General features: G+C 42.2%; 3 protein-coding genes across 5 annotated transcripts; 1 reads left to right on the top strand and 2 right to left on the bottom strand.

Annotated features, from left to right (window-relative positions):
* Positions 1-9,841: 9,841 nt before the first annotated feature.
* Positions 9,842-24,461, bottom strand: Trmt10a (tRNA methyltransferase 10A). 3 transcript variants are annotated; one of them, XM_034501334.2, is made up of 8 exons: positions 24,304-24,461; positions 20,463-20,658; positions 19,506-19,665; positions 18,451-18,522; positions 17,442-17,516; positions 15,622-15,771; positions 13,407-13,512; positions 9,842-11,693 (listed from the first exon to the last, which is right to left on the bottom strand). In XM_034501334.2, the coding sequence occupies exons 2-8, from the start codon at positions 20,645-20,647 to the stop codon at positions 11,437-11,439; spliced, it is 1,005 nt and encodes a 334-aa protein (XP_034357225.1). In that variant the 5' UTR covers positions 20,648-20,658; positions 24,304-24,461; the 3' UTR covers positions 9,842-11,436. The 3 variants fall into 3 exon arrangements, with proteins under 3 accessions (XP_034357225.1, XP_076789405.1, XP_034357227.1); XM_076933290.1 differs by lacking the exon at positions 24,304-24,461 and adding an exon at positions 23,758-24,043; XM_034501336.2 differs by lacking the exon at positions 24,304-24,461 and adding an exon at positions 21,480-21,613.
* Positions 24,462-35,825: 11,364 nt separating this feature from the next.
* Mttp (microsomal triglyceride transfer protein) lies at positions 35,826-74,201 on the top strand. Its single transcript, XM_034500690.2, has 18 exons — positions 35,826-35,986; positions 41,814-42,001; positions 43,352-43,495; positions 48,378-48,485; positions 50,193-50,309; positions 50,594-50,733; positions 51,462-51,612; positions 52,537-52,694; positions 54,049-54,217; positions 54,876-54,983; positions 56,895-57,107; positions 58,901-59,112; positions 61,023-61,120; positions 61,211-61,332; positions 62,670-62,897; positions 68,828-68,952; positions 71,307-71,477; positions 72,807-74,201. The coding sequence occupies exons 1-18, from the start codon at positions 35,926-35,928 to the stop codon at positions 72,979-72,981; spliced, it is 2,688 nt and encodes an 895-aa protein (XP_034356581.1). The 5' UTR covers positions 35,826-35,925; the 3' UTR covers positions 72,982-74,201.
* Positions 74,202-85,766: 11,565 nt separating this feature from the next.
* On the bottom strand, positions 85,767-102,078 carry C4H4orf54 (chromosome 4 C4orf54 homolog). Its single transcript, XM_034499338.2, has 2 exons — positions 96,633-102,078; positions 85,767-90,118 (listed from the first exon to the last, which is right to left on the bottom strand). The coding sequence occupies exon 1, from the start codon at positions 102,027-102,029 to the stop codon at positions 96,669-96,671; it is 5,361 nt and encodes a 1,786-aa protein (XP_034355229.1). The 5' UTR covers positions 102,030-102,078; the 3' UTR covers positions 85,767-90,118; positions 96,633-96,668.
* Between the last annotated feature and the right edge of the window lie 26,464 nt (positions 102,079-128,542).

The following is a 128,542-nucleotide window of genomic DNA, read 5'->3' as shown; positions in this document are numbered from 1 at the left end:
TCCACTGTATCCCGCTTACTGGAGCTCTAACACTGAGACTCTGTCAGTTGACTGGTTCTCCAGCACAGGGTGTCTTCCACTGTATCCCACTTACTGGAGCTCTAACATTGAGACTCTGTCAGTTGACTGGTTCTCCAGCGCAGGGTGTCTTCCACTGTATCCCGCTTACTGGAGTTCAAACATTGAGGCTCTGTCCAAATTAGCCTTTCCTTCTTAGTTTTCTTCTCTATCCTAGTTTTCTTTTCTATTTTATTAGCGCTCTCTCCCTTTTCTGCTTCTGATAGGCTATCTTGTTGTTAAGCCAAACAAGATCCGCCATACCTTGCAGAAAAGCGTCTAGACTCTCCGTGCCGTCAGTTCTGAATCCTCTGCGAGCCAACAGGGTCCTTCGTGACTGGTCAAAACCCCGAGATGTTCGGCTTCATCCCGGGTTTTGGTTCCACTTGTAGCGCTCTACCTCGCCGATAAGGAGAACGCCACACTCAGGATTCTTCTGATAGCATTTATTGAACAGCTCTTCAAGATGGAGAAAAGGGGAAGGACGCCGAGCTCAGAAAGCCCGCTGCTTAAATAGAGCTTTGGGAGACATGCAGATCCCTTATTGGCTCAAATCTTTCATCCAATTGTCATACTCGGTTTTCGCGCCATGCGCAGGCGCATTCTCAAGTAAAGCTTCCGTGAAGAACCAGGAAGCAGAAGCCGGCGCCATCTTATAATGGTGAATGAGGCTCCTCACATGTATCATTACATGGGTGACTATTAGTGAGGCAAGATAAAAGACATGATCAAGAACCAACCTTATAAAATCTTAAGCAACAGATCATTAAAAATATATAAAATATATATAAAAAATAAGATCCAACTGGTTTTCCCCATCACATTCCTAGGGACAGAAATCATCCTAACCTCAGTCTGGCCAGCTAAACCTGTTACCGACTTCCCCAGCTCACTAACTCTAAATACATTCCAAAGCTTCTTGGGCAACATTAATTGGCTAAGACCTTGGCTCCTCATCATGTCCAGCCAATTACAGCCTTTATTTGACCTACTTAAAAGTGTCAAGAACCCCTTCTCTCCTCACTCTCTGATACCAGCTCCACTAATAACAACATTAAAAATGCCTCCCTGGCTCGCTGCGAGCACAGTAGCCAGTCCAAGGCCTTATATTCAATTCTTCCCCCACAGTAGTGGGAGCCTTATATCAATCTCAGGGGATCCTAGAATGGTGCTATGTGTCAATGGGGGAGTGCCTTGATTACTAACTGAGGTTGACGCTTCATCCGCCATGATAAGGACAGGAAGAGAACACACATCACAAATCATAGGTAAAGAACTTGATATGGTTGTTTTACCTTTCCCCTTCCAGATATCCAACGGCTCTTAAGAAACCATGTTTTCTTTGCTAATGGCCTCATCAGCTTCCTAGGACAAATACATAGCCACTGCCCTAAAGATAAGTTGCTGGCAACCCTACCACTCGTTAGGTGGCTTGCCCCACATTTATTTTCCCAATCCCCTATCCCATGGGCTCCCATGGGCTCCCACGCCTTTCACTGTCAGGGGCCTGCCTCAGCCTATAGGTTTGGGTGAGGTAGGACAGAGCATTAGATGAAGGGCAAAGACTGATGATCTCTGACCTTGTAACTCTATTATTTTGTGCTAATAAGTGCTGGTTTCTTACTATTCTGTGGCTAAACACTGCTGGTTTCTGGTGATAGACTCCTGCTGGCAGCTGCAGGGGATTAAGAAGAAGAAAAGGCTTAATTGCTAGGACTTTTTCCTCTCTGGCTTGAGGACCTCTAGATGGCCAGGCTAGAAGCTTGGAACTCATTAGCTCTTCATGAATCAGAGAATAAAGAAAAAAAAAAAGAATGAATGAAAGAAGGAAAAGATAGAAAATTCATGCATGCAAAAACAACAAAAAAAAAAACAAAACAAAAACCAACAAAACAAAACAAAAAAACACTCATTCTGGATGAAGCTGAAGAAAGCTGCACCTTCATTTATTTTTTGGTTTTTAGCTCTTATACTTGTTTAAGGCAAAAATCCATGTCATAAATGATAAAGACTTACAGAGTGTTTACATGTCTTTCCATTCAGACTAGTACCCGATAAACACTCACTGTCTGTTCCAGCTACATACATTCATTTTAAGTTTAAAACAATAATTTTTGTCACAAGTTAGCATGGTTTTGTCAAGAGACAAATCATCTGCCCTGTGTCTCATTAGTTTCGGAGTTTTCTATAGATAAACTAATCAGTATTTTACTTACTGTCCTTGCACCTACAATCAGTTGCCCATTCCCAATTTATGACCTTCAGTTATCAGATAATGGTCTCACAGTTAACCTAAGGAAATGTCTTCCATGATCATAAATTTGTCCTAAGCCTGCTTTCTATCCTACTGCAATTAGCCCAGGACATGTGAAGGTTTACAGAACTCTATTTGCAGTTTTCATTTTACAGAGGCCTTGGAATTTCTTGTATAAATTTAGCAATTCTATAAAATCACTATAAGGAATTATGAAATCATCAATTCATCTACAAGGCATTACTACATGAAACTACATCTTTATGTTGGTCTGCAGAAAATTTGCCCAACAGGGTGGGCTGATGCCCAGGAATCATTAGGCTATGTAATAGTGACAGAAAAGACATATCAGCAGCAAGAAGCAATCCTGCAATGAAGTCTCTGGGGACCATGCATTCTTAGAGCTCACCAACTTCGGGCCATGCAAAATGGTGGGCCATCTCCAAAACAGTCACTTGCATGTTTTTAGCCTGACATTGCACAGGTGAGTGGTGAGAAGGGGTTGCCTATGTGATATATAGAGAGGAGACGGTGACACTGAATCCCATCTTTTCTTCTTCCCAGACAGATCTCCCTAGTTCAAGGAACAGTATGCTCTCTTTCTGGTTCTAATATAACTCAAAGTATCATTTAATCTATACTCAGACAGCTGGCTCCTATGTCAAGCTTGATGGTAACCCTCTCTCCCTTTTGTGAATAAAAAGTTCAAATATAGCCAGGCAAGAACATGCCCCATCTTTGTCAGTCATATAAGGTCACACTTACCCCTCCCTGAGTCCTCCCTAATGAGAACATCTTAGCTGCTAGGATTGCCACAACTGGGGCCCTCACTATGTTTCCCCTACTGGTGAAGAACTCTATCAACTGACTTATATCAACTGTAGAGTGTAAAATTATAAGACCATTTTATGAAATATATGTAGACTTTTTCTTTGCCCTTAGACCTGAGCCGAAAAAGTACAGGTTCCAAAACGCGGAACTGAATGTAAGATTTCAGGCCTTCACTGCCCCGGGACACATTCCGGGTGGAGGACATTATCCCTGAATCAGAGGACACTTGCTGGATTAACATTCCTCAAGCCTCAGGGTGGGGAAAGCCCAAAGCAAGAAGACACATTCCTGACCACAGAGAAAGATGCAAGTCATCTAGGTGGGGCTATAGCCGGAACAAGTGAAAAATAGTTAACCTGAAATAGCTGGTAATGACAGGGTATGGCACAGTGACATGGTAAAACTACATTTTTGAAAAGAATGAGTGTGCAGAGTGATTTTCACATGACTCTAAATCATTTAGGGTGAGTTCCTCTGAAATGTTCCACTATTTTTATGTTATGTATCCTTGACAACCCTTCACCCCCCCTTCTCACTCCCCTGGTTTGTGGATTACTCCTTTAAAAACCCTCCTCAGACTGACTGGCTTTGTCAAATTCTACTCCTGCATGAGTGTGCAGTTTGGCTGCTGGCTGCCAAGTCTCTTCCCTAATAAACCTCTGCTGATTGCATCCAGGTATGGTGACTTGAGTAAGGGTCTCCCGAGTTTGGGGGGGGGTCTTCATTTGGGGGCTCGTCCGGGATTTTGTGACCACCCCAATCTAAGAACCCATTGGGCATTGGGAGGTAAGGGAACACCGAGATTTTCCATCTGTTGTGTGAAATTGTCTGGTTTCTCATGTGCTGGGTTGTCTAAATCATCTGATTTCTCGTGTGCCATTTTGTCGTAGGTTTGTCTAGGTTTGTCTAAGTTGTTTGGTTTCTAAGTTGTTTGTGCCCGTCTGTCTGAATTGGCAGCTGTTTCTGTCTCATGAGGGGCAGTAAACCGTTTCTGTCTGTCTCAAGAGGATATAAATGAGTGATTAGCCTGGCACTGGGTTCATCTAGGTGCCAGAGAGGATGTGGAATCCCTCTCAGCTGGTACTTGTGGTTGAGATGGGTTTTTGTTAGTTTCTTTGTGTGTTAACAATGGGGCAGAGAGAAAAGGTCAGAGATAGCCACCACTGCCTAGGGCAGTGGTTGTTGTGCTCTCATGGCAGTGTGTCTATTTTTGGGTTGTTCATTGCTGGCGTGTTAGAAATCTGTTAGACTTGGTCCAGCATAGGCTGGCCAAGTCGTCTGAATCTGTTAAATCTGAATCTGTGAAAACTGACCTAGTTTTCTGGTTATTGGAGTCTTACTTGAGAGGCAGAGGCCGGCAGATTTCTGGCTGTCTTTCTATGCCCTTATTGTGTAACTTGGTCTGCACCCGTGGCAGGGACGAGAACTGTCTGTATCACCTGGTTTATGTGCCACCCGTGAGAGGGGTGAGCTATCTGTGTTTTGTGTGTGTGTGTGTGTGTGTGTGTTTTCTTGGCAAATTCTCTGTGTTAGCCATTAATCTGTATTAAACATCCTGAGTTAAAAAGAGATAACACGATTGCCGGCAGAGAAAGAGATGAAGCCTCTGGTACAAGAGTGCTGCTGCAGAGGAGAGAGGCGGGCAGGTCCTTTAGTAAGGGACACCCACCGCTGTTCATGTTCTCGGTTCGTGTTCGGACAGCCTGCCTACCGCATGTAGGGTATCCTCCAGGTAACACCACATGGAGGGCGCCCTCACCCAGCCCGCACTTGGTGGGAGACAGCTCGTGGTTCCCCAGCACAGCCCCTTTGAACCACCCAGCCACGCAAGTTGGCCACCACCTAATTTGGTGTGTGTGTGTGACTGTACTGGGGACCTGGGGTCACTATAACAAATCGGTGGTTTTCCACCTGCCGCCTATGAAGATAGATAGGGCCCAGGTAATAAAGACCTGGCAGTGGATCCAGGGCAGCTGGACAAACAGCCCCAGCAAGATTATTCACCTGAGAGTTATAATTATATATATTTTTATTAAAAATATAGTGAGTGAATAGCACTGAGATTTTGAAAAAAGGGAAAAGTAAATAAGTAGTGCCGAGACAAGTCACGTGATGTGACTCCAGCTTAGAAACGCTGAACCAACAAACCTGCCTGCAGACAGGTCAGACAGGTCAGGTAAGTTGCCTACTACAAGAAGTTACAGGCTGTCCTGAGTCAGAGGGCCAAAGGAATAGGCCTCCATTTTGGACAGACACCTAGATCTAGTGCCCAATATAGTTACCTAGATAAATCTAGTAGAATACCCTTCCCCTCGATAAAATGTTTTGGTGATTTTATGCCAGGGAAACATGTGAGGGAAGAAATCAGATAACTGGGACCAGAGACTGCCCATTGGTGGGATGCCAACAACCCCTAGAGATTGTAGTATCCCCAAATTCCAGTTTACACGTGCGTATGCTACTGAATGTGCTTGCTTTCCTCTCCTCAGACAGACCCTTGTGTCTCCAGGGTGTCCACAACTATGGAGGCTGTTACCACCACTCTTGCAGGATGGAACATGGGTTCACTGAGGATCAGCTGGTGTAATGACAGGACGTAACAGATCCCTCTATTTAGTGGACAATGACAGCCCCTGTTCTATAATATACATGACAGACCCTCAGCACAATCACTGGCAAGGTAATGAACAAGTTTTACACAGGTGAATTTACTAGAGACTCTGCTGCTGACTTCTACAACTCTCAATAGCATATGTTTGAAGCTAAGCCTAAAGCATCACACTGCTCTACTGGAAAAAACAAATGGAGGAAAAAGGAAGGTCAACAACATCCTGGAGGGAGTTGATACATCCGATGTTGCAGACCTCCTCCTGTTTACTACCCCAAAAGCTCCCCACTGTCTTTTGCACCTCTAGAACCCACCACCTACTTGCTGCAGTGCCCATGAATATTTTAATGGTAGCTCCAGTCGAGAGAAATGACACGACCAGGCCTTTTTGACATTCCCGGTTTTCACCAACTTTTACTATAACCCTTTGCATTTCTGTTAACCTGTGCACAGCTTCCTTTCTTTGGTGTTAAAGAAAAATAATTCCGGGCAGTGGTAGCACACACCTTTAATCCCAGCACTTGGGAGGCAGAGGCAGGCGGATTTCTGAGTTGAGGCCAGCCTGGTCTACAGAGTGAGTTCCAGGACAGCCAGGGCTAAACAGAGAAACCCTGTCTCAAAAAACAAACAAAACAAAGAAAAGTAACTTCCTGTATGGGTACTCCCCCACCAGGATTTTGGATACCTGTTATCATCATTCCACAGACCGGTCTCTATGAGGAGGAGGCTGCACGGCTACTACAAACCAGAGTCGGGAAATATTTATCCTTTTACTAGAAGGACTGGGACTCGACATCTCCCTTGGATCTGCTGGGGCCACAACAGCTGCCATTGTCAAAGACACACCACTTGGCAGGAGACTTTGAAGATAAGCTCTGTCAGGTGATAGCATCTACAACTGACAGCCATGAGTCCCTCCAAGGACAGACAGATGAACTCTCTTGCAGGGGTCGTGCTCCAAAACCGGAGAGATCTTGATAACGGCTGAATGTGGGGGAAGCTGTGTGGTTTGGTGGGGAAGAATGTTGTTTGCTACTGAATTCGGTCTGGTAGAGCAAATTGTAAAAACCCTTAGGAGCCTACTCCGGCCTGACGTCCACCTCAAGAACCTCTGTCCCGGCTCCTGAATGCTCTGTTCTTGGCTCCTCCCTTTCTAAGTCCTCTGATGGTGTTTCATTTTTATGCCTGTACCCTGCCTCGTCTAATTTTTAAACCAGCATAAGTAGCATTGCAAAAATCACCGTCAGTCAGGTTCTGGAGGACTCCCTTTCACAGCAGGGCCTCCCAGGGCTTTCCCAGTCAGACTTCCCAGCCTGACTCCCACATCCTCTACCTGAGCCATGTGACGTAGTTTTTTAGTGAGATTACAGGTTCAATTTCCTTTCTCCCAATAAGAACTTGTCCAGTAAGCTCCTGGAATGCCTCTCCATGCAAGGAATCATTCCAAATACCTCAAGCACCAGCCAATGAATGATATACACCCACCCTGGAAATCCCCCCCCCCCCCATACCTATTATAGCACATGCTCCGTTCACCCTGAATAATGTTGAGCTGCCTCACTGAAGCTGATCCTGGAAGTCAGTAATCCCATTGTACTCTAAGGTCGTCCAAACCATCCTCTGCTCTCTCTGTGCTTGCGGGCAGGTGGCCAACAGCTCCTGGATATAAGTCCTAGTCTACTGTTGGGGTCCACAGTAGCCCCACGTTGGGGCAGCCAAAATAATGTTGGGGTCCACAGTAGCCCCACGTTGGGGCGGCCAAAATAATGTTGGGGTCCACACTAACCCCACGTTGGGGCAGCCAAAAAACAACGCAGCCCAGGCAAAATGTTGAGGCCCGGGCCGACCCACATTTGGGCGGCCACTGTATCCCGGCCCAAGTTGCCGCTCTGGTCTGCGGGTCGGGGTTCAGCAAGAGCCAGGGTGAGGGCAGACTCGAAGAATGGAGACCAGACACGGTGTGATTCAATCCCGTTTATTCTTCAGTCTCTCTTCCTCTAAGTGTCTCCTCTGTCTGCTGTGTCTGATTCTGTTTGGAGCCAAGTGTCTTCTACCTAATGTCTGATGTGTCTGAATCTCTGATCTCAGTCTGATTCTGATCTGTTCTGTCTCTGCCTTTTATATGTCTCACTTCTAAGCCACGCCTCTAAGTTACACCTTTAATCATGCCCTTAGGTCTTGTCTCTAACTCTGATCTCTATACTTCTAAGTCATACTCTTAAGTCACACACCTTTAATCTCACGCACCTTTAATCTCAAGGTATCTAAACCAAGATTATCGGAGTGTGCTCAGCTGTTGTAGGTTATTGTAATCCAAGTCTCATGTCAGGGTATATGGCTCAAGATGGCTGCAAAGCTGATAGCCGCTTTCTGCTAAAAGTCGGCCCCCAACAGTCTACCTTTGTGAGACACAGTCTCTCTGCTGATTTTTCTGCTTTGTGTGCAGGCTAGCTGGCCTGCAAGGTCCTGCGGGCTGTTTCCATTTCCCATCTCTGAGTAGAAGCACTGGGATTATAGGTGCTCACTCTGTGTCTTGCTTTTCATGTCGGGTCTGAGGATTTGAACCAAGGGATTTGAACTTCATGCTTGCATGACAAGTGCTTCTACCCACTAAGCCATCTCTCTAGCTTCTAAGTTTTGTTTGCACTGTACTGCTTTGTTACAAAGAGCCTGGCTTTAGAGTTTAAGTTTTGATTTTCCTTGGCAATCCAATATAGCCACTTTTTAGAAATGTTCCACAGATGATGGAAAAGAAATTCAATTTCGTTTTTATTTTCCACATATGAATCTTGATCTAGATAGACCTGCTATTAATTAAACTATTTCTACTTCCTGCATTTACACCGTCATGGCACAGGGAACATGATTTAAAATTTCTCATACTGATGTGTTTCTATACCATCCAACCCTCATAAAGTTGTCTCTCAGTTTGTGCTGTGATATAGAGCAGCTCTGGTTGTCACTGCAGCACCTCTCTTCCCCTTGCTTGTGTGTAATGCTGAAGTTTTTCAAATGTTAGGTCTTTGTTACTAGCTTGGTATGCCCTTTTTCTTATTTTTAAATTTCATTATTACTATTTTAAAAGTAGACATTAACATTTTAGCTAGTCATTAAAATGTAAAAATATTAATATTTAATACTAATATTAACATTTGCTGACAGAACATATGGATTTGGTCTTGCATGATTGTGTTTTATGTTAGCATTATTTTCACTGTTCCAATAAAGGCTTTACTAAATAACATGTATTTATTTCTTTGCCCCTGTTCTGGCAGAAAGCAGACTTTTCAAATCTTGTCAAGCCTTGTACTTTGAAGGAACAAAGTCTGAAGCAGGTTTTCTGAATTTTAGAGCAGGCAAGGCCAAGGGAGAAGAGAACAAGGAGAGGAAGAAAGTCATCACCAAGTTCCCATGGCTTATCTCACATGGCGCTGACAGGATCAATATGTAACAGTCACATTTTAAACAAGGACACTGAGTTCTAACATGCAGTTTCACAATGTAAACATAAAAGTACCAAGGCTTAAGCCTCATCTAATTCCCTAATCTCCCCAGCAACAATCCTGATTCTTCAGGCTGCCATCACTCTCTTCTTCATATATACTAAGCTCACTGCACATGCTGTCACTGTAAGCTGGAGAAAGAGGAACAAAGATCTCCATGGGCTCACTCACTGACTACTTTAGGTCTCTGCTGCCATTAATTCACATCATTGTTACTTATTCTTTTCTCCTTTTCTATCTGTTGCTATACAGGAAAAAAAAGTTGAGAGAAAAGAACACATTCAGGTTAAAAGGACATCGTGTGAGGCAGAGAGAGCACAACCCTATCAGGCTTGATTCTGAACTTGCAGCCTCTGAAACTGTAGAACCTAAGTTGTGGTTATTTTAGCCCACCAAGTCTGTGGTGTCTTCTTATAGCATGCGCAGGAAATCAACAGAGCTTTTGCAATTAATGAAAATTAAACTATGTGGTACTTGAAATAATTTTCTTCACTTTTATAATTAAGTAGGGTCCGAATTCCATATAAAATGATATGTATTAGATACTTTTATGTTGCTACATGACAAAACACCTTGACAAAAAAGCCAGTAAGGAAGGAAGAGTTTATTTTGGTTTAGAGCTCTATAGGAGGTATATAGTCATCCTGGCAGGGAAGGCCTGGCAGCAGGATCATCAGATCAGGAAGCAGTGATCACATTTGACAGCACAAGAAACAGGACTGAAAAGTTCAACCTAAGTTAAGTGACATGCTTCCTCCAGCAAAGCTTCCCCTTCGAAAGGTCCCACAACCTCCATAACAGTACCATCAGCTGGAGACCAAGTGTCCAAACACACCGGCACATGGGGGACATCTCACAAAATCTGAATCTTCAAAAAGTACAGTAACAACATGAACTTTATTCATTTAGAACTATAATATGACTGTTTATATACTTCATTTATAAACTTTGAAAGAGCTAGCTACAATTGGTAACTAAGAATAAAGCAACAAAAATAGGCAGTGAACGTCAATACCAAATCTAATGAGCACATGCACTATATAATAAAGAGAAAAGACCAGAAACTGACTTAACACAGTTCAGTGAGAGCTCCTGGAGTTGCATGGCACGTGTGTAAGGATCACGTGATCTGCAAATACTGTGCAGAAGCCAACAGCATCCCTCTGCTCTGTCTCCATCAGTTTCTAAACCACTGTTCAATTCCCATTTAATGAATTCAAACTAGTGAATTCAACACAACCATTCCACAAACAATACATATTAGTCCTGTCAATGTGATTAAGGCATGAAAGCTAAATGTGATATGGACAGATGTAAACACTATTACATGCACATTTTCCTACATGCCTGTTATTTACAGAAAGACATTTACATTAGTTGGAATATTATAGTAGGAGGCAAATGTATAATATTCACATTAAAAGCTAACATTAAGGAAATATGTTATATATATGGAAAATAAAGGGAAAGGATAACTTTTTTTTTTGTTTTAAACTGAGGTAAATAAAGACAAATTGATCCTTCAAAAATAAACTTATAAAATAATCTAGCCAGCAAAACTTACTTGTGTAATTGAATAAATTATTGTCATTACAGGATTAAAGATTATTCTTGTGACTATTTCAGAAACATAAGATATCCTAAGAGAGGCACAGGAATAGACTTCGTTGTCCAAAAAACTGAATTGTTGAGCCCAGCAAACAACTGATAGTCTCCTAGAATTAATGTATTTCTTAGAGAAAGTTGAACACCGAAGCCACAGAAAAAAGCATAGCTTCCCAAGTTCAGCATTCTAGAGACTCACAGGACAGTATGAATATCTGCTCCCACAAATAGACATCAGACCAAAAAGACACAGGTAGGAACACGAATGAGCCAAGCTCAAAGGTCAGAAGGCACGCCCTGAGGATACGCTCCAGTGAATAGTGAGTGATGAACGGAGGCAGACCTGCATATAACATCCTCCATGACTGATTTGAAGCTTAAAGCAATTTTGAAATCATACCTTTAAGTCTTCTTACCCCAAACCAAATAAACCTTTCTTACTGCTCAAAGGGTTTTTCATTATCATTTAACTCTTTTAAAAGATTTAAAATTCCACAAAAGAAAATTTTCTCGTAGTCTGAGCATGCTGTGAAGCACCGCACTGTGTAGTTTCTCTTGAGCAAGAGGAGAAGGGAAGGTTACTGTGGGGCAGGGCTCACTGCAGAAACTGGGCTGCTTTGCTGGTCCTGCTCCTCTTTCTGTGGTGAGTCAGGATCATCCCTGCAATGCTCTCCCTCGCTGGCACTGTCCCATCCTTCTGGCAGGGACTGGTGGTCCTGAGGAGAGCTTTCGCAGGCTGTGTGTGCAGGAATAGCTCCCTTCCGTTGGGGCAAGATTGTAAAAAATGCCTCTTGCCAGTCTCTTGTTTCCAAGAACTCCAGGATAATTTCAAACACTGCAACGAGGACAAATGCAGATGCTCCTTAGTCAAGGTCACCACGATGCTGCACACTGGCAGGTACTGTGAGCTGAGTGCTCACTTGTCCCAATTACTTACCTCTTTCTCCTCTTCCCTATCAAGGACAAACTGCCCATGGCTCTCCAGCCCTTTTGTCCTTTCCAGATTTTCCTCAGTCAGTTCTTAAGCCCCAGAAACTTACTAGCATCAGGTGTGTGTTATAATCAAGAGAGGGGCTCCATCATATTCTTCATCTCTTACGCACTAACACACACGGTTAATCAGCATCCAGCTCTGTTTCTTCTATCTTCACTACAAAGAGCCACTGTGAGGAGCTTTTGCCTGCTTTCTGCTCTTGCTTTCATAGAAGTAGAAAGGAAAACAATGCCGTTCCTAGGTTCACCACACTACTCAAGGGCTTTCCAGGTTATTTTGAAGAAAAGGAATTTCTACTAGTTACCAAAGGTTTTAGAGGAAATTTGTTCCTTGAATAATTAATTTCATTTTTCTAACTCCATATAGCCTGCTATATAAAAAGTATTTAGGGTTACATAAATTATTGTGTACTGACTAAAACTGTTCCTTAATTAGAGGTGCTAAAGAGATGGCTCAGTGGGTAGGAGAACTGGCTGCTTATAATTCCTGTAACTCCAGCTCCAGGGATAGAATTTCCTCTTCTGGCCTCCACTAGGTGTACCTACATACATGTAGGCAGAACACTCATACACAAAACCTAAAAACAAATGAATCTCAAATAAATAAATAAATAAATAAATAAATAAATAAATAAAGCTCAATGGCTTGGTGGTGTGTGTCTTTAATCCCAACATTTAGGAGGGAGGCAGAGGTAGGTGGACTTCTCAGCGTTCAAGAGAAGTCTGGTCTACATAGCAAAACCCTGTCTCAAAAAAATTTTTTTATTATAATTTAAATAAATCCTTGAGGCAATGAATTATATATAAGTGTACCACAATGTTATTCATGATAGCCGTTAATCTTGAGATTCACCAGAGGAAAAAAAATTCTACCATTAGGGGCCAAATTTAAAGCAAGCTTTATTACATATTAAATACTGACCAAGAGATGGGCTTTGGTCAGGACCATTCCCTGGAATTTCACAGCTGCAAATGTTGAAGGGCTTTATAAGGACAAACTTATAGGCCACTGTCCATTCCCATGATTCTTTGTTACTTTCCAAGAACTACAAGTCCCAGCATTTCATGATGTTATCTGGTTCTTAGGCAGGTATGGATTATAGGTTAACTTGGGGCATCACATAGTAAAAATATATATATACTTAAATTTCTATTTTTATATTATAAAACAAATTAAAAATATCCAACAATGGGAGAATGATTAAATGACTATCTAGTTAGAGGATGGAATATCACATAATCACTAAAAATCAATCCCACAGAAACTCAAACGAAGTGAAAGATGAGAACCTCAGGTCAGTAAAGCTGGCAGAGACCATAGACACAGAAAAAGAACTGGGAGGAAATACATCCAAAAGCTAATAGCAAGTACAAGATCCTGTGAGTAATAGTTTACAGCTAGTTGTGTTTATACTTTGTCAATTTTCAAAAATGTCTAAAGTACTCCCTTTTACTTCTGATGAACACATGCCTTCTTTCTATTTGTCCAAATCTGAAATGTACTGTCTCTTTCAGTGTTCACTTAGGTCCACTTTAGGGTACCTCAGCAGCTTACCATGGTTAACCGCCAGGACTTTTCGACTATTCATCTTCACAAAATCTGCAAGAGGAAGCTGTGCGTGTTCAATTCCGTAACTGGATGCTTGTTTAAATGTGAGTCCCTGAAAATAAAGACACTGGGATTCAGGTGTTGTGCAGTCTAGGAAAATGGAGTTCTTTTTCAGAAAGGACTTCAGTGCAGAAAACATCAGAATGGCTTGTGTTTTAAGTCCTGACAGGAGAAGCATTTACAGCCTTTGTTTAACCAACTCATTTTGTGAGGTGAAGAAAAGATGTTCCCAGCCAGTAGGAAGCTTCTCAGTGGCACAACAAGGAAACCCTGGAGGATTTTCCTCTCTGCTTATTCCCTTGCCAGTCCCCTATCCCATTTCTCTCAATGAAACACTCCATCTGAACTCGAGAGAGAGAAGCAGCATCATTCTTTCTTTGAGAGTAAAATATGTTGGTGTTCTAGGTTATGCTGGATAATTGTCGGAAGAGAGAGACACCACTACAGGATGAGTTCAGGGTCCTCAGCAGCATGGGGATCAGCCTCTCAAGGACTGAACGCTACAGCTTAGCAGAGTGCTTTTTACTTAACATAAAAGGCACAGTTAGCAAGTCAATTTCCAAATACCAGAACCTCTTATACCATCTAGGGGTTGTCTGAAGGAACCATTACCTAAGCAATTCTCAGCCATAGGAGACTTCCTGGTTTGCCAGGTAAGTCTTTCAGACTGTTCTGTAAAAAGGCAGGCTCTAAGAATCCTTCAAATGAACAACCCCACAAAATCACTTACTATTTACCAAAGGTTACTTCAAAGCCCAGGTGCCATTACTCAAAATTCATGCCAGATACAATGGCTCTGCTAAAATTCTGCTACAAAAAATTTTAAAGGAAATTCAATCTCAATTATACACAAAGATATAAATATGTCAATGAAATAAAACCCTGAGTGAAGAGTATTTCATTTTTTCTTACATTTTATTTTTCCCTTCTACCAACTAACTCTTAGATAAGGATGTTATATTTTCTCAAACTTAAGATGCTTAAAATCTGTGCCTATCCCAAACAAAAAGACTGTCCAGGAAGTGTAAGCTGAATTTCTCAACAAGTACTTAGCCTATGTAGGGGCAAAAAATTAGAGGAGCCAGGGGATTTTTGGAATAAAAATGCTTTATTAGAGAAACAGACACAACTGAGCAGAGAATGTTTGCATATATTATAAATTAGAATTCCCCACTGACAACAGAAAGCCTGATGACTATTCTGATGAGGCCCCTGGGATATTCTCGAGTTGCTCACCTAATGCCTAGCCACATCTGACAACTTCAAAATTACAATTAAAAAAAAAAATCCAGTTTTTCAGCCATATTACACCTAGGAGCTCCACAGCCATGCATGCAGTCACCACCGGACAGGCAGATGTGATCATGTGTGACGTGGGAGACATTCTCCTTGCACACTGCTGCTGAAGTGTATGATTACTTCATATACTGTGCTGACAATATTTCTTCACTTACAAAGAATACCTTTCCTTTAGAAAATTGAGATGAATTGAGCATGTTGCAAAGTACATAGCAATATTCTCTTTAGAAAATAACTTTTTATCTATATAAAAACATGAGGCGAGAAGAGAAAAATAGGTGAGAAAACAGATATTTAAAAACTAGTATAGTGCTGGAGAGATGAATCAGTAGCTAGCACAGCACTCTTCCAGAGGACCCAGGTTCAGTTCCCAGCACCCACATGATGGCTCACAACTATCTCTAACTCCAGTTCCAGAGGATCTGACAGTATTTCCTGACTGTCAAGGGCATCAGACAAACACATAGAGCAGACATACATGCAGGCAAAACACTCATACCATAAAAATTAACTATTTTAAAAATTAGTATAAACTTCAATGGCTTAGGAATTTGTTAATATCAGAGCTTCCAGCAATACAGCACAGCTTACACATGCAGACTCTACAACTATCTGGTCATTTCTAATAATTCACTTTGCCACCTGCCATGGTGGACTTTAGGCGTAATCTCTTTGTTCTTCAGATCCTGCAGCTATGAAATGTAGACAATCACTGAAGCAACCTCCCTGAGCTGCAAGAGGGTCAAGTAAGTTAAAGTGACCCCTTTGCTTAGCTTAGGTCACCACGACAGTAGTAGGTGCTCAAGAAAGACAATCACTATTAGGATTTTGTCAGGTCTTAGGGAGGAGCAAAGCACAGTACCTTGTGATGGTTGTGGTCCACTAGGCCTCCAATCACATAGGCCTTGGACTCATCTAAGTCCTTCAGTACATTAGGTGAGTCCGACGTCAGATAGACCAGGTCTTCTTTTTTTATGAGTTCACTATAGTGCTCTGATTTGATGTGAATATCCTTCAACAACAAAGGAGAGCGAGTGTATCATTAGTAGGACACTGAAAGCTGGCTGAACTGATATCCTCTTTTCTCAAAATAAACCTGTCCAAAACCACCTGATATCAAGCTTGAGAGGCTACTGTTAGAGTAGCATGTAAACCCCATAACCAACTCCTTCCCTCATATCTCAGTCCTTGAAATAGTCTACCAATGTTATTCCCTTGGCTGGGGCCTCAGTTCCTAATCTAATCCAGCACACTGATGCCAAGCCGAGTCTCTAAAAGCTCATCTCCAGCCTTTCCTGCAGGCTCAACTCCAACTCAACTTAGGGGCTCTTTCCTTAATACGGCATCAGCCTACCTTTCTCACTTACCTCTACTCCAAAAATAAAAATAAAAATGCATTTTCCTGCCTTCTTGATCATATTGTTTTCCAGGTAAGAAATGCCTTTTTGAATTATGTCTCCCATATGACTCATCAAAAGGAAACTGTGTCAAATTAATTAATAGAATGTGTCTGTTTCCACAAGGAGACACATCTGAAGGCTTCTTTGCCAAACTGTCAGTTCAGAGACACAAGACTAAGTAAGAGCTGTAAGACTTTTCCAGTCACATTAACTGCCAGAATGATATGTCTCCAGACTCTGACTGTTATACAATAATCTTAAAGAAAATCAAATGAAGCAGACACTTAAGACTGTATGCTACTGATGAATACAATTACTTTTCTCAGAAAGAATATGCTATAAATCTGACTCTTATACTTAATAACAGCTTCAAGAAGGATCGGAGTAGTTAGAAGTCAGTGAGTCTGTATTTCTCTAGAAAACCAAGGACATAAATAAGCTTAGAAAGACACAAACTATAAAGTACGTTTGTCTAACATATTATTTCTTAGAAAGAGACATGAATCTAAAAAATACTTTAGATTAAAGGATACTTTAATCTAAAGGGTACTTGTTAAGGATACTTTTCTTGCAAATGTCTACATATGGGCTCTTAATATGTGCAGCTATTAGATTAGTAGGTACTAGTGGGGAAAGCAGGGCACTGTGGGATCTGAAAACAAACAGTGAACAACATGTACAGGCATAACACAGCAGTCCACTGAGCACAAGAGTCCTGAGCCAAGCTGGCTGCATCTGTACTGAGCCAAGCCATCTTTACATATACCTAGAACAGGGAAATTATAAGGATACTTTTCAATCTGCTAGAAGCTGCACTAAAAAGTAAAAAATAGATAAACGACCTTCAGTCTTATTTTACCATAATATGCCCATGTTATGTCCCCACCCTTCTAAGTCAGCATATCTTACATTTACAGCCCATGCCAACTCACAATCCAGATTCTCACATTTCAGGAATGTACAACCACGTTTGGCTATTGGTCACAGAATGGACAGTATGGATTTAGAAGAAACAAAATGTAGAGAAAGTTTCAATTTTAGAGTGAATTTGAAGCAAAAAAATCTTATCAAGGCTTTTAGATGCTTCTTTTCTAAAGAAGTGGCTTAAGATGGCAGACAAGATTCATGGGAGGAAATACAAATGAGCAGATACACCAGTCTCTTCTTTAGCTTCCACCCCTGTAACTTTAGACATGGTATAATGATACGCAGACTTTTGCAGCACACCACAGCTCAAACACAAGGCCTTTGGGAGCTTACAAGTTCGCGGACTGCCTCCTACCTTCCAGTTGACCCAGCCTTGGTCATTCTCATCCATGTTCTTCTTCAGCTGGCCTCCATGACTTGTCAAGTAAAACTGATGAGCAATTGGTAGGCAGAGAAAAAGGAGAAATCCAGTCAGTGAAGTTTACTGCTTTATCCCCTCATCACCAGAAAAACACAAGTAGTTCTCACTGAGCTAGAAAAAAAGAACTGTGATCAACTCTGAGCGCCTGATTCAGCTGAGAAAGAGCCCTGTTAAGTGGGGTCTCCTCAACCGACCGGCTCATGCCGCCTGCACCTCCACCCCACCTCAGCTGAGTAGTTATAATCTGCCTGCCACTGATGAGCATTCTACAGACTCCCTGGTTTTCACCACGCTCTCATCCACCTCCCTGGGAAAGGTGTTTAACTATCATTGTTATTTTTGCCGCTGCTGAGCCTTCCCTGACAATTCCTTTATAGCTCTATCAAGGATGCTGAGGGCCTCGGTAGGAATAAAAAGAAAGATGCAAAGAGTGTCACTATTGTAGGGTATAAAATTATATAAAAGCCCAGTCCCATGTTGCGTCCACTTGACTAACATCCACGGGAGTTCCTGGTTCTTCATGTCACAGCAGCAGTAAGCTAGTGTCCACACTTGCTCTCTAAGTTAATAAACCCTTCTCACAACAGTCTGTAGCTCAAAACGAAATGTAAACAGAACACATCTAAGAGGCCCTGCGGGGAAAACAGGCCGTGACAGCCTACTTCCCTCGCTCCCCACTTCCCACAACTGGAAAGAATCAAAGCTGAGAAACTGCTGTGAAGATATGCACGTATCCTAAACAGAGACACCCAACACTACACAGTGCTATGAGACTGGTGAGGACGAGTCTGGGAACGACAGTCATGTCCAACATAGTCCTGTAGGAAAAGTCATCAAACAAGCATGACACAGGAGCCTTGAGTGTCAGGGAAGAGCAACTGGAGCGATGCAAGCTTCCTGTCATGGGAGGAAGGAAAGGAAGCAGAGCCTCCTTCACACACACCTGCACTGGATGAGATGCTCGGCGGTTTTCTGCATAACATCGTTGAATCTGTTTATGAAGTTTCTTAATATCCTATAAAATAGCACAATTTAAAAAGAGAGTTATCAAAATCATCCAAGGTCTTCTATAGTATTACAGGAACAGAGAAAGTAGAAGAAATGGCCAGACAGGCAAAAATCTTTCTTTTAAAAAGTAACGCCACTGTGATAATTTTCATTTGATTTTCCTGAACACTGACAAAATTACTACCTGTAAAGACAATGCTCTTAATTCACCTGTCCTTTTCAAGTTTTTATCCATTTGAAATGCTAGTGATGCTGGTTTAACAGACAACAACAAAAAACGTTTTTGTAAAATTATTCTATTTCCACACTTTACTTTAGCAGCACTGGTAAAATACCTGATTTAAAACAAACTCTGTGTGTGTGTGTGTGTGTGTGTGTGTGTGTGTGTGTGTGTGTGTGTATGGATGGATGGATGCGGCCACATCTGGATATATGTATGTACACCATCCTGTAGAGGCCAGAAAAAGGGGGTCAGAGGCCCTGAAACCGGAGTTACAGATAGTCGTCAGTTACTACACTATGTCACTACTGGAAACCAAACCTGGGTCCTCTGAAAGACCAAAAAGTGCTTTTAACTGAGATCCATCTCTCCAGCCATGCTACAGATTTTATTTATTTATTTATTTATTTTTTTGAGATAGGATCTCACTAAGTAGTCCAGGCTTGCTTCAAATGTGCTATATCCTAGCTTAGCCTAAAACTCTGAGATCCTTCTGACTCAGTCTTCTTAATGGTAGGATTACAGACATGTGCCATCATGCAATTCCATAATGTGGTTTCTGAGTTTTATTATCTAATTATAGGGTAAATGTCTGTCTATGCATATATAAACATATACATAAATATGCTGTACATATCAAAGCACTTAATTTAGGAGTAAGAGAGTCTGACGAACTTACGATGTAGTCTAGTATATAAACACTATCTGTAATACTACATAAGAAAGTAAAAGCGACTTAACCTAGTTCACACACAGGGACCTCATGATACCTTTAACACCATCAAGTCATCAAAGCTGCAGTCGATGATCAGGCGGAGGCTGCTACGAGCAACTTGTCTTCGAATGCGTTTCCTGTCATTTCCATCTGAGTTGGACTCCAGCTGACGTCGTTCTAATTTCTTTCTCTTGCGTTTTTCTTTTCGTTTTTCCCTAAAATAGCAAACAACATTTTTTTGTTATTTGTATACTGAGACATTCACAAAACTTCTAATTAAACAAAAAATTACATTTTAAAGTTGTCATGGTTGTGTGACATATTTCTTCTGTGAGAGAAAAGGGTCAGACCTTAATAACTTCATTTACTCCATACAATAACTTCACATATGAAGAAAAGAACTTTGCAAAGTTAATATAGAGCTTTCTTTAATGATTAACTGCATTATTCAATAGTTTCATTACTGACATCATATAGGACTAAGAGAAACATGATTTATAAAGAATTTATTCACAATTCATCCCCTAAATGATTCTCTAGTTCAGTATCATAAGGAATACTAAAAGGAAAATTTCACTAAATTTACTAAAAGAACAAAAATAAAAGTCCAAGATTTTTTAGTGTCTTACAAGTTTTGGTGTTAGACAATGGCTAAAACAGAAATGCTTTCATGAAACCCTCTATTAGCCACATCATGTCAGGCCAAAGTTGACCTTCCCGCGCTGTTGCTTTGTGCAGACTTGGACACGGATACCAGCGCCCTTGTCTGAGCCATCCTAGCAGGTCTGCGGTTATTCAGGCAGTCTTACGTGGGAAAGGGGACAGAGTCTAAGTATTGCAAAAAAAGAAGTAACAATTCAAAACACACGTGCTTTTAATTGCAACTCAGCGTTAGCTAATCACATGCATAACTTTATTTTTTCATGACTTCCGTTTCAAGGTAGTCAGCTTTTAACAAGACCCAATACCCCTTTTCTCAGCAAAACGGCGGCGCATGCTCTGAGGTACGCACTTGCGCTGTTCCCGCTGCTCTTCCCATTGTTTCTGTTTCATCAGCTTCTTCAGCTGTCGTTTAGATATTGGCTCAGGCCCTGCATCCGCTCTCGGCTTCTGTCTCTCCTCCTCACCGTCACTCGCGCCTGGCTTTATTTCCACCTTAGGAGGCTCAATGGATGATGGCAGCATTTCAGATGACATATTCGCTGTCTCTGAAAAATTTGAAAAGCAAAATTTTTTACATGAATCAATAACTTACAAAGTAAAATAACTTTGGCCAATAGAGACCACCAGATGTTAACCTCTATCACCGATAACAATACAAATTCATATAAATTCTGTTTACTGGCAAAGATCTTTAACTATCATTTGACATGAATTAAATACCATTCACTAACAGTACTGGAAGGACTATAGAAATAGAGGGTTTACATATAATATTCACAACCTTCATATGTTTTTTCATATGTTTTTTTCCAGAATGCAGTATGTTTTGAAAGTTGTAAATGAACCGACAGTGTCCTAGTTAGCTTTAGCTGTCAAGGTGACATAGCCCAAGCTCAGAGTTATGTGAGGAAGGCTCAATTGTGGATGGGGGGAGAGGTAACAACACAGACACTGCCCAGAAGATCTGTGGCCATGTCTGTGAAGAACTGTCTTGATTGTTTATTAATGTGGGTAGTGCCACCCCTAGGCTGGTGGTCCTGGGCCATTTAAGAAAGCTAACTAAGTATGAGCAATGGAGTAAGCTGACATGCAGACTCCATGGTTTCTGCTTTAGATCATGCCCTGACTTTCCTCAGTGATGAACTGTGATCTAGAAACATAAGCCAGAGACACCCTTCCTCTAACTTGCTTTTGGTTGGAGTGTTTTATCACAACAACAAAGAATTTAAACTACTGCAGACACTTTCTGACCCAGCAATGTATCTTCTTACAATAAATTACTATAAGCAAGTCAGAAACATACATTAAAATTTGCATCATAATTTATTCATTCTAACATTTTTAAATATGAAAAGTCAGAACTTACTTGAGTGTCAGCAAAGATTAAACAAACTATGGTTCTTCTATAATATAGGTTGTTTATTCATACTAAATAGCCAGTAAAAATGGTATTTCCAAAATTACTTATTGATGAGAAGTAATTGTTATATTTTAAATCTGAGACTCAATGCAAATACTATTATTTATTAAAGCACATATAAATACACATCTTCCACTTCTGTTCATAGATATCTGTATTTTCTAACTTGAATGATATAGACAAGTTCTCTCTAATAAATGTCACTGTATATCTATCTGTAAGCACTTTAGTTATGGCTAAAAACAATATAAAAATTGATTCTGTAATCAGTCTGCAAAATTCTTAGTGCTGACCAAAATAAATCTTCATTTAAATCCAACCACACACATCTTTATCCATAACAGCTAGAACTCAGCTTGCTGACTGAGGGGAGGCTAACTATACTGAAATGTCGTTTCTCTTTAATACATTACTAATAACAAAGCTTACAAGTGTTTGCCTATTTGTCCCTACCTCAGACTAAGCATAATTTACTAAATGGAGTATGGCCTTAAGAAACATTCTGAGATTCTTCTTTCTTACAGAGCTAACTAGTTAATCTAAGCCAAACAAACAAACAACCAAAACACCAGTTACTCTTCACGATGTAATACTGAGAATAACTTCTGCAGAACTTAAACAGCAGTTTTACTCTGCTTCTCACTCTTTCAAAGTGCAGTCACATTACTTGAGACTTAGTTGACTCGTATTTCAAACTGACAGGATAAATAAGTGAGCAGATATGGTATTTCAAACGATTTTTAAAAGAAAATGAAGAAAGTAAAATCAAAGTTACTAACTCTTCTTGTCTCTAGTAATTCCTATGAAACAAGGCATCTCAAAGAGATGAATGAAATTGTGGCATTCTGACTCAAACCCAGCTCCAACACCAACACCTCCCAGTAACTTAAAACCTTGAGAGTAGGGGTAATTCTGAAGGGATAGTGCTGACTGGACACTGTTGACAGATGGCTCTAAAGGCATTAAATAAAACTCAAAAATGTATATACCCAAAGCCATGGATAGTGTAAAACAAACAAACAAACAATTCTCATTGAGCATGCAAACTTAAAAGCAGAATTGAAATTGACAGGAAATCATTTTATGAAACAAATTTCCAAGAGAACATATTTCTGTTTATCTGTGGCAATTTTTCAGTAGTTCTCTATGTTGTTCAAAATTCTGAAGTGTTGAGCTAGCTATACTGTAAAGAATTACAAAAGCCCTGTTTTACAGCTCTTACACCAGGGGGAGCCTTTGTCTTTCACATCTAAAAAGTCTCCAGTTAAATTTAACTTGACCTATCACAAAATAGTAACATTTTTGAGCAGCCTATCATGAACTAGTCCTAACATAAATGTGTTTTATCAATTCTTGAAACACTGTGCTGGGTGAGTTTCTTAACCTTTAATTAAATAAGCTATACGTATTGAACAACACATGAAATACTAGCTGGCTGTCTTATTTTGGCTAGACTTTACCAAGATAGCTTCCGCTCCGACTGTCTACTACGTAATACAGTGTATGAATTTGATGCAATTATGTAAAACATGGCACTTTTGAACACACTAGGTTTTAGTTTGAGTCATAAATCTCTATGGCAGCGAGTCTGGGGCTCCTTCCCGCCCAGCAGTGATGCCCACGGCACATTTTCATTCACTAATCCAAGTTTAACAAGTATTTAAGAACATTACAGACAGAACGCTAAGTGTGAGACTTTACTTTAGCGTATCTTTAAAAAAACAAAAAGCTGGATGGTTAATTCATGGATATAGGTTAACAGATGGGATTACAAGACTCAAAACTGAATAATACTGACAAAGACTATTTGGTGTGGGGAGAGCATACGTCACCTGATGCTAAAGACAAAACTCGACAAAAACGGGGCAGTTAGCAAACCGGCTAAAATAAAACAGCCCTCGTAGTTTTTAAGCGTTCTTTTCGGTGATTGCTAAAATCAATACGTGCCTGCTTCAGGGTATCTTTATATTATTTTATTATTATTTGTTTTTTAACGCGTTGGTCAGTACCGCAGTAGCAATAGCCCTTTGTTCAGCTGTTAAAAGTCCCTTTGGTCGGAGTTCTGGCTTGGGTGGGAATCTCAGGAGAGCTTTTGTTTTTTAAGTGAATAATTTTATACCTCCGGACACACAGCCACATTTTAAACACAAAATATTTCAGCGACAACCAGTAACACGTTACTGGTTCTTAACCAATAACGATCTTAAACTCATCCTCAGCTCACCACGAGGCTGGGCCGCATCTGCAGCAACCGCCCCTCGCCTCCCTACATCCGACCGCCTGACCCAAGGAAGAGACAAGAGGAAAGGCAGGGAAAACGCCTCGCCTGCCCTCTAAGCACAACGCAGCACTGCGACAAGCCACCCTTAGACTCCACATTGCCCTTTCTGCCACACTTCCGGCAGGACTCCCACGAACAACAGAAACCCGGAACACCAGACGTGACAACCGGGAACGACCACGCGGAGACACAGGACAGCTGCGCACGCGCAGACACAGACGGGCCGTGCACGCCCCCAGCGGGCCTGCGCCCGCGGACGAACCACAGCTCACCAATCATGACGCTGGAAGGCGGCACGTGAGCGGGCGAGGGGCGGGGAAACCGCGCCACCTGACGCCATTTCCTCTGCGAACCCGCAACTACTTCCGAGGCCCTTGCCCTCTATTCCGGAAGCCCTGATTGCAGCGGAGGATATGGTAGTTCACGCTCCTTTGGCATCCGAAAGAATACCAAAGTGCTGTGGCGCGACAGCCGCAGTGCCATATTTACCAAGCCGCGGGGCCTACGGGGAACGTCGGGGTGCGGTCAGAAAGCCTTTCTGAAGTGCTCTCGGCTCCACGCGATGGTCCTCCTTCAGAAACTTCAACTCCCAGAGGCGGTGGTTGCACGCCTGGCTACGGCACTTACGGCTTACGTCATCGGACTGCGCTAACTCCAAACTAGAGAAAGAGGAGGGGCCGGGGGGGGGGGGGGGCGGGACCTGGGTTTTGTGGGACTGGTTAGTGGCTACCGCGAGGTGTTTTTCCCAGTCATCCTTTGTGTTTCAACTCACGGGCATTTTATTCATGTGTAAGCTCGGGTCTTGAGGCGAATCTAGCCCCACTTAAAGAAATTGAAATGCGAAACAGATGAAATGTTCTTATTTTTTCTGTGTTAAGAGAATGATCTAGCATTGCCCAATTTATTTCTAATTTATGTAGGAACAAGTTACCAATATCACGTGGTCTTTAATAAATGAAAATATTTTAAACTGAAATTTTAATAAAAATTCATTGAAGTCGGAAATTTTAAAGTTTATGTCCTTAGTAAAACATATACTTTACAATCCATTCTTTGAGGTTTTCCTATGCTATTTTGCAAAACACTAGTCATATTTCATCGTTTGTAAATACTTGACCTTATATAATCTTTTTGCTAAATATAGATCAAGTCAACCGAGGGGGAAAAAAAACTAAAACAGTTGGTTAGGCTGGTCTTTTTGTTGTTTTAATTTGGCATTTCTGATTGATGACTTATAGAATTTGAAGTTAATAACTATTTTCAAATGAAGACGCATAATTAGATTCTTGTTGTTGTTGTTGCTTGACCTTTGAACATGTTACAGGCTCTTAAATGAACTGAAACATGTCTGAATTTAGTGGGGGGAAAAGACTTTCTTAAACTCTGTTTTTATTTGGAAAAATATGTGATCCAGGATTCTGGTGTGGATCTCTCAAATCCAAGAGATTTCTGTTAACTGAACATTGGCAGTAAAATGTGGATCCATTTATGATCTGTTAGTAGGGCATCTTTTTTCAGCTGCCTCCATATCAGGGCAGAGAGTAGCTGCAGGAGGATTAGTAATTGGATATGGAGCCCTTCACATGTAGGTCATGAAATTCAGGCTGGCATAGTGGTGCGCCGAATCTACCAGCAGCTGTTCCATTGCCCCTGTGGGATCTGTCTTATAAATAATGGTACGTTTTTAGAGGTAATGCCTGGCATCCTCGATATTTAAAAGAGTTTTTAAGTTATGAGAAAATCCTCATTTTAATGATGTCACCAAATTTGACTTGGTTATTTGATCTCATGGTTGCAGAATCAATCCAGAGTATGAAAAAAAAAAAAAAAGTTACCAGTAAAAACTGCAGTTTAGCCCAAGACAGAAGCATATAAAAAGTTTAAAGTCATGTGATGTGAGGAAGTCATTGATTTATAAAACTCATGCTTATTTAGCACATTTGGCAGTTCTTTGTGTTTGACTTAGGATTTTATACAATGACTAAATGATTATCTCTGCCAAAGAAATAGGGGGTCCAGAGGTGATTACATACTTAAGATGCCTGCTGTATAAAGGAAGAAATGAATGTTTCTTGAGCTTGTAGTTTCAGAGATTTTGTAATTTTGCTCCATCTTGGAAAGTAAACAGTTTTTAAATAAAAAGAATTGAAAAGCTGGGGACAGTGAAAGCAAAGAGCAAAACATGAAGGTTTTACATCGTGACTGAAGAGCAATGGGTAGTGTAAGAAAGAATAGCAGCTCTAAAGGTGTTTCTAACTTGAACAGTGGTAGAAGTACCATTCTATTAATTGAATAATTTAGAGAATACTAGAAGGAAACTGGATTTTAAGTAAACATATAGCAAGTTTGGATTTGAATATATATGGAGTCTGGGGAATCTGCAGGCATCTAAATAGAAACAGACTTTAAAATCAATAGTTCATGTTTGTACTTTTAACCAATATAAGAGGTTTCCATGGGTTACAAGTTGATAATATTTGCAGGATCAGGAATATAGCAAAGTAGAGAAGTTATCTACAGGGAAGCCTGAGAGGGTGTTCCCTTTTTAATCAGAGTACAAGCTCCAAGTGGCAATCTGGCCACCTGATAACAGACCTTAAGTTTTGAAAGAGCAGTCAGAAATTTAATTTGTATGAAATCTGGTGTGTTGGTATTGACACTGCTTTGCTTTTTAAAAAACTGAAGAGCCATTCTAGAAAATAATATATGGGATTCTAGAGACGTTGAAACTAGAACTACATACACAAATCTGGGAAAATAATGTCACTGCTTCAGAGATATTTTCATTGCTGTGTCCCACATAAGCACTCCCCATCACCAAGATAGGGAGTGCCAGCAAATGAATGAACTAAGAAACCATTAAATATATAATGAACTGACAGCCCTGAAAAAAAAAAAAAGAGAGAGAATCTTGTCACTTGCCTAAGTGTGGATGGGCTTGGGAGAAGTTGTGCTACGAAATAAGCTAGAAGGGTTTGGGTTTGCACTCATGTGTGAAAAATAATATTCAAATACACCTAAATAGGGGATAAAGCTGCAGGTACCAGAAAGAGGAAGCACAGGGGAGGTTGAGGAAGATGTGAACAAAAGTAACATGTATAAGAAACACGTCCAGGGAGTAAATGAATAACCTGAGAACTGTATATTATTTTCATACTAATGAAGTAGGTTTTAGTTGATTTCATCACAAAGGAAACCACAGTAGTAGGCTAACTGTGAGTGATGGACTTGTTAACTTGCTTCCCCATAGCAGGCTTTCTCCTCGTCATGTGTAGCTCACAGTGTCATGCTGCATGCCTTAAATGTATGCAATAACATTTATAGAAAACAATAAGGTTTATGCAACTTAATCACGCATAAATATTGGGCACCCTGAACAAATCGTATCTGTGTACCAGTGTCAGAGAGCTGGCAGCCAGTTCGTTAGGCTGGACTGCAGACTGTAGAGTAGGCCGAAGTCTCCGGACAGAACAGAGCTCTAGGACACAGCACATGGTAGTGAAGACCCCCATACTCGGGAGACCCTTCCTCAAGCCTCTGGATCTCGACCACCCAAAAATCACAAGAAACCATACCTGGATGCAATCAGCAGAGGTTTATCAGGGGAGGAGCCGGTGGTCAAAAACTACAAGCTCTTTAGCTCCAAGAGCAGGGTTTTTGGCCCCGAGTGGTGGGTTAAAGGGTCTTTTATAGCATGGGGTGGGGGGAGGAAGGCATTTTCGCGCGCTTACACATGAATGGTTGCATTTTCGCGTGCTTACACATGATTGGTTGTTTTATAAATTTTGAACATAGCACTGGGAAGACCAAGGGAGGGGTAACCAAGAACAGTGGAACATTTCAGAGAATCTAGCCCAAATGATAGCATCTTTATCTGTAGTCAGGAATGCCTTCCTGCCTTGGGCGAGGCTTGGGGAATGTAATCCAGCAAGTGTCCTTCACCTGGAATGTGAAGGCCTGAAATCTTATTTTCAGTTCCGAGTTCTGTAAGGCGAAAAAATCTACACATATTTCATAAAATGGCCTTTATAATTTTTCACTCTACAGTAGTAAGTGCGATTGTGAGCGTTGTGCAGGCACTAGAAGTTCCAAGTCAGTCTGGTTATGATTGTTAAATCTGAGTCGTCTTTAGCAAGTTGAGAGTGGTAGGGGGGGGGGGGGGGTGCGGGGGGGGGCGCAGAGTAACACTTATGAGTAAACAAAAAGCTGGGGAAGAAGTCCAGATGTAAGAAGGAAGGGCAGGCATGAAGGTTGCGACACTGGTACCCAGATGCTATTTTGTGATAGTGACAGAAAAGGCATTTGTAGTCTTGAAAATAGAAAAGTGGTTTTATCCTCCTCTTAAAAGTACAGATAATGCTTAGCCAGCAAGGTAGCTTAATGCATAAAGAGTGCTTGCTGCCAAGTCTGAGGGCCTAAGTTCAATATCCAGGACCCTTAAGGTAGACGGAAAGTACTTGACTCCTGAAAGTTGCCCTCTGACCTCCTCAAAAGCACCATGGCATAAACAAAACAAAACAATTATAGAAAGATTAAATAAAGTAGTATTGGGTGATGCTCCAATGTATAAGGTATCTGTGAGTTCTGATGCAAGGAGTTAAGTAAATGGACAAGAGAAGAGAGAAGCCGAAGAAGCCCTGTTAATTTTTATCACTACTTCACAGTTAGGGAGAAACGAGGCTCTTTTTTCTTCCAAGAATCTAGGGTAAAAAGAAGAAAAAATGGGAGTGAAAAGTAAGAATAACTTTACGTGGAGAACTCTGACAACACCAGTTAGCCAAGGACTCATAGTAACCACACACTGACAAATCACATTGATCTTCTCAAGCGTTTTGATGAAAGTAAACCCTGAGCTCTGGGGTCTTCTACTGGGATAACTGAGGGTGATTTTCCAGAGTTCTTCCAACAGAAGAACACTGTACGAAATACCAAGCAGGATTCCTCTATATAGCTGCACGGCCAAAAAAGAACCCAAAGGGAGATGGCAATGAAATGTAATGTACCCTGGCTAGGGTACTGGAACGGGTGAAAGGACTAATTAAAAACACATGTAGTCGAGGGCCTCGGAGAGATGGCTCAGCAGTGAAGAGGGCTTTCTGCTCTTGCAGAAGACCCAGTTTTGATTCCCAGGACCCACATGGTACCTCACAGCCTTCTGTAATTCCAGCTTGCTCTGAAGGCTGCTGCGCATAAGGTACATATAAATATACTCAGGTGCAGACATATACACATGAAATAAATATCTAAAACAACAAATGGAATCTGAATAACCATGGTTTCTAGTTAATAACTTATAAATGTGTTTATTAATATTGAACCTACCACATGGATATAAAATGTTAGCTATGGGTATAATTGGATAAAGGCTATATGAAAAATCTTTATATTATTATAATTTTACTTTGTGAATATAAGCCAAGTTTTTTTTAAAATAATAGAATAGAGTATATAGACTATAAGAAGATATAAGTAAGATATAAAAAGGAAAATATAAATTATTATAATAATCAGTAATAATTACAAGTTTTGGTGAATTTTCTCTTAATGCTTTTTTGCTCACATCTATGTCTACATTTAAACAAGAAATTATCTCAAAGTATCTGCAGCTGCTACTTAGTAGGTCTATTTCTAAACTACAGGAGATCTATGAATACACACATTTGCATAGTATTTTAATTGCTTCATGTTGAATTGATCTACGCTAATTTATTGAGCTAATTCTTGCCATTGAATAAACATCTAAATTTTTGCGACACCAAAAAATGATGTGACATAGTTTATGTTTTTTGTATACCTTAACATCAGTTCAATTACATAAAATATTAACATTTAAAGAGCGTGTCTCCTCAAACACCACTTCTTTGTTCTTCACCTCAGTTTGTAACTCTGGGTTAGGGTCACTGTTTTCCTGCTGGAGTAGATTTCGTTGTCTTTTGAGACAGGATCTCTCAATACATAGCCTTGGCTGGCCTAGAACTTGCTAGGTAGCCAAAGCTGACCTCTAACTCAAAAAGAATCTCCTGCCTCTGCCTGCAGACAGCAGGGATTAAAGGCAGGGGTCACCACATCTTTTGTGAAATAGATTATTAAAGATATCTTTAGAAGGATCTTTTAGTTGTATTTATTTCCTGGAAACATCTTTACTTCTGTTTTGGGATGAAAACATTCACATATTATAGAATACTATGTTGATAATGGTTGACAAGTATCAGCTTACAAATTAATATTATTTACTCTGCACATTAAAAACATCATTTTACAGCACTGATTCTCAACCTTCCTAATGCTGTGAACACTGAATACAGTTCCTCCTGTCGTGGTGACTCCCAATCATAAAGTTATTTTCATTGATACTTCATGACTGTAATTTTGCTTCTGCTATGAATTGTAAGGTAAACATTGGATGTGCAAGACCCATAGGTTGAGATACGCTGTCTAAGGCCTGATTTTCCTTAGTGGTGTTAATAATTATACAGTTGTCTGATGTTTCCTTTAAGGTGACCTGTCTTCTTATCTGGCTCTTCACAGGACACCCCTTTCTATTGTTAGTCAGCCTGCAGTTTATGTTGTTTTTGAGACTTTTTTCTCTCTCTTTCCCTTGTATCAGTCTCTCTCCCTTTCTCTCTCTCCCTCTCTTTCCCTCCCTCTCTCAATGTCTCTCTCAGTGTCTCTTTCTCTCCACCTCCCTTTCCTTCCCCCTCTCTCAAACTTCTCCTCTCTCCTTCTCTCTCATTATTCTCCCCCTCTCTCCCTCTCTCGTTATTCTACGTGAAGTTTGCATTTTGCAGAGCCCCTTAAATCTGTTTGATGGCTGTATCTGTAATAGGAAGAAAAATAGCTCTCCAAAGATGCTTGTATTCTAATTCCTAGTGAACATCCATGTTAATAGTGTAGATTAATTTAGGTCACTAATCCGATAAGCCCCAAGTAAAATTATTGCGCTGGGTTATCCATGTAGGCCTAACATAATCAACTGTGTTCACACAGTGGAAGAAGCAGACAGAAGAGGCATTTGGAGTGATCTAAAGCTGAAGAACTCAGCTCACTCATGCTGATTGTGAAGGTGTAGAAAGTGGGCCTTGAGACAGAATACAGGCAACTCCTGAAAGCTGGAAGCTGCAAGAAAACGAATCTCCCCTCAAGTCTCCAGAAGTCGGCACACCTGCCACCATTCTGATTTCAGTCCAGTGAACTCTGGTGGAGTTTCTGACTTCCAGGACTGGAGGACAGAGTTCTATTGCTCTAAGCTAGTAACTTGTTATGACAGCTGAAAAGTTAACACAGTGCTCTCCATAAGTTTGGGAAATTCTTCAAATACAGTCTAAAAATACTGTCTTTTACTCACCCTCTACCCTCCATCTCTTGACCAATCTTAAATATTTTGTACCTTTTTTATTTTAGTGGTTACTCAAAACTATTGGTTTCTGATTCTGTTGTAAATTAACTCATGTTTATTTCTATAAATAGTTTGAATAGAAACATGATTGAGTTATGTTATGTATACCTTTAAAATTTTTACTTCTATTCCATATTGTATTTTAGGCTTGAAACTTCCATTTTAAGAAGTGCAATAAAATTATTCTATTATTTTATCATAATTAAAATTTTATTTTCTTTATACTCAAATGATTGAAATCACTTCAGTGGTTGTGTTCTCTTCAGTCTGACAAGCCAGTTCTTAGTGACCAGACACACTGTTAGAATTCTCTTAGTGACGCACAATGTTTTTCTGATTATTGATAAATATGTGTATCTGTATTTATGTATGTTTACTGAATTTTGTTTTGAAAAAAAAATGACTACATTTTATCTTAGTTCCAAATGTGTTATGCTTAAGTCTCAATTTTACTTTCATTAAAGTTAATAATCTAATATTTCTTTATTTTAACAAAGTAAATCTTTAGCAATATTTGTCAAAATATATTCTGCCACACCATGAAAGACCTCACCAATCTATAAGAATGTTCTTGTTCAAGTATGTTTCTCAGGATTTTGTCAAAATGATAAATTCCTTAGTAAATTACAAATGCCATCACACTTGAAAACATATGAGCTTCTGAGATGATTTAAAGTGTCTGAGATATTCCTCCCTCCTTCCTTCTTCCTTCCTTCCTTTCTTTCTTCCTATATGTCATCATTTCTAAGAGCAGAGCAAAATGTTCTGATGACACTGATAGACCTTTCTTCTCGGGGCTCTCATAACCCTGACTTACCACATCTGTATGTGATAGGGTAACTCATTTCCTTCCAACCCTCAGTGGGCTAAAGTTCATTTATCTTCTAATCTCAGGAAATAAGTTAACTCCTACCAACCTATGGTACTCTCAGAGCACAGCTGCACTTTGGAATCAGTTATCCATGGATAATTTCAGTCTCCTCATTTGTCAAGGCAGCATGGTAGCTTGGGTGGTATTGCCTGCCACCAAAGGGCTTTGTGGCAACAATGTTGTGTTACAGTGTATTGTCTGTGTTGTGTTACAGTGTATTGTCTGTGTTGTGTTACAGTGTATTGTCTGTGTTGTGTTACAGTGTTATTGTCTGTCTTGTGTTACAGTGTTATTGTCTGTCTTGTGTTACAGTATACACAATATATGTCTGTGTTTGTACTGATCAGGATCCATTAGTGTGCCCCTGTATTGTCAGCCTGGAGTACCCGCCACAAGAACAAGTGTTCTGTTAAGTGTTCCATATGAAATTGTCATGGTCCTGTGAAAGGACTGCCCCGATTAGTAACAATTTCATTCCAAGATCGAAAATTCTGTAATCCCAACTTTAATATTTTTTAAGCAATCAAAAATATTGTATCTCTTATTTTAAGGTTCGTTTTTCTTTGTTCCTTCAAGTAGTGTTAATCAATTAACCTGAGCCAAGAGGAAATGACAGTTGTGATGGACAAATGTCAACTATTGTATTGACACCAGCTTTTGTTATTTTATGCTGTTATTCTTTCCTCCCATATGAGCCACGCAAAATAGCAATAAGTTTAGGAGACACATATATTGTTTGCTCTGTGCACCAAAGCAGCACAGGACAGTGCTTTGTACCATCCAGAGTTTGGCATTCTTATTTCATCCCTGTGAAACAATCATGAGGAGTCTTTTCTCAAAATCCTTTGTAAGAAGAGAAAAATATAAGCCAAAGATAAAAGGATAATGCTATGAAGAGCAGAGGCAGCCTCTTTGTGTGTCGTGTGACGAGATGACTCCTGACCACAGTGCTTTCTAGTGGAAATCAAATGTTCAAGTGAAACAGCACTCACTTGATTAGGTAATCGTGATATGCCTTTTATTGGTTGGACTCTGATACGAACTCCTGACAACGACTAGAACTTTACCCAAAGAGACACGTATCACATACCACACAGTATAACGATAGCTGTAAAATATATCCAACTATGACTCTGAGATGAAAATGCAAGGTAGTTCTTAGACATTTGAGTAAGACGCAAAATAGTTCTTCATTGTAATAAGTATGTGTGTAAGCCTCAGTGATCATGAGGGCTTCCTTGTCCACCTATCTAATATTGTGGAGATCTGTGAAAATAAGAGTAATGACAGACATTGGGACACATGTGTTTAATCCCAGAACTTGGGAGGCAGGAGGATCACTGTGAGTGGAAAGCCATCCTGTTTTATACTGTGACTTCCAGGTCAGCCAGTGCCATCTCAAAAAATAAAATATAGTAACAACAACAGCAACTAAACAAAAAGCAAGGGACAAGCATTTTCACATTACATTGTACGTGCATTGCATGTGGACACCTGGTATTTATAAATCATTCCCGTAAAGGTTTGGGTTTTGAGGGTTTGCTTGTTTTTGTTTGTTTTATTGTTTGTTTCATTTATTTATTTATTTATTTATTTATTTATTTATTTATTTATTGTGAGCATGCTTTTATTTTTGGTCTGGCCTTAGGAAAACTGGTAATAACAAATGAAGTTCTACTCTTAGGAGGAGGTTAAAATAATTTTCACCTTTCAATTTTGCACAGGAAAATACACTTCAAAGGACATGCTTAAGTACAGAGACAGTTCTTACTTTTGGATTTCATTTTGTAGTTCTATTGCTTGCTATCTTTTACCTAAATTGTCTAAAAGACTTAAGTTTGAGGTTAGGGGAGTGGCAGGTTTTCAGAGAAGCCAGGATTGATTTAAGAATACTCATGTATTCTTTTTTGTTTTTTTGAAAATTTTTTATTGGATATTTTATTACATTTCAGATGTTATCCCCTTTCCCCATTTCCCCCCACACACACCCAGAAACCCCCTATCCCATCTCCCCTCCTCCTGCTTCTATGAGGATGTGCCCCCACCCACCCACTCCCACCTCCCAACCCTCGAATTCCCCCACACTGGGGCATCCAGCCTTCACAGGACCAAGGATCTCCTCTCCCACCTATGCCCAACAAGGCCATCCTCTCCTATATATATAGCTGGAGCCATGGGTCCCTCCATGTGTGCTCCCAGGCTGGTGGTTTACACCCTGGGAGCTCTGGTTGGCTGGTATTGTTGCTCTCCTCATGGGGCCGCAAACCCTTTCAGCTCCCTTAGTCTGCTCTCTAACCCTGTGATCAGTTTAATGGTTAGCTGTGAGCACCTGCCTCTGTATATGTCAGGCTCTGGCAAAGCCTCTGAGGAGACAGCTATATCAGGCTCTTGTCAGCATGCACTTCCTGGCATCCACATCAGTGTCTGCCTTTGGTGACTGCACATGGGATGAATACCTAGGTGGGGCAGACTCTGGACAGCCCCTCCTTCAGTCTCTGCTCCACACTTTGTCTCCATATTTGCATCCCTGAGTATTTTGTTACTTCTTTTAAGAAGGACCGAAGCACCCACACTTTGCTCTTCCTCATGAGCTTCATGTGGTCTGTAAGTTGAATCTTGGGTATTGTGAGCTTTTGAGCTAATATCCAATTATCAGTGAGTGCATACCATGTGTGTTCTTTTGTGATTGAGTTACCTCATTCAGGATGATATTTTCTAGTTCCATCCATTTGCCTAAGAATTTCATGAATTCATTGTTTTTAATAGCTAAGTAAGACCAATATCCCCATAGCCCTCACTTCCACACTTTCTTCTTCTACGACCCAACTGACACCCTCCCCCCATGCTACTTCAATTTAGAAATGTTTATGTTTCTATCAGGACTTCCAGGGATGAGTGTTGGCTGGGTCACCTAGAGTGGCCTGAGTTATACAAGAGCATTCTCTTTAAAGAGTTTCCTAGATAATATTCTGTTGCAAAAGTGATGAGAACTGGGACTCCTCTGAATCTCCTCTTAGAAATGTAGCTCAGAAGGGAAAGGACTCTGGTCAGCCAGTCTAGCAACCTGGGTATCTGGGAAACAGGCATCACTTGTCCTTACAAATAGAGGGCTGCTCTGGTAGCCTCAGTTGGCCCACTGACACACTAATGCTGACAAATGCTGACTACCCTAACCCTACAGTTTCTCACACATAAGGGCAATGATCTGTACTTCAGGGATGAACGGCCTAATCACAGTCTTATCCTTCTCAATGGTGGTATGACTTAGGTTAAATTACGAAATTAAAAGTCATTTTGAAATGGTTGGTGAATAGTATAAAAATCCAAAAATAACCACAGAAGATGTATTCTGGTTCAATCCAGTTGAATGAGATTGGGATTAATTGACCTCACTTTTTCTTATAACTTATGGAATATTCCAGTGTTGATGATGATTATGTACTTGAGCAGAAAAGTATCATGACTAGGCTTTTTGTTGTAGTTTTTGCTTTTTGGTTTTTTGGCATGGTTCCTTGATGCTTCTGCATTTCTGCGTATGTCAGACTGTGCACTGGTTTAGTTTAGAAGACAAGATGAAAACTTCCTTGATTTTCCTTCTCAGATAAAACAAATTTCTTAAAAGCGAGAGACTACAAACCATAGCCCACCTACGTTTAATCATTAATAGTGAGCCCTTCCATGAACTTAGGTCCTGATTTTGGAGTTTGGAATCTGACCTTTCCCCTATAGATAAACACTGTTGTCGCAGATTCTGAGGAGGGTCACTTCCTTGCTGGCTGCCATCAGGAGAGTCTACTGCTCAGTGACTCCTGGGAACTGGATGCGGTAGGGGAAGCCAGGCAGCATGATCCTCTTGGCTGTGCTTTTCCTCTGCTTCTTCTCCTCCTATTCTGCTTCCGTTAAAGGTAAGTTTACATTGCCTCTTTCTAAACTCGAATTTCAGTCTCTCTTTCCCTTCCCTCCCTCCCTCCCTCCCTCTCTCTCTCTCTCTCTCTCTCTCTCTCTCTCTCTCTCTCTCTCTCTCTCTCTCTTTCTCTCTCTCTCTCTCTCTCCCCCTCCCTCTCTCTCTGTGTGTTGAAAGAGTTCCTAACTATACAGTGTTTGAAAGTATGTAAGACTGGAATATCTGGGGGGAAAGTGACTAGGTGGAAAGGAAGACAGAATTTAATTTCTGGCTCTCTTTTACAAAACAAGAGGTTTATTCTCATATTAGCCCCGCCATCCCCCAGACCAGTGTGTCTCTAGCTTCAGTTTCTCATTCTTGGAGAGAGATGTGAGCTATTGTTACCTGCTGTTGATGGGCACACATCCATACAGTGCCTTCATTTGAATTGTAAAATAACCCAGTCCTGAAATTTCCTTCGAGTTGCTTAGCAATGGAACAACAAGAAGAATCAGACCCAATAAAAGAAAGGCATTTGATTGCCGAATTATGAATGAACTGGTAAAGCATGTCTGGAATTCTGTTGCTTCTCAAAGGAAGTAGAATAACCCGAGTTACTGCATTAAGAAAATCAAGCTACATAATAGGGATTTAAGAAATAAGATGTCTTTTAAAAATAGCGTTCCTAGTTAACAATTTTTGTTTTAAGACAAAAATTACTTTAAAAATGTGAATCAATAACATCAGGAAAATATGAGAGAAAAATGATTTCGTAAGGAATGGTTTGAAACTGTTGTGTGAAGTGTACTGATTTGAAATCTTCTATAAATCTACCAGCTTATAAACTCTTTGGATTTCATATTGTAACCTTGTATAAAGATGTCACTTTTTGTAGCTCATAAACTATTATACTGTTAAAACCAATTGCTCTAAAGGCAATCTGTTATGGTAGGAGTCATCTTCTAGTCCTGTGTTCTCTGAGTGATGGACATAAAGTAACCACACATAAACTTTAAATCTGTTTGGGATAAGTGTGACTTTTGGTCATAAAGCAAAGTTTATCTCCATATTTCTCTCTCTCTCTCTCTCTCTCTCTCTCGTGTGTGTGTGTGTGTGTGTGTGTGTGTGAAATTTTTTACATGAAAAAGAACTGTTACTACAACAAGATATCAAGGGCTACAATTCAATTGTTTTACCTGAGTGAATGTGTTCTTAAACTAGAGGGAATATTTTCAGTACTTTAAAAAATCATCAGTGTTTAAGATATAACCCTGCCTCGAGTGAAAATAATAAACCTCATAAATCATATCTGAATTGGAATTGTTATAAGATAGAGTTTTATTGTTTGTCTAATATGATGCAAACGGCATAATATAGAACCCAATACCATGATTATTTTGAAGGAAAAAAATGGAGATATATTAACTATTGTGGTTTCATGTTTGATTCCCATTCTGTTAACTTAAAAACAGCAAATTTACATACCCTCACACACATACACACACACACATACACGCATATGCACACACACATGCACTCGTACTCACATACACAGGCACCAGGAGCATGCAGGCATGCCGCCTGTGCATGGGGAAAATGTGGTTAGAACCTGACAGTTTGTTGTTTACACGCTCAATGACAAATCCAGGTTGTTAGAACCCAAAGCTTGTGCAATTGAGAGGCCGTCTTTGAGAAAACATTACAAAAATATCTTCTGCTTACAAAGGTTATGGAGGAAAGATAAGGGATGAGGGCAATTGCTGGGGCCCTCCCTCTTCCAGAGTCTTACAAGGAGCCTGGGAATGAGAGGCCCAGGGCCTATGCTTCTTTATACAAGTTTCTTCATTTCATTAAGACCTTCTGATGCTAAATATCACAAACACACAATATAGGACTTATTTCTCTCCCTGTACGTGGTGTAGCCTTCAGTATTAGAGGACCATGATTTGATGGTAGAGTCTTTGCCTTGAAAATGATTGGTAGATAACAAGCAAACATCCTTTCTTAGGATGAAGGGCAGTGTGCAGAGCAGTGATTTGTTGAGTGGGACCAGCCAGGGGCTGAAGTTTTCCCCACCTGCTGTTGATTGGGCTGCCAGTGGTGGATCTGTTCTCAGTGATGACTCCGGTTTTGTTAATGGATGGCTTTTACTTTGTGTTTGCTTTGTCTTCACTCAGTCCCTGATCCAGTCCTTAGTTTTTATCCATCTGCATTAATCACCCCCACATCTCATCCCTCCTCCTGCCTTACATTTCCCTGTCAGATTCTTAGCCTCCACAACCCAACTGCCTGAACCTCACCTTTACTCTGCCTCCTTGATTCAGCCAACTAGCAGCTCCATCACGACATCTCTACTTTGGGGATAAAACATGCCGTTATGGGCGCTGGAGAGCTGGCTCAGTGGTTAAGAGCACTGACTGCTCTTCCAGAAGTCCTGAATTCAATTCCTAGCAACCACATGGTGACTCACAACCATCTGTAATGGATCTAATGCCCTCTTCTGGTGTGTCTGAAGAGAGTGACAAATATATATATTTAAATCTTTTAAAAAATGCCATTATGTCCAGTCTGAAGAGCAATACCCTGAAATAGAAACTAAGCCAATGACATATTGGATGTCCAATGCAGCCGGACCCTGGACAACTTAAGCATAGAAGTAGTCTGGGGAAAGGATGGAGAGTAACACTGGATCACAGGCTAATTTTTTTGGACTATCTTAATGAAAAGGACAGACACTTGAGGGCTGCTGAAAGAGGTAGGAGAAGGCATGGGCTAGCCCTTCCTGCTCTGGGCTTCATCATCCCAGCTTAGTCAGGAGCTGACTCCTCGTTATATGCTCCTTGTTACTGATACAGCACGGCAGTTTAAGAATTACTCTCTCCTACACATTTTTCATCGTGATTTTCTTCAGAAAGCACCTCTGTGTAGCCCATGAACTCAGATTTCATAAAACCCAAGCTTCAAAGTCTACCCTGTGTGTGGGCTGAACTCGGGGTCGGCCTCTGTCAGTTTCCTCTTGTACGGCCTGCCTTTCACAATTGCTGTCAGGATAAGATAAGACAGCGCACACTCCTTTAGTGCCCTCTAAGGAATTTGATAGATGTCACTAAGAAGAAAAGAAAAAAAAAGATCTTTCTGGCCAAAATATCCTTCCTGGCCACGAGGCAGTGTTTGAACTGCTGCAGAGCACCCAGTTAGTGTACAAACAGGACGAAGAGGCGGAGTTACAGGCTCCGCCTCCTTCAAGATCTTTGGGACTCTATCTTCCTTCCTATCTCATGCCTCATGCTAGGCCAACCTGGTGCCGGCACTTCCTTTTGTGTGATGCCAGCTTTCACTTAGCTGTCACCTGACCCTTCAGGATGCCCACTGAAACCCTTGCCCTCCATTTGAATCTTTGTCAGGACGTGGACATTGGAATTAGGTCAAAAAACTCTTTCACCTTTCCATCACACAGAGTTAAACTCTAAGACTGTGGGCTTGTTCTCCTAGTCTCTCTGATACCCAAAGACGCCTCCTTCAGCTCTTTCTGTTGTGTTGTTCACTCAGTTAATTCTATTCTTTGCTGCTCTTGTATCTGCATAAGCCCTCTGCAGGGCCTTTGCACTTGCTGCTCTTTGTGAGAACAGGAGTGGGGGGAGCAGAGTGTGACTCTTGGGACAGATGTGCCTAAGGCTGACCTTGCCACAGAGGTGCGTCATTCCCTTCCCTATTAGACTTGTCTCCATTAGCATGTCTGTCATCCTAGGGTACTTGCTCATATGTAAATGTTAACTCTGTGAGGGTAGAAATTTTGTCTCCTTGTCCACTGGCATGGCTGTTGACTCTAGAAAACTACCAATGTCCTAGGAGTTTCTCAGAGCATCCTTGTTGAAGGAGAAGATTAATTCCTGGCTCCTTTCTTAGGAATGAAAGAGAACTCGATCTAAAATGTAGAGGTGTGTGGTAGAGGTAAGAGCATGATTTTTAGAGTCAGCTAGCCATAGATCCCATCATGTCAGCAGTATTAGTTACCTGAGAACCCTGGGAAATTGTGTAGTTTCTGTGCCCTTCACTTCCCTCATCTAATGAAGAATAGTAATGGCCATCTCAGAGCCAGACGTGGTGGTACAAAATTGCAATCCAGGCACCCAAAGCAAAGGGCAAGAGAAAACAATGAGTTCCAGGCCAGCCTGGGCTACATAGTGATACCCTGTTTCAAAACAAATAAACAACAACAGAACAAGGCTGAACTTATTAGATTTTTATAACTGTCAGCACACAGAATCCTGAGGTAACAGGTCTTGGTCTCCTTTTTTTCTGGAGATGAATGGTCATTACATAAGGTGGATGAGCGGTATCTGATGTAGACCAGGCTGGCCTCGAACTCACAGAGATACACCTGCCTCTGCTTCCCAAGAGCTGGGATTAAAGGCGTGTAGCACTCCACCTGGCTGTGTGCATACTCCTTAAGGGGAAAGTAAGTTATGACTTCCAGATAGAATTAATGGGCAGAGCAACCTAGTAGCCCCAAGGAAGAACATGCATACGGAATCCTCCTTGACCACACCCAGCGAGTGACTCACAGAACATATACAAAGCCAATTTAGTGATCACAAACATTTTGTGTCTGAGGAAAATTTGAACCTTCCCCTTTGTGTGACGTGGGAATGAGTTAAACTGAGTTGGAAACTGTATGAGCTTCTCCTCTGTCATTTGCTTATTTGTTCGTTCGTTTGTTTGTTTGTTGTTTGGCTCCCAATACTGACTTGTATACTATTTGATATTAAATATCAAATTTAATCCCACGTTTAGATTTTTAATTAAGTGTCTTTTTTCAGGCACAGTTAAACTTACTTATAGGTGACTCTGAAATGTTCCAATTTTCTTTAAAATATTATTATAGAATAATATACCTGGGTGGGGATTTATTATTAATTTTTAAATTTATTTACTTTTGTTTTTTTTGAGACATGGTCTCACATTTTAGTCTAGGTTGGCATGGGACTCACTATGGAGTCCAGACTAGCCTGAAATTATTATTTAGCCCAGGCTACCCTCAAATGGATATCTTTCTGTCTAAGCCTTTAAGCACTGGACTTACAAGTATGAACCACCACAACCACCAGTGGAATATGGTTTGGACAAGCTTGCTAAGTAAGCAAATAGAGGAAACTACAGGGAGAAAACACTCTTTAAATGCACCAGGTATGCTGATAAAAGAACTATCTTTCTGATGACTGTTGAAGTTAAAAATACATTAATTATGGTGCTTTAAAAGTGGATCTGTGATTTGGTTAAAAGCACTTGTCTCTCTTCCAGAGGACCTGGGATTGGGTCCTGGTACCCACACAGCAGCTTACAACTGAATGCAGGTCCAGTTCCAGGGAATCTAATGCCCTCTTCTGGCCTTCCTGGGCATTGCATGCATTTGGTGCACACACATGCAGGCAAAAAACCCATACACATACATTTTTAAATGTGAATTACAAATGATCTTACTTAATTTGTAAAGCAATTACTGTCAAGACCTCTGCTTGACCTTATAGTCACATGATTAAAAGCAACATGTCTGTTGCTCTAAAAGTGTCTTTAATGTTCAGCCAGGGCAATATACAGATGACTTGATGATTTAGATAAATAATGGTTCCTGAAACAAAAGCTTGTTTGTGGTTCATCAGTTAACTCAGTTATTTGTGGTTTTTAAGCCACGGAGAAGCACACCATCTTTGGTTCAGCAGGTGCTGGTTAAGCCCTGCCGAGCCTCAGTGACCTGGAAGAACACAACGGTGGCAAGACAGTATGTTCTCTGGCCTGACAGGTGCCTGCCTGACAATTGAAACCTGACCTGTGTCCCTCCTTTAATGCAGGTCACACAACTGGCCTCTCATTAAATAATGAGCGGCTATACAAGCTCACGTACAGCACTGAAGTGTTTCTCGATGGGGGCAAAGGAAAACCTCAAGACAGCGTGGGCTACCGGATCTCATCCGACGTGGACGTAGTGTTACTGTGGAGGAATCCTGACGGTGACGATGATCAACTGATCCAAGTCACGGTGGGCGCTTTCTACCAAAATGAAACACAAGACTTCACTAAGATTAGATGTCAGAAGGACATCACCCAGCAGCCCTTGCTTTGCGCTCCTGGTTATATTTGGCTTCCCTTTGATAAAGACGAGCGAGGCATTCAGAGTTTTGAAATGGTTGCCGGGCAGTAATGAGTGTTCTCCAAACTGTTGGAGCCGGCTGTTAGGAGATACTTGCTCCAGGCTGCCGAGTCACTGGAGTCTCATCTCCAGGTCTATATATCATTTTAATGTGAAAGAGACACAGTATTGGAATCTATTCAAAGTGTCCTGGGAGGAAGGGATTTGCAATGCATATCACGCAAGGAACCATGGGAACTGGAATGGAGAAGCATTAGAGAGGCATCACTTAGCAGGTGGGGTTACCAAAGAGGGACAGAGCCTCTACTAGAAGAAACCAAGCATTCCATAGAACGACAGTGTTTGGTCAGCCATGTGGTTTAGATTTGTGAGAAGTTTTCTTAATGTTGATACATTGTAATTCTACTTTCTCAGAATCTAACGGCAACAAATTCCTTTTAAAGTTAGATAGTCTTCAGGTTAATATCAAACAGGTACACTGAACAAAACTATCCAATAGTTTGGATGTTCTTTATAGTGAGATTTATTGCAGCCCAATTGCCAATCTGTCGTTGGTTTTCTTTTCTTTCTTTCTTTCGTTCTTTCTTTCTTTTTTTTTTCTTTTTTCTTTTTTTGAGACAGGGTTTCTCTGTGTAGCCCTGGCTGTCCTGGAACTCACTCTGTAGACCAGGCTGGCCTTGAACTCCGAAATCCGCCTGCCTCTGCCTCCCAAGTGCTAGAATTAAAGGCGTGTGCCACCACCGCCCAGCTTTCTTTTTTTAAATGTCTGTAGTGGTTGCTGTATTTTCAAAGTTGGATCAAAGTATCACTATCCACTCCTCTGAGTCATTTGTCACAAGAACAGCAAGCTTTCCTGCAGAAGACATCGCCTACATCCTTGTCCTGTACCTCTGCCACTCACTTTCCATTTTAAAACACATAGCATAGTGTGTGGCGTTGTTCAGACGTGCTACAAACAGGCAACCGGTGAGGCAGGCATTGACCGCTCAAAACAAGTCAGAAAGGTGACAGTGACACAGGAGAGCCAAATTCCAGCCACTAGTTAAAATATCTAATGTTAAATACCTTCTCCGTTCTTAGAAAGGGAATGAGACGGTGAACCTTTGTGGCTTAGTTGGTTAAGGCGTTTTTTCGAGTGACACAAGGGACAAGTCCCATGAGTCACAGTTTTTTCACAACTTTAATTTTCAAGAGGCAGATGTGGGAGTTTTTCTAATAGTTTTCTTTCCTTGACCCTAGATAACGGCTGTCAATGTCGAAAATGCGGGTCAACAGAGAGGAGAGAAGAACATCTTCAAGGGCAAAACTACGCCTAAGATCATAGGGAAGGACAACCTGGAGGCTCTGCAGAGACCCATGCTTCTTCATCTAGTCCGGGGGAAGGTAATGGCTCTGTTGTCTTCTTCTCCTACTTCCTAAGCTGCTCCCTTTCAGCAGGTAATGCTCCAAGGGGGTCACACTGTTACCACCTTTCTTTTCAGTGGAATCATCTCAAGAACTGATTAAAGGCTGCTGATATAACATGTCCAAAGTAAATCCAATCATGCCCTGAATTCTATTCCCTACCCAGGTTCTCTCGTTCTCCCTCTTTCCCCCACCCCTCATTGAAATTATTGTAATAGTTTGAAATATTGGCTTATGAATGAGAAACACTATTCCTAAAGTACATCTAATTAAATATTAAATTAGGAAGGATTATGGAGCTAGCTTAACACAGAAAATCATCACAGCATGTTTGGATAAGTTCAGGAAAGTGGGCAGATTAGAATGAACAGAAGGTTTGAGGGTATGTAAATAATATGAATTTGTGAGGCTATCTGTCTGGGCAAAGCATAAAACTGACCTTTTGCTGTGTCATATTGAAGACATAGCAGCTTTCAAAATATGTAGATATTTGTTATAAATACTACTTGGGGAAGCATTAAGCATAGCAAAATGATGACTGGATATTATCATGTCCATCTAGAATGCCAGTAAGGAAATTCTGTAAGCTTTCAGAAGTTTTATGATTTAAACCTAACTTATTTTATGGCTTTAATCTGTTGGAACTAAGAAGCAGCTCTGACCAGTTCTTTATCAGGCATTCCATATTCTGGTTTAGGAAAGTTGTGGGTATTTTATTCACATTAGGGAGGATGGGAGGTCAAGCTCAATCATGAGGTAGAAAAACAAATGGGGCTCTACTGAGAATTACAGTGGTCACTTTGCATGTCTCCAAAGTTCAACTTTCTACACTCCAAATACCGACAACGATGACGACAAGTACTTGAATGAAAAAAAACAAACAAACAAACAAACAAACAAAAACCTCTGTTGCAAACAGGATCCAAATTTTTTGCTATGGAGCCCTGAGAGAAGGAGTCTGGAGCAGGCATGTGCCAGTATAATGCAAAATGTGAACCCCTTTCTTTCTGAGCACCTCTGTGTTTTCCCACTACTCAGAATCATTACAGTGATTCAAACTTTGCTGGAGTGCCCTTCCTTTTGTGATGTTCACACTGTCTTAGTCAGCAGGAAGTAAGCATTTGACTCCACAACACTCTGGTACTTCGGATCTCTTTAATGGTTCTTCCCATTTTCTTTCAGCCATCTGTAGTCCTTGCTAATCTATGGCTTTCAGCAGGGAAACGCCCAATCCTGTTGATAGTCCAGCCCCTCCACTCTCCGTCCTGTGGCTTTCTTCCCCTTCCCCAGAGTACCTTGTGCCAACTGGTGTGTCCATAAAGCTCTCTTCACATCCCCCAAGCGCACCACCTCTTGGGATTATTTCTTCTGAAGTTTGTCACAATGCAGTCTAATTATCTCATGAGGCAGCAACAAGTTTCTCATCGGCGGCAATTACATCCTTCCCTCAGTGCATTCAGCAACCGCTTGTGGTGAAAACTTAATGAATATAAAGTGGTGAACGCAGGGGTTGATGTGATTAGTCAGTGACGTGAGGAGCAGAGAGAACTCTGTGCTTGCCACATGCCGAGCTCTGCCTGAAGACACAATGAACATTTTCTCCTGTGCTAGTTAAAGACCTAGGAGGCTGCTGTTGTTTTGATATCATCCTCCTGTGACAGAGGAGCACCTAGAATTCTAAGGAAATTTCCAAAGGGCACAGAACTGGCAGGTCATGAAGTCAGGACTTGGAGCAAAGTCTACGCCTAGTTTCTATGTTACCTTGTAGCACAGAGGGCTCCTTGCAAGCCTTCCTAGGCTGACTTGGAAAATTCTTTGTGTCATCTTTCACTGTTCACTCACTCGATTTGCATATGGCCCCACTTCATTAACACACAACACAGTCCTTTTCTTCTCTGGTCTTCCAAAGTGGCAAGCTTCTCCAGTCCATTAAATATTAATTGCATTTATTGTCTTAACCACAACCTATCATTTTATAGTACCTTTGCCAGAAGCTGAGTACAAAGTCTTGTTACACACACACACACACACACACACACACACACACACACACAGATACACACATACATGCATAAGAACTGGATGCCTTCAGTGATCAAAGGCTGGAAGAAGCTGCCACATCACTATTTTGGTGACACCGACGTGGAACCGGAGGTCTGTGATGACTTGCTGTAGCCACAGGTTAAAGGACACCATTATATATCTCTCAGCTGTGCAATAAAGAGCTTGGGAAAGGTTCTACCCTGTAGACTAAGAAGGAGCCAGAGGAATTTCCGGTCAAATCCCTGGTAGAAAGGTCATTGTCGTTTCAGATTACGAGCAGAGAAACTGAGAAAGCAGAGAAAATGCTGGTGGGCAATTTTCTTAGAGGACATTTCTACCCTAAGCCAAAATTAAATTCTACTCAAAATTCCTGGGATTTCAAGAGAATTTTTTTTTTCTTCCAAAGTTCCCCCTTTTCTTCTCCCCATTCAAAGCTCCCATATTTACACTGTGGACAACCTAACAAAATACTTGGATACATATTCATTGTATATTTTCTTTTGCCCAGAGTCACTCATTACCCATATGTAAGTGCGTGGGCCGGACCTGACTTTTTGTCTCCATGGAATAAACTAAGCTGGGAACGTGGCAGTTCCTTGTTCAGTTCATTGACCTTGAAGGATGAAACATGCCTGTATTGATAGCAGGAATTCATTCTTGATCTGAAATGCTAATCCAGTAAACTAGACAGCTTCCGGATTCCATCCTTGGTTTTGCTTGTCTGTGTTGATGAAATTAAGTTTGCCTCTTGGTTTGCATTGAATCCTGGGGTGGATCTGCTGTCTTCATCAGACTTTGCAGCCCCTGCTCAGGCAACACTGGGTGTGGTGGTTGTCAGCACCACCTTGGAAGCTTCCAGGTTCTTCGCCCGTGTCTTTATTTACTCTGACAGCACTTGGTAACTATTGCCTTAGATAAATATCAGAGATAAAATGGTGACTCCTTGTTTGTCAGGATCAATTCAACTTATTTCTGTTGTTTAGGCAGTAGATGTAAATTTGCCTTTTGTTACTGTATCCATTAAAGAGGGGCAACTTTTTTCCTAAGGGAAAATATAGTTCCAAAGAAAAAAATGGCCCCAAGCTTGACCACTTTTCCTGGCCATCTACCTAGCCTCACTCTCAGTTCCCAAGTGGAAAACTTAGCTTACTGTTCACTGGAAACTCTGGTGACTACAGATTCAGATCGGAAGCTTCAGCCCTTGGGTATTTAGAACTCATTTCAGAAATAAATGAAGTTATCAGCTTTATGACCTGAACGCCATAAAACATACTCGGTTCCTCTTGTGAAACAGTGAATTTAAGATTACAGTGACATGGGGCCAAACTTCAAAGTTCCAATGTATTAACAGTATCATTGTTGAATAATTTCCATGTCTGACAAATATGGATAAGAATGTTATCTTCACTTCGGATCAGGTTGGTCTGTTCTAAAAAACGGACAACTTTAGCTTCTGAAATAGCAGCCATACAAAAAGAAGAAACAAAAGGCTGGTTCACTTTTCCACTTTTAGTAAAACAATAGATACCAATAGGAAAAAAATTAATTTTTTTCCTCCGAGGAGTTGATGCCTTTTGGATTATTTACTTAGAAAAAAATAATAGCACTGCAGCATCGTCTTATCAAGACAGCAAGATGGACATTGCAGACTTGACCAGTAGTAGACGAGCACGTGACCTTATTTATAGACTGAATACAAGGCCAGAGTCTCCTGTAGCACAGCCAGAACACTAAGAGCTCTTTGAAGGCCAGGGAAATGGGAGCTAACGAAGAGAATGCATTAGCTTCCCCAGTTAATGGCTTCTATTATTCATTTAAGACTATGCCCAAAATATCGCCCTCCATCAACACACATCGTGGCCACCATCTAAGCACTTCCAGCTTTCCCCGGCCTAGAACTCTAGTTAGAAGCCTTGTGTAGCCATGATCTCCAGAGATATCTTAGCCCCAGGCATATGCACTGGAAACCATATTGTCATTGCTATGGGAAGGAAATCCCATAGCATAGAGCATCAGAGAGCGAGCTTGCATCTGAGAGACGGCCAGTGGTTTGTTTGAGAATATGATCCCTGGATTTTCAGACAGTGAAGTCACTGGCACAGGTCCCCTTTAACCAGCACAGACAACACTATTCCAACCCTTAAGGATTACACAGTGTAGTGTCTAAAACTGATCACAGATACAGTATCCAGCAGACCTGTCACCAGGCAGAGTATGTCTAGGAAGTAAAAATAGAGATTTGAAGCACTTGTGTAGTTAATTCAGACACAACATTGTCTCTGAAGGCATGAGAAATTTTTAGGTAGGCCGAATTATTCAGATTGATATTAATTAAATTCATCACATTCCTGAGCTTGCTTTTTTGTTTGAAATTCTGATTTTGTTGTTGTTGTTTGTTTGTTTTTTGTTTTGTTTTGTTTTTTGAGAAATGGATAGGTGGAGGCAGGAATGCCCTGCCACAGCTTCTGTAGAGCGTAGTGTTTTTACAGGGAAAGCATATCTGTCCTCTGCTTCTGAACCGTGGGGTGTGCTCCTTTCTTTTCTCCCCTGTGTAGCCCTCCCTGGTTTTCACAGAAATCCTAGGCTCTCCACAGTGACCGTCATGCTCAGAACCTTCATTTTCAGCTCCTAAGTTCAATTTCCTGATGATCTAGCTTCTTAGAAATTGAAAACTGCTCCTTTTCAAGAGAAAGAAATCAGTTTTGCACTAACAGAATAATCTCTCACACAATCAGTGCATGTGAGAACCTAGCTTCTCCAGCCACGTATTTAACCAAATTTGATAAACCTTTGTTTTTATTTGTCTTTTTCCCTTTAGGTCAAAGAGCTCTACTCCTACGAAAATGAGCCCGTGGGCATAGAAAACCTCAAGAGAGGCTTGGCCAGCTTATTCCAGATGCAGTTAAGCTCTGGAACCGCCAACGAGGTACTTAGTGACAATCCTAAGAACTCAGTATCTGGGTGGAGGGGAGGAGGCGCTCGTTGTAATCTCAACTAATTGGGGGCTAAGGCCTAGTTTTAAGCAAAAGTCTGCCTGGGTCATGGAGTAACTTTAAGACAGTCTGGTGACTTAATGAAACCTACCACTCTTATAAAGGATGGATGTGGCTGCTTGTGTGCTAGTAACCAATGCAACAGGGAGAGACAAGTGGATTCTGGGAGTTCACTGACCAGCTCTGTTGATCCAGTTGGTGAGCTGCAGTTTCAGTGGGAGAATCCATCTCAAGTGAATAAGGCAGAAAGTGATAAAGGGAAACACCTTATGTCCTCTATGGCCTACACGTATGCCTATGGATGTGTACACACATACACATAGTTATACACATGTGCATTTATCACCCCCTACACACAACATGCATATATCTCCCAAGCAATAATAAAATATATAATAAAATATAATTAGAGATAGAAATATGGATCAGTAGTAGAGAGCGTGTTGAGCAAGTATAAGGCCCAGTTCGAACCCTAGGACTACAAAATAAATGAGTAGGTTTATAAATAAGTCAACCAGCATCTTATTTGTCAACAGGTATATCAAATTGTTTCTAAGCATTTTTTTGCCTATTGAAATTCCATAGAAAATTATAACTGCTTTTAAGTATTAAAAGTATTAAGTATTGTTTTGGAAAGTTGACTTATGTTGGGTAGTCAAATTTCACTTACATATGAAGTGATTTATTGCTTAAATACAGAGTTAAGGAATTGGAATAAGTTCTATTAAAGGAACTTTGGATAATTGTAAAATATGCAGAAAACTTTGGGGGGACCCAGTGGTTGTTACTCTCTGCCCATCTGCCTTGTGGGAAATATACTAAAATCCATTCCCTAGACATATCCCAAGGATGCTAAAATCATAAATAAGCAATGAGCCGAGCAACTGTATTTTAATAATCTCAGGAATTTGGAATGGATCATGGGTGGTTCAGAATCAAGTCCCCTAATTCAGAGAGGAAACAGAAGTGAGTTAGAGAATTCAGTGGGTCCCCAGCTATCCAACTTGAGTCACGCTGGACACCAGTTTTCCTGACCTGAAGTCATCCAGCCTTTGAACAGAGGGGAAACTGTGATGGCCAGGCTGGGCCAAGGGAATGTGGCTAGCTTACTAAAATAGCAGCAGGCATGGTGCTGGCAGGGGGCCAAGGGGAAAGCTCATGGGAGCTGAACACAGTCTATTTTGGGATGTTTTTTTGCCTAAACTCGGATTCTTATTGTGAACGACAACGAATTTAGTTAATCTCATGAGTTTCAAGAGTTTTTGACCATATTTTTCTCTTGAAAAATCACACGCACCATCTTGATACAGCCTTTAAAAACATTGCCCCTCACCAGATAATTACCCACATGGCCAGAGAGTTCAGTTATGGCCAAGCAGTTTATTCAGATCCTGAGCTCTGGGCGAAGTAGGATGGCTCATGATTCCTGGGACAGCTGAGGAGATGTTCTAAGACCTAACCAAGGACAGTGAGAATCAGCATCCTGTAAAAAGCCTTCAAGGACTTTTTGTTTTGTCATTCTGGGGTAGTGTGACGTTCTCAATGGCATATTAAGGAACCCACGATTCAAGCGTCTTCCTGTGAGAATGGAGATGGCCCATTTGGCATCCAAAGCATTATGTTCTTGCTTTCTGTTCCAGGTAGATATCTCTGGGGACTGTAAAGTGACCTACCAGGCCCAGCAAGACAAAGTGGTCAAAATTAAGGCTCTGGATACATGCAAAACTGAGAGGTCTGGATTTATAACAGCAAATCAGGTATGGCAGCTTCCTTTGAGGCACTCGACAGTGACATTCTGTAGAGATTGAAGATAATAGAAAAGCAGCAAAGCAATAATCCTAGAAAACATTTATCATTTTTAGTTTAGGTTATATCTTCACAAGCGCCACATGAATAGACACTTCAGTGTGTTGTGGGTGTTCTCGATGGTGGGAGACAGCATAAAAGAGGCACTCTTGAAAGTTGAAAGTCGGCTGCTATTTGAGTCAATCAAAATTTAAGGATCATTACTTTCTACTGATTCTCCTACTTACTTATGCAGGTGCTGGGTGTCCGTTCGAAAGCCACATCTGTCACTACCTATAAGATAGAGGACAGCTTTGTCACCGCTGTGATTGCGGAAGAGACCAGGGCTTTTGCCTTGAACTTCGAACAAACCATAGCAGGAAAAATAGTGTCGAAGTAAGACAACACTAAAAGTGTTATTTTCCTTCACATATTGTTATAGTCAACATTTTCTTTTATATATTATTGTATTTGACTTGTAAATAGGGTGTGTGTGTGTGTGTGTGTGCACATGTGTGCGTGCACACTGGGCCTCTTCATTTCTACTGAATTTCTTGCAAAAATTGGGTCCAACCTGTTCATCATCATTTTTATACAATCCACAGTAACACATAGGAAATATTAGTTTCAGTACAATTGCCTGTCTTTTGATGACAGAAAGACAAAATTCTAGGAGAGTATGTCGGGAAAAAAATTACCAGTGAGATCGTTTTTTTTTTTTTTTTTTTTTTTGGAAAATAAGCTTTGCTGACTGTCTTGGTTAGTAGGTGACACCTGATTGCCTTGAACATGATTTTCAGAAAGCTAACTCAAAAGGGCTGACAGACCTCCCATGTCTCCTTCTGCATCCTGACAAATTTTCTTTCTTCTATTCTCTTGGCATGCTATTTTGCAAGTCTAGACCTAAACTTCCAAATCTTTGAATAAAATAGTTAGACCAGGAAAACTGAACAATATTGTTGGGGTTCAAGGTATCCCTGGAGCTTCCCTAGACTGCATGTGTAAATGGATGAAGAAAGTTGGTTGGGTTTGTGTTTTCTGAAAGAGTTGCAATTTTAGTATTTTTCCCCTCTCTCACACATATAAATTCTTATTATGTGTTGTTTCCATTTGGTGTTGCACAGGCAGAGACTGGAGCTGAAGACAACTGAAGCCGGTCCAAGAATGATACCTGGGAAGCAAGTGGCAGGTGTAATTAAAGCAGTTGATTCCAAGTATAAAGCCATTCCTATTGTGGGGCAGGTCCTGCAGCATGTCTGCAAAGGATGTCCTTCTGTAAGTGAACAGACTAAATGCTGGGTTGTAATTACTCTGTCTCCGTCTCTGTCTCTCTCTGTCTCTCTCTGTCTCTCTCTGTCTCTATCTGTCTCTCTTTCTCCCTCCCTCCCTCCCTCCCTGCCTTCCTCCCTCCCTCCCTTCCTTTCTCTTTCTTTCTGCAGCAGAACTCACAGCTAGTTTTTAAAAGATGGAACCAATCATTTTAAAACAGCCTGGTGATTTACCACAGAGTTAACAGTCACGGATAGAATTTGACGTTCTATACAATGAGGTAAGAAGAAAAAAAGTCCTGAAGTAGGGAAGGTACTTGGCTTGTTCCAGAGGTGGAAGATGGCACTGGTCTGCATTGTTTCTGCTCTCAAAGCCATTGTACGACAACTGTAGCATATGAGAAAACGACCCTCTTCTCAGCCCGCCCCAGTAAGCATAGATACACACTCTGAACAGTTCAGATCCCAGCAACAGCATGGCATTGGATTCCACACAAGCAATGCTGTAAGAAGAGTAAGGAGCTCAGACTATTTGAAGCTTTGATTTGCAGTGAGGTCCGAGCAAGTCAGAAAGCAGGTACAGCTCTGTGGCAGGTCTCACTTTGCCCTCCCAAATACCAAATCCCTGCCTGTTAATGGAACTTCTACACACTTTCCCTAGTGTGCTCAAAAGCCTGGCCTGAGATGTGCTTGTCACAACACAGTCATTGGTGGATCCACGCATCCAAACATCAGTTGGCTAATGGTCCAAGGTCCTGCAAATGCAGCTCTAGCAGGGCCCCCAGGGGGAAGCAGGCCTATGGATTAGCTGCTGGCTTCACACAGTGTACAAGATGGGTGGCGTGACCATTGTGTGCCTGTGGAGAACAGCAGCTTTCGTGAGTTGGGAGCTCAGAACTAAGGGGGTTGCACCCGCGGACATATTTTGCAGCTCGCGGAGCACTGGCAGTCTATCAGAAAGCACCTGGAGCCTGACAACCTGTCCAATGCCGAGGCCGTCCGGAGCTTCCTGGCCTTCATTCGGCACCTCCGGACTTCGAGGAGAGAAGAGATCCTCCAGATTCTGAAGGCAGAGAAGAAAGAAGTTCTGTAAGCCACATTGTTATTCGGCCCGTCTGTCAGGAAAAGTTTCACATCGCCATTGTCTTTTAATTTATTTTTAAAGATATATTTGCTTTGTGTGCATGAGCACTTGTATGTGCACTGTGTGTGCCTGCTGCTTCTGGAGGTCAGTGCAGGGTTTTGGATACCTTGGAACTGGAGTCACCAGTGACTGTGAGCTGCCATATGGGTGCTGGGAAATAAACTAGGTTCTTCTGCAAGAGCAGCAGTGCCCTAAGCCACTGAACCATTTCTGCAACCCTGTTAGTTTTTTTTATTAAGTAAAAAGGACCCGCTTTCAGTCTTCTGTCCTACTTCCCAACCAGTGCTTCTGCTGGCCTGCATTTTCTAACAGCTGTACCACAGGTCAATAACTTAACGCTCACTTGGCCAGAAATGCACCAGTGAGTTTTCACATTGATTCTCACGACTAGTGTTTTAGTACAGGCTTGAGTTTATCATGGTCTGAGATGGAGCCTGTACTAAACAATTCCTTCTGTGGAATTGTGTTCTCAAGCTATTAATCAAATCTTGTTTGGTGGATTCTGAGATAAGGGTTTACTCTGTAGCCCATGCTATGCTAAAACTTAATTATGTAGCCCAGGCTGGCCTTGAACCTGGGTTGATCCTCTTGCCTCAGTTTTCTTAGGGCTGAGATTATAGGGGTGAGCCACTGTGAGCATGAGCTCAGTATGTAATATTTATCCCCATATGCTCATTAGTGTAAAAAATTAGTTAAAATTTTTTTATCATGCCCAGACTCAACTAACCAGTTTTTAACTACAATTTTTTTTTCATGGAAGATAGTAACATATTCATCGTGAATAAAATAGAACTATATAATGGTATCTTTTTTATTTTTAAGGGGCAAAATCTTCCCCCTTGTATATGAAGTTAAAGTAGTTTTCATTTTCTATCAATAATGAATGGTGCTTTAGTTTAATTAGGCATTTGAGAAATGTGTGTTTTAGAAAGCTAATTAGAGAAATTTCAATTTGGAACTTCGATTTATATGTATTACTCACATAAAAGTATTTTGAGCCTGATTTATGATATTTACATAATGTTAACTTACAAATCTTCAAGCGTATTTTGCTGAGGTTAGTGTAGTGTAATGGTTTGTATGTTCTGAGACAAGAGAAGGAAGGGGAGGAGAAGATTCGTAGAATAAAGTGGTCCTTTGGGAGTGTATTATTTATAATTTTTGTTCGAAGGAAAAATGTACTTCTTTAAGAAGTTCAAATTAACAGAAAGCTGTTGAGCGGTGGGGATGGGTAGCACTTTCCTTGGTGCTGTAAGCTTCGATATTCATGGTGATGCTGCGGTGATGCTTGTTTTACAGCCCTCAACTGGTGGATGCTGTCACCTCTGCTCAGACTCCAGACTCGCTGGAAGCCATCCTGGACTTTTTGGATTTCAAAAGCGACAGCAGCATTGTTCTCCAGGAAAGGTTCCTCTATGCCTGTGGATTTGCCTCCCACCCTGATGAAGAACTCCTGCGAGCCCTCCTTGTGAGTTAGGGACACTGGGAAAATGGTGACCACGGGCTGCTAGGGTAAAGATGATAAAGAGAACTTCTTAAATGGAAGCAAGTATTAAAAGTGGATCCGGTCAGAGCTGAGGCCAAAGGAGAGAGCCCTGTAGCATTAACCAGCACAGTCAACCTTCTCGCTTAGGCGCTCTGAAAGTCCAGTGACCAGCAAGACCTATACTTTATGACAACATAAAGATTACAGGTTACCTACCTTGTCATGTGCCAAAGAACAAGACATCAGAGTAAACTGCTTATATGATGTTTCAATGAGCAATTAGGATAACTTTGATTTCAAAAATCTTCATGCTATTTCTACATACACATTGACATCTTCACTTCATATAAAGACTATTACAGACTTTTTGGGGATCCTAGGTGAAACAGAATATCCAAATCCCTGAACCTTGAAGGGGTCACAGAAAACCCTAGGAGTAAGATCATTAAGGATTGGGCAGTCTAGCAATCCTTCATGCAAAACTAGACATATCTAAGGGTTTCAAAAACAAAATTTTGAGTTTGTTGTCTAGAAACACAAAGTCATTTCCCCAGATGTTGGTCACTTTATTAGCTGAGAAGTGTTCCTTTGGAAAGCTGAAGTGTCCTGATGACCTATTTGACCCCTGTTTTGGCCACAGAGTAAGTTCAAAGGTTCCTTTGCAAGCAACGACATCAGAGAGTCGGTTATGATCATCATTGGAGCCCTAGTCCGGAAGCTGTGTCAGAATGAAGGCTGCAAGCTCAAGGTAAGTGCCACAGTCTCGTGCCCACTGTGTCCAGACTGCCCAGTGTAACGCCAGCCACGCTGCTGACATCCAGACTATGGCAGCGTGACGCCTCAGTCTTGTGGTCACTGTGTCCAGACTGCGCATGCCCAGTGTAGCCATCCTGCCATCACGGCCACTCCCCAGCCCCCAACTCCACAGTCATTCCGTCTCACACACTTTACAGTTTAGCTGCTCATTAGCATTCTTGCTTATTCCTGTCTCTCGCTGGAACGCTGGAACGGAAGCTTCACACAGTGATGGATCTTTGTTTTTCAACACCTGTTGCTTAAAGAATGCCTACTGTGTAGATTGTGATCAATAAATGCTCTCTAGAAATCAAATCACCCATCAATTTTTCTACTAAATACAAATTCGTTAAGAGTCCTCTATGTCTGTACTCAGGCATTGTTTTTGCTTATTTGTCTGTGACAAATTACACAAGCATATATACATACATGTGTGTATATGCAAAGTAAAATGTGATGCTTCAAACATTTATGCATGACACAATGATCAAATTGGGTGATAAGCATATCCATGACCTACAGTACATATTATCTCCTTAGAATAAAGACATTTAAAATATATTCACGGTATTTTGAAATATAACAATACAACAGTATTAACTATAGTCATCATGCTGTGGGGTCTTCGGTTTCACTGGAACTGTGTGAAACATAACCACACACGGAAAACTCATGGCTTAATCTAGTAATATCCATTTAAAAAGCCGTTTTTCTACTTTACAAGATGAATATGCTAAGTACACACGGCTCTTTCTCTCCCCGTTATTATTGTGAGCTAACATTCAGCTCATACTCTTCTTCTGCTATTTTCTTCTGCTACAGAAAAACATTACTGTGTCATCTTTTCTCCTAAATGCTTGTTATTAAAAACAATATGGAGGATCACTACTGAGACCAAATGGTTCCGCTGGAGCAGCCTACAGATAGAATGCATGATAAGCATGTCTACGAAAAAGACAGATATTGAAAATGATTATCAGTTATAAAAGAAATTAAATTTAGACAGCTAAGACACCCGAGAATGACAAATCCCAACATTTTTTATTTCAATGATTATTAAATATCTGATTTATTTGCTCAATTTCTATGTTAAACATTGTGGCTAAGGATAAAACCCATATATAAAATACTTAGGTATAATTATTTAATGAACACTGACTTTATACTAGGCACGATGCCAATCCTTTAGTAAAAAGATGCACAGAATATCATACCACCACCACAAAATTCCTTGTCTGTTTATCAAATACAAAGATATAAATATAGTGATTCTCTGTACATATGTGGATTCTCCATTTGGGATTTAACCAGCCATGGGTTGAAAATAGTGAGGGAAAAACAGATGTTCATGGCCATGTATTCAATACAGCATAGCCATCTACTCAACAGTCACCTTATATTGAGGACAACAAATACTCCTGAGATTACTCAAGTAAGCAGGGTGGTGCATACAGACAAGCAAATACGGCCTTATTTTATCTAAGGGTCCCAAGCACCCATGAATCATGGTATCACCAGGAGGTCCAGGAGCCAATCCCCATGGATGTTGTAGTATTGAACCATAAACAAATGATCTGGGAATCTGGAACCACAGTTGTCTTTTGTTTGGGGTGCTGAGGACATTTTCTTCATATAGAACAACTGAGGTTTATCTGGAGTCGCCCTTATGCATTTAAAGCTTGTTAAAGACTGTCCCTTATTAATTATGCTCTGCTTTTCTAGAACACGTAAGCATACATTTGAGAAGACTCAATACCTTAACAAGTTTTACATGGTAAACAAAGCAAAGCTTCCTAGAAGCTGACGTTGTTTTCCTGTCTGAGTGTTGTAGCTGGACATTTGTCTGAGGTGTGTGGTGTTTTAGGCAGTGGTGGAAGCTAAGAAGCTAATCCTGGGAGGACTTGAAAAACCAGAGAAAAAAGAAGACACCATGATGTACCTGCTGGCTCTGAAGAACGCCTTGCTTCCCGAAGGCATCCCACTCATTCTGAAGTATGCTGAATCTGGAGAAGGACCCATCAGCCACCTGGCAACCACTGTTCTCCAGAGATATGATGTCTCCTTCATCACAGATGAGGTAAGCATCTTGACCGTCTGCTATATTAACAGAAGGAGGGAGGGAAAAAAAAAACCCACTTCTGGCAAACCACATGCTATCTACTCTCAAGTCATTCTGCTTTATTTATTTGTTTATTTATTTATTTATTTACTTGTTATTTATGTTTTCTCATAACAGTCACTCTCTTTTGCTTAGAAATAATTCATTTGTATTTATGGTTAATATCAATTGGCCCTACATTTTGAACAGCTATATCCTGTATCCCAAAGCATACATATTAAAACACATTTTCTTATTTTAAGGAACAAATTTCTAGTAGCTGGCCCAGTAGCTCAGCTGGTTACAATGTGATGCTAAGAAACAAATCCTCTTTGGAAATATCTTTACTTCTGTATGTTTCAGAACTTTGTTAGAGTTTTCAGCAGGTTGAAGAGCTCATGTATCGTTTTCTGGAAGCCACTTACGTTATGATTTTGTTAGAGATGAGAGTGTTTCAATATGAGCGTTCTGTGAGAGTGTTTGCCACTCAGGAGCTATCTGCAGGTCACAGCTGAAAGTCCTCCTGTCATTTTTGTATGAAAGGCTGAGAAGCACGAGGTGTGGGCTTTTAAGAAAGACCAGCCTAACTATATATTCTCGGGGTCAATTCCCAGTTGCTTCTTCTTGGATGGGTTATTTAACTCCTACAACTCTGACAGCAAGGACAAGATGTGAGGAGACAGGGAAAAACAAGAGGCAAGGAGAACTGAAGAACATAGCATGTTATACATAGAGTCATGATTTAAGGGAGGAGTTGTGATCCTTTATAGAAACCGATTCTTGAAGGAACCAGTGCAGTCCCATGAAGCCTGTGTTGCTTCCTTCTGAGGGCAATGCTTCCACGACCTAATTGTGCTGCACTAGACCCTTCCTCTCAAGTGTTCTACCACCTTAACACCACCATACAGATGACCACACATAAACCTTTGGGGGACACATTCACACCATACAGACTGGTGCAGAAGGTTGATATGGGGTAGGGGGTTGTTCATGAGTTGGGGTTGAGGATATTTAGAAACGGTTTTGACGTTTGTGATGAACATGAAACTACCACTAGAAATGAGCATGTTAAATTTACCTTTGCATAAGAGAGGAAAGGAAATCTGAGGTACTCTGTTGTAAGAAAATACCAGTTCACATTGCTTTCTTCCCCCACCCCTGCTCCCACCAAAGCCCCGGTGCCACATCAGCAGTCTTAGAAGTGTGTATCAGGTAATACCAGGCACTGTTGCTGTAACACATGAACTACAAAACCTCACAGTTGGTCCACAGCTATACACAGTGTGCCTAAAGTGGGTTAGGGGATATGTGGCTAAGTGTTCCCAGCAGTCATAAAAGAGATGCAGAAGGCATGTCTGCTTTTAACCACCTCTGCCTAAGAGTCATCCATATCATTTCTGTTCATGGTCCAGTAGCTGGCCTGGTCACATGGCATCCACCTAATTGCAAAAGAATCTAGCAACTGTAATAACTCAGGTGTATCTAAACAAGCACTTGCTATTCTCACTACAATATCAATTTCTAAATTATTACATTAATTATTGATTGTGTATGTGTGTATGCATGTGCACGTGCGCGGGCGCACACATCATGGCATACATGAAGAATTCAGAGAGCAACCTTTGAAGTCACTTCTTTCTTTCCACCACGTGGATTCATATACATCATCAAGCATGTCCACAGACAACATTATCTGATGATCCACCTCACTGCCCCTACAATAGCAACTTTAAAACTCCGTGGGTGTGCTAAGCTTAAATATCTCCTAACAGGTGAAGAAGACCTTGAACAGGATATACCACCAGAATCACAAGGTACATGAAAAGACTGTGCGTACAACTGCCGCTGCCGTTATCTTAAAGAACAACCCATCTTACATGGATGTGAAGAACATTCTGCTGTCTATTGGGGAACTTCCTAAAGAAATGAGTAAATACATGCTCTCTGTTGTGCGAGACATCCTGCATTTTGAAATGCCTGCAAGGTAAAGTGCATTCTATGAGCCTCTTCTTCCGTAAGACTATCTGTGTATTGATATGGTGCCTCATAACTAATAATCATGATCTGGTTATTACACTGGGCAATGTTATATAAACCTAACAAGTGCCAAGTTTCCCCAAAGAAACTCTTTAGTGAGTTGGATGAAACAGCTTTCCTTTCTCTGGTTGTGATTTGGAACTCTGGGTAGGGCTGCTTCTCTGGGTATCCACTCAATATGGTAAATCACCAAACGTTAGGAAAGTTTTAAAAGTCTAATTGCATTTTCAACAGGACTATTTTTGTAAGTAGCACAATGAGACTAAGAAAGTTCTTTCATCTTAACTTTTCAAATGTGAGGACTTTCTGAAGACTTTTTTCACAACTCCCCTGCCACTTGAGTTGCAAATCTTGGTCATGGCCCAGTTTAGGAGGAACCAGGCTCTGAAGAGCTGCACCTGCTGACTTCACTGTCCTCAGTTGCTCTCCTTAAACACACTTCATCACCTCGCCCAAAAGCCGCCTTCCACATTCACTCTGAATGTCACCCACTCTTTAGGGCATTGTCCCACAAGGGAGGTGCAGGATAGTCAGAACAGAGGTGTCAGGAGCAGGAAGGAATCCAGGACATTCTAGCCAGTATGGATCAGACTCTTCTGGTTTTTTTTTTTTTTTGTTTTGTTTTGTTTTGTTTTGTTGTTGTTGTTGTTGTTGTTGTTGTTGTTGTTATTCAAGACGTTTGGAGAAGGCCCTGGGTGTAGCCCATGACTCTGGTTTGTGAACCCCATCATCTGGGGACATAGTGGGATAGACAGCAGCCTGGGGAATGGACAGAAGCCATTGTAAACATTTACATCAGGTTCTCAGAATCAAAACCCTTAGAGCAGGAAGGGAAATTCAGGTCCACCTTGCTCGGTCTGTATCTCTTTCCAGTATAGGGGTAGTTTGTTTGTTTGTTTGTTTGTTTGTTTGTTTTCATTTTGTTTTGTTTCCTGGAAAGTGGCACCAGACTCCACTGCCTCTCTATGATGTCAGGGAGCTCACTGCCACTAAATGAATCTGTGCCACTGTTCAGGACTTCATTATTGTGTCTTGCTCTAAACAATGCCTTCTTATTGGCTCTGGGTTTGTATCTGGAACGAAGCAGAATGTGTCTGGAGTTCATCCACATGAAACCCTCGAATATTTGAGAACATGATCTTTTTCTCTTTTAAGCTAAAAATTAAGTGACTTGGTGATATTGATGGATAAGGAGATTATTGATAAAGAACCATTCCTTCCTTGCAAAATGCTCCTGCCTCAGAGCTAGGCCTGGTTTACTCTAGTTTTGACTTGTTGTAGTCACAGGGTTAATGACGGATTTGTGTGAGATGATAAGAAATGAGATCTCAGTGCTAATTCCATGAACACGACCCAGGCGTGGAGGACGAGCTAAAGCTTTGGAGGGAGAATCGGTCTCCTGTGAGCTCTATTGAGCTTTTGCTGTGGTAGAAAATACATGGAGCGCAATCCTAGAAGTTTGTGGTTTTGTATCGTCTGCCAATGGAGATCTTAGAAGGGAAAGAAAAAAAAAATGTATGCAGCAGCCTCCTGTTTGGTACAGCTTTCTTAAATATACTATTTTAACAGTACAACCATGATGACTCAAAGAACATGAGTTTTCTACTTGCAAAGTGTCCACTGCTCAGCTGAAGGCACCTCATGCTCTGTCCTTTTGACACCAAACTAAATGTCAGCTATTTGAGGAATGAAGGGGAGCGCCCTCATCTTGCCCCTGGTGCCCAGTCAGCACTTCCTTGGGTCTCACAGTGGCACGAGGACTTCTCTTTTTTAACACTGGGGATTTGGTTGTGTTCCCAATTTGATCTGGGAAACAGATGTCACCATGAATGAAAAGCCTTCTCTTCTGTGTTGCAGCAAAATGATCCGTCGAGTTCTCAGGGAGATGGTTGTTCACAATTATGACCGTTTCTCCAAGAGTGGATCCTCTTCTGCCTATACTGGCTACATAGAACGTATGTGACCCCCGAGGTGCTCCCCCTCCCGCCCCCTTTCATCGACATTGCAGGAATTGTGACTGAGTTCCATGGTTCTTTTGTCATTAGGTAGTCCCCATGCAGCATCCACATACAGCCTTGACATCCTTTACTCTGGTTCTGGCATTCTGAGGAGAAGTAACCTGAACATCTTCCAGTACATCGGAAAGGCGGAGCTTCATGGTAGTCAGGTACCTCATGCCCATGAGTTACTAAGGAAAGAAACTTGTCTGAGAGAGAACAGCAGATACTGAGAGTAGCATTACAGAACATATTTTATATCTTACAAATTAGTATGTAAGTTAATGGTGGCTTACAAATATCTATGTATATATATTCTGTAATACACACACACACACAGAGAGAGAGAGAGAGAGAGAGAGAGAGAGAGAGAGAGAGAGAGAGAGAGAGAGAGAGAGTTGAAGCTGCGCCAGAATTTGCTAGTTAGACTTCAGACTTTCATTCAGGGATACACTACTTAGATATCACTAAGTATTTAATTTAATTTTATGCTCTGTTTGCCTTTTCACTTATCTCTACAGAGACTAATTGCCTCTAAAAGAAACTTCAACGTGCACCCCCCCCCCATGCACACACAATTTACAGTTCTTAAAGAATTAGTTTTTATTTCTCCAGTGCTAGGAAAGAAAAGAATCAAGTAGTATTAGCAGTTGAGAACTGGTTGAGTTTTACTCCTAAATTAAGTGATGATTTATCTTTACTGTGAACCATACCATCAGTTTGGTTTTATGAATATCAGATTATAACCTTCTAATTGAAGTTATTCAAGCCTCAATGACGATCCATTGTTATGGAAACTTGGGTGCTCATCAATATGAACTCACCATCCCATTCAATAGCATCATGGTCAGAATCCCATACCTACCATGCCAAGGCATTGCCACCTGCTGTCTCATGTGCCCTCAGAAATGCCAAGCACACAGTGGTTAGAGCCTGGCTATGCAGGATGGAAAATAAGCAAAATTCCTTACGGGCTAGTCATCTGGGTGTGAGCTTCCTCATAGTGTGGCCTCATTCTTGTGGTGAGGGATGAAAGTTTGAAATGGAGGGCCATGAGTGCGCCCTCTAGAACAGCTGACTGGGTGGAGAGCCCCTACCTCTCAAGATGGCTGGTCCATAAGCATCTCGGGTGGTGCCTTCCAAGAGAAGGCCTGCAGTCTTTGTGGTTGCATAGCAAGGATTCAAGTCTGGTTTCTGCAACATACTAGCTAAGTGAATAGTCAGTCACCTGTCCTCACCTCATCTAACTGAATAAAATCTTCTATACATCCAAGGGTAGTTGCAAAAACTACATGAAGAAAATTAATCTCCATTATATTAGACATGGAGGCTTAGCTTTTGTTCTTGCCTACTTGCAGAAGATAATTAAGGTTTTGATCCTGGAAAAGGTCTATCTGTAGCTCAGAGACCTCTCCATCAAGGTCTATCTGTAGCTCAGAGACCTCTCCATCACCCACGGAGCAAAAGGGGATCTGTGACCATCAACCTTGTGTCCTTTTCTTCCTAGGTGGTCATTGAAGCCCAAGGGCTGGAAGGCTTAATTGCAGCCACTCCTGATGAAGGAGAGGAGAACCTTGACTCTTATGCTGGCATGTCACCCATCCTGTTTGATGTTCAGCTTAGACCTGTCACATTTTTTAATGGATACAGTGATTTGATGTCCAAAATGCTGTCGGCATCCAGCGACCCTGTCAGCGTGGTGAAAGGGCTTATTCTGCTCATAGACCATTCTCAGGTAAATCTCTACCTCTCTCAGTACTTACTGAGTTCCAGGACACCCTGTGTGTGTGTACATGTTTGTGCACAGTAAGCACATCATTGCACTATTAGATCATGTAGAAGTGGTCAACCTTGGTCCACAACCTGCAGTCTTTGTAGTCTCATAGCAAGGATTCAAGTCTGGTTTCTGCAACATACTAGCTAAGTGAATAGTCAGTCAGTCACCTGTCCTCACCTTGTCTACTAACTGAATAAAATCTTCCATACATCCTAGGGTAGTTGCAAAAAGTACATGGAGAAAAATAATCTCCATTATATTAGACATAGTCCACAATTGCTTTCCAGCTTTTGTTTGTTTTGTTTTGTTTTGTTTTTCTAGACAGAGTTTCTCTGTGTAGCTCTGGCTGTCCTGGAACTCACTCTGTAGACCAGGCTGGCCTTGACTTCAGAAATCTGCCTGCCTCTGCCTCCCAAGTGCTGGGATTAAAGGCGTGCGCCACCACTGCCCAGCCCAGCTTATTTTTTGAGACAGTCTCTCACTGACTTTAGAGCATGTTCCGTTAAGCTATGATGGCTGGACAGGAAGTCGCAGGGATTCTCCTGCCTCTGTCTCCCAGCACTGGGATTACAGCTGTGCACTACTGTGCCTTGATTTTATGTGAGTGATGGGGACTGAAGTCAGGCCTCGTGCTTGTGTGGCAGACTGAGCCTCTCCCAGCTCAGTGGACAAATTTTAAACACGTCTAAAAAATGCAAGTTAAAGCTCTGTGTATCCTGGAGCTCGCCCCCTATGCCTTTGGTCTCTTGCTATTGCTGCCCCTTCCCTTTGTTATCGGTTATTAGCTGCTTTGTGGAGAATGCCTGAGATACGACAGAGCAGAGCTGGTATTACCTGCAAACACAGTTTTCCTGCACTGGGGGATGGAGTCGGGGGTGGTGGTGGGGTTGTCTTGTCTTTTTACCCTGAATGCAGGAGCTGAGCTAGCTGCTATCATTTGTGATGATAATGATTCTGAAAAATCAGTGTGGTACATCATTTTGATGATGTCAAACTAGCAAAGGCCTGAGCCCCCACTGACACCAGCTCTTGTGTCAGAGTCATGGGCTCTTAGAGAGGCTTGCTCATTCATAGACAACACAAGTACTTTTGTTTCCTTGACCTTGTTTTCCAGGATTCTTTTTCAGAGCTCCTTGTTGCTAAGTCTTATAATAATTCTTCTTATGTGGAACAGTTTCTGTGTCTAAGATACTGTAGGCTTTAGGAGATTTGTCCAGTTGGATTTTCTGAGAGACAGAGAGGGTTCGTCTATCTGAACAGCCCTAGAGATGGAGTGTTTGATGCTTACACTATTTTTCTTTAGTGTTTTTATGCATGTCCCACCTTAGTAGGATGGTATTAAAAATGGGATGTTAGTAGGGCATTGGCATGTACTCTAATTCATGTTTACAATATTGAAGGACTACATGGAGATTTACTTTAACATGTATGTACTGTGGGACTGGCTTGTTTTGGGCTGAGGTGACATCATACCTGGCAGCCTGAGCTTGGGGTTGGTTTTTACAGCTTCTTTGGTGTGGTCTTGAGAAGAAAGACCTTGAAGCATAGCTTCAAGGCTTGGTTTTCTGCTACAAAGTGAGGCAGTTATAACAGACTCGAGTATTCTGTCAGCTCTATGGCTCTTCTCCAAATTATTTGAATATTCTGTTTTTTAAGGCTCTGGTTCCAAAGTCATGGGTTTTAAGAGCTGGGGAAACCTTTGATACTGCCTTTTGTTAAAACTCACCCCAAAATATCAATGGCTGAAATGAAATACTATCATGTTTTGATCTTTATTGCTCCTTATATAAGCTCAAGGTAGCCATAGACTGCAAAAATGATTTGACAGTTTGGCTTTTATGATGCAATAAGAATTTGGAAGTAGACAGTCCAGCATTAACACAGAAATCCTCAGGGACCAGAATTTGTGTGCATAGCTCTGCCTGCCTACTTGACTCTTTTTTTCTCTTTTGGAGACAAGGTCTTACTGTGTAGCATTGGCTGGCCTGGAAATCACCGAGACCAAGCTGGTCTGAAACTCACAGAGATCTGCCTCCCTCTGCCTCCCAAGTGGTAGGATTAAGGGCGTGAACAACAATACCCAGTTTTCCTATGACTTTTAATCTCATGCTTGTCACCATGTGACTTTGTGATGGCCACTTCCCTTCTGGCACAGAAAACCCCACTCCCTCTGCCCCCAGTTTAAGGAAAGGGGAAGGATGAAGAGCTGGGTGCCCACCCAAAAGTGCTGGTAGAATGCCAAAATCCAAAATGGCGTCACATAGCTATCTCTAGCTGCAAGGCAAGTGGTATTTTTCGGCTTTGTACTGAGTATATATGTTAATTTAGGGGTTTATTGCTGTGAAGAGACACCATGAACATGATAACTCTTACAAAGGAAAGCATTTAGATGGGGCTGGGTTACAGTTTCAGAGGTTTAGTCCATTATTATCATGGTGAAGCATGGTGGCATGAAGACAGACTTGGTAACGGAGAAGGAGCTAAGAGTCCTGTGTCTTGATCCTATCCCCAGGCAGCAGTGACACACATCCTCCCAGAATCCCACAGCTCTTCATAGCACCACTCCCTCTGAGCCTATGGGGACCATTTTCTTTCAAACCACTACAGTAGAGGTGTTTCTCCAAAGAAACACCTATACCAAAGTATAGGTGTTCTCCATGTGAACGAAGAGGAGAAAAACCAGAGGTGCAGCTCCTTCTCTCTAGCCCCCAAGTCACACAGAAGTAAGCACTTGGTGCTGGCAAACCTGTAAATGGCAGGGAGTGAATATTTCTGCCTTCAAGGCCAGTGCTCTGGATACATCTGTGTAGCCCCGTGATTACTGCATGAAAACAGCCATCAGCAATATAGTGGATGAATAGAGCTGTGCTCCAACAAAAATTTATTTACAAAAACAGCCAGAGAGGCAGAGAACCTATAGGCTACAGTTTGTTAATCCTGATTTAAATTTTCTTATATGATTTTTCTGTTCATTAAGACACCCTGGGCAAGGTGTGGTCAAAGACTGTGCTTTCAATTTTAACCATAACTGGTGTCTGTGGGTGTCAGGCTGAAGTACTTGGTGGATTTGAGGTTATTTTACAAATAACTGAGGCCCTGGGCTCTGCAAAACACTTCAGTGATGCCATCCGAGCTTCAGAAGCTCATGCCACTCCAGGTCAAGTGCTGACATTGAAGGAAGTGCTGGCAGCTAGCAGCCTGTCATAGCTGTCAGAGCAGATAGGATACCACCCACCCCCCGTGTGTGTGTGTGTGTGTGTGTGTGTGTGTGTGTGTGTGTGTGTCTCTGTCTCTGTGTCTATATGTGTATGTCTGTCTCTGTCCCTCCTCCCTGTATGTGTATCTCTGTGTCTATATGTGTGTGTGTATCTGTCTCTGACTTTCCCCCTACCTCCTGTGTGTGTGTGCGTCTGTTTGTCTGTCTGCCTCTCATTAGAATTGGATTACATTTCAGAGACAGACGACTGAAAAAGAGGAGCCTCTTTAGCCAGGAAATAAGGTATTTTCTTAGAAACAATAAGAGGAGCTGTCAAACATCAGTGTCTGTTCTACAAGAAACAGTTTTCAGGTCAGAGTTAAAGAGCGAAGGAATTACATCAATCACAAACACAAAGTTCTGACAGTTTCTTCCTGAAGTCTGTTGACAAAAACTTTAAATTAATGTGTATTCTGGGCCAATTAAGGACTTAAATTTATACTCCGTTTTCTTTGCAATCTCCCTCAGAAAGGACTTGCTGTCTGTGAGACAGAGTTGTGACTGTGTGACAGTTGTGACGAGCAGCTGAAAGCCGCAACCTTAGACGAGGTGTGGGCAGTCCTGGCTCTAGGTGCAGCCGGTGAGCCATAGTTTTCCTATCAGTGAAGGATGCCTTCTATGTTTAAACCACCTATCACGTGTAAGGCTTTGGGCATAGTGGGGCTCATCCTCTGTTAGTTCCATTTAGAACCACTGTATGGTTTAGTCCCCTCCACAGAGTCAGGGTAGTAGGTGTGGGCAGGTTGGTTTGTCCTCATAAGTGGATTCAGTAGAAGTCATTGTGACTTCCTCCCTGGTCTCTTTGTGGGGAAGAAAAGGAATCATTTGAGACAGACAAAGTGTTTCTCCAAACCCCTCATAGTGAACAGGGTCTTCTCACACAGGCCCTTTTCTGATAACTGTGAAATGCTCTATCTCATGGCTTGGATGCTTTGGCATCCAGATAATGTATGGTCAGTGGGAAGGTTAGGACCTACTAGACTAGATGGATTGACAAGGCTATGTGTTTCGGATCAAGAAAACAAAATGCTATGCAAGAAATTTAAGGAGTATTTCTGAGGCAGGACACATTAAAAGTTACTTGGCAACAAACATGGACATGGGGTGCAGCCGACTTCTGATGTCTCCCCTGGTTTTCAAGGTTTAAGTACATACTTGGGCATGACTGTTGTGGATTTACAGGAGAGGGTTTTTTTTTTTTCTTCTTCTTTAGTTACAAAGCATGACATATCCCCTGTATCCAATGGCAACCACATTTTTGTCCTAGAGTAAGTCTAGCTTTAAGCATCTTTAGGGATGTTGAGTCATGTGTCTCAGCCCTGGCGCTGAACGCTCACTGCTCTTCTGAGGGGTGACATTCAGAATGAAAGCATTTTCATATCAAGGTCAAACTTTCTTAGTCCATTTCGGTATAAACCAATTCTCCAAGGATTCCTGCCATGTTTGGTTCTTTTGTTTGTTTCAAATTCAGAGAGAACAGCACAATCCTTTCTAAAAAAGCACAATCGTGGCATTTGTACCTGTCGAACACATGGCTTTTTTTTTTTTTTTTTTTTTTTTTTTTTTTTTTTTTTTTTTTTTCCTGCTTATGGCAGCTACACAAAGAGGTTAGTCATGCTCTTAGCTGCCAGAAACTCTTACGCCTTTGGGGGAATACCAGAATGCAGGGTCCAGAGGTGTGTTTCCCGAATCACTGTTATAGTCAGCACTGCCTCAGCCCATCAGGTTTCAGTCTTACACGAAGCCTCTTCAGCATCACCTCACTTAATACATGGGAAATGTGAGAGCCAAAGTTTAAACACAGGCAAGCAACACAAAATGGTGTGCTTCAGACAATAAGAAAACCATCCATGAGGGTCACTGTGCCTTTGGGAAATACAGTGGGGTTTGTGCTTGGCTTGACCAGTGTTTGGATGTCATTTCAAATGTCAAACAGCAGGGTGCTGAAGCCAGGTTCAGTTGCCTTCCTTTCCCTTTCTAGCTTGACCTAGGCAGTTCCAGGAACCTGAGCACTACTCTGGGAATTTTCATTCTGCCTTTTGTTTGTTTGCCAGAGGATACAGTTGTCTGTGTTTGCCTCAACATACAATTAGCAAAGCACTTCAGGGTTGGAACAGATCATTTTGTCCAATCTTTATGCTTCCAAAAAAGCCACGGCTAGGTTTCTGATGGAAATACCTTCATCTTCCTGGTCCAGTGGTTCTCAAATTGAGTTGTGTCAGAATCACATGAAGGCATAGTAAAGGCAGAATGCCGGGCCCTGCCCTCAGTGTTTCTAAATCAGAGCTTGCATTGTGAAACTGTTCCCAGATAGTGCTGACTCCCTTCCTCAAGGAAAACAGCCTTCTCAATTGATATTCCAGTCCTCCACTATTTTAATTGACTTATTTAACAAATCAGCAATACTTTCATTGGTGACCAAGATTAGAATACTGTATTTCTAAGTCTTCTTCACTGAGATATAGCTTGATGGCAGAACACTAAGCAGGTGAGAGGTCCTGGGCTTGCACAGGAACAAACAGATTTACAAAGTCTCCAGCAGAGGACTGTATATCAGGAAGCCAAGTGTGTCTCTGAAAGGTGGGTTAACTAATTTCTGATTGTACTGTATTTTTTTTTTTTTTGCTTCTAGGACATTCAGCTGCAATCTGGACTAAAGGCCAATATGGAGATCCAGGGTGGTCTAGCTATTGATATTTCTGGTTCAATGGAATTCAGTCTGTGGTATCGCGAGTCTAAAACCCGAGTGAAAAATAGGTAAGCATAATGCAATAACAACAACAACAAAGCAGGAATCTGTCTTGGTTGCTGTTTAACCTTTAGACTACTCCAAATCTGTGCTTTCTGTTTGCAATGTGTGTAAGCCATGGGACCAGAAACGACGGTGGGAATTCACTACATTAATAGCATCTTAGAAACAGGTCAGTGTGAGCACTGAGATGAGCACTGAGGTGAGGAGCACTGAGATGAGCACTGAGATGATCATTGAGGTGAGGAGCATTGAGATAAGGAGCACTGAGGTTAGCCCTGAGGTGAATACTGAGGTGAATACTGAGATGAGCACTGAGGTGAGCACTGGGCTGAGCACTGAGGTGAGCACTGAGATGAGCACTGAGGTGAGCACGGAGGTGAGCACTGAGATGAGCACTGAGGTAAGCACTGAGCTGAGCACTGAGGGGATCACTGAGATGAACACTAAGATGAGCGCTGAGATGAGCACTGAGGTGAGCACTGAGGTGAGCACTGGGCTGAGCACTGAGGTGAGCACTGGGCTGAGCACTGAGGTGAGCACTGGGCTGAGCACTGAGGTGAGCACTAAGGTGAGCACTGAGATGAGCACTGAGGTAAGCACTGAGCTGAACACTGAGGTGAGCACTGAGATGAACACTAAGATGAGCGCTGAGATGAGCACTGAGGTAAGCACTGGGCTGAGCACTGAGGTGAGCACTGGGCTGAGCACTGAGGTGAGCACTGAGGTGAGCACGGAGACTCTTCCTGCTTTTGAAGACATCCTCCTTTCATATTTCACTTCAGCAGTTGACATTATCTGAGGTGGGGTTCCTAGGGGTTTATTGCATCTCTTAGCTTGTAGTCCATCCTTGGGGAAGTTGGGGAAAAAACTCACAGTAGGAACTGATACAGAGGGCAGTGAGAGGCACTTGCTCAGCTTGCTTATATATCTATAACACCCAGGAACATGAGCCTGGGGTGGCACCACCCACAATGAGCCAACAAGCTAACCCACATCAATTGCTAATTTTAAAAAATGCCCTACAGGCATGCCTGCAGCCTGATTTTATGGAGGGATTTTTCTCCATTGAGAATCCCTCTTCTTAGATGACTCTAACTTGTGTTGACATGGAGCAAAGGTGATCCCTTGTTGAACTGATGCACAAGCACGTTGCTGTTACACCATAGCCTTTCCTTTCCTGTTTATCCCCAAGATCTCATATTAGCATTACAACATAAAACATAAAAGTTTAAGCTTAGCTCTGTTATTGGCATCAATCTCTCTTCATTTGCTAATTCTACTAGGTTATAATAAAACCATAACCTCATTTTTAACCAAATTAAGACTTTTCATTGGGTTTCATTTCACACTTTCACGTAGGCACACTCCCCACTCCGTTCTCTCAGTGCCAGTGTTATAACTATCCTGTCTTCTATTCCACTTGCTTCTTCATTTGCATAAATAACACCCTTTAAACATTAGCTTCCATATGAGGCAGTGGAAGATCTGGTAAAGGACTGAAGGCACCTGTACACATCTCAGACAACCCATGGCCTGTTTGATACCGAGAACAACAGCAGCAAAATCCTTTTATAATTTTCCAGACAAAATTTAGCATTCCTCTTTTTAAAACAAACAAACAAAAAAATCATGGACATGTAAATCTGATTTCACCATGAACATAATTTCCCACCATTTAGCTGAAGTTTACAGGTGCTTAAAGAAAGCCAAACTTGTACTACATTTTTGTTTTAACTTCTTCATTGTCAACTGAGCCATATGCCCTAGTCATCCAGCCTGTCTGTCTGGTTCTCTAAGTGACCACTGCTAAACCCATCCTGTCTGTGTACCCACATCCCACTACAGGAGTGGCTCTCTGTCACACAGCACACTTTCATGCATCTTGACAACCATATACATGCCTCTAGAAAACCCTGGGGAAAGTAATGAATGGAACTGAAATAGCTAACAAAGCTAGTAGCTAACAACAAAATTATCATAAATGCCAGGTGTCTTCTCGATGTGTTCATACTTCTTTCTAAAAAAATGTGGATGTTGCTGGGACTGAGAAAGGACTAGGTTTGAGGCATGATTCACCTTGGTTTTGGGGGGCACATATTCCAAACAGCTTATATGTGATATACACTTAGCCCCCATGTCAAGAATTCAAGGCAAGGGAAGTCCAGGGAAAGAACAACTCTTTTGTGGTTAATCTCTGGCACCACTGTGCCCTGGTTTCAACGAGGCTTTATGTGCACTGAGGTTGCATCTCCATTCTTAAGTATTTCCTCCTGGTGCCATGAATGGAGATTTGCTGAAGTTCGGTTAGTTCTCCTGCTGAGTTCAACTGGACCATAAGAGATGTTTGTTAAAATTGCAGGGTGGCTGTGGTAATAACCAGTGACGTCACAGTGGACTCCTCTTTTGTGAAAGCTGGCCTGGAGAGCAGAGCAGAGACAGAGGCCGGCCTGGAGTTCATCTCCACAGTGCAGTTCTCCCAGTACCCATTCTTGGTCTGCATGCAGATGGACAGGGCTGAAGCCCCACTCAGGTAAGATGAGTGCTCCCAGGTTCCAGAGCCTCTCCTGCCTCACAAGAGCCTGCATTCAATCTTCAACATTCAGTGTGAGACTTAAAAGGAGACAGTGGAAACCAAGTAAACAGCAAGTTATCCTTAAAGACGAGAATGATAGATCAAAATAAAGAAAACTAGGTGTCTAAGACACCAAGGGTCCATTTGTTTGTTATGGAATTGAGTCATATTTAATCTAGAAATAACATTTTAAGGACAAAAGGGATTCAGTTTACTGTAGGAGTGACCACCTAGTTTCAGAAAAAAATATACCACATGTGCCTTTGCTGTCTGGTATCTTTGCAATTGCTTCCTGGACAGAATACATCTGGTCACCCATTTTCTATAGCCCATGGGAATCCACAGTTATTTGTACAACAAGCGGTTTGATCTTGTTTAAATTTGGACTCAGTCTTGAGAATTTGGCATTCTGAATTCATTTTTTAAAAAGTATGAGAAAGCTGAGGTCCTGAATAACCCACTATACAATTGTCTATGTACCTACACAGCTCCTCTTCCACTCTGGGATGGACTCTCATCAACATCATGTCCTTGGGTCTAGCTGCTGTTCTTTGCAGCAGAGCTACCCTGTAGAACAAGCATGATCTGAGTCTAGGTAACACCCAACTCCTCCATAGTAGTTATGAAGGTTTTCATGAACGGTATCTAACCGTTAGCTGTAATTTGTACACTTGAACTGGCAAGTCACGATCTACATCACTTTTTGTGATAACCAGGCCAAAGTTGAGTACTTAATTCTACTGGGATTTCATGACCCATATTTTAAAAATACATCAGTGGTTTAATTACAAACACCAGGGTTTTAACATTTTCCTGCAACACATAATGGTGGCTTGTGTTCAGAACTTTTGGTGTTCACTGACATTAACTTAGGTTTTTGTCTGGAATAATTGCCCATAAATACGTGCAGTGACTACAAACCCGGCCACATGGCTAACTAGCCTGCCTCGCCATTTTGCTCTGACCATTCACTGGGTATATTTCCCTCTCAACATTCAACCCTGTTGAACTCAGTGCTGTGAAGGGGAGTTCCCTGGAGGTAGGAGGCAGCAAGGCCTGTAAGCTTTAACAGCTCTCAGGATTTCAGTTCTTCTTTCCAGAACAAAGCGTGGTATGATTCCCAAACTATCCAGTCACAATGTACTTATTGGTGTCAGAAGAAACAACAATGAGAACGCTTTAAAGAATAGTACCTACAATTTCCCTCTCAACAGAGCTTCCAGCGCAGGAACCAGCGTGGGTGACTTAACTGTGTGTAACTCTGTCCTTCCTCTTCTTGCTATACAGGCAATTTGAGACAAAATATGAAAGGCTATCCACAGGTAGGGGCTATGTCTCTCGAAGAAGAAAAGAGAGCCTGGTGGCTGGATGTGAACTCCCGCTCCATCAAGAGAACTCTGAGATGTGCAATGTGGTATTCCCGCCTCAGCCAGAGAGCGATAACTCCGGTGGATGGTTTTGAGTTCCCTGGGTCCTTTTCCTCGAGAATGACATGCTTTGATGTGCCTAATCTTTGCTCTCCGAGAGCACAGTGTTTACATATTTTACCTGTATTTAAGATGTTTGTAAAGAGAGAGCTTCAGTTGATTAAAGTTGAGCCTATTCAGGAGATGACCCACAGTGTCCCTCTGAGTCACCATAGGACATTTAGTAACATGCCTACTTCTTGTACTTTGCCAAAGTCCTCACCAGTACAGTGAGTCTAGTTTTGTGCTGAGAAACTTGTATTTGTATAAAAACAAAGACAAAAGAAAACAAACAAACAAACAAACAACAAACTCCCACACCATAAAAGCTTAGGCAAATGTGAATTTGATTCAACTTTTCAGTGAAAGAGAAGCCTGGACAGAGCCTTCAGCCTGCTTTCTATGAAGCACATTGCCTAAGAGGGGCGGGGTGGATGGAACCCAAGCAAACCAGTTTCCTGTTGTTGTTGTTTTTCTTCTCTTTTTTTTTTTCTTCTAGTGTATATGGGAAGGTTCTGAGAAAGGATCGAGATAAGACTTAAAAGAATTTTTTTTTTGACTTAAAAGAATTTTGTTAGTCAATCTCAAGAATTAATATTTATGTTTTCTGGTAGTTTTATAAGCATGAAGGTAAGACACAGAATTAAAGCAGACTGTGACATGTCTCTCTGCTGGCCCCACAGTGAGACCACTTGGAAGTCACTCACCCTTTTAAAAAAAATGAAATTATCATACAGGAATACAAATAGTTGAGTCCCAGAGCATGCATTAGATTTTTTTTGATGTGTCTTTTTGATACTGTAATGTGGTATATAGTTCTTTGTAGGGGACATTTTGTAACTACCACTTTATCTATACCTCAATTGTCTGGTGGTAGAAACTCCATCTAGTTAACTGCAATTTATGTGACATTCGATAACAATTGGAATAATTGTTGCTACAAGAAAAGTGATGGATTTGTATTTCAAAACTATGAAATTAAATAAAGACCATGTCTATTTGTACGAATTAAAAGGCCACACCAAACATTTAAACATATTTATTAATAAAACAAATGTGTTTATTATAATACCCCACCCACCCAAATGTCAGGTGCTTGTTTATCCACTAGACAAATGGAAATTTAAAACGGAACTGGAAACACATGAAATGGAAGTTTAGCTGGAGTAGAAAGTAAATTGTGATGATAAAAAATAAACATGTGTAATTTACTGTGCTCCTTTTGTCTTGTATTACTTTGAATCCATAGTCCTCTGATCCAGCTGTTTATGAGCCCAGGGATGCACTGCACTAAACCCCGCAGCAAGCCAAGCACACAGTCTCTAGGTGGCAAGTCATCTCTCTGAGGGAGGTGGACCAATCCTTCAGGACCTGGCAGCTTACAAACAATGCACAACTCAAGTTTTCAACAAAGATTGACACACTTGTGTTACCAGCACAGACTGTACACTTGTGTTATCAACATAGATTGGCACACTTGTGTTATTGACATACATAAGCATGCTTGTGCTACTCACGTAGATCAGTAGATCACCATGCTTGTCTTACTGAAGAATGGAAAAAGAAGTAAAAAACTGAAGGTGGGTGGGAATATGGAAGGCGGTGGGTTGGCTTTGGGGGGAGACACTCTCCTGAAGCTAGGGGTTGGGCAGGTTGATCTGTGGCACAGGCTGAGGGGTCGTGGGCTGAGCAACCTCAGTTCTAAGCCTGTGGAATAAGACACAGCTGCCTATATGAAATGTAGAGTAACCATTTCTCTAGATCAGATACCTCTGGTACATGGAGCATGAATGCTCCACTAGCCCAGCTGAACCCAGTCACTGGAGACTGGGTAGTATTTAGCATGCTCCAAACATGCTCCAAAGAGACAAGGATCCATAAACCCAAGGCAATCGATAATTCCTTTTTAGATAAACAAGATAAAAATTTAAGAGAACTATACTATATGCCAGGATGGGAAATGGAGTGTTTGGGTCAGAATCCACTTGGAGTCCTCTCTCCTGTTCTGGATACTTGATGGCTGTGCATGTGAGTCAGCCTTTGTGTTTTGAAGAGATTTGGAAGCTGTGGGACACTCCTAAGGTGGATTTCCAGGCTCTGTTCAGCCAACACCTGCCTACGTGCTCGGAGGATTTAGCCTGGCTTCTCTTCCATGAATTGTGACTGCTATCCCCTGTCCTTGGTTGCAGAATGGCTTGTGACAAGTTGTTCCCTGCTTCTCAGACTAACATTTCAAGTGCTTGGTAGACTTGCAGGGTTAATGGCTACTATACTGAGCAGTTAATTTATTGGTGGAGAAACTGAAGCACCGAAGACATTTTCTGACCTAGAGAATGATAGAATTGGGGCTCATTTCTCAATAATAGCGCCCAGCACCCGCTGTCAGACACCACTGTCCTGTATCTGTCTTTTAGTTTCAAATAGTGACTGCTAAAAGCATCCAGGCAACAGGTTGGGTAAAGATGCAGCTACAAAAGCAGCTGCAAAGCTTTGAGGAAGAGTCCCATGTTCCGGGAGCTCTTGTGTTCCTCTGTAGATCCCAGTTTATGGCTGTTCAGAAGTTCTCTCCCACTCTGTTGTACGTCTCTTTCCTTTCCCCCTCCCCCTTTTTTTTTTGCCAGAAGTCCGTTCCTCTTTGAAGAATGTATAGGTCCAGAAGCAAGCTTGAATTCTCAATAACACATAATAATTTTTGGCATAGTCTCTATAAGATTAGAATTTACACACATTGACTCCTTTATAAAAGTCAGTATTTTAATATAATCGTGGTGTATAGTCATCATAGTTATTTTTAGAACATTTGCATCATTTCAAAAAAGAAATCCTTCCTCTTTTAGCTATTGGCTTCAATCTGTTCATTCTCTTAACCCTAGAAAATCAATAACCTTTTTGCTCTCAACATCTTGTGCTAATGGAATGAGATATATTACTTGTTTGAGGCTGGCTTCTTTCACTCAGCATTCTGTTCTCCATGTTGTGTGGACTGTGGCATAATCAGTGCTTCGTTCTGTTGTATGCTGAGTAACGGTCAATCACATAGATGTATCTTTTGTTTACCTGTCCATTAGTGGAGGGACACAGGACATGATCCTCTACTTCAAGGATCCTTAAAAATAAACAAAAATTCTGCAATGTGATAAACATTCATCTGCATGTTCATCAAAGTAGGAGGATACATCACTGACATGATGAAATCAGTAGCTTTTCTATGTACCAATAACAAGCTTTCTTAAAAAGAACCCAGGAACAAAATTCTGTTCACAATACATTTGAAAATTTTCCAGGAGTAACCCTAACAAAGAAGATAGCAAACCTCTGTAATGAAAACACGAAGACACTATTAAAAGAAACTAAAAACCATACAAGAAGATAAAAAGATCTCCCACACTCGTGGATTGGCAGAATTAGTACTGTGAAATAACTACATCAAGAAAAGCAATCTACCCTGTGCCTCCATTGAATTCCAGTGTCATCCTTCACAGAAGCAGAAAAAAGAACTCAGGAGTTCACAAGGAAGCACAAAAGACCCAGAATAGGAAACACAATCCTGAGCAGAAAGAACACCGGGGTCACAGTAGTGCCTGACCTCAAATTACACCACAGAGCCTTTGTCATAGAAACAGCAAGGTACAGAGAGAGAACAGAGTTTGGATCCATGGGATAGAATAGAGGATCCAAAAATAAACCCACATAGCTACAGCCACTGAACCTTTGACAAAGGTATCGGGCACATAGATTAGAAAAAAGACAACTCGTTCAGTACATGGTGCTGGCACAAAAATGAAACTGGATCCATATCTTTCACACACACACACACACACACACACACACACACACACATTTTCAAAATGGGTCAAAGACTTCAGTGTAAGACTTGGAACTCTGAAACTGTTAGAGGAAATCTCAGACAAGACATCTCAAGACATAGGCATAGGCACAGACTTTCTGCAAAGATACGCTAACAGAGCAGAAGTAATCCTAAGAACTGACAAATAGACATAAAATTAAAGATGCTCTGAACAGCAAAGGAAACAAGCATCAGAATGGGGAAAAAAATCCTACGGAATAGAAGACTCATTGCCAACTACACATCAGACAAGATATTAATAGCTGCAGTCTATAAAGGCTTTTGTTGTGCTTTGAATGCACAGTGCTCCCTATAGGGTCATGTCTGAGTACGTGGTTTCTAGCTGATGGTGCTGATTTGGAGAGCTGTGGAAGTTTTAAGAAGCTGAGCCTCACTGAAGGAAGTAGGTCACAGACAGTAGGCCTTGAGATTGTATAGCCCAGCTGCATCCTGTCCACGGCTCCTGACCACAGACCCAGCGTGCCTCATGTTCCTGCCGCCATGCCTTCTCCACCATGATGGACTGTATCCCTTCAAATCATAAGTCTTCCATGATTCCTTCAAATTAGAAGTCTTCCCTGGGCTGGTGTTTCTCAGGGACTTGGTCACAGCAACAAAAATGGTAAGCAAGACAACTTGCAAACATTAAGCACCCAAATAATATGATCAGAAAATAGACTGCTGAACTGACAGTCCTCAAAGAAAGAAATGCCAAAAAGCCATTAAATACTTGGAGAAATGGCCAAGATCTTTAGTCATCCGGGGAAATGCAAATCACAACTATATCAAGATTCTACCTCATTGCAGTCGAAATGGCTAATATCCAGAAAACAAACCCTAGTTGCCGGCAATGATGTAGAGAAAGAGCAACAGTTATCATTCATTGCCTGTGGGAATATAAACTGGTAGGGTCCCTGTGGAAATCACCATGCTTATTCCTCAAAATGAAAACTAGAGCTACCATATGAACCAGTGCAGATACTCTTTGGGATTTATTCAAAGGATTCTAAGTCAGCATAACACAGAGATACTGACTTGGTCACAATAGCCAAGACACGGAACTAGCTCAGTTGTCCAGATGAACTAGTATATATAAGATATGTGTGTGTGTGTGTGTGTGTGTGTGTGTGTGTGTGTGTGTAGTTTTCTTCATCTATAAAGAACACAATCATGATAATTGTGGGAAAATGTATAGAACAGCAGATCATCAGATTAAGTGATATAAGCCAGACCCACAAAGGCAAATACCACAGTTTCATTTACATGTAATGTCTAGATCTCCAAACCTCTAGTATGTGTGTGCCCATGTGTGTGTGTGACAATGAAGTTCGTGACTTTATGTGCCGATTTTTAAAACATTGAAAGCCAATATTATTTGAAACCCTAACACATTTAAAATTGTATACATGGAGGCTCTGGAGCTAAAGCCATGTGTTGCCCTTGCAGAGGACCTGGGTTCAGTTCCCAGCACCTCTGTCGAGGCTCACAACGATGAGAGATTTCAGAACAAGTGACAGTTTCAAATACTCAGCTATAAACATGATACCTATATCACCTCCTATTCCAACACTCGGGGGACACAATGGGAGAGGGGGCAGCAAGGATGTATCAGCTGAAGGATGAGGAGTGCCTCGAAGTGCTCTCTCCTGGACGTGACATGGCCGTCATGTTCATGAACTTGCAGCAGCTATGGTTACCTGTACATGATCAAACCTGTCAACCTTCCAGTATGGTTGGCAGTAGGGTCATGAAGGCCTAGCCCTGAGGAGATAGTGGCAGACCACAGCTTCTGAGGAAGCATGTGTCGTATTTCATTACCAGCATGCTCCAGTAATAACTCTAACCCATGTTTGTACAGGCAACTATAGAGCCAACCAACAAACCAACGTAGACGTAAGAAGTTCTCACTAGTGGGAGTAGGATGGGCATTATTGAGAGTAATGGGGGATGCATGTGATCAGAATACATCATAGGTTATATTGTGTATGAAACTGTCAAAGAACAAATATTTTTTTTCAAGTTCTGTCTTTCTCCAATCTTCTCAGGTTATGTTGTTTCAACTCAAGAAAGTTTAAAGGAAACCATACAATTTACAACAATATCTCTGTGTTAGAAATCCAAAGGGATCATAAAAGGCAGGAGAGAAAAATATCCAAGAAGTGATCCTCGTGCTGGCTTCCAGGGTTTCCTCAGCTCTGCCCCAGTTTCTGGCTGTGGCTGTTCCCCGGTTTCCCTTACTGTCTGGGTCATTGGCGATCTCAGAGCAGAGTCAGGTCTATATCTTCAGCAGACGTGTAAACAACTAGGGCTCAAAGAGACCCAGCTGTATAGTTGCAGACCACATGTGAGAAGATTAAAAACAACACAAAAATTCAGATTCCTAAAACCTTCACTATTGGAATGAGCTTCACTAATTATTTCTTGTCTACTCTGCGGTCGTGGGTGGTTTAGAACATCCGTGATGTCCCCATTAATGAAGGTTTAATTTATTTGCAGTTGACTTGGAGTATCACACAAACTTATAAACTATTTTTACCCATTAATTTTTTACTAGATGCCTGCTATCATCCTCTGGGATTGCACATAAAAGTATGGGCATAGACTTAAGGTTCAAATGACTTGGTTTCTCAGTGAGTCAATTCCATCCTGCTTTGGGGGATCTGTCTTTATGTTTTTATGCATGTTCACTCTGCTTGAAAATCAGCTCTGTAAATGCAGTCACAGAGCTCTAGTCTGCGTGAGATGAAGTGTTGAGAGACAGAGAGGGGCTTAAAGGCGGAGGTGGTCTCATGCTCTTCAACCAGGAAATTGGGCATTAGTTCAGGAATGGTATCTTAGGGGGCATGGTCAATACGGAGCACTGGGATAGTAGAGGGTTTCCAGAAGTTAAGAGTCCCCACGCTAACCAACGTCTCCCTTGACTGCTCTGCACAAAGGCTGTAACTCCACATAAATGCTGTGTTCTGCTCTAGCTGCGTTGCACATGTCATTTCACTCCCTGCTCCTGGCAGCCCTTCCAGGTTGAAACTAGCAACTTACACTCGTATGCATAGAACAGCTACAGAGATGGTTAGGGGGCTTCTGCGGCTCATTCCAGACTCCTGGGAATGACTCTTCATGAACAACAGCCTCTTCTGCTTTTGGGATCACTTTTCCCAAACAAGATGTACTTTTACTTGGCGGTTCCTTTCTAGTCTCTCATGCTTTCTGTCACCCTTCTGCCCAAATGGACCTTCCCAAGGCCACCTCCTGTCCCGTTCCCTGCACATAGAAGCTAGCAGCAACAAAGACATTTCTCTCCCAAGGGCTTGTTAAGTGTTCCCAGGTGGAATTAACCACTGCACCAACAAACTTGGCTGTCCTTTGTTGTCTCCTGCCTTTGTGTTTTAAGTTTCTAACTTTATTTTTCCTTTTCCAAAGTATAAGTTGTGTATGTGCGTGCGTGTGTGTGTGTGTGTGTGTGTGTGTGTATGTGTGTGTGTGTCTGTATGTGTGTGCTTGCGTGCATGCTCACGCGTAAGTGCAGGTGCCCTTGGAGTCCAGAAGACAGTTTCAGAAAGTGGTTTCAGGTCCTGTGGAGCTGTAGCTACAGTCGGTTGTGAGCTGCCAAGGCTCAGAACTAAGACTGAGTCTCTGCAAGAACAATATGCTCTCTCAAGCCCAGAGCCATCTCTCTAGTCATTAGAGCTTTGTTTTTCTTGTGTGAGTATCTTCCCAAGTAAAATGCAAACTCCTCAGGCTAGAGCCATGCATACAGCCTGCGATATCCTCCATGCAGCAGATGCTGTTCACTGACTGCTATGCAAGCCTCTTTAGCTTCCATGGCATTCCCAACAGATCTGCCCTCCAGGTCATTAGGGTGTTTTTTGAGAGGACATAACTGAGACGTTTATTTTACTCTCACAACCCAGCACTTCCATGGTACCCTCAGAAGAACAAAAAGAACTAAGAATCAAAAAGTAAAGCCTAGTTCTGGGGCTGTAGCACAGTTTGGAGAGTGCCTAGCAGACACAAAGGCCTGTGTTTGATCCTCTGCACTTTATAAACTGAATATGGTAGCCCAGCACACAAGAGACAGAGGCAGGAGGATTAGGGGTTCAAGGCTATCCCATGTTACACAGCCAGTTTAAGGCCAATACGGGTTATATAAGACTCTACCTTAAGCAAACAAACACACATTATACACACACAAGCACATACATACATACACACACATAGTTAACTTTTTGTTTAAAATGAAGAAAAATTAGTATTTCTTAAGCCCTCACCTTCAAAAAACATTCACACAAAAAAAGTAAATTGAGCGTTTACTGTCTCAAGCTTACAAGCAATCATGGCCAACAATGGTGCTGGACAGGAAGTAACTTGCATGGATACTTTTTGGACTGGCGTGGTAAGGCGAGCAGAGCTCTGGACTCTGCAGCCACAGCGTTCTTACTCCCCTCTCAGAAGGTGACCACCCACAGTGGCCTGGGCCAAGTGGTCCAGAGCATGCTGGGGAACCACTCATAGGCTCCTTACCACAGGCTGCTCCTTGCCTGTCCCTCCCTGTCTCAGCAAGGAGAAAGTGAGTCAGGATTTGTGCTGCACACAGGAGACGTTTCCCAGGTGACGCCCAGGCTTTTGGTGTGGGGATAAAGCAAGAGACCTCGTTGAGGGAGCTGTGTCCCAGGGAAAATGGAAGACCCTTAAATCATAAGACAGTCTTTCCTGATGTTTGAACTCCAGGCTGGTGGAGAGCAGATGAGAAAGTAAGAGCTCTTGCCTTCTGTGGGAGAATGTACTTTTCTGCAAAACATTGAAGGCCTCACATCCTCCCATTCTCAGGGTGATTTGAATGAGGTGAGTGCTACAATAGACATCTCCAACTGTGGTATTTATGAGGTGGCTTGTCATATGGGATGCCAATTTTCTTTTTAAAAAATGATAACTTGGTTTTGTTGAAGACAGCCAAAATCCCCCATGACAAAAAAAAAAAAAAAAAAAAAAAAAAAAAATTGTGCCTTTTATTCAGTAATTATAATTATAGGATTTTGTACTAAGTAAATTACCAAAGATGCTCGAAAAGAGTTATGCTTAAAGGCACTCATTGTAGCATTAACTGCATGGCCTCAAACTACAAAAATGATTTTAAAGACACTTTAGTGTGAAACCCATTTAACAACCCCTGAGTAATGTGAAGAGCTAAGATGTAGCCATTCAAAATTCAAAATGGGTGCTGAGGAAGTGTTCCAGTGAGAGAGACAGAAATAGAGATAGAGATAGAGACAGAGAGAGAGACAGGGGGGGGGGGAGGATGGGAGAGAGGAGAGAGAGAGATAGACAGCTGGGCAAGCAGGACCTGAGCTTAAATCCCTAACGCACATTTAACACCTGGGTATGGCCACTCCTGCCTATAATCTCAGCATTAGGGGATGGAGGCTGGCAGATCCTGGAGCTCACTGGCTAGCTTCAGGGTCAGTGAGAGAGACCCTGTGTCCAAAAGTAAGGTGGAGAGCAGTGTAGGAAGATATTTAATGTTCTCCTGTGATCTGCACATGCATGTGCATGAGAGCATGCACTTCCACACTGGCATGCACACAGCACCTGTGTAACTATCCCACCACAAAGCTTAGGAAACAAAGAAGCAGGCTTTCAGTGGTATGAAGTGAAAAGTGTAGACTGCAAATCTGCACGTGAAGTACCAACGCACCTCAGAACACTTAAAACTTTCCAAATTCCTTTCATTGAATACGCATTACATTTTTAAATAAAAGAAGCCCCACTCTTCCATGGGTTGAGCATTTCTAAGCTATCTGTGTGATAGCGGAGTTGAACCTTCCAAAGGTGGAAGTGAGGAAATAGAGAGGCCTGTCATGGTAGATACTATATTTCTTAAAATTATATTTAGTGTGTGTGCATGAGTGCGTGCGTGCGTGTATGTGTGTGTGTGTGTGTCTGTCTGTCTGTCTGTCTGTCTGTACCTCAGTACTACAGCATGCATGTATGCCATTCTCTAATGTCCATGACTACGTTAACTTTACAGTAATGATGTAGACTTAGGGGATCAAAGTAATTAATAGAAAAGATAGAAATGAATTTCAAACCCAGGCACTTCTGCTTTAAGTAAATCTAATTTCTGTCTGTGTCCAGTAGTATTGAAAGTATATAAGTCTCACAGAAATGCTGTCTGTAATGGCCATTGTATTGACCAGACTATAGCTTCAAGGAACAGGGGTTAAAAATCAGTTATCTTTTTTCCACACTGCTTCTGCTGGTAATCTCTCCCTTGGGGTGCTGACTGCTCCTTGTCTGCCCACTGTTCCTCATTGCCCTTGATGGTGGCTGCTTGGCATCCTGTCTCTTCAAGGCCCTTATTTTCCTGGTCCTGCCCAGACCTAGAGTTCTTCACCCCTGCCAGCCCCATGGTGCATAGCTGGCATGGCTCTCTTTTTGGTGGCCTTTGGCCAGTTTCCCTTCACTCTCTGTTCCTTTGGTAAGGCATGGCCTAAACAGCTTTATAAGTGTATCAGGCATTTCCACCATAGGTCAAGGCTTCTCAAAAACTTAACATCTCTCATGGACCAGAATGCCTGGTATAGCTGTCACAGGTGTTCATTTTCCCCAAAGGAAACTGATTCTCTCCACAGTGGAAGGACAACTGTGATGTCCACCCTACCTGACTCCAATGTATTGCCGAACACACACATAGAAGTCTGCCCGCCTTGCCCATTTTAGGTTGCCCCCATTCTAGGTGTGTTCTTCTAGAATGTTTGGCTAAACTCATCTAAGAGCTGACTTTAAAACTTCTAAGACACCTGTTTTATAATATCTATTATCACAAATGGTAGCAGTAAGACATATCACCCTATCCTGTGGCAAACCTTTCACTTAGAGGTGGTGGTTATGTTCCTGCATAGTGTATCTTTATTTTATTGTTGCCTGGTGGATGGAAATGATAAAAAATGATTCTGTATCCCTTTCTGAGAGAGGCCTCAAGCTGCTAGCAACATCTACTCCCTACCTCCTGGAATTCTCACCGCTGGAACCCAGCCTGTACGTTTTGAAGATGTCTGAGCAGCAAAGCTCTCAAGAGGACCTAAAATCATTTTGTCTGGGGCTCAGCAGAGCTCTCATTTGACAGCAGCAACTTGTCAGGTTTGAAAATGAGCAGTGGGAGAGAATACTCTCAGGTCCCTGTCTGATGCCTTATGAGGCAGAGACAAGCCTTCTATGCCAGCCCCTGCTTAACCTGCAGCTGTGTCAGCTAACTACACAATTACTATTTTAATCTATTAGGTTTGGGGGTTTGGTCACTGCTCTGTAATACGTAAGTAGAAGAATGGACATACTTGGCTCTAAAGCTACAGGTTTTACAATATTGCAGCAGGTGTTTGATAATCGGAGCTCCGTTAGGTAGGTAAGTTTTCTATCAATATGACACAGGGGATGGGTTGGAAGCCAGTGAGCTGTGGAGGAGAGGGAGGAGAGGACCCAGGGACAAACAGAACTCCATGATTACTAAGGGCAATGGCTGAGCACACATGAGCTGAAAACTGGCAAAAGTTACCTCAGAAGTGGCGTGGAACTGGTTATAAACACAGATTCCGGTAGTTCATGTTTAAGGTTTGCTTGTGTAGATGAGACCCTGTGACAGAACACCAGATGATCTACATGACATCAATCTAAACCTTAAGGGAAATCTGGTCGCACATACAGTGTGAGCCTGGACATTTTAGGACTGGGTGCTTAGGCCAAAATGAAGACTGGTGTGCTGGTTAGTTTGTTGTCAATAGACTCAAGCTTCACTTGTCTGGGAAGAGTAAATCTCAACTGAGAAATTGTCTCCATAGAATAGCCTGTGGGCAAGTCTGTGGGGGCATTTTCTTGATTAGTGATTGATGTGGAAGCACCTGGCCCACAGTGGGTGGCGTCACCCCTGCACAGGTGAACCTGGGTTGTCTAATAAAGCAAGCTGAGCAAGCCAGTGAGGGGCGTTTCTCTTGATCTCTGCTTCAGTTCCTCCTTGCGTTCCTGCTCTGACTTCTCTGGGTGATAGACTTCAATCTATGAGCTGAAATAAAGCCTTTCCTCCCCAAGGTGTTTTTAATCAGTGTATTATCACAATAGAAAAGTTTGGAATGTTTTGAGCAAGATGTAATGACTTGTTTCCTCCCCACATTGCCAGGACAATGAGGGAGGCAGCACAGGCAGAGAAAAATGGTGAACACCTGAGGTGACACGGAGAAATCTGAAACCGCCCCCCCCCCAAAAAAAAAAAAAAAAAAAAAAAAAAAAAACAAGAGCCAGAAGCCAGAGGTGACACTTGAAAATATAACCAGAGCTTTTTCTTTTTGGCTCCAAATTGCCCAACTCCTTCCTGTTTAAACACAAGGGGTGCTGGAAGTCTTTCCTGAGTGTAGGTCCAGATGTCTTGAACATTCATGTTCAGAGTGATCTCAGTTAGCCAGCGCTGTGTTTAGAGACCACGACAGCACTGAGCTTCACTGTAGTCATCTCCAGATTTTAAGAAGAATAATGACCACTGCTTTCTTGGGCTTCCACGTGGGTTCTCAGAGACAATTGTCAAGGAAGCACTCTGGAGTCAGTGAAGCAGTGCCTTACCTTGTTAGGAACCCCACAAATGTGACTTCTTGAGGCAGGTATGCTTAGATAACACTAGAATAGCCTGATGATATTTCCTGGGAGCCGAGGAAAGCCATACCAGGCTTCTAAGCTGCAGGGCTAGAAGATCATAAATGTGCATTGCCTTTACCTACTGAATCTGCAGATGTTTGTTACCATCCTGACAGAAAGCCAGCATACTTGGTTGGACAGTATTTACGGACTATATTTGTTTAAATGGGAAATTCAAACTAGAAGCTAGGAGAAAATGACAGGCCAAAGCTTGCTTTGCGAGTTAAAAATAAAGACCAACACCACCTATGTTTTCTTTGTGGTTAATTTTACTGGAAAAACAACAACAACAACAACAAACATGTTTTCAAAACTGTCAAAATAAAAAACCAATACACAAGATCGCACCTTACAAACGCTGGCAGTTAAAGGTAAGTAGGCCTGTCACAAGGAATCCCATCTCAGCAGTCTTCTCCATAGGCAAGGGCACTTGCAAGGCAAATCTTGGAGCTGCTGGCTGGATGCAAAATTCCTGTAGCCAGCTCACCACATTGTACCGTCAAAAAATCACATCAAACCTCAGCCAGAAACTTCTCCTCCAAGATGGATGCACTGATGCTGTTTAAATGTTCGCATTCTTTCCATATGCCATCACTCACAGTCTGGGGTACAGTTCAACATTGTCCAATGTTCTTCTGTACGCATTATACAATATAGACTTTTCTATTCATACACAACTTCCACAGTCTTCACATTCTCTTCAGCCATCACCATATAAGAATAAAATTTTATATATAAATACATAAACACACATCTTTCAAAAGGGGTGGGGGTGGAGAGAGACCACCTGCTAGAAAACAGATACAGCCATAGTAGGTAACCCAGGGAACCCTGGAGAGGACTTGATGCCACTAATACTAATTTGAAAAGAAGCAATTCAGAAACTTAAAAGAAAAACCAAACTAGATGTGTGTATTTTATTCTGCACCATTTTGATTTAAAGAGGAGTAAATTTTTTAAAAAGGCACTTACAACATAAAATATTGAGGGTGTGGATAGCTCTTGAGTGATGCAGAGAACTTTCAGCCCTCCCCCAGAGACACGGGGCACACACTGGAGTCCATGTTTTAGGGTCCTCCTTCTGGGTCTTTTTTCACAAGTGTCACAAATGGAGTGTGATTCATATTAGATTCAAGTTCAAGGCATTTTTGAGCAAAGCCTACACGCTTTCTAGTGATTCTCTGCACCTGTGAGGCCTCTCTCAGACCCAGAAGTTAAAGAAGATATTATTGTCTCTCGATAATATATATTACCTATGTATACATCTCCTTAGAGATTGTGTGAAAGCCTAAGAGCTTCTGGATTTGGTTTTTATGAGCAGTTTTCTCAAACAAACTTACACATAATTTTCTCCCATCAACAGTACTGATAAAACACAGGGCACCTTTTTCTTTCAAGTATCAGGGTAAAATAGCACACCCTGAGAATTTAGGGTGCAAATATTACACCTTGTAAACTGTAGAATGAGACTCCTCAAGCACCACAGAGGAAAATGTATATATACTGTGACAGTCTTAAATACAAAGAGTGTCGCTGAATGTGTTTTCTACGCACATATACACACTTATCATGAGGTTGTGGTCATCTACTTAGAAGTCAACACTGCACGCAATCATTGTGGAAGTATAGCAGTCTACTTAAGAATCAATTCTGTCCTGCGGTCCAAGGTAGAGTTCAGGTAATAGGAGCATCTGGTTTGTAGCAAATAAGGGCTTTTGTCTCTACAGTGGATCAAAAGAGTCAGGTTGTATCAAATCTCTTTAAGCAGCGAAGGTGAAAAGGTCAAATCTGAATAAAGAAAAAGGTATGTATGTCACTGGACATTCTCTAATGATGCAAGAGGAAGTTGAACAGCATGCTAATTCTTGAAATTTGTCACGAAGCTGTCAGAGTAATTCATTGTTAGCTTAATTACACTGAGACAGTCATATTAACACAGACACTCAATATGGGCTTCATTTACTCTTGAAGAGAGTTTCAGCAAGTGTTCAAAGAAATACATTCTGGTGAACTGAATTCTCACACTGGCTATGAATGTGTTTAGTTTTCAAGAAACAAGTCAAACCAGAGCTTGTTTCAATATGATCCCATTATCAACAGGGAAAAAAGAAAAACAGTAAAGGAGTCAAAATTCTTTCCCAGAGTATAGTACAATCATTCTGGAAACTAAGGCTCACACATGACCTTGAGAGAAAATAGCTGTGACCGGGCCACTTTCTGTTTAGATTTAAGCTCATGGCTCTATTTACAATACTTCTTAATTAATGGTTTTCTTATAGAAAGCATGACAGGTAGCTCAGTAGTTAAAAGATATTGCTGGAGTTATTGCTTCTTGCATTAGAAGATTTTCTAGATTCCAGGTTCATTCTACTTTGGTTGAAAGAAGAGGGAGAAGCCACTTCATTCACAGGTCTATGTAAGTTCAAGAAATGGCCAAACAAAGGAAACGGGTGAGTGGGATTCAGCATGTGCCTGTGAGACTTTTCCTTCTCTGTCACTCAAGGTAGTAAAGCTCAGATGGTGACCCAGCTGTGACAATGATCAATATCTGCTCTGAAAGGCAGTTTGTAATTACATTTTAACCACTTGGACATTTACCACACCCTTAACAAGCTACATGGCGGGCTCATGTTTTTACATAGAAGCAACACATAAAACGTTCTTTCCCTCACCTCCACCCCAAGTTTCTCTCCTACTGTGGGAGAATGGAAGGCTCAGGTCTGCTGTTGATAAATACTGATAGTAGCCTACGACACATTTTCTTCCTATCTTTGTGGGGAGCTGGCTGACAAACAAACCCGTGGGGCTTTCCCAAGAGTCTGCTGAAACTCACATGGCCTCCCAGGTGCAGCTTCTCCCCACTCAAACCCCATATCCCATCCGTTCCATCTAAATTCTTGAGACTTCATACCTGCTGCTCTTGGGTATATATATGGGTTTGAGATCTTCCAAAGAAATGGATTCTGGTTTCTTGTTCCAATATTAAGTGACCCTTATATTCAGTCAATTGTCTGAAAAAGTGTTCAAGTTCTGGGGTAACAATGTTTTCCTAAATATGGCCCAAAGGCAGCTTCCAACCCAGAGACTAAGCTTCATACCGTGCATGCCTCAGAGACAAGGACAAGGGTTTATTTCACGATCATTGGCTGGTGACTGAGTGGATTGTGGCCAAAGCCCACTCACTATTCCTGTTTCAAGTCTTGCTCTTTGTCTAAAAGAACTTAATTTTTAGAACCTCTTTCTCCCTCTTAAAAAAGGCCCCAGAAGTGGCATTGAATTTGGTTCTAAGCCTGGATTAAAAACAAAAAACCCACAGTGGTTAAATTTTAAAAGCCTTAGAAAATTCAGTATTCTGAGAGGCATAAAATCTCTCACTTCAAGAAGCAATTTTAAGTGGAAAGCAAATACTGATGATTGTCAAAATTAAAAGGATCATCTAAAAAAATTACCAGAATGCTTTATCTTTAAACAAACAAGAAACTGAACAGAGATTCCTTACTGAAATCTTGAGAATTAATACTTAGGTTTTAAAGAGGTGTTTAGTTAGACCGTAATTAAGAAATTCTTCAGTGTATCACTTAATTGAGACACCAATTAGGAAAGGCTGAATGTATCCATTCAGTCAGAATTGGGTTACAACTGGTCAGTAATGCATCCGGTGATTTGGAATCTTAACAATTGTTAAAACCAGAAGCAATAAGCAGGCACTGTAATCACAGGCTTTCCCTGTGAGATGGTTGAGGCTGGAGTGAATTGGAAACACTGAAACAAAGTTCACAGCCATTCTGACTTCTTCCCCAAACAGGCTTCTCTTCCGACTGCAAACGGCGAGAGGCAGGACACAACTATGAAGGCAATCATTTAAGGGTATGTGTGTTGCACACTTACAACACAGGTTGGATTCTTAGAGGACAGTGGGTGGCTTATGCTTTCTGAAACTAAGAACTTAATTTGCAATGTAGTCACTGGTTCTCGCATACCTCAAAACATTCTGCTTTAAGGCAAAAACAGTGTCGTGGCACTGTGCACATGAGAAAAATTAAAGCACAAATGTCAAAAATGCTGCTTGTCATGATTACATGGGAAATCATGCCAAACCTGGTCAAGAACCCAAACAACGCAACAGCCAGAACGACAGAGTTGGCTAGTTCTTACTGGAAGCAGACAGTTGTGTTTAAAACCTAAGTAGGAGATGCCATCCTGTCAGCTAGACTTGACATAGCTCAAGAAACTCCAGGGTGATTTCTGATCATAATTATTGATTTGCTGATTGGTTTACAATAGAACCAAACAGATTCCACTGCCTGTTTTGAATTAACCATTCAAATACTCTGTATTGTGTGCCTGGTCACAAGAGCAGGAAGGCAGGCGGTGGCCAGAAAGCTTATGTCCTGCATTAAAGTATAAAAAGAAACGCAACCATTCAGTCATCTTAGTAAAACTGAAATAACAAAAGCTACCTTAAGGATGTTGTTCAGGAAAACATACAAACTTACACACGTGGTTCATAAGAAATAAAAGTTTGTAACACAACTGGAAGTTTTTCAGATGAATTCAGTGTTACAATGAAACTTTCAAATTAAAGAACAGTTCTTATTTCTGTCTTGCTCCTGCAAAAGAAAAAAAAATGCAAAGAAAACATGGTCAAAGAAAAGATGGCTAATTCTGAAAGAATATTCCCCTTTAAAAATAAAAATAAAATAAAATAAACCATTGCACGCCCTGCCTGCTATTTGGTTATTTGTCCCATTTCTCTTTAGCATGGAATTTAGAGTTTTAAGTGTGCTCAGTAACCATGCCACTGCAGTTATTAGACACTACTGACTTCCAGAAAGTGCCACCAAATGGAACCTGTCTTTGAAAACTGACTCAAATTCAATCAGCTGTTCAAAATTATTTTAGAACTAAATGTTTAGTTTCTCTGAAATCATTCACCAGGACAAAATGGTATATTGTGTCAATCTCTAAAAATTAGCGTACAGAACTGGTATTTAAATTAAATGGCATCATTTGAAATTTACTATGCCAGTAATCTAATTAGATCAATGAATCCTTGCACTAGGGATTCTGGGAAAGCAAATGATCGCTAAGTAAGTTATGAGGAATTTCTCACAGTGTGCTTTTTTATATATAAATTACATTTACTATCACATGTAACTCAATTAAACCCATATTAAGAAAGCACTGGTATTATTCAAAAATATAAAAAATATTCATTTCCTCTATTTTTAAAATCTTTTAGTATAATCTACTGGAATTTTGCTTAAGGAATTTTTTTTAATGCCTGGAAGTTGATTTTTAGGTACAATAGTATGAAGGCAAAAATAAAAAGAACTTTAAGTGCTATCTGTTGAGAAGTAAGAAGTCTCTATCGTGTGAAACATAACCTTGAGATAGAAGACTCAAGTAACATCTAACTATAGGCAACCAAAGTAGCAAGACAAGGGATACTTTAGTCCTGTGACCTAGAAAAATAATCTGTTTGAGCTTGATTATTAAGAATGAAAGACAGAAATATAATTTTTGCAGCTTATGTGAATATACTTCACATATATCTTCTTGTTTCCTATTTATATTGAGAAGATCTATTCGGGCTAAAGAAACTCTTGGTGTGTATGGAGCATGTCGTACCCACAGCCGAGCAGCTCCCCAGAGCTGGTGTATGGCACACGTGGTACCTACTGCCTAGCATTCCCCTGGAATTCACTGATACCCAGTTTGCTAAGCTTGATGTTCTATCTCAACAGACACAGAACAGCAAGAGGAAACTAAACATAATCACGTGTGAAGGAGGAGTGACCCTGTGACTAAGAAAAATAATTTGAATTCCATAAAGAAACTTGACAGTAGTTCTGACTTGGTGTGGTCATGAGGCAAGGTTTATAAGGACTTTTTGAGCAGAGTAAAAAGGGGCCAGTAGGAGGGGGAGGGGAGGAGAAAAGGGAGGAGCAGGAAGAGAAACGGAAGGAGGAGCAGGAGGAGGAGCAGGAGGAGGAGCAGGGGGAGGAGCAGGAGGAGCATAAGAAACTCCTCTCCAAGATGACAACCAACTAAGAAATGGAGATAAATCTGTTTATATAATATCCTAGGATCACATTCAGGGATCATTAGTCTAGATATTGCTTTGTGGACATCCATAAGGCATTTTTTTGTGTATCTATTAATTTTAGAGAAATTTTGTTTGAAAGTTTGAAGGTATTGGTACAATTCTTATTAAGGATGAGATAGTAGTAATTACCCAATAAAAAACCAGAGGCTTCTCAAGTGAATCCTGAGAGTTAAGATGAAGGTTAGCTATGCTGTATCACCGAGGGGTCTCCCTGGATGCCTTCCCGGGAGTTTAGACCTGGAACACTGACTGCATCCATCAGGGATTTGGGGCAGACTTTTCCTTTCTCCTCCCAGGCTTTTGCCCAGATAGAGAGGAAAATCACCACATGCAGCTGACAAGCTGGACCCAGAGTTGTATAACAGGCTGGAAGGCTATGGGGGATACTAGAATACCCTGGCACCCAGCCAGCTGGCTTTCCTGGAGACCGGCCAGCTCTGAGGGGACTGCTGAGCTGTCATAGCTGTCTCCTGGTTGGAACTTTAGCTATCTTGTGCACAGGGCCCTGATCCCACCCTGGATGTCTAAAACAATAGGGATGATTTCCTGCTTTGTCCAGGACTTTCGGAAATTTTAGGGCATTTATGGGTTCTAGTTTCCAAGAAACACTGACGCTTTCTATATGACATGTTCTTTGAAGAGAATCAACAGTTCCATCTTTACAAATTTTCTCAAAATTATTTCCACTTTACAATTAAAAGAAAGTGTACATAACACTGGCCTACACCAGTAAGTAATAGTACTACACTCTGAATCCCTGCTGCCTGACTTTAAGTGATATGTACCCGTTCTCTGGTCAGAGGCACATGGCTCCACTTACCCAGAATGTTTCAACTCATCAGCATCCCTTGGGAGATGGGGTCCCCTCATATGTGCATTCCATACCCTTCGTATTCTGAACTCTCTCATAATTTTTCAAGGTGAAGAAATAACCTTGAGTCTAGTGTCTCTAATATGGCTCAGGTTTCTCTTTATAACATAGAATGTTCTGGCTGAACATTTAATCATGTTAATCAAAATAAACATTTTAATCATGGTAAAACCCCAGATAGAAGCTTAGTGTATGTTGGATATATTTAGACTTCAACTTATTCTCTTTTCCCTACTTTTTTTCCTTTTCTCAAACTCAACACACCATACACATACACACACACCACACCACACACACACACACACCACACCATACATATATACCACACACATCACACATACACTACAGAGTACACAGACACATACACACATACCACACACCACACACCATACACACACACACTAAACCACACACCATACACACACAACAAACATACACAATACATCACACACTACACACCACACCACACACACACATACACACACACACCACAGTCTTTCTCTGTCTTCTCTCTCATGATAGTGAAATAGCTACATGATTCAATTTTCTCTTGGGTAGAATATTTATTTCTCATCTGATTAGAAAACTGCACCTAAGAGCACCCAGCCTAGCTATGTTCTGCTATGCTCTATGAGGGCACAAATGTCACAGAATTAATTCTTTACTAGGCTGACTAGCCACGAGGCAAAATAAAGATGCTGAAAAAGTTCAGAGAAAGTAAGCCTGGCACAAAGTGGCTGATAAGGGAAGGAGACAATTCATAAGGAAAAAGGAAAAGTAAGGGAAGCCAGTGACCAAGGACCTTTTTGTAATGATGCAGGCACGCAGTTCAAACAGCCCAGACTTCGTTTACTGTGAACTGGAGCAACTTATATCTTTATTTGCCTAACAGGGATGAAGAAAAGTATCTACTTGTTTAAATAATCCCATGGCATGAGGCTAAGGTATGGTAAGGAAGACAATATGAAGGTAGACAGAGCACACCTGTACTTGCAGTGCTTGGGAAGCAGAGGCAGAGGCATCAGAGACTCAGGCATGGAGGTTAGCCTTAGACAAGTTCAAGGCCAGCTAATATGTGTTGGCAAATATGTGCATGTGTGACGGAACTGCAGGGAAATGCATGAGAGTGAGCTAGAGGGGAGCTCAATCCAGTGAAAAGGAGAGGAGGCGATTAGAATCAAAGTACATTAAGAATATTATGGAACAAAACTGCAGCTTTATTAATATTATAATAATTGGGAGAGGGATCCATAGCCATACTAGGGGAGGGGAAAGAAATAATCTATTGATCCTGGATATAATTATGGAACAAACGGAAAATGAAGTGGGGAGCTTATAGCAGCCGACTGGCCTCTGTCCACCAGGACATGAGAGGTAGCCAGAGTCCTGACCTACCAGGGATGCTCAATGTTTTTGAAGGATGTTGTGGTGAAAGAGCTGGCAAGGCCACCCAGTTCTGCAACTTTGAGCAATTCATTCTGTAATAAAAACAAAACAAACCCTGAAAAAACTAAGGACCCGAACATGAGTATAGATGTGTGTGACAGGCCATTGAAGTCACCTGAGCTGGAGTGGATAGGAAGCGAGAAGCCACACTGGGACAGTTAGTGCTGCTAAGTAATTAACGGAGAACCCAGAATAACTTCTCAGACAGTAAGGGGAACACTCGGGCAGACACCACCAAAGTGTCCCCAGAGAGAAGGAAAAGAAGAAAGGACAGAGACAAAAAAAAAATCACTAAGATCAATGTCCAGGTTGAAAACCTAGCCATACACAGAAGGACCCTCGCTTTCCTCCTGCTATTTTGATACAAAAGGAGGATCTGGGCTTGATGGTCTCAGAAGTCCTCTAGGGCCACTCAGAACACACCATGAAAGTGGGTGTTGAAGATGGCTCTCCCTGAGTCCAGCTTTCTCTTTCCTCTTTAGCTATTGCCATATGAAGATACCATGCGACTTCTGTGCACCCTCCTAGGCTCCCTGCACATCCACAGCTTCACAAACTCCTAGGGATTAGCTGATCCAAACAGCCCTAGGTAAACACACCATCTGTCCAGGGGATGGAAACGCTGTTGCCTGTAAGATAGTGTCCTGCAAAGCTAATTGTTGGTGCTGGGTCTCCTCTGCAGACACACTAGAGTTTTCCTGTGTTTCTTCCATCTCTCTGCACTAGTGGTCACCACATAGTGGAACGGATGTTGAAGACTCTTGGAGAGGAACCAAACCAACAATCTTTCTCTAGATTGCATCTAGAATGATGTTTGTGCTTTTACTTGAATTCTAAGCAAAAGTCCCAATAAATGTGACCCTATGCAATGTTTTCTTATCTTGAAAGATACTTTATAGTATGCAAGATACTTCCCTAGCCACTGACATGCTGATATATATTGGATGATTAGAGAGTAATGTTCCCAAGATGGGAATATAGGTCTGTTTACCTTATTTGATAATGCATAAATTTTCCTATGTGATTATCTTATTTGATAATGCCTGAATCAGCATCGCACACACACACACACACACACACACACACACACACACACAGGAGGCAGGAATGTGTCCCCACTAGAGATAACAGGAATGTCAGAGAGTCTGTCACCCCCAAGATTACCATATTCTCTTAGCTCAGCTCCTTTTTTTTTTTTCCTGTGCAGTGTGGTTTTAATAAAGGAGTGAAAATCCTGGAGGCACATAACCTCAACCCTTCTTACTCTGAAAGGCAGAGAGACAAGTCTGCCCACAGCTCTGATACCCATGTGGTCCTGCTGGAAGGTGTCTTCCCTCTGTCTTCTGTGTTTGACCTGAGGTGTCCTAGTTCCAACCACTCACTCACATTCATGCCTCCTATCAAGTTCCAAGGACTGTATTTCCAGCAGAAATCCCTGCCTGTGAGCAGACTCGGTATCAGAATAGATTTTCTCTGATTTCCTTTGCTAGTATGGAAGTTGTTCTTTTTCAAAGGGAGAGTAGGTGCTTATGGGGATTAGCCTTGGGACATGGGTGGGGGGGTGGGGGTTCAGCCAGGGTAATACGGCATAAAATGCAACTTGACCCAAGGAGTAACTTGGGCTCCAGAATCTTACCCCCTTCTGAAGGTCACACTGTGTGAACTCTGTGTGTGTCTGTGTGTGTTATATGTAACCACACATAAGAACATAAGATACACTAAAAGCCTTAAGGAAAGTATTCTTCTAATCATTTGAAAACTGAAAAACAATAACTTTTTAAAAATGTAGTTTCTGATTCTTTTGCCTGCTTGGAGGACCCTTTCCTACTGGGATGCCTTGTATCCAGCCTTGGTGTTCTAGTATGTGCCTGGTCTTATTGTTGCTTGCTGCTTTGCTTGTATTTGGTTGATGTTCCTGGGAGGCCTGCTCTTTTCTGAGGGGAGGAGGGGGGGTGGATCTAGGGGAGAAAGAAGTGGGAGGGAGAGACTGAGGGAGGGAAGGGAGAGGCAACTGCAACTCAGATATAATATATGAGAAGAGAATTAAAGAAGGAGAGAGAGAGAGAGAGACAGAGAGAGAGAGAGAGAGAGAGAGAGAGAGAGAGAGAGAGAGAGAGAGAGAGAAAGAACTACATTAATAAATCAAAATATTGGGTTCAAAACCACAAAAAGGTAGTTTTTGTTGTTGTATTTTGGGGTTTTTTTGTTTGTTTTGTTTTTGTTTTTAGAATAAGAAATTTCAAGGGGCAGATGGGAAAGAAAGGAGAAGAATATTTTTGATGGCTTTAGTAAACATCCATTTGAAACTCTCCACACTTCAGCTAACATGATTTGCCTGTCCCACCTGGAGGCCAGGAACAAAGAGAGGCTCACTCCAAGAAATCTAGACCAGGTTTTCATTTCTTCTCCTTCCAGCCTTTACTGAAACAAAGGCCAAGGGACTTGTGGAAGGTTCATTCTCCTTTGTTCATTTTGGGAGAAATGAGCAGGCAATTTGCAATGGTCAAAGGGGGAAGGCGGTCCAGATTGGGGAGTGAAGGAATGTGGACAATACATTAATTACTTCACAAATCAGGCAGAGTTTAGTTTCGTTTTCCCAGAACGCCCACATCTACAGACAGCCTCTGTGACTTTCTCACTCCCAACTCAAAGCCACCAGCCACCGGATCACCTAATCATCAGAGTAAAATCCACTCACCAGGAGCTGCTCCACTCTGCTCTCCTGAGACTCATGTCATCTGTGTTCCACCACGAAGCTCATGGTGGTACCGTCGAAGGAAGGGGGAGCAATGATCCGTGGCCCCAAGGGCTGTGAGGTGATGCTGATGACAGGCTTGCCGTGCAACTGGGCAAAGCCCTTGGCCCCCACGAGCTGGGGTGTGGCTGCCGGGGCTGAGGAGGAAGAGGCTGCAGGGGACTGACCAGAGGCCATGAAGTATGGGGCTTCAGTGAACCCTGTAGCTGTCTCTTTGCTGGGGGTCTCTGCTGCCACAGAGAGCTCACTGCCTCCTGGAGTGTGAGCAATGGGTGTGGGCTGCAGAGCGTTGGGGGGTAGAACTGTGGGCAGAAATCCAGGATAGATCATGTAGGTGGGCCCATAGGCCCCAGGACTCAGGGCTAGAGGAGGTACAGGGAGGGACATGGGTGCCACAGGCTGCTGTTGGGAAGTCATGGGCACGTCCACATATTGTCCTGTCTCGGGGTCAAACAATCTCCTGGTCATGGGTTGAACTGGCGTGTCCACCAGATAATACTGGCCGGTGGTCACATCCAGGAGCATCTTGCGCTGCGTCTGCTGAGGCTGCGTCTGCTGAAAGGGATCTGTGGGGACGGCAGCTGGGCCTGCAGGGGCTGGGGCTGGCATACCAGGCGGGGAGAAGCAGAGGACCTGAGGCTGGGTGCCCTGGAGGGTGAAGGGCAATGCCTGCTGGTGGTAGACAGCAGTTGGGGGATGCTCAGGGCTCTGTGGCCCTGTTGGGGCAGCAGCGACCGTTTCTCTGTGGTTGTCAGGTTTGGTGCGCCAAGCTGGTCTGCTTGTTCCACTGACTTGAGATCCTTTGGGGTTATTGGGGACCTGGCTGCGGGCACTCAGTGGAGGTAAACTGCAGAGAGTGGCAGCTGAGGAGCTCGGGGGCCCATCTCTGGAAACCCCGGGTCTGCCAAGCAACTCCCCTGAAGCAGCACTTCCCTTAAGGGGGATAGTCAGGTAATTCTCACACTCACTGTTGCTCTTCTCCAAACTGACAGCAGTTTTCCTGTTGGTGGCATCATCAGGAGGGGCTCGGGTGGCTGGGGAGATCTTGAGGGATCTGAGTCCCTGCGATTTGATGCCCTTGGCTGTTGAAAGGATCTCGGGAGAAGGCCCTTGTGGGAACTTGCCAGCAACACCTCCAGTTTTTTGAGTGTTGCTGGAGCTCACCGTGAACACATTCCGATTGCTGGGGAGTGGGGGGAGGGGCTGCAAAGGTCTTTCCATGTCTTTGTGGACTGGAGGAATATAGAGAGACCGGGGCCTTTCTCTGGCCATGTTCTCAAAGGCAGCCGCCCGGGCAGACACGCTCTCAGTGCTGGGGTTTGAGTTTCTCCTCTGCAGGCGTTCTATGGGGGCAGCTCGCAGGACCACACCACCTTTGTGTCCTGTGTCCCGTTCTTCCACCTGTCCCAGCTGCTTGGCCAGTTTGTCAGAGTCTCCTCCTTCAGGCCCAGCTACCCCTTCCTTCTCTTCACTGGCTATGAGTGACAGGACATGGCTGTCAGCCATCATGGGCAAGGGATCACTTTTGCGCTTCCATTCATTCCTGTTGAAGCTGTACAGCTCCTCCATGGACCTCACGGCAGCGGTCAGCTTCTCCAAGGCATTCCGGGCTGGCTTTGGGGTTTTCCCCTCCTCTTTGACCTCTTCCTCTTTGGGCTTCTCTGGGGTCCTCTGAGCAGAAGCTTTGGAGACAATCTTGAGCACAGGTAGGTAAGAGCCCTGCTCAGATTTATTGGGGGCAATGGTGGCCACAGGCAGCCTGCCAGATGCTCTGTGAACCAAGACAGTCCCTTCTGGAGAGGAGCTCAGGAGTCTACTACCATTGCTCACTTTGCCTGCACCTTCCCTGGGCTCTCGATCCACTCCATCTTCTCTTGGATTTACAACCGCCTGGCACGTAATCACCATAGGGGACAAGGACCTAGATCCTCCAGAGCCAGGAGTCAGCTGCCTAGGCTTAGGCCCTGTCAAGCCCTGCTCTGGGGTGACACTGCCCTTGTCACTGCTGTCACCTGACCCCTTGATTAGCTTCCTCACATCCCTCACCTGGTGGAGAGGTCCTGGGGCCTTGGACTTATCTCTAACATCTCTCACCTGGAACTGGGGTACCTTTTCCAGATTGTCCCCACCACGGAAGAGTTTCTGCTGGGTCCTGCTGTTATCCTCAACGGTCTTGAAGAGGTTGGAGCTGCTGCCGCTAGCCAGCTTGGGCGTGAGCAACTTGGCAATGTTGAAGTCTGAACTTGGCTGTTGTACACTTCCCAGCCGGATCTTGATTTCAGGAGCCTTGGGTCTGATCACTGCCATGGAGGTCGCCTGGGCAGCAGCAGCAGGGTACTTGGTGGCCTGCTTCTCTGGCTGTTTGTCCTTGGGTGTCTGCTGGATGTTGGGAACAAAGAGGCGAGACATGATGGTAGACTTGCTGGCAGAGATCTCCCCAAAATCAGCCCTCCAGTCCCCACCTTTGGGGAGCTTCAGCTTCCCAATGGGAGCTTTCTCCTCCAGCCTCTCCGCCTCCTTCTCCTTCCACGTCCGGAAGGCGCTGTTCTGACTCCGAAGGAAGATGCCCTTCACGGTCTCTGAAGCACTCTTTTTAATTTCACACACTTCCGTGTGTCCATCGGAGAAATTTCGGCCAGAACCTGTGTTGCTCTCTCGAGGAGTACTGGCTTTGAAAATGGGGGATTTAGAACCTACAACAGACCCTTCACCTGCATCAGACACGCTGACCACAGTGTACTCAGAACTAGCCTCAGAGTGTCGTGAACTCTGCCTCTGCAGACCCCGCTCCCACGGCTTCTCAGCTCCAGGAGGCCCTTCTGTCTCCTTAGTGATGGGGGGGTTACAGTGAGATGTGTCAGTGACTTCTCCTCTCTCCATTTTGAACTCATGCTCTCTCTGCATCTTCTTAGAAATGACATTTTTGAGCAGGCTGGAAGCGAATTTGGACTTCTTCTGGGGGCCATCACTGCGGGAGGCGGGCTTGCTACTCTCTGATGTCTCTGAGCCATCGTCTGTGTACACAGACCCTGGACCCTTGTTAGAACCTTTGGTGATTCTGCAGGGCCCGGTGGCTGAGCTGGCTTTGCTTTCACTGCGGAGATTGAGGGGCTCCAGAAGTGTGACCACCCGAGAGCCAGTTTGGACTTGTTTTTGGAAGCACAGGGGCGTCTCCACATGTTTGATTTCTCCTTCAACTTTGCTGACTACAAACTCCAAGGCCTTGGTCTGCGACTTCTTGGCCTTTAGGAAGAGCTGATCTGCAGCGGCTCGGGTGCCACCACCCTTCCTCAGACCTGCAGCCACGGAGGCTGCACTGCTCCTCAGCAGGCTCTGTTCCACTCTGGCTCCAACACCTCCACATTTTAAGTCCAGGAAGGTTGACCATCGTCCAAAGCCCACTTCAGAGAGTGTGGTAGAGGATTCTCGGGAGCTGATGTTCAGAGCCTCAAAATAAGGGTAGGCAAGGCTCCGGAAGGCCCTGGAGGTTAGACTCCTCACCTCTTTGTCAGCGTCGTCCAGCTCACTCACTGCGCTGGAGGCTCCACTGGAGTAATCCACCAGCTCCTTTGCCCGGATGGCCCCGCACCTGGTTTGCAGGCGAGCAGGGACAGCAATGAATTTCTTTGCATGGTCCTGAGCCACGGCTGCAGCCGAAGTTTGCTTCAGGGAACTTGAATTGTGTTCAGCAGCTGCAGAGACTCGGAGGCTCATGTCGCCTTCATGCTTGGCAGCATAAATAATGTTTTGCTTTGCATGCACGTTGCTAGGCTCATTTATAGCCCGGGAAGTTGGCTTGATTGACAGGCGGATCTGGCTTGCTGCACCCCCACAGCTGCTTGCAGCAGTGGCCGATGCCCCTGAGGCTGCCTCCCGGAGCTCCAGCAAAGTCTCAGATGGAGTGGCAGTGCCAGGTCCAGTGGGTGGAGGGATAGTGTCACTATCAGAGGGGCCACTGCCCACTTCTGTGCTGCTGGTGTCACGGCCACTACTGCCTGCCCTGGGACGAGCCAGGTCGCTGCTGATGGGGCTGGGAGTCCGAGTGGTGTTGGTGCTTGGCGTGGTGCTGACGTAACAGCTATTGTCATCATCTTCTTCTGTGGTGATGTCTCCTGGGGTCTCATCACTGCCACCAAAGGAAGCATAGTCCACGAACGAATAGATTACATTGTTGTCCTCGAAGTCCCAACGAGAAGCCAGCCCCACGTCGAAATCCATACCCTGCTCTACCTCAGTCAGCTGGATCTCATGGGTGGTGATGTAGTGTGCTTCCTCATTTTTCAGGGGGCCCCTCTTGCCGTGGGACTTGGCAATAATGTCCTTGCACGTTGTTCTATCATCGACCCTGTCTCTTCTATCCTCCCCTGCTCCGGCCCCGTCTCCTGCTTCTTCTCCCCTGTGTTGTCCACAGCGCGTTTCCGGCTCACTCTCAAAGCCTAAGGATGAAGAGGAGGTAGCCAGGACCCCCAGTAACTTGGTGGGATCGTCCATTTTGGAAAGGCCATTGTCTTCTGCACTGTCCACTGGGGAGGAGGAGGAAGAGGACGATGAGAAATCGTTCTCACAAGCCTGGGAGCTGAGGCACTGGGAGGAAGTGGAACTCTCCCCGGGAACTGGAGCCTCAGGAGCATGGCTGCTGGGTTCATCTTGGGCTTTTGTCTTCGGGGTCCTGGAGGCCTGCTCCTCAGGGCAGTGTTCCGGTAGCAGTTTCATGGTCTCGGGGCTCTCCCTTGCAGCTCCAGCTGAAACACACATCTCCACATACTTGGCTTCAGGCTGGGTAGAGGCTGAGGGCTCAGGTAGTGGCCGCAGCTGCTGCCTGGGCTCTGGGTTGTCTTGCGGTCGGCTCACCGGGTCCTCTGCAGGCGTCAGGCTGGTCTGTGAGTCCATGTCAGAAGTACCGCCTTCCATTCTGAGCCCTTGCCCAGGTTTTAGAGACAAGAAGAGGCAGTGGTGAGCTCTGGGGCTGTCCTGGGTCCCCCTCTGGTCCTGGAGGGGCCGCAGAGTGGCCTGAAACAGGTTCCCACGTGCCTGGGCTGGCTCCAAGGCTGTAGGTACCACTGCCACAACTGCCACCACCGCCCAGTTCTTCAGCCCCTGCGGTGGGGCCTCGGCAAGCCAGAGGGAGGTGGGAGGGCCCCCAAGAGAGGCAGCAGAGGTGGTCTGTAGCCAGGGGGCTGCGGCTCTGGTCGCGATTGTGGCCAGTCTCCTGCTGCTGAGCTGTCCTGTCCAGTCGCTTGTCTGACAGCGTCGGTGGGTGGGGGTCTGAATGCCATTAGCCAGCGAAGAAGCAGCATCTGTAGGTCGACCCGGGGTCTGCCAGAAATGAACGGAAAGCATGTGCTGAGTCTTGTACAGCTTTGTCGCTCTCCTGGATGGGGAGACAGAGGGTCACGTCATTCCAGAAATATTTTTAGTGTCCATTCCCTAGTCATATCGAAGCTACACTTGAGGGTAAAAAGAAGAGATGAGGAGAGGAGGCAGGGTGGGGGAGGAATGTGGCTTCTGATTCAAATCAGCCAAATGTTCATTGTAATCTGTTTTAGAGGCGTCTAGCAACTACACGATTCCCCGTCACTGGCTGCCATCTTTCCCCCAGCCTCTGACTAAATGAAGTTTCTCTCCTTGTTCAAAATTCAAATTTTGCACTGCACTTCAAATCAATTAAGGACACTCCAGAAATATTTCAAGTCCCACTAGTGCATATGGTAATTTTACATTTGCTTCACTTGCATTGTCTTTTCCTCTTTGGAGAATAAAATCAGGTGAAGGATGGTCATAAAAGTTTTCATAGGACAAGAATATTTCATCATCTTTCCCTTTGGCCAAACTCATACTCTGTGGAACATAACCTATTTGTTTCAAAATAGAAAAAAAAAACAAAAACAAAAACTCTTCTAGGATCCTTGCTGTGTTTACTCAAAGCTTAAAGGGGGAATTTTCAGAGACCTAAAAGCTCCTTAAATAAACTTGAGCTACAGGCATTCTGAAGGAGCACAGGAAGACAATGTGGATGCTACTTCAAATCCCTACAGTGACTCCTGAAGCTCAAACCCTTCCCCTAAACTTGCAAACACACTATAAGACAATACGTCCTGTTAAATATAGCCTTAGCTACAGCCCAGCGGTTTGGTTCCCCTGGCTGCGTGCCAGGTCTGCAGGGCAGAGAGTCAAAGCACAGGAAAGAACAACGAATATGCTTACCCTTCATGTGTACAGTGCGGCTTGGAGGGAGGTTCAGAGAGGGAAATGTGAGCCGCTGGCATGCCCCATGAAAATACAGCCAAAATCCCAGTTCACCCGCTCTGAGATAGATCCATTCCAAACAAGTCAAGAGTAACCTTGGCAGGCAGATTTGCCCAGGCAATAGAGGGGTCGGTGCTAGCAACCTTTGGGGCGATTCCCTGGGCACAGTCCATGGAAAACCACCACTCAGTTTTGGTGAGATCTGGCCCTCATCTGCCAGGCCCAAGTCCACCACTATACATAGTCTGTGTGTCACCTATGCCGATTGGATAAAGCCCTATTTTAAACATCCACATTTGTGGAAAGCGAAAATAACACCACCAACCATCCCCTTATGACACGAATGCCACCCCACGCTGAGAAGGGTTCCTTCCTCTGAGTAGGCTTATGTGTAGGTGGGAAGTAGGCACCCCTAACAACTGCAGCTTCTACCTTCTCTCCCTGTTGGGCTGTAGGCATCCTAACCTAACCATTCTCCCTAGAACAAGCCCTCTGACTCCTCTATGGACACTAAAACATGCCCAGGAGAGGCTGAAAACATCTGAAATAAAGTTACGGTTATAAAGCCGTAACTCAGGATCAAGGGAAAAAAATCTTAGTTTCTTAATTAGTAAGTATAACTAGCTAGGAACATTTTAATTTGTGCACATATTAATGATTGAATCCCGTTAAGAACCTCTGAGTTAAGTACAATTACTATACTGATTTGATAGATGGGGAACCTGAGACTCGGAGTTAGTACAAGATTCATCTGGAGACCTTTACAATTGTGATAGGCAGTCAAGGTGGGTCCCTACAGTCGAGGTGGGTCCCCACATAACCATTCAAGGCTGCTTACCTCCTCACTGTCAAATCTGTATGACCACAAATAAGCTATGTAACTGGTTAGGCTTTGTTTGGTTTTTTAGTTCAGATAATCAACCTGAGAACAGTTTCTGGTCTTGGGGGATTAAGGACCATGATTCTGTTAATAAAATGAAATTAAATATAGTCACCTTCTCTCAGGCAAGCAGAATTTTGAACTCTCTATTTTAGCTTTTCTTTGAGGCTGGCCATGCCTTGGGCAGTAAGAAAACCCTGAAGATGGCCCCAGATACTGTGAAGCACGTGTCCTTCATGGCTAAACAAACGAGAGGCAGAGTTTCTGATCATCAGGAGATTATAGTCCAAGGAAGAATCGTTCTGGCACTGTCATATGGCCCTGTCTGTCATCACAACACAACAGATTTTTTTTTCTCAAGTTTCTTTCTGTGGTTAGCAAAATATAAAACTGAAAGGTCTGGCACACAGGGTATATGGTAACTTTCTCTCCCTCTCTCTGTCCCTTCCCCTTTATTTCTTTCTCTCTCTCTTTCTTTCTTTCTTTCTTTCTTTCTTTCTTTCTTTCTTTCTTTTGGTTTTTCAAGGCTGGCCTCAAACTCAGATATCCACCTGTCTCTGCCTCCCCATTGCTAGGATTAAAGGCCCTAGGCCACAACTGGTTGTCATAATTTCTTAATACCCAAAGTTCTGAAAATCTTCCTCCCAAGTTGTACTCTGAGAACCCAGACCTGGCCAAACTTCCCTGGCAATCAGACACGGCATGGTTCCGTTCTAACCTGGGTACTTACCTTCAGAATAGCTGTGTGGCTCCTTCAAGGATTTCTAGCAAACCGATGCCAGTGTAGGTGTGGAGGTCGTTGGGGTTCCTTCATATAAAGTCAATTTCCAAAAAGGTTTTTTTTTTTTTAAGTCAAACCATGAATTCCTTTTGTGGTTTAAAATCAAATAACCTGAAACTCCACAGTAGGACTGACTATTCAAAGAAAAGAAACATAAATAGAAAAACAGTGGCCAACTTTAGGGTAAAGCAGACAATTAAGGACTCCACCCTGTTTCCCTTCTGGCATTTTTCAGAGCTCTGGGTTAGTTTATGGTACTATGAAAAGGGGTGGTCTGAGATCTGTTGAAGTAGCTTGGAGTCATGGGTAGCCACCATGCCTCTCATTCTTACCGACGGGTAGCCACCATGCCTTTTATTCTTACAGATGACTCCAGTCACAGTTTTACAGATGAACTCAGTGGTTGCCTGCCTGACCTCAGGTATTGAGCAACTGACATGACTAACGTTGCCAGTATTAACCCATGGTGAGCAGGCATGCTTGGTTAGACAGGCAAGGTATGGTATGCCCTGTTGATAACTTTATATGGGGACTTGAGAGCAACAAAGGAAGTGACTCAGCATTGTTACATTTCTCTCTGAGGGGAAAGTCTCTTAGCTTAACCTGAAGGGTTTCTGAGATAGATCAGTGTATGTAAAACCTTAACATGACTTAAGAAATAAAGAATGGAGGCCAGATCACCCACCAGTTGATCAAAGGCCATGCTTATATTTTGGGTCTCCAGCTCTGGCATAATATGATAACTAAGTGTGCCATCCAAGAGAAGAAACAGTTTACAGAAGGTAAGCCTTAGACCGGAAATGAAGAGATAGATGCATTAGGTTAAACTTAGCCTCAGATTAGATGCCAAACCATTGACCAAGGATAATCACTCTTAATTTCGCTGGGGCACAGCAAGGAAGAGAGGGTGCTACTCTGTATTTAGTAGAAGGTCTTTCCATAAAGATGTGTGTAGCTCTCAACACACACTTATGTGAAGAAGGCTTTTCTGGGGACCACAGACTAAGACCCAGAGTGTGGCCAGCTCCTTTCCAAGCCCAGAGAAAGACAGGTGAAAGTTAGCATCTGAAAAAAGAAGCCCTATCATACTTTTTAATGTATTAAAAAGTGCCTGCTTATTGAAATAAGTGCTCCACAATCATATGACTAAAAAGTAATTATTGTTTTCACTTTATGGACTAAAAATAAATAAATAAATAAGTGAGGTGAAGTAAAAGCTTGTGCCTCTGTACAGATTTTCACCAATTTTCCCAATTATCAAATGCTGCAGCCCTGGTTAAAACTGGATGTGAGGTGGTTCCAGCCTACATAATTGAGTACGAGTCTCTGAGGTGGGGAGGGGGCGGGGGATGTCACAGGGCCATACCCATTGCAGGCTAATTAAGCTGTTTCATAGCCTTAAGCCAGCTGCCTGCCTACGGGACCAGCTGGTCCAAAGACATGGAGAGGTAGGATTACTCCGGCTATCCCTGTGACGGGGAAAACAGCATGTACGGTGAGGGCGAGTGAGCGAGGAGCACGTTGTGGTGTATAGGGCCACACACACTCTAGATGCAGCCCCTTAGCTATGCCCTTAAAACTTGGAAGGACAGGAAGGGACAGTTCACCACCAGAAATAAACCCTTAGTAAGCAACCCTCGAGCCTGCCCACAAGCTCAGATACGGAGTGGAGTGGTTGCTCACTTTGCCACTTGAGCCAGAGGCCTGTCAGGGAGTTCATCTTCTCCGGCTGCCCCCCTCTTCTTCTTTTTGTCTTTTGAACGCCTCTTGGGTCTTCTTCACCCCCTTTCTCTGCTGTTATTCCTCCGCGCCCCTGACTTTTTATGTCCAACAAAATGTCTGTCTGGCCTTCCTCCTGAGGGAGCTATGGGGGTGTCAGTGTTTTAGATAAGATTGTAGAGAGGAAAATGACCCCTGAAGACCACCCTCAGGTGGAATCCTTAACACTACTTAAAGTAGCCTTACTCTAAATCTTGCTCCATCTTATCTGTTACCTGTCTGTCATCCTGGCTTGCATATTGTGTGTTAAGAGAGAAGGTGATGGCATGGGGTTTCCCAGTCTAGGATAGCAGGGCAGAGAAGGTGGCTTCCTGCCCTTGCATGGGTTACTGTGGATCGTCCCAGGCCAGCTTTAACAAGCCAAGTCAGCTGCTTGTGCAGTCACACAGGTCGCATAGTTCTGTAATTTTAGGAAGGAATTTTTTTCCTCTTTTAAGTTTTGAGGATGCATTTTAAGCTCCAAACTCTTCAGTCGTTTTTTTGTTTTTGTTTTTATTCTGTCTACTTTGGAAAATGTGTTAGCTTCAATGTTACTTAGGATGACCACGTCCTATCTCACCAATATGCATATTACATTATTACCAAATTACCTTATGTCTTACTCATTGTTTTATCACTGTAAAGAGACACCATGGCCAAGGCGACTCTTAAAAAGAGAGCATTTAATTAGGGACTTGCTTAGAGTTAGAGCCTTAGTCCATAAATATCATTACGGCAGATAGCATGGTTGCAGCCATGGGTGATTCGGGAGACTGAGCTAAGAGCTACATCCTGGTCCCAAAGCAGAGCGAGAGAGCGAAAGAGAGAGAGAGCGGGAGAGAGAGAGAGAGAGAGAGAGAGAGAGAGAGAGAGAGAGAGAGAGAGAGAGAGAGAGAGAGAGAGAGAGAGAGAGAGAGAGAGAGAGAGAGAGAGAGAGAGAGAGAGAGAGAGAGAGAGACTGGGCCTGGTGTGGGTTTTTGAAACCTCATACTCCACCCCCAGTGACACACTGCCTCCTACAAGGCCACACCTCCTAAACCAAATAGTCCCACTCTCTAGTGACTAAACATTCAACTCTATGAGACTATGGGGACCATTCTTATTCAAACCACCACACTTCATTTTAAAAATGGAACTGATCTATTGACCATCTTTCTCATAATAATTTATACTCTCTTCAGGCAGGTGCATGTTTGGCTCGTTTATTATTTTTTTATTTCAACATTTTGGACAATAAAAGGTTTCATAAAAAGAAAGCTTTTCATTCTTTCTTGGCTAAGACCCTCCCCTTTTCACTCACATATCTCTCCCTGCCTCCAAAAGAAGGGTCTGGCACATTTTAGGAACAAAATAAGTTTTTGTTAACTGGCAAATGACTCGAGAGTAAGGCCTGAGCAGACACTCTGTGGTATCAAGTCAGCCATTAAAGTTTTTTGTTTGTTTGTTTGTTTGTTTTAAATAAATGAAGACAAACCGCCAAAATTATTTAGGGAGATTTTTACTAGCTGAAAAGAAAGAATGGTTAATAAATGAGGCATTAAATGATTCGACCTGTATGTAGTATTAATGTAATTTTAAAAGCCGCATTTAAAGTTCTTAGAGTCAAGATTCAAAAGTAGCAAAAAAAAAAAAAAAAATCACCATTTAATTTTGCCTGCCTTCTAACTGAACAGCCGATTGTTTAAGGTAAAATAGAACTCTAATAGATTGTTATTAGTACACATTAGAAATCACTATATCCTAAATTTTAAAAAAAAAATTAACTCAGCAGTTGAGTCAATCCGGAATGGACATTTTCAGGTATGCTATTCCCTTTTATTGCATCAGCCTCTGTCTCCAACAAAGTTTCATGCCATCTCTTGATCGGCCTGTATATCATGTAGAAGTCTCCAAGTCAAGTGTCATTACTGAAGACATCGTCTTTGAAAGGTCAGGGGTCATTAACCAATAAAGACTTTACTCTGGGCTCAGAACACTGACTGCTTTCTGCCCTCAGCCGTGGGTGAGGAGGGCAGCCAGGAGGGCTGGGTTTTGCTACTGAGCTTAATGGGATTACAAAGGAAGGAGAAGTCAGCCAGCCACATTTCAAGCCAATGGACCCTTCTTATATTTACAACATGTTTTCCTAGTAACCGTTTATTTTGCTGAAAACATTTTTAAATAAAACCCTCCAAAGTCTTTTGAGAAGATGGTTTCATATTCCCTACTCAAACACCTGTCTGACTTGACTGTGCTATTTTAGTATGTCCTGCAAACACATGTTCCCTTCTATATGATTCAAGCTGGTATCTGTATGTTTACCATTCATACAGCCTCTTGGGACAGAAATAAATGTGGAAGATTTTTCTGGCCACGTAAAGAAAAGCAGACAGAAAAGCCATTTTTAGCCAAGCTAATACTTATTAGCTTTCCTGTGTGAGTACCAACTTGGGAATATGTTCTCCTAGTTGTGAGTGGCCATATCCTAAGACTTATTAGACAGATGAGCACACTCAGGGCCACACACACTTCTCTCTTGTCTTTATTCCAGAAAAGATACCATTGTATTAACAAGCAGGTCTGGATCAGTACCTGGGTGCTGAAAGATATCTATGTAATGGTTTCTCTCATTTGATGTGCTACAGGCTGGACACTGGTCAGGCCTATGAGACCTTAACACAAAAAGCAAGGGGAGCCAAAACCCTTCTTGAAAACCATCAGAATCACCTCTAAGTCCCATTTCAGGATAATGGCTATACAACCCTGTATAGAATGATTGTCCATAGTCTTGCATGGTATATGAATATACATGGCCACTTAGAAAATAACACATTTGCAAAATAATACCTATCAGCGCTTGGCTGTCCCCAACCCAGTGCTTGACTTTGTGCCCATGGAAAACCCTTAGATTCAACAAGAAACTTGGCTTCAGTCAGAGACAGATTTATGCTTCGAACTCTGACTTCAGTCCTCAAGACTTGTTCCCAGGCTGTGTTGGGAACAAGTCCATTTGGAATCAGCTGTGTACCTGGACACTGTTCTCAAGAAGCCACTTCAGCCTTGAGTAGACAACTGGCATCTGGTATATGTTTATGAACATATTTGGGCAGGAAGCAGTAGGTGTCGAAGCTTCTGAGCAAAGTGTAACTCATCTTGGAAGGCCTCCTAGACCCTGCACTTGTCTTTTTGCTGTGGCAGCTGCACTGTCTCCGTTCCCAATCCGCTGGGCTTCATTGCTTTCTGCTCCCACTGTGACCGGCATGAAGAAAATGATGCTGGTGACTTAGTCACTCACTGTAAGAGAGTAGGAATGATCTGTCCCACAACTCATCCTGGACAGTGTACAGCCTGCTTGGTGAGACCCGGATGACCCTTTCAAATGGTAAAGAATAGTGAATGAGGTCTGGATGGGGATTAAAGGAGATAATACAGGTGAATTGCTTAGAACAGGGCCCAGCATGCGATGCACCTTCCACTGTTGTCCACAGGTACGGTTTGCATCACTGGTTTTGTGATAATGGGCACCTGGGGAGAATTTATATCAAGTGCAGTTTTCTTAACTTACTCGCCCAAGATAATCCAAAGACTAGAGCTCACCACTGTTCCAGACAGTAGAGTTGTCCTCTAATCCTGGATTTGTGTTTAGAAACAGATTCAGCCAAGCCTTTCTGGTTTTATAGCCTTCAGGGAGAGGAACTTTGAGTTGTGGATTTTGTTGGAGAGTAGAAATGTGCAAGAAGAATGACCCATGGGTCACTCAGCTCAATCCATCTACCACAAGCACTGCCGTCAGAAACCTGTCTGAACGAATGAGGCATAGACCTTTGCCTATTCGTCAAACTCCATGGGGAAAAAAAGGGGCAATAAAATAATGTAATCTGATCATCCTTAAGGGAACTAAAATTTAGTTAATCTGGAATATTATATAGATACTTGATCAGAAATATGGTTGAACATTTTTATAAAAAGAGTTCCATGACTGAATAGATTGTGCACTTTAATTATGTCTTTACGACCAAGTCACTTATCTACAGATGAATTATCAAGAGGAATATTATAAAATATGACTAAAATTAAATCTGTTACTAAAATTAGGCTTCACTGGACTCAGTTGTATGTGCTTCTTTCATAAGCATATGTACTACATTCTGTCGTGTATAAAAACTGAGGAAGCCAAGAGAAGTGTCTGTTGTAAAATGTAAAATTAAATATCATTGTTACCGACTCAGTCATGTATATACTGAGAAAGTTCGGGTGGAGATGCTGACACCACCCCAATACATAAATGAAGAGTTTTGTGGTGCATACAGCCGGGATTATTGCAGCAGTTCTCAGCCTGTGAGTTAGGACCCCTTTGGGCTCATTGGAAAACACAGATATTGTCATTACAATTTATAAGAGTAGCAAAATTACAGTTAGGAAGTAGCAACAAAAATAATTTTATAGCTGGGGAGTCACCACAACACAAGGAACTGTATTGAAGCACTGGGAAGGTTGAAGACCACTGTCCTTGTTCAAGCTTTTTAGGTCCCCGAGGTTATAGCCCTTAAAGAACACTGTGTGATATAGTCTTCTCTCTTTTTTACTGCTAGGCATGAACCCAGATCACTAGATGCCACCACAAGTGCAGAGACACTAAGCCACCTGCTCACGGACTTTTTTAAACTTCTAAACTTCTGAGACCAAATAAACCTTTTTTTTTTCCTAATCTGATTCTCTCAAAGTGATGAAAACCTAATTAACGTAACCTACATTGAACACAAGGCTATTTTGACCTTCTGTATAGCCATTTGAAGACGTCCTTGTGTTTCTTTTTAGGAAACTGCTGTACCCCATTTAGACTAAAAACATAAAGAAATCAGCTTAAGGTTTTGCTCCTGGTTAGTGTCATTTGGTAGTCATTTTTCAAAAGCTTTCCATTCTTATATATTTCTAAGTTTCAAGGAAATGTATCTATAGGGACTCACCACTATACTTCTGTCAACACCACCCCATCTTGGTGTTGAAGCTATAATAAACAGGAAGACCAGCTTCCACTTGTAAAGTGTACTGTGCAGGTTTCTTCATATATCTGACCATTTAGGCTGTGTGTCTCTGGCTTTGAGCACAGTATGGAATGCAATGGCCTGAGCAATATTCAGGCTGTCCTCCATAACCAAAGTTTAGCATTGGCTATTCTGTACATGGCCTAGTTTTTTGTTTTTTTTTTTTTAAATGGAAATCACCAAATAACTTCAAAGGAATCCAGACGAAGATATATCCCTAGAGGGTTAGGACTCCCAAGGAAGGCACAAAACCACTAAGAGGAAACTGGCCATGGCCTCAGCTCAAGACAAAAAGGGTTGCAGACTCTTGTAAGGATAGAGCCAATTGTTAACTCTAGGTTGATACATGTGCCTTTAATCCCAGCACTCAGGAAGCAGAGGCAGTGAATCGATATGAGTTTACATAGCAAGTTCCAGGCCGGCCAGGCCTTCATTGTGAGACACTGTCTCAAAACAAAATTAAACAAAACACCCCAAGGAAAAGCGTTGGCCCTCTCCAATCCTGTCAGCATGCCCCTTACTGTAACTACACTGCAGACCACTCGCTGCCTCTACGTTTCTCTGCTGTCAATCTCCCTTCTCTCCCTCCTAGACAACTGAAGACCTGCAAGCACTCTCAGCTTCTGTTTCCTCCAGTCTAACCCCATCACAAGAACACTCCAGATTGTTTCCCTTTGAAATGCAAAGTTCACAGTTCATCCTATTTCCTATTTTTTTTTTTTTGCTTTGAATTTTCTGTTTTTATCATTCAAAATTCCTCCACATTTATTCTGCAACATCCTCTGAAGAGCAGCCACAACGGCCACCTCTTCTTCACACAACACTCCCTCTTAGTCAGGCTCACAAGCTAGCCCTTTCTCCTCTTTCAGGTTGATGCTTAAATGCCAGTTTCTCCATGAGGTTCACACTGACCGGTCTGTGTTCAAATCTGCTCCGCTCCCAGCTCCACTATTTTCAGTCTTCTCTAACTGCTCAGTAGTTTTAAGCAGCAATTATTACTCTCCAGTGTGCTATGTATTTAGTTGTTTGCATTTACCTATTGTTCTCCTCAATGTGGTTTCCTCCTCCCTCCCCACCCAGGTCTGGACAATTGGCTCACCAGGGGTAGAGGTTGCTCCCTCCTTAACTGACTGCCTTGACTGTTTCTTTACATCTCCATTCATCCACGTCTCCTTGAATGCCGAGCATAGCTTTATAAATGTACTAGGAGTAAGTGATTTGTACATCACAGCCCTGCGTGACAATGCTGTGTGGAAAGACACTTCTATGGAGGGCTCAGAGCTGAAGATGCAGAAAGAACAGCTGGGAGCCTTATGAGCTATGCTACGTAGGAGCTGAGGTAGGGGCGGTGGGAGAGGGTTGACCAGAAGGAAGGATCTCAGTGATACCATTTCTGTCCCCGCCACCTCCACTCATTGTTAGCAATTATTTCACCCTCACTCTATCCTAGCATGGCTCTTAAGTCTTATGATAGCATCACCTTAAAAGCCAGTTTAAATCTCAATGTCCACAAGAAACCATAAGCAACCTTTTCCAAATGGTTTGCCACATCTTGTTTTCCTTTACATCATGCCCACCATCGTGTCTGAACGTCGGCATTCAGATCTTTACATAGTAACACATTGTGAGGCCCTCAAGCCCAGCAAATGTATTTTATTGATATTTACTTTTTGTAATTACACTGAGATTAATGTCTGATCAGGGAAAATAGCAAATCACTGACAATTACTTTAGGTGAAGTTCAAGACATTTCCTTTGAAAAATGGTGTATCTTTGCCAGGCTGTGGTGGTGCATGCTTTTAATCCCAGCACCCAGGAGCAGAGACAGGCAAATCTCTGGGTTTGAGAGTAGCCTACTACACAGTGAGCTCCAGGACAGTCAGGGCTACACAGAGAAACCAAGTCTTGAAGACCCATCCCCTGGGGAAAAAAAGAAAGAAAGAAAAGAAATGAAGAGAGAGAAACAATGGGGCATCCATTTGTCTTGAATGGTTTTAATTTAATATGGCAATATCAGGGGTTGAAAAACTCGTTCTTGAGCAAGTAATGCAGTTTTTAAATTTAAAAAAAAAAATTGAAGCACAGGTGGAGAAATACCGTCTCTGTAATTGTAAAGATATCATATACATAAAAAAATTGAAGTATAAAAGCTTTTGCAGCTTTTTAAAAAACCAGATAAAGATTCAGGATTCCAGGCTATCACCCATGTCCTGTGTTTCCAGCCTTGAAGATTCGTTCATGGTCTTCACCTCCAGAGAAGATTCAACCAGCTGTACCATAAGCTTGCAGCACTGGGAAGCTGGCCAGAACTGCCCAAGAACGTCCCCCTTTGTGTCTTCCAGCCTGGATCTGTGGCTGAGTCTGCTCTGCTAGAGGGACCTAATACACACAAACAGCCCCCTTGCATGCAAAATTTCTGTCCAGCAAGGCTATGTTTGGTCACAGGAGTAAACCCTGGAGGTGATTCCCCCATGGGGGCCTCAGAGTTCTCTCTCCTCTGCAGGGCCCTGCAAGGGAGGATCAGATGGCTCTTGGCTGACTCACAGAGCCCAGGCTCCATTAGACTCTTCTAAATTTAGAGCACTTCAGTAAACAGCACCATGAATCCGCTGTGTGCTTGCTGGGAAGGGCATGACCACGTCCTCCCAAATCTCACGCACGTAATTATAGCTTCTGGGCCTTCTTATCAAATTGTCATCGGCTTCACTTTTTACCTTAAACTTCAACCTTCAGTCAGGTTGCGTTCAGTGCTGTCAAAAAGTTAAATTTGAAGAAAAAGACCGCCAACTCAAAGCAGGGTGAATAAAAAAAATAATAATAACATTGAACTGATAATTCAGTCAGGTCTCTGAATGTGTCTGGAAATGTCTGCCAGGCTGCTGAGACTGATGTCCCTGTGGTTGTCATGTGACACCTTCACCCATCAAAGACCTAGTCAAACAAGCAGGAACTGTGCTGCTCTATAGACTTTCCTGAGTAGTGTCTGCAGGAGCAGTGATAGAGCCAAAGGGACCCGTTTTATTGTTTGAAAGGGCCCTGACGGAAGATGCTGTCTTTATTTTTTTTGTTTGTTTGTTTGTTTTGTGCTCCCCTTTCTTTGGTCCAATAGAAACAAAATCTTCCTTTTCTTAGCCAGTACCTGATCTTTCAGTTTCTGTTTACCTCCCCCATACCCCCCCCCCAAAAAAAAAAAAAACCCAAAAATCAGGATAGAGATCACATTATGTGTGCACAACCCAGCCTGGGTTCAGAACGGGAACCTGTGTGAATCATGGGGTTGGTAGAGCAGATGTGGGGACTGGAGGTGCCGAGCAGCCACCAGTAGGTATCACCTGTGCTTTGTGGCTTACGGTCTGAAATAGCCCCTCGCCACAGTGGCGTCTGCTGGTACCCAGGAGGACGTGCAGGGCTCCATAGCATTCTCACTCCCTCCTCTACTGTTTTCCAGATCTGTTGGGTCTGGAGCTTGTTTGCCTGCTTGCAGCCAATTTCTACGTTATTAGTTTAACATATCAATCAGACAGATTTATAGTGACAACTTTATAAAAAGAACCTCTCAGTCTAAGAGCAAGCCTGTAGTTGTGATGTATTGTTAGTTAAATATGAAAGACCTGATGAAGCACAGGACAGGGGCGAAGATGAGTGAAAATTCTGCCCAGCTTTGTGTTTTGCCCTTTTTCATTTTCCCCTTTGGTCACTGCCAGCAATTCGTGTGTTCTTGGTAAGCTCCGTCAGCCCTTCTTCAAAATAGGTAGAAAAATAAGATTCCGAGCATTTATACATGAGCAATTCGATCGTAGGGAAAAATCTCCCCTGCCATTTGTTTTAACTTACAACATATAAATTACAGTTTCTTCTTTACAAGAGGAACATAGCAGATCTTTTTAAATTAAAGTTATGCAAAACGAAGCTGTTATGAATGGGCATCATGCTGTGGAAAGAGCCAGAAGATCTTGTTTACTGTCCCCAGTATTGATTGGCTCTTGAGACCTTGACCACTTTAGTCTGGTGAACTTTGTGTGCCTCTGTTTCCTTTTTATAAAACAAAGATAGTTAGACCTACTTCACAGACTCGTTGTGGTCACATGAGGTCACTCTGTGTTGCCAGCCTCCTCATTTGCCAGTCCGGTGACTGTTCATGGTGTTCCAGGAAAACAGATGGGTTTGGTGCTGATGCTGCAATCCACACAGCTCATGTGCTCTCCACTGCAGCTTTCTTCTGAGACTTCTACTTAGCTTCTGTTAAAATGCTACACAACGCTGGATGCTGTCGGACGTGTGGTAATGGCTATATTTATTTTCTAAACTACCATTGTTGCACATCTTAAGAATCTCATAACAATAGAAATATTTAAAAAATAAAACTTGGTTTCACAACTTCTTAGAAATACACCTGCTGTCTAATTTGAAGCACAAATGGTTAGGAATAAGTTCAGAATCACGAAGAGAGAAAGCATCACTACAAGTGAAGTGTCAGGACAAGGCACACTTTCAAGAGGGTGTACTTGGGCAATCAAATACATAGACAAGAAGTCTACTTAGCTCTTATTCAAACTCAGGTGGTAACTATGTGGTATCCCCACTGCCCGGAGTCCAACCTCACAGTCTTATTCAACTGACTAGCCTTAAAAGAACTGGTCCACAGGAATAAAGTGAGAAAGGACTAGCTACTTTTAATCTGAGAGTGTACAGGACCTTTGTGTAAACAAGATTTTACTGTCTGAGGTAGAGGAGAGAAAAGCATTTTTTTAAAAATCCTACAAGATGAGGAAGAAAAAAAGAAAGATTTGAATGCATTGTCATGATCAAGCTTTATAGTATTTGATATTAAAAGACTCATATTTAATTTTTTACAAAATTTCTCATATTACTTCATGTCTTTCAAATATGTGAGACTTATGAACAAAGAGACTAGTTTAAATAACGTGGCATCTTTACTGGACAGTATAAAGCAATGGCTGTGGATCCTCAGACTTTCTAAGCAAGATGGAAGCAACATGCCTGGTGCTTTGTGGGTATGGATGCGTTCCAGGGGCTCAGCATGCTGGAGACTCTTCCACATTCCTCTGAAGTCTGTTCCTATGCCCTCTGTCTAATACTTTGGCAGGATGTTCCTTTGTGGCTACTTTTTTGGCATTCCCAAGCTATGCCACACTGATGAAGGGATAGTCTCTTTCCTTGTCAGCTTTGGTACTGAGGGCATTTCATGACCTCTTTATGGGGGTCTCCAGCCACTGGCGGGCTTGCTTTCATTTGGATCCTTTCAACAGTTGTCTACAACAAGAACTATTTTAGTCTTACATTAGATCCTGGGGTCTTGGATACCTCTTCTACCCACCTCAAGATGCTGTGGAGACCAGGAGGTTTACCTAGTCACAAGGAAAATGGTCATCCTCGTATTTGCATAGCTCAAGGGTGCTCCAAACACAGTCTAATCTATTCTCCCAGCATTGTCCTGGAGTCTTACAGCATGTGGTCCATCCAGCCATGATAGCACTGAGGAAAATTAGAAGCTCTGGAATATTCCTTGCAACTAAATCTGAAGCCGGAGCATTTACAAACTCTGCATTCTCTGTCATCCTCTGGCCACTGTCATCAGGCCATGCAGTCATGGGGCATTGTGAAGCTCTACCTAAGTCCAGACTTGTTTACTGCCTTGGAACACACCCCTACCCTCTATCCAGATTGTTGATGCCTTTGTTCAGACTCTTTCATCTCTCCTGAATTATGGTAGCAGCCTTCTGTCTTCCCTCCTTGCTTTCAGTTCCCCCCACCCCACACCCTATCCAATGTTTAGTGTTGACAAGCTGACCAGTGTAAATCAAACCTGATGCTTTTACTCCCCTGCAGTCCATCCTTTCATAACTTTCCACTGCCTCAGGACAAAGTTCAAACTCCTCAGCTTAGAGAGAAGACAATTTGTTTGTGACTGGCTGTGTGCCATCTTCTACCTCCAAGCCACCAAGTCTAATACTAGGTGGCTAATACTACTAATACTAATACTAATACTAATACTAATACTAATACTAATACTAATACTAATACTCTAATTGCCTCCAAGTCTTCGGGCTTGGTGATACCTCCACCTAGAGCAGCCTCTAATTTCACAGCCTCTGGACTAAGCCCAATGTGGATGCTGCCTCCCCTCAAGAGCAATCTGAAAGTAAATCCATGGGCTCTCAATTTAGCAATAAAAACACTTACTGGACCCACAAGATATCTAAAGGTGGTAGTATTAAGGAAAGTCAAAGTCACACCCATGATACCACACACCAAATGCATGCAGACTGATTGCTAGGATCAAATTCAGTAAACTCCACAGAGTGGGGAGGATACTGAACTGAATCTTAACCACTGGGCCAGCATCAGATATCCAACCATGGGTGTCCATTCACACCCACAAATCATGAGGCACGTTGCTTGCATTTTGCTTAGAAAGTCTGAGAATACGCAGCCATTGCTTTATATTGCCAGTAAAGATGGCATGCTATTTAAACTAGACCCTTTGCTCACAAGTCTTAAATATATGAAAGAAAGAATGTAATATGGTAACTGTGTGAAAAAAAAAAAACAAGAAAACCAATTAGTATGAGTTTTTTCTATCAGATACTATAAAACTTGACCATGACAAGGAATTAAAATCTTTTTTTTTTAATCTCCCTCATCTTGTAGGACCTTTGTGCAAACGTTTTGGTCTCCCCTACCCTACCCAGTAACTCTGACCTGCAGCCTGAGATAATCAGAAGACAAAAGAACTCCAGAAGAGGCAGCCATAAACTACATAAAAATAAAAGATGGGAAACAAAGGAGGGAAAGAAAAAAAGAGTTTGGGAATGAGGAAGGCTGAGCTCTGGTCCTGGTATCTTCACCTGGTATTTTATATTGATGTAAAAGGACTGCACACTGCCACGGATTCCCACATTGTGCTTATCATGAACCCAGAGCACGCAGCATTGTTGAAAGGTCAGTGCAGGGGGAGAGCAGGTAAATATAGCTCTCTCAATACACGCAGATTATTTTTAGGATCTTTCAATTTGACTATTGTTTTCAGTCACTGCTCCCCTGTGTGTGTTTGTGCATGAGTGTGCCTGTCTATGTTTATGTGTATTTACTCAGCAAAACTGTCTTTCTGCAGAAAAAAAAAAAAAAAAAAAAAAAAAAAAAAAAAAAAAAAAAAAAAAAAAAAAACCAGCCAACCTACAACAACACCGAGGAGCTGGGGTTCTTCCAAGAGAGACTACTACTGAAGTGAACCCTGACTGGCCTTGGATTCGTGCAGCTGTCCCAGGCTCAATGGCCACCGTAACACAGACAACAGGGTCATTTCCAACTACAACAGGTGTCCCTGATTTTAAGTCTTTCTTAAATTTCAGCAGAGACTGCAGTATGATCATGGAAAAAAAGTTGGAGGAGATGAAGGGAGATGGGGTGTGGAGTGAGTGGCGTGCCCTGGACATCTCCAGCTGGTTGGTGTGTTTTCAGTGCCAAGGAGCTCTTCTGGGCAAGACTAACATGACAGAGATGGACTGATTCTGTTTTCAACTGTCACCAGTCACCAAATGACTTATCTTGTTTTGCTGGGTAGTGACAGGCCACCAAGCACACTAAACTATCTATACCAAAGAAAGCCTAACTGTTAACAACAAAATCAGCCTTGCCAGGGATCTGAAGAACCATACTGCAGTCTCATAAGAGAAATCCACCAGTCGAATGGAAGGTGTATTATATTCATCTGTAGATTCTGAGACCTGGGTAGATTCTAGGTATGGAAAACACTTTCATGAAAGATTAATAAATTTATTGGATTAGAAGGATCTGTGACTTGTTGAAGTACAATCTTTAATAGACAAATGAAGAGTTTAATATCTTCAATTACATATTAAGCATGAGCGTGCTAGGTGGCATCTCATCCCAGAGACAATTCTGCCTGGAAAAGCAGACTAAGTCCTAAAACATCTGAAAAGCAAATGTCCACTACATTGTACTGATTTTTTGATCTCAGTATGCTATCTTTCTCTGTCATGCTAACCAATGCCTCAGCGCAGATATATACATAGATATACATATACATAGATATATACAGCAAATTAAAAAGTACTCTTGGGGCTGAAGAGATGGCTCAGCAGATATGAACACATAACTGCTCGTGCAAAGAACAAGTTTGGTTCCTAGCACCCAGGCTGGGTAGCTTACAACCAGCTGCATAGGATCTGATGCCATCTTCTGGGCCCCCAGAGCATCTGTATGCACACTCACATACTCCTGACCCAGACACACATAAACATACAATTAAAAATAAAATGTATTCTTCCGACTCAGTTAAAAAAAAAAATCATCCTTTATGACCTTGGGACTATATTCTTGTTAGGGCTAACCAACATCTTTTATGGGTCAATACATGTCTGTTAAATATGCAAACATTCGTATTTCTAACTCAGCAGCTTGCCTCACACATCCTATTTCAAATGGTCCAAATTTTCTTCAATTTACAGAAGTATAACTGACAAATTAGTCTATACTTAAGGTGTACAATGTGGTATTTCTATACACGTTGTGACACCGTTAGCGCAATCAAGCTAGTTAGCATATCCATGACTACACACACACACACACACACACACACACACACACATCATTTTGTAGTCGAAATTCAGGATCTACTCTACTCATAAATTTTATGCATACAATTTCAGTGTTGCTAATTGTGAAGGCCGTCTCTCGGAGGTTCTGCCTAGTTTCAAGGAAAATGGTTGTACATGTACCTGCATAGCTCAGTGATGATGCACACAGTCTAAGCTAATCTCACTGCACTGTCCTAGAGTCTTGCAGTATACAACCTGTCAGCCATACATGGTATGCTGACTATGGTCACCATGCTGACATTAGATGTATACAGTACCATGTCATCCAGGCTAGGCTGGAGCTTGCTCATAGAAAAAAAAAAAAGACCTTAAGCTCTTAATCCTCCTGCTCCTCCTTCCAAGCACTGTAATCATGGGGATGTGCCAGTAAACTTGGTTTTTGCCATACCCAGGACTTTATGCATCTTAGACAAGTACTCTGCAACCTGAGCCATATCCCTAGTCCCCAGACTTCATGCTTCTGGACCAACCCTTCATGTCCCAAGTCAACATTTATGGTTCAGCTTGCCAGTTACTGAATGACTTACCTTGTCCTATTTTCTATGAATTCAACTCTGTAAGATTCCATACACAAGTGGGGCAGGTCATGGAGTGTTTGTGTTTATAAGCTTTACTTTTTTACTTAGCACCTACGCCCTGCCTATACATCTGTGCCATCACAATTGGCAGAATTTCCTTCATGTTACTGTTGAATAATATTTCATTGTATTTAATGCCACCACAAGTTGTAAATAACAAAATGGTGTTATTATTTCTACTTTACCTCTTTATTTACACATAATATCACTTCTTCAAGGTACTGACTTCATTTCCTTTGAACATACAGCAGACTCTTGAGCGATATGCATTGCTCAACTCTATAGGTCTATTACAGGCAAACTCTTTTTTTCTGTTTTATAAAAATTTGAAAAACTAAAAGTTCATGTACTATAAGCTTTGTGTGTTTGTGAAATCATGACATACAGAAACTTTCCTATTTTTCTGTGATTGTACAAATATATGTAGTTTGTACTCTGTGTTACAACTTGTTACTATAAACACATAGATCTGTTATAAATATATTTTATCAAAATTTTTGTGCACTGCAGAGTGTATGCAGTGTCCTTGACAGTTGAAAAACATGTGAACAAATGTACCGACTCATAATTACTGATATTGTGAACACTCACTATTCTATCTGATATACCACTGTAGTGATTTCTTAGTCCACAGTTTCTTGGCTCCATAGGCTTTGGTAAAATATTCTGTGGCAGGGAACATTTTCAGAAGAGTCTTTTCCTGATGCACAATGAGAAAAGAAGGGATCGAAGAAGAAGCAAGAGCAATATATAGACCACAAAATCATGCCTGCATGACCTACTCCCTCCAGGGACTTCTTCCCATGTCCTACCTTTAACCACTTCCCAATAAAGCCAACAAGCTATGAATCCATCAAAGACTTAATCAATTTAGGTATGAACCTCCATTATAAAATCATCTCTAGAAACATTATTACAGACCCATTAGTCTCATACGCATCTCTTAGTCCACTGAAGTTGACAATGAAGAGTCGCCATGGTGATAGAAATGCGCCCCCCCCCCCAATGTGGTCATCACCACGAACTGATCTCTGCTGTTCATAACATCTCAGCAAAGTCGTTAAACAAGTAGAGGAGGCCACTGTTTTCTGGCAAAGTGAGTGCGTGTTCCCTTGATTAAGTTTACCCCACTCATCCAGGACTATATTTACCATCCTAAGAGGAAGCTAAGAATGAGTTCAGTGGAATTTCTCAAATTCAAAGAGACAGCTGGAGCACAGCTCCTCTAGGAACAAAAATGAATATGTGACCGAGCTCCAAGCCTTAGGACCTGGAGGTAGAGAGTTGCACAGCATGATCATAGGTGTTAGAATCAAACCATGTGCTCTGTTAGAATCCAGAGTCCCTACATACTCACATGTGACCTGGGCATGATCAACCTTCTACCCGTCTGTTTACTCTTGTGAAAGGTGAGTTATAGTAATCCCTCCACTTGGGACAGAGACAGAGACAGAGACAGAGACAGAGACAGAGACAGAGACAGAGACAGTGTATGTATAAGAATAAAAATGTCAACAAGAAAGAGAATCAGTAATGGATACTTCCGTTCCCTAGATTTGCCCTCCAACCCTGCATGTTTGAGGGAAAGGCAATATAAAAGTCTGTAAGATCTGTATGTATGAAACATCTTAAGATGCTGAAAAATACCATCTTCATGGAAATTCTCCAACATGTTCAGAAAAGCTACCTTCCACCTTCCATTACCAACAGCCTCTCGCTGTGTCTAGGCCTCGCCTGCCCCGCCCCACCCCCTCTATGTTCTCAAACATGCTGTAGGAATCATTGCTTTTTGTCCTGTGGTTGGTTTGTTTTTGTTTGCTTATTTGTTGTTTTGGTTCTTTGGCATCCTGGAGCTTTACAGCTAACCAAGATAACTTTAAACATATTTAAAGACATAGCAATTTTAATGTTAGGATAAAAACATTCTTCATGAGGTGTTACTGGGAAAGTACAGTAGAAAAAATTTAAATTTAAAAATTTTAGACACAGATAATTTTGACTATTTTTTTAAGTGAAGAGAGAAGGGGAAATGGTCACAATATTATAAATAAGTCTTTTGGGAATTATTTGCCTTTTCCAGATGTCTTCAAAGACCTTGTATTTGCTGTCAGTACCAAACAATTTGCTAAAGTTGCCAGCTGCAGAACAATTAACACTGGGCTATTTTCACTTCAGATCAAATCCCCCCAGACTGTCTAAAGCAATTAGAATGCTCAACCCTCCTATACCAAATGCCAGTTGGGTCTAGTGGCACGGGCCTGTAATCCCAACCCTTCTGGAGGCTGTACTGGTTAGTTTTAATTGTATGTTTGATACAACCTAGAGTCACCTGGGATGTGAAAACCTCAATTGAAAATTGGCTAGGACAGACTAGCCTTTGGCCATGTCTGTGAGAGAATGTTTTGACTGATACAGGAAGGCTCAGTTCTCTGTAGGTGGTGTTATCCCTTTGCAAGTGGTCCTCGGTTGTGTAAGAAAGAGACCTGAACACAAGCCAGAGAGAGAGTCACCAATAGGAAGCATTCTACCATGGTTTCTTAACTCAGTAACTGCTGGAGTTACTGCCCACCTTCCTTCAGTGATGGCTTGTGACCTGGAAGCATAAGATGAAACAAACCCTCCCCTCTTGCAAGGGGCTTTTGGTCAGTGTTTATCACAACATAAAGCAAACCAGAACAGAAGCTGGTGCAGGAAGATGGCGAAGTCAAGGACTGCCAAGGCCTCCGAGTGAGTTCAAGGTCAGGATGAACATATTAGCAAGATCATGTGTTAAAAGAAAAGGGAGGTCTAGAACTGGGTCAGTGGTAGAGCACTTTGCCTACCTCACACTTTGTGTGAGGCTCTGGATACAATTCCTACCATAGGAAAGGAAAACTGTGTAAGAAAAAGACTTTTGCTTTTTTTTCCCCCCCATTGCAAATTAATTTTTGTTTTAAGTCCTCATTAAAATAGTTGAAACCTTAATTGGAATGAACGTCATTCCCCTTTATTCCCAGCTGACATCTGCTTCACCCCAACCAGTACCCTGTTCTCAGAGATTAGTCACTGTATTTTAATGGAACTTTAAATATCAGGAGAACTGAATATTTGTTAGTATTTCAGAGACATCACTGATGTTGAAACGCTGATTAAATAGGATCCCGGACCAAACTCACCTGGATTCACCCTGAGGGATCAGCACTGGCCTTTGCTTGGTGATATTAAGTCCTAAAACCTCTACCTTCCTGTTGACCTAAAGTCATCCAGACTCAGCTTGAGGATTTATTGTCCAATGCAGACAGAATCCTCTTTACCTAGAAAGGGTGGTCACACCAGGTCATGCTGGATGGAACCAAGTAAGCACATTAAAGCCTAGGCTGGCAGCTGTCTTTGCCTATTAAGTAGTCTTTCTGCCCTACAGCAAATGGCGGGGACAGTCACCTAGTCAGGGTGGAAACACACAGGCACACACAAAAGTTCGCTTCGACTTTTAACATTGTGTACATGTGTACACAATGCATGTACATACTAACACATACTAATACTTTCATACTTTTTTAGTTTCTAGGCTGGTCTGGCAAGCGTCTTCTCAGGGCTACCCAGCTCAGTGCTCCACACACAGTGTGTGACCAGTCGACTTGTTTGTGGCATCGTTTGCATAAAAGGTGAGTAGTCACAGAAAACACGTCACAGAAAAGACGCAAGCCACAGCAACTTTGTTTTGTTTTCATGTTGTTTCCTTGAGACAGGTTCTCATGTAGCACAAGCTGGTCTAGGACTCTTCTATGTTCTCAGCCCTCAGTTCATCCCTTGACGGGGAGAGCCTCAGATAGAACTGCAGGAGAAAGCCAGGGGCACACAATTAAAGATGTGGCAACTTTGCATAAACTCCTGAACTTGGTGCTGCAGCAAGGCAGGGATCCAATCCCAAATATAGACCTCACAGTGACAGTCGGAATTTGCATCTTGGTGCCTGGCAACACTTGCTGTTTCCATTATAATGGTCATGGTCATTAACTTTGCAATTACCTTTATTTGAATACCTATAGAGTATGTGGGAGATGCCCAGTGTTTTGTTTGTAATTCTTATAACCTCTCTGAAACACGAGGTTACTTCTTTGTAACAAGAGAAAAAAAATGGAAAGGGCTAAATAACTAACTGGGGCTTGCTTGTAGCTGGGGAAAGGCCTTCCTTTTCAACTGAAAGAAACTATTGACTTGCCCTGCAAAAGAACCCAAGCCCATAGCACTAGCTGCACAGGAGGCAGCGCAGGAGGATCTCTTGAACAAGGAGTTCCAAGCCTGCTTTAGCAGTACACTGATACTTCATCCCTAAAAAAAAAAAAAAAAGCATCCCATTTTTGTGGGGCTAAGCCATGTATGTCCGTGTACATGCAGGTGCATGTGAAGGCCAGGGTATTCTTTCTCAGGTGCCCATACTGTTTTGTTGAGACAGTGTCTCTCACTGGCCTGGAGTATACTGAATAGTCTAGATTGGCCAGTGAGTCCTAGAGAATCTGCCTATTTCTTCATCCCCAGCAATGGGGTGACAAGGGCCTGCCTCCATTCCTGGCTTTTCTGCATGGGTTCTAGGTCTTCTCCACGCTGCTCTGGCAAGCACTTTAACATCTTCAGCTTTATTTTTATGTTTATTTAGGTGGAGAAAACATTAGGAAAATATTTTAAATTAAATAGTTCTGAATAAATTCAATAAAAATCAAGCAGTGCCGCTATATTAAAAACTGTGAAGGAGGATGAAATAAAATCTAAAAGTTTTAAGATAGTTGTGAAGTATAGAATATTCACAGATCAGCAAATATAATATCATTAAGATTTCAATTATTAGGGCTGGAGAGATGACTCAGCAGTTAAGAGCACTGGCTGCTCTCTCAAAGGACCAGGGTTCAATTCCCTGCACCTACATGGCAGCTCATAACTGTCTGTAACTCCAGCTTCAGGTGATCTGACACCCTCACACAGACATACGTGTAGGTGGAACACCAATGAGCAAAAAATAAAAATAAAACATTTTAATTCTTTCTAAATTGACCTATAGATGGAACACAATCTTAATATAAACACTAGGGTAGTTTTGTATCATTGATAATATGTTTTCACAAGTTGAAGGATTAGTGCATTCTGTGATTTAAAGAATTAGTGAGAAAGTATAGAGATTAAAAGAAGTGGTATTGCTATTATTGCAGAAAACAAGGGACGGGATGGATTAAAGGATCAGAAATGAGGCCCATGTTTTCAGAACTGGTTGACTTTCTACTGAAGACCCCCATACTCGGGAGACCCTTCCTCAAGCCTCCGGAATCGCGACCACCCAAAAATCACAAGAAACCATACCTGGATGCAATCAGCAGAGGTTTATTAGGGGAGGAGCCGGCGGTCAAAAACGACTAGCTCTTTAGCTCCAAGAGCAGGGTTTTTGGCCCCGTGTGGTGGGTTAAAGGGTCTTTTATAGCATGGGGTGGGGGGAGGAAGGCATTTTCGCACGCTTACACATGATTGGTTGTTTTACAAATTTTGAACATAGCACTGGGAAGACCAAGGGAGGGGTAACCAAGAACAGTGGAACATTTCAGAGAATCTAGCCCAAATGATCTAGAGTCATGTGAGATCACTCTGCACACTCATTCTTCTCAAAAATGTGGTTTTCACCATGCTATTGTGTCCTATTCTGCCATTTCAGATTACTATCTTTACTTTTTCCGGCTATAGGGCTATGGCCCCACCTAGGTGGTAGCATCTTTATCTGTAATCAGGAATGCCTTCCTGCCTTGGGCGAGGCTTGGGGAATGTAATCCAGCAAGTGTCCTTCACCTGGAATGTGAAGGCCTGAAATCTTATTTTCAGTTCCGAGTTCTGTAAGTCGAAAAATCTACACATATTTCATAAAATGGCCTTTATAATTTTTCACTCTACACTACAATCAACAGAAAATAATCTTTTCAACAGTAGAGCTAGATAATCTAAATTATATGTTAAAAAATGAAGCTCATGTTCTCCCTCCCAGCACTCTTGAAGGAGGAGCAGTGAGCAGTTAAACCCTCCATCATGTCTGAGCCTCCACAGACTTGATCCTTTTTCTTGGGTAATGGGTGGTCTGCTCCACACCATGCTGCTCGAGAAGGAAATCCATGTCTTCAGCCAAGATGAGAAATCATTTTTATGCTCAAACCAAAATATCCTGGTGTGTCACCAAGGAGCTTCCAGATGTTAAAGTAGAGCGCAGAGGACACCAGACAGACATGAGCAATCACGAGAAGGCACGCACGTCCTGGCCACTTGCATGGTTAATACTGAGCTCTTGCAGATGCTCATGGCGGCCCTTTGACATGAATACTTCTCAGAGCTGATACTGACAAACACAGAATGTTTCTGACCGGCCTGCCTGCTGTGTTGACTCATCAGGACGTGCAACCTCTCTTCTTTCTTAAAAAATGATGTAGCATAGCAGAGCTTTTTTTGATAAAAAAAAAATAAGAAACTATCTATAATAAGAAACTATAGTTTTTTAACTTTGTAGTATCAAGAATACTTATAGTGAGGAAAAAAAAGTCCTGTTGCACCAAGACACTTTTAATGTCTACATGATACTGATGCTGTGTGCACAACATTTAATCTTCAGAGTAGATCTCCTCTGAAATAGTGTCTTATTTCTCAGAATGCTGATGATTGAGACAGTCTCCATACTCTGGATAAATAGTTTTCAAAATGTTGTGCCCTGATACTAGTGCGTTTTGTGGAGCAAGCATGTCACTGTTAAAATAGAGATTATGGGTTTGTGCCAAGATTAATCTTAAGGAGTAATTGATACTTTAGCTATGTCAGTCACTAACTCTTCCTTTGGTAGAAACCATGTCTGCTGCATTAATAGAAGATGTAGAAGAACTTTGTTCATATTAAATAATGTGGGAGGTTAGGATTATTGAAGATCATGTGCTGGCTGGTTTTGTGTGTCATCTTGACACAAGCTGGAGTTATCACAGAGAAAGGAGCCTCTCTTAAGGAAATGCCTCCATGAGATTCAGCTGTAAGACATTTTCTCAATTAGTAATCAAGGATAGGAGGGCCCGTTGTGGATGGTGCCATCCCTGGGCTGGTAGTCCTGGGTTCTATAAGAAAGCAAGCTGAGCAAGTCAGGGGAAGCAATCCAGTAATCAACACCCATCCATGGCCCTCTGCCTCAGCTCCTGCTTTCAAGTTCCTGCCCCGTATGAGTAAGTTCCTGTCCTGACTTCCTTTGGGGATGAACAGCAATGTGGAAGTATGAGTTGAATAAACCCTTTCCTCCCCAACTTGGTTTTTGGTCATGATGTTTTGTGCAGGAATACAAACCCTGACTAAGACAACTAACATCTAAGAGTTTTTCTGGGGGTGAATTATCCATCCTGAGACAATGAGGGTGAGGTTTCCATGAATTTGATAAATTGTAGAGACCTTCCTATTCTGAAGAAGACCTAGGCCCTAAAGACCTCTTTTAGGGATGAAACTGAATAATGTGAAGCCAAGTTTGGGCTTGATTCTTCCCAAAAGGAAAAGACAGAGATCCTGTTTCTCATTACTGGGGGCTTGGGGGCGATTAAAACCAAATAAATAATGGTAAGATGCAGTCCTGATACTAATTTTGAATAGCAAGTAAGGAAGCCAAGCTTATGTTGAAAATAAAATAATTTTTTTTTTGAGACAGGGTTTCTCTGTATAGTCCTGGCTATCCTGGAACTCACTCTGTAGTCCAGGCTGGCCTCGAACTCAGAAATCCGCCTGCCTCTGCCTCCCAAGTGCTGGGATTAAAGGCGTGCACCACCACTGCCCGACAAAATAAATTTTAATATCTGTTATGGTATGACTATGAAACATCTCAAATCTCATGAGTTTAAATCTTGATTAGACCTGGTGTGTTGGAAAAGTGATTGGATCATAGTGGTCGTGACTTAATCAATGGATGGTCCATTG

The sequence above is a fragment of the Arvicanthis niloticus genome, chromosome 4, assembly GCF_011762505.2.
Source record: "Arvicanthis niloticus isolate mArvNil1 chromosome 4, mArvNil1.pat.X, whole genome shotgun sequence".
Lineage (NCBI taxonomy): Eukaryota > Metazoa > Chordata > Mammalia > Rodentia > Muridae > Arvicanthis > Arvicanthis niloticus.
Note: the sequence above shows the minus strand (reverse complement) of the source record. Positions and strands in the feature narration are given on the sequence as shown.

Coding starts and splice junctions, on each gene's coding strand:
- Trmt10a (XM_034501334.2), bottom strand. CDS start 20,647: ATGTCATCTGAAATGCTGCCATCATCCATTGAGCCTCCTAAGGTGGAA. Junction 19,666..20,462: donor GAGCAGCGGGAACAGCGCAA/GTGCGTACCTCA, acceptor TTGCTATTTTAG/GGAAAAACGAAAAGAAAAAC. Junction 17,517..18,450: donor GAGCATCTCATCCAGTGCAG/GTGTGTGTGAAG, acceptor ATTGCTCATCAG/TTTTACTTGACAAGTCATGG.
- Mttp (XM_034500690.2), top strand. CDS start 35,926: ATGATCCTCTTGGCTGTGCTTTTCCTCTGCTTCTTCTCCTCCTATTCT. Junction 61,333..62,669: donor CGGAGCTTCATGGTAGTCAG/GTACCTCATGCC, acceptor TTTTCTTCCTAG/GTGGTCATTGAAGCCCAAGG. Junction 62,898..68,827: donor TGCTCATAGACCATTCTCAG/GTAAATCTCTAC, acceptor TTTTGCTTCTAG/GACATTCAGCTGCAATCTGG.
- C4H4orf54 (XM_034499338.2), bottom strand. CDS start 102,029: ATGCTTTCCGTTCATTTCTGGCAGACCCCGGGTCGACCTACAGATGCT.